At 43.4% G+C, this 144,179-nt stretch overlaps 2 protein-coding genes across 3 annotated transcripts; both read left to right on the top strand.

The window, feature by feature from the left end:
- Nucleotides 1-6,902: 6,902 nt before the first annotated feature.
- Nucleotides 6,903-97,815, top strand: fbxl7 (F-box and leucine-rich repeat protein 7). The gene is made up of 4 exons (XM_046360569.1): nt 6,903-7,408; nt 30,954-31,043; nt 92,473-93,108; nt 96,056-97,815. The coding sequence occupies exons 1-4, from the start codon at nt 7,372-7,374 to the stop codon at nt 96,790-96,792; spliced, it is 1,500 nt and encodes a 499-aa protein (XP_046216525.1). The 5' UTR covers nt 6,903-7,371; the 3' UTR covers nt 96,793-97,815.
- Nucleotides 97,816-100,885: 3,070 nt separating this feature from the next.
- On the top strand, nt 100,886-119,713 carry impa1 (inositol monophosphatase 1). 2 transcript variants are annotated; one of them, XM_046360571.1, is made up of 9 exons: nt 100,886-101,152; nt 113,496-113,602; nt 114,201-114,334; nt 115,295-115,399; nt 115,591-115,636; nt 116,058-116,166; nt 116,824-116,932; nt 117,721-117,872; nt 119,285-119,713. In XM_046360571.1, the coding sequence occupies exons 2-9, from the start codon at nt 113,540-113,542 to the stop codon at nt 119,413-119,415; spliced, it is 849 nt and encodes a 282-aa protein (XP_046216527.1). In that variant the 5' UTR covers nt 100,886-101,152; nt 113,496-113,539; the 3' UTR covers nt 119,416-119,713. The 2 variants fall into 2 exon arrangements, with proteins under 2 accessions (XP_046216527.1, XP_046216526.1); XM_046360570.1 differs by lacking the exon at nt 100,886-101,152 and adding an exon at nt 112,842-112,951.
- The last annotated feature ends 24,466 nt before the right edge of the window (nt 119,714-144,179 follow it).

Consider the following 144,179-nt stretch of genomic DNA (forward strand, 5'->3'; position numbering starts at 1 on the left):
TATGAAATACATGTTTTACATGTTCTATGCCTCAGCTGTTTTTGAATGCAAAACTCAAATTCAAAACATGATTGGCATTTTTGAATTTGTTTTTCATAACAGCAAGCTAGGACTGATGGTTTGGTTTGCTAAACTGTGAGCTAAGCCAGTGGTTCTCAAAGTAGGACGCGGAGGTATGCAATGATCCATTGACAGATCTCAATAAAACATACAAAAATAATAATTACATTTTTTTTTTAATGAATATAACTAACAAATTAAACACATTTTGGCCAAGGGATCTGTAGAAAATGTTTATAGGCTGTAATACAATACAATACAATTACAATGGGTCATTCCACAAAGAGAGTGCCTCTTGCAATCCCTTTGATATTTTAGGTAGAAATGATGAACCGATATTGAATTTTAAAAGCCTGTTATTAAATGAATTGGCCATTTTTATTGTAAATAAAGGCCTGCTAAAGTGCCGATACTCAACGGAGGGACAGTCAACCCTTTGTCACTTCTAGGAAGATTTTAATTCAATTAATCCCAGTTTCATTATCATTATAAAGCCCCAGTTGCTTTGACAAAGTCATTTCTGAAGATCATTTATTTAATGTGGTTCATATCATATCGAATTGTGTTTGTCACATGCCGCCGAATACAACAAGTGTAGTAGACCTTACCGTGAAATGCTGAATACGACAGGTGTAGTAGACCTTACCGTGAAATGCTGAATACAACAGGTGTAGTAGACCTTACCGTGAAATGCTGAATACAACAGGTGTAGTAGACCTTACCGTGAAATGCTCAATACAACAGGTGTAGTAGACCTTACCGTGAAATGCTGAATACAACAGGTGTAGTAGACCTTACCGTGAAATACTGAATACAACAGGTGTAGTAGACCTTACCGTGAAATGCTGAATACAACAGGTGTAGACCCTACTGTAAAATGCTGAATACAACAGGTGTAGTAGACCTTACTGTAAAATGCTGAATACAACAGGTGTAGTAGACCTTACAGTGAAATGCTGAATACAACAGGTGTAGGTAGACCTTACAGTGAAATGCTGAATACAACAGGTGTAGTAGACCTTACTGTAAAATGCTGAATACAACAGGTGTAGTAGACCTTACAGTGAAATGCTGAATACAACAGGTGTAGTAGACCTTACAGTGAAATGCTGAATACAACAGGTGTAGTAGACCTCACAGTGAAATGCTGAATACAACAGGTGTAGTAGACCTTACTGTAAAATGCTGAATACAACAGGTGTAGTAGACCTCACAGTGAAATGCTGAATACAACAGGTGTAGTAGACCTCACAGTGAAATGCTGAATACAACAGGTGTAGAAATGCTGAATACAACAGGTGTAGTAGACCTCACAGTGAAATGCTGAATACAACAGGTGTAGTAGACCTCACAGTGAAATGCTGAATACAACAGGTGTAGTAGACCTTACTGTAAAATGCTTACTTATGAGCAAGGGGTACCGGTTACCGAGTCAATGTGGAGGCTATATACAAGGGGTACCGGTTACAGAGTCAATGTGGAGGCTATATACAAGGGGTACCGGTTACCGAGTCAATGTGGAGGCTACATACAAGGGGTACCGGTTACCGAGTCAATGTGGAGGCTATATACAAGGGGTACCGGTTACCGAGTCAATGTGGAGGCTATATACAAGGGGTACCGGTTACCGAGTCAATGTGGAGGCTATATACAAGGGGTACCGGTTACCGAGTCAATGTGGAGGCTATATACAAGGGGTACCGGTTACCGAGTCAATGTGGAGGCTATATACAAGGGGTACCGGTTACCGAGTCAATGTGGAGGCTACATACAAGGGGTACCGGTTACCGAGTCAATGTGCAGGGGTACGGGTTAGTCGAGGTATTTGAGGTAATATGTACAATACCTTCAGAAAGTATTCATACCCCTTGACTTATTTCACAATTTGTCGTGCCCAGTCCCAGGGTCCTTAGCTTAGTGATGAGATTGAAGGGCACTATGGTGTATTTGCAAGTATGTGCAATTTTTCTATGCTTCCATGTTCTTAAGTTTAGTTTTTGCATCTTTTACTTTGGGTTTTGTACACCAGCTTCAAACAGCTGAAAATGCAATGTTATTGGTTATTCGAAAATATATTTCACATCGGTTTAGATGTTATAATAATTCTCTACAATACACTTGCTTGTTTTGTCAAATAAACTGAAATTAACCAAACTATTATAATTTTAGGAACCAGGAAATGGCAGAGCAATTTCTGCATAGTGCATCTTTTAAATATTATTTTCAAAAATAAATCTAATAGTCAGATCATAGAGTAAAAACAAGTGAGCTGGTTCGTGTGTGTGTGTGTGTGTGTGTGTGTGTGTGTGTGTGTGTGTGTGTGTGTGTGTGTGTGTGTGTGTGTGTGTGTGTGTGTGTGTGTGTGTGTGTGTGTGTGTGTGTGTGTGTGTGTGTGTGTGTGTGTGTGTGTGTGTGTGTGTGTGTGCATAGAGTCATTGCAAGAGGTGTGCATTAATTCATGCAGGGAAAGGGAATAGCCTAATAGCCTAGTACTCTACTATTAATTAATTTATGTTATTTGGCGGGTCTCGGATTGGCTCTACGGGAAACAATTATATGTGGGTGGATTGAGGAGAAATAATCTGTCCTGATGTGGGTATCGGGTGGGACTTGGAATTGATGTGGCTGGGGAGGCTCCAAAAAAAACTGACCCGTACAGGACTCTATTCTGCACCAGATGACCAAGAGTTTTTTGTTGTGACCAGGCACCAGGCCTGGTGCATGTAAATCAATCGGGAATCTCTGAACCATGTCAACCTGGAGGTCAGACAATGGTGTGGTGCCGTGGTGGTGCTATGACTGCATCTGAACTTGGAAATGATGCATCTGTGCGCGTGTTTAGATTAGCTGTCTCCTGGTACATCACTCCATTGAATCAGACCCCTCTTTGGGTGGAGTTTCGTTCGTATCCATTCTACCCCGATTAACATTTTGGTGTTTTTTACCATCGCACACAAAGCATCTAACCGTCCCTCTAATCTTCCTCCCTCCGTAGTCCAGATCTCTGCTAGGTCAGAAATACCGGTCAGTGCCATTGTACATTTTTTTTTAAATAACAACAAAAAAGTAATCGGACTAAGTGTGACCACACATATGGCAGACCTCATCTTCCTGTGTGTCCAAGAGCTGCATTTCCTCTTCAGAGGGTTCTGACCTTCCATCTTCAGAGGTCAGCTCTGACAACCACAGGCTTACGGCATCTTCGGGGCTCCCCTATGACAACCACAGGCTTACACCATCTTCAGAGGTCACCTCTGACAACCCCAGGTTTACAGCATCTTCAGATGTCACCTCTGACAACCACAGGTTTTATAAGGGCACAAGGCGAGAACCAGATGCAGACACAGGAGACAGATGTTTAGAGTCTTTGTAGTTTATATATAATCCAAAAGGAGTAGGCAAGGGAATGGTTGTGGACAGGCAAAAGGTCAAAACCAGTTCAGAGTCCAGGAGGTACAGAGTGGCAGACAGGCTCGATGTCAGGGCAGGCAGAAGGATCAGGCAGGCGGGTACGGAGTCCAGAAAAAACAGGCATGGGTCAAAACCGGGAGGACTAGAAAAATATACTAAAAAACAGGAGCATGGGAAAAACACGCTGGTTGGCTTGAAAACATACAAGACGAACTGGCACAGAGAGACAGGAAACACAGGGATAAATACACTGGCACAGAGAGACAGGAAACACAGGATAAATACACTGGCCCAGAGAGACAGGAAACACAGGGATAAATACACTGGGGAACATAAGTGACACCTGGAGGAGGTGGAGACAATCACAAGGACAGGTGAAACAGATCAGGGTGTGACAGTCCCCCCCCCCCCTCTAGGGACACCGCCTGGTGTCTTACCAGAGGGATAGGTCCCGAGTGGACAACCATGACCTCTGCCTGAACCGATAGCGAGGAGCCAGAGTCCGTGGCGGTCTGCTTGTCAACGACACCTGGAGGTTGTCTTGAGAAGAGCGGCCCGGGCTCTTTTCCAGGTACGCCGACAGCGACGGACAATGTCGAACAGAGTCCATGGATTCGGAAGACGTGCTGCACCATGAACTGGTTGAAGGTCATTTGCTTGGCTGAAGGTCATTTAGGAAGAGGGATGAAATGAGCGTCATTGGAGAACCTGTCAATCACCGTCAGGGTGGTGGTGTTGCCATCTGACGGAGGAAGCCCAGTGGCAAAATCCAGGGAAATATGGGACCAGGGGCGATGAGTAACAGGACGTGGCTGAAGGAGACCAGACTGAGCTGTGAAGTCTTGCTTTGGGCACCATGCATGTGGCGACGAAGGCCGAGACATCAGGAGCCATGGTGGGCCACAAGAAGCGCTGGCGGAGGAAAGCCAAGGTAATGCGAACACCAGGATGACAGGTAATTCTGGAGGAGTGAGCCCATTCCAGGACTTGGGACCGGACCGAATCGGGAACAAACATCCGGTAAGACGGGACTCCCCCGGGGTCTGGCTGGGAAAGTTGTGCTTTGCGAACCAGACCCTCAATACCCCAGACAACCACAGCCGGCAAATATGAGGCAGGGAGAATGGTCTCTGATTCCGAGGGTGTGGGAGCGGAACTGTACAGGTGGGAAAGGGTGTCCTGCTTCACATCTTTGGACCCTGGGCGGTAGGAGATGGTGAAATTAAACCTAGTGATTCACAGAGCCCACCGGGCCTGTCTAGAGTTAAGGCGCTTGGCTGTGTGGAGTTATTCCAAATTCCAAAAATGAATGTTGCACCCCTTCCAGCCAATGCCTCCACTCCTCCAGGGCCACCTTTACTGCTAGGAGTTCCCGGTTGCCAACGCCATAGATCCTCTCCGCCGAGTTGAGACAATGGGACGAAGCTTTTGTTCCTTTACGGATCACTGGGAAAGAACTGCCCCTACTCCCTACTTTTGGAAGCGTCAACCTCCACCACAAACTGATGGGTCAGATCCGTACGGATGAGGATGGGGGTAGTGGTAAATCATTGCTTCAAATCCACAAAATCCTTGTTTGTTTCTGGGGACCATGTGAACGGTACCTTGGGAGAGGAGTGCAGAGAGGGGAGTCGCCAGGTTGCTGTAGCCCCGAGAGAAACGGCGGTAATACTGAGCAAACCCCCCAGAAACCTCTTTAGCTGCACCCTGGATGTGGGTTGGGGCCAATCCACCACCGCTCTCACTTTTTCCAGATCCATCTGAACATTCCCTTCGGAAATGACGTATCCCAGAAAAGTGATTGTGGAGCGGGTGGAACTCTCACTTCTCCGGCTTTAACAAACAACTGGTTTTCCAGAAGGCCCTGAAGAACTTGTCGCACATGGAGAACGTGTTCCTGGGCAGAATGGGAGACAAACAGGATGTCATCGAAGGTACACAAACAAATAAAACGATACAACATGTCCCAGAGCACATCGTTAACCAGAGCTTGGTAGACAGTGAGTGAGTCCAATCGGCATGACCAGGCACTCATAGTGTCCACTTGCTGTATTGAAAGCACTCTTCCACTCGTCTCCTTCGCGTCTCTGAACAAAGTGGTAGGCATTTCGGAGGTCCAGTTTAGAAAATATGGTAGCCCCCTGGAGAGGTTTGAAAGCTGAGGAGAGGAGTGGTAGCGGGGAAAGGTTCTTGACTGTGATGTCATTGACACCCCGGTAATCAGTACATGGACGCAGGGTCTCGTCCTTCTTTCCCACAAAGAAAACTCCTGCGGCGGCAGGAGAGGGCTAAGGGTGATTGCTTCCAGCCGCCAGAGAGTTATCAATGTACTCCTCCATAGCCTTGGTCTCAGGGCCAGACAGGGAATACATCCATCCTCGAGGCGGTGGGGTGCCCAGGAGAAGGTAAAATTGCACAATCATAAGGACGATGTGGAGGAAGGGAGGTAGCACAAGCTTTACTGAGAACTTCCCGGAGGCACTGCATCATAGTGCTAGAGGCGTCACTACAGACACCCTTGTTCGATTCCAGGCTGTATCACAATGGGCCGTAATTGTGAGTGCCATAGGGTAGCGCACAATTGGCCCAGCATTGGCCGGGGTAGGCCGTAATTGTAAATAAGAATTTGTTCTTAACTGACTTTCCTAGTTACATGAATGTTAACATATTAAAAAAAAAATAGATATAATAATAATAGGTAAAAATATATTTCAAAGAAATTATATATATATAATTTAAAAAATATATATTTCTATCTATTATTATTATTATATATATATGATGTACTCTTATATATATATATAAGAGTACATCAGCTGACTGCACATGCAGGCTTTTCCTGATGTCCCACACCTGGCCCTCCCTATCTCGTGGAGGGCCTCTCTCCCTCGGGTTGTTCACACTGGTCCAGACAGTTTGACCACTGGTTTAGCTCTGCTGGTACTGGACCTTGGCCTGGATGTCTGGAACACTGGATGAGAAACTGTCCACCAGGGGGAGGCGATCCCCACGATACCCCAAAATCTGTTCCATACATACTTTTCTCTCATGTATGTAACACAGAGTATCTGCGCATGCACACACGAGTGCACTTCACTTTGCTACAACGTGTAATGAGTTGCAAGGAAGTTGCAGGCATTTTTTTTTTAAAGAGACAACCAATGATTGGGAGCAAACCCAAATGCAACTTTGTTGCAAGCAACTGTCCAAGTTGCTTCATGTGGTGCACCTCTGCAGCTACGCCAAAATCCCCAATGAATATTATAACAATCTTTGAGTTCATTTTCCAAGATCTTATTTAAGTATTTGGATAATATCAACGTAATCATGGGTTGTTACTTGTTGGGTCCACTGTCTCTTTAAAACTGTAGCCTACCTCTCGTCATTCCTATGGTAGGCTATTGACACTCCGGGGAAAAGGGGGGGGGGGGGTTACAGCAAATCGCCGTTGCCTCTCGCGGCCGCCGAAAGTATGTCTACTTGGTAACGGTTTCATACTCGGCAGGAGTGGTGGCATTGCGTCTTGACGCAACAAGTTTCGGGTTTTGTTTATATCAAACTAAAACTGGATGCGAATAAGTTTCCATTTGTAACACTCGGAGATAAAATACATTTTTAGCCTTCAACAGTCGTTGGAATCGTGCACTATTACCTGCACGTCTTGTAAGAATTTAGTTTAAAATCAAAATGTATTCAGTAAAAAAAATATCTGTAATGACATGCTGACTATGTTTGGATTTATGGTTTGAGAAGAACGTTTTTTGGGGGACTATCTTCCGCTGGGGGAAAAAAAGAGGATCCACGCGCATTTCTCCTCATATAACGCGCACGTTTTTGCAGGAATACTTTTTATTTGATGGATACCTCCGAGCTCTGTGAATAGATAATGCATTACACAGGATGGGTGCGAACAATGGGAAACAAAGTGGGAGTGAGGGTAAGTGCAACTGGAGGAAAGGAACGAGTTTTACAGTACGTTCCGAAGCCATACTTGTGGCAACGTCATACCATTTTGCAGGCTACATTGTTTCACTAATATAATCATCCAGGCAACACAATTGACCCGATCTTTCTTTATACAGTGTTGCCAGTTAGCTATGAAATATTACTATATCCCGAAAAAAAAGCTGATTTGATCTGAAACTGTCTGTCCTAGATATGCCTATCTAAATTCGATTTATTACGCAACATAGGATATTCACATTACATTTTAGACAGAGGGTAGTGCGTATGGCCCAGTACATCACCGGGGCCAAGCTTCCTGCCATTTGATTTACATTGGGCCATTGGTAGCCTTGTCGTTGGTATATCTCAGGTATAACCGACTAAAAGTTCTATTCATTTTAAAGAGTTTGAATGATTGATTTAAAGAAAACGGATCACACCACAGCCCATAGAGCAGCAACTGAAAAGCTTATTAACCTTTCTCACCAGAACTCAGATATTATCTGACCTGTTCTGGTGGTGGAAATGATCTGACCTGTTCTAGTGGTGGAAATGATCTGACCTGTTCTAGTGGTGGAAATGATCTGACCTGTTCTAGTGGTGGAAATGATCTGACCTGTTCTGGTGGTGGAAATGATCTGACCTGTTCTAGAAATGATCTGACCCTTTCTGGAAATGATCTGACCCGTTCTGGTGGTGGAAATGATCTGACCCGTTCTGGAAATGATCTGACCTGTTCTGGTGGTGGAAATGATCTGACCCGTTCTGGAAATGATCTGACCTGTTCTGGTGGTGGAAATGATCTGACCTGTTCTGGTGGTGGAAATGATCTGACCTGTTCTAGTGGTGGAAATGATCTGACCTGTTCTGGTGGTGGAAATGATCTGACCTGTTCTGGTGGTGGAAATGATCTGACCTGTTCTAGTGGTGGAAATTAACTGCCCTGTTCTAGTGGTGGACATCTTTTGACAGTTCAGCAAAGAATAGACACACATATTCAGAAATACCCTTTGTATAAATGAAAGCATGAAGAATATACATGTTATATTCTTGTTGGTCTTCTCTTGATGTGATTTGACTCTGTATGTAGCATTAGAAATTTCCCATAGAATGCATTTGGAAAGTATTCAGACCCCTTGACTTTTTCCACATTTTGTTAATGTTAGTCTTATTCTCAAATTGATTAAATAGTCCCCCCCCCATAAATCTACACACAATGCCCCATAATGACAAAGCAAAAACAGGTTTATAGACATTTTTGCAAATGTGTAAATAATAAAAAAAAAAAAATGAAATATCACATTTACACATTAAGCCCCTTTACTCAGTACTTTGTTGAAGCATCTTAGGCAGCAATTACAAGTCTCGAGTCTTCTTGGGTATGACGCTACAAGCTTGACACACCTGTATTTGGGGAGTTTCTCCCATTCTTCTCTGCATGTCCTCTCAAGTGCTGTCAGGTTGAATTGGGAGCAACGCTGCACAGCTTTTTTCAGGTCTTTCCAGAGATGTTCGATTGTGTTCAAGTCTGGGCTCTGGCTGGGCCACTCAAGGACATTCAGAGACTTGTGCCGAAGCCACTCCTGCTGTGTGGGATCAACCCGATTCGATCCCAGGCTGTGTCACAGCCGGCCGTGATCGGGAGTCCCAGGAGGCGGCGCACAATTGGCCCAGCGTTGTCCAGGTTAGGGGAGGGTTTGGCCGGCTGGGATGTCCTTGTTCTATCTGGTGACTCCTTGTGGCGGGCCGGGCACTTGCAAGCTGACTTCGGTTGCCGTTTGTACGGCTTCCAGGTTAAGAGAGGAGTGTGTCAAGAAGCAGTTCGGCCTAGCAGGGTCGTGTTTCGGAGGATGCACGGTTCTCGACCTTCGCCTCTCCCGAGTCCGTACGGGAGTTGCAGCAATGGGACAGGATTGTGACTACCGATTAGAAAAATCCTGAGGAGAAATCAAAACAGGAAGTGAGATATCTTCACGATATTGGGGAGAAAAAGGGTTAAAAGTACCAAAGAAATTTGATTAAAATATCTCTCAACTTTGCTCCGTTTGTCCATCCCTTGATCCTGACTAGTCTCTCAGGCCCTGCCGCTGAAAAACATTCCTACAGCATGATGCTGCCACCACCATGCTTCACCGTAGGGATGGTGCCAAGGTTTCCTCCAGACTTGAAGCTTGGCATTCAAGCCAAATAGTTCAATCTTAGTTTCATCAGACCAGAGAATCTTGTTTTTCTTTGTCTGAGAGTCCTTTAGGTGCCTTTTTTTCCAAGCGGGCTGTTCAAATCAAATGTACTTATATAGCCCTTCGTACATCAGCTGATATCAGCTGATATCTCAAAGTCCATCCTAAAACCCCAAACAGCAAGCAATACAGGTGTTGAAGCACATTGGCTAGGAAAAACTCCCTAGAAAGGCCAAAACCTAGGAAGAAACCTAGAGAGGAACCAGGCTATGAGGGGTGGCCAGTCCTCTTCTGGCTGTGCTGGGTGAAGATTATAAAAGAACATGGCCAAGATGTTCAAATGTTGTCAGCATGGTCAAATAATAGGTCTGGGACAGGTAGCACATCCGGTGAACAGGTCAGGATTCCATAGCCACAGACAGAACAGTTGAAACTGGAGCAGCAGCATGGCCAGGTGGACTGGGGACAGCAAGGAGTCATCATGTCAGGTAGTCCTGAGGCATGGTCCTAGGGCTCAGGTCCTCCGAGAGAGAAAGAGAGAATTAGAGAGAGCATACTTAAATTCACACAGGATACTGGATAAGACAGGAGAAGTACTCCAGATATAACAAACTGACCCTAGCCCCCCGACACATAAACTACTGCAGCATAAATACTGGAGGCTGAGACAGGAGGGGTCAGGAGACACTGTGGCCCCATCCGATGATACCCCCAGACAGGGCCAAACAGGAAGAATATAACCCCACCCACTTTGCCAAAGCACAGCCTCCGCACCACTAGAGGGATATCTTCAACCACCAACATACCATCCTGAGACAAGGCCGAGTATAGCCCACAAAGATCTCCGCCACGGCACAACCCAGGGGGCGCGCAAAAACCCAGACAGGAAGATCACATCAGTGACTCAACCCACTCGAGTGACGCACCCCTCCTAGGGATGGCATGAAAGAGCACCAGTAAGCCAGTGACTCAGCCCTTGTAATAGGGTTAGAGGCAGAGAATCCCAGTGGATTCTGTTATGTGCATTTTACCGAGGAGTAGCTTCGGTCTGGCCACTCTGCCATAAAGACCTGATTGGTAGAGTGCTGCAGAGATGTTTGTCCTTCTGAGAGGTTCTCCCTTCTCCACAGAAGAACTCTGTCAATGTGACCATCGGTTATTGGTCACTTCCCTGACCATGGCCCTTCTCCACCGATTGCTCAGGTTGGCCTGGCGGCCAACTCTCAAACTCAAACTTGTTTAATTTAAGAATGATGGAGGCCACTGTGTTCTTTGGGACCTTCAATGCTGCAGAAATGTTTTGGTACCCTTCCCCAGATTTGTGCCTTGACACAATCCTGTCTCTGAGTTCTATGGACATTTCCTTTGATCTCGTGGCTTGGTTTTTGCTCTGACAGGCACTGTCAGATCTAGACAGGTGTGAGCCTTTCCAAGTCCTATCAATTAAATTTACCACAGGTGGACCACAATCAAGTTGTAGATACATCTCAAGGGTGATCAATGGAAACAGGATGCACGTGAACTCAATTTAGAGTCTTATAACAAAGGGTCTGAATAAGGCATTTCAGTTTAAAAATCAGGTTTTTAGAAAACAACGTTTTCGCTTTGTCATTAAGGGGTATTGTGTGTAGTTTTATAATTTAATCCATTTTAGAATACGGCTATAACTTAACAAAATGTGGAAGAAGGGAAGGGGTCTGAATACTTTTCGAGTGCACTGTATCTCACTTGCAACAAAATTTTACAGATTTTGCAGAGCGCAGACAAGTGTTATACACAGTGGAAATTATCATTAATGATATCAACGAAATCCAAACTACTTTGGAGCTACTTTAAGGGCATGTTCCTGCTTTATATGGTCTTCTTGGCTTCAATTATTTCAGGTCCTGTATACAGTAATGCTAACCAGAGGCTGCTGTAAGTAACTAAATTGCACAAATATGGAGAAATGGTCTGTTGTTTGACAACAGCCAAGTTAAATGTGGAAAATCGTATAGGCCTATTAGTGTTTCAAGCTTTTCTCATTCTACTTTTATGGAAAACCCAAAATAATAAAGAAATATGCTTCGTTGTTGCCATCGTCAAAAAAATACTATTTTTTTTTACACTTTCAATGGCCTCATCTGTCATACCTTTTAGGGGACTGGTTTTGACAGCTGTTTGAAATTAGTGGGATTCATTTGCACAGGCTGCATCTGTGCGCTGACGTCACACCGTAGCTGGGTCCGAATACTAACCGCACTATTTGTGATGTAAGTTGAGTATGTAGTATGCTTATTGGTCATAAGAACAACAGTTAGTGTGCCAAAAGTTCCCCGATTTCGTACTAACAGTGATTAACCCCATTCCGTACAAATTTGCGCAACCGCGACATTCAAACGAGGCTGCAATGAAATCTAATGGGACTGTAGCGACTGTGTTGACATGAGAATCTGGGGTGTGAACTAAGTTTCTATTCATGGTAATGGCTCTGTAGTATTGGAGAAAAGTAATTTTAAAAAACGGACCTCCCCGACGCTGTACGCTACATCTTGACGTGTCACGTCGTAACGTACAGCACGCATTAAGCAACTCATTCTGTCTTAGTCTCCCTACACCAGGCACTTCTCTCATCGTTTAAAAATAAGAAAGGGACATTGTAAAGGGGGGGCCATACCTAGTCATTTTTTGCATCTTCACTGCAAGCCATCATGACTCTCAAAGCCACTGTTTACTTCTAAGATCACTTTAGCACCGCACTAAAAACACGATTCAAATTCAACACAAACATTCAAATAGGTATGTAATGACACATTATATAAACCCTTTGTAGTGTTTTATTTAGATTTTTAGAGGTGATAAGTTGGACAGATCGAGTGAAAAAAGCCGTTTCACCCACACAACATTTCTCCTTCTCACGGTCACGCAATAGGTTTCACTTCCCCACACGACGGAGCTAATTGCCTTCTTGAATCACGCAAAGACGTGCATCATGAAGGTCTTGTCTATGCTTTTGTTGTAAAGGGGAGAAATTGTGCTTTACAATGGTATTGATGTTACAGTTGATCTGGAAGTATTATGTTTTTTGGGCGCTAAAATAAGGTCATTTGTACGAACCAGCGCGATGTACAAAAGTTAGTTCACATTACATTTATGAAAATATGAAGTATACAAGCAGTGGACACTATTACCATCGGTTTAGGGCCCATAATGCAATTCTTTGGAAAATGGGCGTGGCTTCACAACATTTTCAGATTTGAAGCAAATGGTGGAATAAATGCAGCCGAAATCCGACGAGAGCAGATTCAAATTCATTGCCTTAACTAATTATGAGAAATGTGAAGAAAAATGTTGAGCAATGTAATAAAGTAACAAGTTAGCAAGAAGTTGCATAGCAACAGCCTCAACTTCCGGTAGACAGGTGAAGCTCTAGTACACTCAACTGAAGGGATACCGTTCTTTTCCAGTATACAAAAATTAACTGCTAGTATATACTTTTTAAGTATGTAGCATACAGTATGTTAGTATGGGTATTTGAACACTGCTCATGAGAAAAGTGTGCTTAATGCTATATTTATTTACCTTTATTTAACTAGGCAAGTCAGTTACGAACAAAGTCTTATCTTCAATGACGGCCTAGGAACAGTGGGTTAACTGCCTGTTCAGGGGAAGAACGACAGATTTGTACCTTGTCAGCTCGGGGATTCAAACTTGCAACCTTTCGGTTACTAGTCCAACACTCTAACCACTAGGCTACCTACCACCTCTACACTCTAACCACTAGGCTACCTACCACCTCTACACTCTAACCACTAGGCTACCCTGCCGCCTTATATATGCTGCCCTTACGGAAATAAAGATGCAACTGCAGTTATTCTGTAATAACAATAATTCTGTTATTCCAAAATACTACAGTTGAATGCGAAACTGCAATATTTTTATATTTTTATAAGGGTGATCAGCAAGTCAGCTACCTTTTGTTTGTCCTAACACAAGGACAACATTCTTGGTACAAATAGCTTTGACAGCTGCATCACAAGCACAAGGTCATTTCGGGTAGTGAGGAGGGCTTGACCCACGAACACAAGTATAATGTCATGTTATAAAACCTCATGCCGTTTTACTAGACGGTGGCTGTTGGCAACATTAATTGAGGTGTGAAAGAGAAAAATCGACAGCTGGTGACCAAAGTCGTTTTCCGTGTAATGAGGTGGGATAAAACACCAGCTTAAGTTGTCATTCCCTCTTCCTGTACAGAATGCCACTCATACAGGAAGTGTTATTACCAGCCTCTTACGCAAGACTGTAGATACATTCGGAATGCCATAGAAATAGAGTTTCTAGAACATGCATCCCCATTCTAATCAACATTCTGTAATTCTATTTATATGGTACGGTAATATTTAGACCTGGTTGACTACCCGGGATCGCAGCAGTAATGAGTCTGGTATATTTGATGCTATGTTGGTATATGTTCTCCCCTTTGTGGAGTTCAACATTAACATGATCAGTTAGTGAATTAGATGAGAATAAGGATTTACAGTAGACTAGATTCTGACCATAGGCTACTGTGCCTCACCTGGAGATTAAATCTTGGTCGACCTGTGTGTGGCTCAGGTTGTGTTCCCTGTGGATAAGTTTGTTCACACTACATACTATTGAACACTGTTTTATATATATATATGTATGTATGTATGTATGTATGTATGTATGTATGTATGTATGTATGTATGTATGTATGTATGTATGTATGTATGTATGTATGTATATATATATATATATATATATATATATATATATATATGTATGTATTAGATCAATTTCAGTGTTTAGTTTCTCATTTGTTGTCAAATGCAAAACTCAGAGCAGTGACTAATTTAAAAAATAGTTTTTATGCAATATGCCTCTGCCACATTCTTCTCCCGCTGAGTGACTTGTTGGCTGGAGTTTTAAACCTGCGGTAAGCAAACCAATAAACCAGCTCCTTCTTATAAGGTTACGCTTTGGGTCGTCCTCCCAACTGGCTCACGTTGGATGACACCAGCAAATTTCCACTGGAGCAATAGCTTGAGGTATAAGATGCCCATAACCACAGATCTAGGATCAGATTAACTTCTTAACATTAACCGTTTGGGTCATGAGAAAATATTGGACCTTGTATCAGTAGTAAGGGGCATAGAATTACACATAAAACTCCTTCTACCTCAACTAGACATGGATAATAAGGCCCAATGTGGGTAATAGAATTAGCTACTTGAGTTCAAATGTGCTTTTCTTAGAGGCAAGATAAGTCATTCTAATTACTGTAAACTGGAAGGGAAACCGGGAGTAGAAAAACATGGGGGGGAGCAGATGTGGTAACAGAAATAACAAGTCAGATCTGAAACTTATCATCCAGATCACTGATCTACACCGGCTCAACTGGTTCCAGATCACTGATCTACACCGGGTCAACTGGTTCCAGATCACTGATCTACACCGGCTCAACTGGTTCCAGATCACTGATCTACACCGGCTCAACTGGTTCCAGATCACTGATCTACACCGGGTCAACTGGTTCCAGATCACTGATCTACACCGGCTCAACTGGTTCCAGATCACTGATCTACACCGGGTCAACTGGTTCCAGATCACTGATCTACACCGGCTCAACTGGTTCCAGATCACTGATCTACAACGAGTCAAATGGTTCCAGATCACTGATCTACAACGAGTCAACTGGTTCCAGATCACTGATCTACACCGGGTCAACTGGTTCCAGATCACTGATCTACACCGGCTCAAATGGTTCCATATTACCTATTGTACTACTTTGGCTGAACCTGTAAAACAACACATTACACTGCACCTATCATACTACTATGGCTGACCCTGTAAAACAACACCTATCGTACTACTATGACTGACCCTGTAAAACAACACATTACACTGCACCTATCATACTACTATGGCTGACCCTGTAAAACAACACATTTCACTGCACCTATCCGCTGTGTGAGACAATATAAGAGTGCAGAGTTTGTGGGCCACTTCTTTATAGTTTGAGACAGACTGAGCACGTTTTTGCTTCTTTATAGTTTGAGACAGACTGAGCACGTTTTTGATCTCCACAATGCAAAACCATACTGACTATTCTGATTAATCAAAACACTACGGACTATTCTGATTAATCAAAACACTACGGACTATTCTGATAACACAAAGTCATACGGACTATTCTGACACAACAGCATGGACTGAGAAAGAGAGAGAAGGAGACAGGAATGTCACCTGGAAGTAATTCTGTGCAAAGGCCACTTCCTCATGTCCTCCTGTCTGTCTGTCTTCTGTCTGTCTCCCATATGTGGATATGCCTTGAAGGTAGAAGAGGCCTTATAGCCATTATAGAAGCAATGTAATGTAGAAGGGGAATTGTAGCCATTATAGAAGCAATGTAATGTAATGTAGAAGAGAGCCTTATAGCCATTATAGAAGCAATGTAATGTAGAAGGGGCCTTATAGCCATTATAGAAGCACTGTAATGTAATGTAGAAGGGGCCTTATAGCCATTATAGAAGCAATGTAATGTAGAAGGGGCCTTATAGCCATTACAGAAGCAATGTAATGTAGAAGGGGCCTTATAGCCATTATAGAAGCACTGTAATGTACTGAGAAGGGGCCTTATAGCCATTATAGAAGCACTGTAATGTAGAACAGGCCTTATAGCCATTACAGAAGCAATGTAATGTAGAAGGGGCCTTATAGCCATTGTAGAAGCACTGTAATGTAATGTAGAAGAGGCCTTATAGCCATTATAGAAGCAATGTAATGCAGAAGGGGCCTTGTAGCCATTATAGAAGCAATGTAATGTAATGTAGAAGGGGCATTATAGCCATTATAGAAGCAATGTAATGTAGAAGGGGCCTTGTAGCCATTATAGAAGCAATGCAATGTAATGTAGAAGCGGCCTTATAGCCATTATAGAATCAATGTAATGTAATGTAGAAGCGGCCTTATAGCCATTATAGAAGCAATGCAATGTAGAAGGGCGTTATTGCCATTATAGAAGCAATGTAATGTAGAAGGGGCCTTATAGCCATTATAGAAACAATGTAATGTAATGTAGAAGGTGCCTTATAGCCATTATAGAAGCACTGTAATGTAATGTAGAAGGGGCCTTATAGCCTTTATAGAAGCACTGTAATGTAGAAGGGGCCTTATAGCCATTATAGAAGCACTGTAATGTAGAACAGGCCTTATAGCCATTATAGAAGCAATGTAATGTAGAAGGGGCCTTATAGCCATTGTAGAAGCACTGTAATGTAATGTAGAAGAGGCCTTATAGCCATTATAGAAGCAATGTAATGTAGAAGAGGCCTTATAGCCATTATAGAAGCAATGTAATGTAGAAGGGGCCTTATAGCCATTATAGAAGCAATGTAATGTAATGTAGAAGGGGCCTTATAGCCATTATAGAAGCAATGTAATGTAATGTAGAAGGGGCCTTATAGCCATTATAGAAGCACTGTAATGTAATGTAGAAGGGGCCTTATAGCCATTATAGAAGCAATGTAATGTAATGTAGAAGGGGCCTTATAGCCATTATAGAAGCGGCCTTATAGCCATTATAGAAGCAATGCAATGTAGAAGAGGCCTTATAGCCATTATAGAAGCAATGTAATGTAGAAGGGGCCTTATTGCCATTATAGAAGCAATGTAATGTAGAAGGGGCCTTATAGCCATTATAGAAGCAATGTAATGTAATGTAGAAGGGGCCTTATAGCCATTATAGAAGCACTGTAATGTAATGTAGAAGGGGCCTTATAGCCATTATAGAAGCAATGTAATGTAATGTAGAAGGGGCCTTATAGCCATTATAGAAGCAATGTAATGTTATAGCAATTATAGAATCAATGTAATGTAGAAGAGGCCTTGTAGCCATTATAGAAGCAATGTAATGTAGAAGAGGCCGTATAGCCATTATAGAAGCACTGTAATGTAATGTAGAAGAGGCCTTATAGCCATTATAGAAGCAATGTAATGTAGAAGAGGCCTTATAGCCATTATAGAAGCACTGTAATGTAGAAGAGAACTTATAGCCATTATAGAAGCAATGTAATGTAGAACGGGCCTTATAGCCATTATAGAAGCAATGTAATGTAGCTCAGAGGTCTTATAGCCATTATAGAAGCAGTTTAATGTAGAAGGGGCCTTATAGCCATTATGAACACTGTAATGTAGAACAGACCTTATAGCCATTATAGAAGCAATGTAATGTAGAAGGGCATATAGGCATTATTATAATGTAATGTAGAAGGGGCCTTATAGCCATTATAGAAGCAATGTAATGTAATGTAGAAGGGGCCTTATAGCCATTATAGAAGCAATGTAATGTAGAAGGGGCCTTATAGCCATTATAGAAGCATCTAATGTAGAAAAGGCCTTATAGCCATTATAGAAGCACTGTAATGTAGAAGGGGCCTTATAGCCATTATAGAAGCAATGTAATGTAGAACAGCCTTATAGCCATTATAGAAGCAATGTAATGTAGAAGAGGCCTTATAGCCATTATAGAAGCAATGTAATGTAGAAGGGGCCTTATAGCCATTATAGAAGCAATGTAATGTAGAAGAGGCATTATAGCCATTATAGAAGCAATGTAATGTAAAAGGGGTCTTGTAGCCATTATAGAAGCAATGTAATGTAATGTAGAAGGGGCCTTATAGCCATTATAGAAGCAATGTAATGTAGAAGGGGCCTTATAGCCATTATAGAAGCAATGCAATACAGAAGAGGCCTTATAGCCATTATAGAAGCAATGTAATGTAGAAGGGCTGTTAGGCATTAAAGAGGCAATGTAATGTAGAAGGGGCCTTATAGCCATTATAGAAGCAATGTAATGTAATGTAGAAGGGGCCTTAGCCATTATAGAAGCAATGTAATGTAGAAGGGGCCTTATAGCCATTATAGAAGCACTGTAATGTAATGTAGAAGGGGCCTTATAGCCATTATAGAAGCACTGTAATGTAGAAGGGGCCTTATAGCCATTATAGAAGCAATGTAATGTAGAAGGGGCCTTATAGCCATTATAGAAGCACTGTAATGTAATGAACAGGCCTTATAGCCATTATAGAAGCAATGTAATGTAATGTAGAAGGGGCCTTATAGCCATTATAGAAGCAATGTAATGTAATGTAGAAGAGGCCTTATAGCCATTATAGAAGCAATGTAATGTAGAAGGGGCCTTATAGCCATTATAGAAGCACTGTAATGTAGAAGGGCCTTATAGCCATTATAGAAGCAATGTAATGTAGAAGGGGCCTTATAGCCATTATAGAAGCAATGTAATGTAGAAGGGGCCTTATAGCCATTATAGAAGCACTGTAATGTAGAAGAGACCTTATAGCCATTATAGAAGCAATGTAATGTAGAAGGGCTTATAGCCATTATAGAAGCAATGTAATGTAGAAGGGGCCTTATAGCCATTATAGAAGCAATGTAATGTAGAAGGGGCCTTAGCCATTATAGAAGCACTGTAATGTAATGTAGAAGGGGCCTTATAGCCATTATAGAAGCAATGTAATGTAGAAGGGGCCTTATAGCCATTATAGAAGCACTGTAATGTAGAAGAGGCCTTATAGCCATTATAGAAGCAATGTAATGTAGAAGGGCCTTATAGCCATTATAGAAGCACTGTAATGTAGAACAGGCCTTATAGCCATTATAGAAGCAATGTAATGTAGAACAGGACTTATAGCCATTATAGAAGCAATGTAATGTAGAATGGGCCTTATAGCCATTATAGAAGCAATGTAATGTAGAAGAGGCATTATAGCCATTATAGAAGCAATGTAATGTAAAAGGGGCCTTGTAGCCATTATAGAAGCAATGTAATGTAATGTAGAAGGGGCCTTATAGCCATTATAGAAGCACTGTAATGTGGAAGGGCCTTATAGCCATTATAGAAGCACTGTAATGTAGAAGAGGCCTTATAGCCATTATAGAAGCAATGTAATGTAGAAGGGGCCTTATAGCCATTATAGAAGCAATGTAATGTAGAAGGGCCTTATAGCCATTATAGAAGCAATGTAATGTAGAAGGGGCCTTGTAGCCATTATAGAAGCACTGTAATGTAATGTAGAAGGGCCTTATAGCCATTATAGAAGCAATGTAATGTAGAAGGGGCCTTAGCCATTATAGAAGCACTGGGGCCTTATAGCCATTATAGAAGCACTTTAATGTAGAAGGGGCCTTATAGCCATTATAGAAGCACTGTAATGTAGAACAGACCTTATAGCCATTATAGAAGCAATGTAATGTAGAAGGGGACTTATAGCCATTATAGAAGCAATGTAATGTAGAATGGGCCTTATAGCCATTATAGAGTCAATGTAATGTAGAAGAGGCATTATAGCCATTATAGAAGCAATGTAATGTAAAAGGGGCCTTATAGCCATTATAGAAGCAATGTAATGTAATGTAGAAGGGGCCTTATAGCCATTATAGAAGCAATGTAATGTAGAAGGGGCCTTATAGCCATTATAGAAGCAATGTAATGTAATGTAGAAGGGGCCTTATAGTCATTATAGAAGCAATGTAATGTAGAAGGGGCCTTATAGCCATTATAGAAGCACTGTAATGTAGAAGGGGCCTTATAGCCATTATAGAAGCACTGTAATGTAGAAGGGGCCTTATAGCCATTACAGAAGCAATGTAATGTAGAAGGGGCCTTATAGCCATTATAGAAGCACTGTAATGTAATGTAGAAGAGGCCTTATAGCCATTATAGAAGCAATGTAATGCAGAAGGGGCCTTATAGCCATTATAGAAGCAATGTAATGTAATGTAGAAGGGCCTTATAGCCATTATAGAAGCAATGTAATGTAGAAATAGCCATTATAGAAGCAATGCAATGTGTAGAAGGGCCTTATAGCCATTATAGAATCAATGTAATGTAATGTAGAAGGGGCCTTATAGCCATTATAGAAGCAATGTAATGTAGAAGGGCCTTATAGCCATTATAGAAGCAATGTAATGTAGAAGGGGCCTTATAGCCATTATAGAAGCACTGTAATGTAGAAGGGGCCTTATAGCCATTATAGAAGCACTGTAATGTAGAAGGGGCCTTATAGCCATTATAGAAGCATGTAATGTAGAACAGGCCTTATAGCCATTATAGAAGCAATGTAATGTAGAAGGGGCCTTATAGCCATTATAGAAGCACTGTAATGTAATGTAGAAGGGCCTTATAGCCATTATAGAAGCAATGTAATGTATGTAGGGCCATTATAGAAGCAATGTAAAGAAGGGGCCTTATAGCCATTATAGAAGCAATGTAATGTAATGTAGAAGGGCCTTATAGCCATTATAGAAGCAATGTAATGTAATGTAGAAGGGGCCTTATAGCCATTATAGAAGCACTGTGATGTAATGTAGAAGGGGCCTTATAGCCATTATAGAATGCAATGTAATGTAGAAGGGGCCTTATAGCCATTATAGAAGCAATGTAATGTAGAAGAGGCCTTATAGCCATTATAGAAGCAATGCAATGTAGAAGGGGCCTTATAGCCATTATAGAAGCAATGTAATGTAGAAGGGGCCTTATTGCCATTATAGAAGCAATGTAATGTAGAAGGGGCCTTATAGCCATTATAGAAGCAATGTAATGTAATGTAGAAGGGCCTTATAGCCATTATAGAAGCACTGTAATGTAATGTAGAAGGGGCCTTATAGCCATTATAGAAGCAATGTAATGTAATGTAGAAGGGGCCTTATAGCCATTATAGAAGCAATGTAATGTTATAGCAATTATAGAATCAATGTAATGTAGAAGAGGCCTTGTAGCCATTATAGAAGCAATGTAATGTAGAAGAGGCCGTATAGCCATTATAGAAGCACTGTAATGTAATGTAGAAGAGGCCTTATAGCCATTATAGAAGCACTGTAATGTAGAAGAGACCTTATAGCCATTATAGAAGCAATGTAATGTAGAAGGGGGCTTATAGCCATTATAGAAGCAATGTAATGTAGAAGGGGCCTTAGCCATTATAGAAGCACTGTAATGTAGAAGAGGTCTTATAGCCATTATAGAAGCACTTTAATGTAGAAGGGGCCTTATAGCCATTATAGAAGCACTGTAATGTAGAACAGACCTTATAGCCATTATAGAAGCAATGTAATGTAGAAGGGCTGTTAGGCATTAAAGAGGCAATGTAATGTAGAAGGGGTATTATAGCCATTATAGAAGCAATGTAATGTAATGTAGAAGGGGCCTTAGCCATTATAGAAGCAATGTAATGTAGAAGGGGCCTTATAGCCATTATAGAAGCAATCTAATGTAGAAGGGGCCTTATAGCCATTATAGAAGCACTGCAATGTAGAAGGGGCCTTATAGCCATTATAGAAGCAATGTAATGTAGAAGAGGCCTTATAGCCATTATAGAAGCACTGTAATGTAATGTAGAAGAGGCCTTATAGCCATTATAGAAGCAATGTAATGTAGAAGGGGCCTTATAGCCATTATAGAAGCACTGCAATGTAGAAGGGGCCTTATAGCCATTATAGAAGCAATGTAATGTAATGTAGAAGGGGCCTTATAGCCATTATAGAAGCACTGTAATGTGGAAGAGGCCTTATAGCCATTATAGAAGCACTGTAATGTAGAAGAGACCTTATAGCCATTATAGAAGCAATGTAATGTAGAAGGGGGCTTATAGCCATTATAGAAGCAATGTAATGTAGAAGGGGCCTTATAGCCATTATAGAAGCAATGTAATGTAGAAGGGGCCTTATAGCCATTATAGAAGCACTGTAATGTAATGTAGAAGAGGCCTTATAGCCATTATAGAAGCAATGTAATGTAGAAGGGGCCTTATAGCCATTATAGAAGCACTGTAATGTAATGTAGAAGGGGCCTTATAGCCATTATAGAAGCAATGTAATGTAGAAGGGGCCTTGTAGCCATTATAGAAGCACTGTAATGTAGAAGGGGCCTTATAGCCATTATAGAAGCACTGTAATGTAGAACAGGCCTTATAGCCATTATAGAAGCAATGTAATGTAGAAGGGGCCTTATAGCCATTGTAGAAGCACTGTAATGTAATGTAGAAGAGGCCTTATAGCCATTATAGAAGCAATGTAATGTAGAAGGGGCCTTGTAGCCATTATAAAAGCAATGTAATGTAATGTAGAAGAGGCCTTATAGCCATTATAGAAGCAATGTAATGTAGAAGGGGCCTTGTAGCCATTATAGAAGCAATGTAATAGAAGGGGCCTTGTAGCCATTATAGAATGTAATGTAGAAGGGGCCTTATAGCCATTATAGAAGCACTGTAATGTAGAAGGGCTGTTAGGCATTAAAGAGGCAATGTAATGTAAAAGGGGAATTATAGCCATTATAGAAGCAATGTAATGTAATGTAGAAGGGGCCTTAGCCATTATAGAAGCAATGTAATGTAGAAGGGGCCTTATAGCCATTATAGAAGCAATCTAATGTAGAAGGGGCCTTATAGCCATTATAGAAGCACTGCAATGTAGAAGGGGCCTTATAGCCATTATAGAAGCAATGTAATGTAGAAGAGGCCTTATAGCCATTATAGAAGCACTGTAATGTAATGTAGAAGAGGCCTTATAGCCATTATAGAAGCAATGTAATGTAGAAGGGGCCTTATAGCCATTATAGAAGCAATGCAATAAAGAAGAGGCCTTATAGCCATTATAGAAGCAATCTAATGTAGAAGGGGCCTTATAGCCATTATAGAAGCACTGCAATGTAGAAGGGGCCTTATAGCCATTATAGAAGCAATGTAATGTAATGTAGAAGGGGCCTTATAGCCATTATAGAAGCACTGTAATGTGGAAGAGGCCTTATAGCCATTATAGAAGCACTGTAATGTAGAAGAGACCTTATAGCCATTATAGAAGCAATGTAATGTAGAAGGGGGCTTATAGCCATTATAGAAGCAATGTAATGTAGAAGGGGCCTTATAGCCATTATAGAAGCAATGTAATGTAGAAGGGGCCTTGTAGCCATTATAGAAGCACTGTAATGTAATGTAGAAGGGGCCTTGTAGCCATTATAGAAGCAATGTAATGTAGAAGGGGCCTTAGCCATTATAGAAGCACTGTAATGTAGAAGAGGCCTTATAGCCATTATAGAAGCACTTTAATGTAGAAGGGGCCTTATAGCCATTATAGAAGCACTGTAATGTAGAACAGACCTTATAGCCATTATAGAAGCAATGTAATGTAGAACAGGACTTATAGCCATTATAGAAGCAATGTAATGTAGAATGGGCCTTATAGCCATTATAGAGTCAATGTAATGTAGAAGAGGCATTATAGCCATTATAGAAGCAATGTAATGTAAAAGGGGCCTTGTAGCCATTATAGAAGCAATGTAATGTAATGTAGAAGGGGCCTTATAGCCATTATAGAAGCAATGTAATGTAGAAGGGGCCTTATAGCCATTATAGAAGCAATGTAATGTAGAAGGGGCCTTATAGTCATTATAGAAGCAATGTAATGTAGAAGGGGCCTTATAGCCATTATAGAAGCACTGTAATGTAATGTAGAAGAGGCCTTATAGCCATTATAGAAGCAATGTAAAGAAGGGGCCTTGTAGCCATTATAGAAGCAATGTAATGTAATGTAGAAGGGGCATTATAGCCATTATAGAAGCAATGTAATGTAGAAGGGGCCTTGTAGCCATTATAGAAGCAATGTAATGTAATGTAGAAGCGGCCTTATAGCCATTATAGAATCAATGTAATGTAATGTAGAAGCGGCCTTATAGCCATTATAGAAGCAATGCAATGTAGAAGGGGCCTTATTGCCATTATAGAAGCAATGTAATGTAGAAAGGGCCTTATAGCCATTATAGAAGCAATGTAATGTAATGTAGAAGAGGCCTTATAGCCATTATAGAAGCACTGTAATGTAATGTAGAAGAGGCCTTATAGCCATTATAGAAGCAATGTAATGTAATGTAGAAGGTGCCTTATAGCCATTATAGAAGCACTGTAATGTAATGTAGAAGGGGCCTTATAGCCATTATAGAAGCACTGTAATGTAGAAGGGGCCTTATAGCCATTATAGAGGCAATGTAATGTAATGTAGAAGGGGCCTTATAGCCATTATAGAAGCAATGTAATGTAGAAGGGGCCTTATAGCCATTATAGAAGCAATGTAATGTAATGTAGAAGGGGCCTTATAGCCATTATAGAAACAATGTAATTTAGAAGGGGCCTTATAGCCATTATAGAAGCAATGTAATGTAGAAGGGGCCTAATAGCCATTATAGAAGCAATGTAATGTTATAGCAATTATAGAATCAATGTAATGTAATGTAGAAGGGTCCTTATAGCCATTATAGAAGCAATGTAATGTAGAACAGCCCTTATTGCCATTATGGAAGCAATGTAATGTAGAAGGGGCCTTATAGCCATTATAGAAGCAATGTAATGTAGAAGGGGCCTTATAGCCATTATAGAGGCAATGTAATGTAGAAGGGGCATTATAGCCATTATAGAAGCAATGTAATGTAGAAGGGGCCTTGTAGCCATTATAGAAGCAATGTAATGTAATGTAGAAGCGACCTTATAGCCATTATAGAATCAATGTAATGTAATGTAGAAGCGGCCTTATAGCCATTATAGAAGCGGCCTTATAGCCATTATAGAAGCAATGCAATGTAGAAGGGGCCTTATTGCCATTATAGAAGCAATGTAATGTAGAAGGGGCCTTATAGCCATTATAGAAGCAATGTAATGTAATGTAGAAGGGGCCTTATAGCCATTATAGAAGCACTGTAATGTAATGTAGAAACGGCCTTATAGCCATTATATAAGCAATGTAATGTAATGTAGAAGGGCCTTATAGCCATTATAGAAGCAATGTAATGTTATAGCAATTATAGAATCAATGTAATGTAGAAGAGATCTTGTAGCCATTATAGAAGCAATGTAATGTAGAAGAGGCCTTATAGCCATTATAGAAGCACTGTAATGTAGAACAGACCTTATAGCCATTATAGAAGCAATGTAATGTAGAACAGGCCTTATAGCCATTATAGAAGCAATGTAATGTAGAAGGGGCCTTATAGCCATTATAGAAGCAATGTAATGTAATGTAGAAGGGGCCTTATAGCCATTATAGAAGCAATGTAATGTTATAGCAATTATAGAATCAATGTAATGTAGAAGAGGCCTTGTAGCCATTATAGAAGCAATGTAATGTAGAAGAGGCCTTATAGCCATTATAGAAGCACTGTAATGTAGAACAGACCTTATAGCCATTATAGAAGCAATGTAATGTAGAACAGGCCTTATAGCCATTATAGAAGCAATGTAATGTTATAGCAATTATAGAATCAATGTAATGTAGAAGAGGCCTTGTAGCCATTATAGAAGCAATGTAATGTAGAAGAGGCCTTATAGCCATTATAGAAGCACTGTAATGTAGAACAGACCTTATAGCCATTATAGAAGCAATGTAATGTAGAACAGGCCTTATAGCCATTATAGAAGCAATGTAATGTAGAAGGGGCCTTATAGCCATTATAGAAGCAATGTAATGTAGAAGGGGCCTTATAGCCATTATAGAGGCAATGTAATGTAGAAGAGGCATTATAGCCATTATAGAAGCAATGTAATGTAGAAGGGGCCTTGTAGCCATTATAGAAGCAATATAATGTAATGTAGAAGGGGCCTTATAGCCATTATAGAAGCAATGTAATGTAGAACAGGCCTTATAGCCATTATAGAAGCAATGTAATGTAGAAGGGGCCTTATAGCCATTATAGAAGCAATGTAATGTAGAAGGGGCCTTATAGCCATTATAGAGGCAATGTAATGTAGAAGAGGCATTATAGCCATTATAGAAGCAATGTAATGTAGAAGGGGCCTTGTAGCCATTATAGAAGCAATATAATGTAATGTAGAAGGGGCCTTATAGCCATTATAGAAGCAATGTAATGTAGAAGGGGCCTTATAGCCATTATAGAAGCAATGCAATAAAGAAGAGGCCTTATAGCCATTATAGAAGCACTGCAATGTAGAAGGGGCCTTATAGCCATTATAGAAGCACTGCAATGTAGAAGGGGCCTTATAGCCATTATAGAAGCAATGTAATGTAGAAGAGGCCTTATAGCCATTATAGAAGCAATCTAATGTAGAAGGGGCCTTATAGCCATTATAGAAGCAATGTAATGTAGAAGGGGCCTTATAGCCATTATAGAAGCACTGCAATGTAGAAGAGGCCTTATAGCCATTATAGAAGCAATGTAATGTAGAAGAGGCCGTATAGCCATTATAGAAGCAATGTAATGTAGAAGGGCCTTATAGCCATTAAAGAGGCAATGTAATGTAGAAGGGGCATTATAGCCATTATAGAAGCAATGTAATGTAGAAGGGGCCTTATAGCCATTATAGAAGCAATGTAATGTAGAAGGGCCTTATAGACATTAAAGAGGCAATGTAATGTAGAAGGGGCATTATAGCCATTATAGAAGCAATGTAATATAATGTAAAAGGGGCCTTAGCCATTATAGAAGCAATGTAATGTAGAAGGGGACTTATAGCCATTATAGAAGCAATGTAATGTAGAAGGGGCCTTAGCCATTATAGAAGCAATGTAATGTAGAAGGGGCCTTATAGCCATTATAGAAGCAATGTAATGTAGAAGGGGCCTTAGCCATTATAGAAGCAATGTAATGTAGAAGAGGCCTCATAGCCATTATAGAAGCACTGTAATGTAATGTAGAAGAGGCCTTATAGCCATTATAGAAGCAATGTAATGTAGAAGGGGCCTTATAGCCACTATAGAAGCACTGTAATGTAGAAGAGGCCTTATAGCCTTCTGTAGCTCAGTTGGTAGAGCATGGCGCTTGTAACGCCAGGGTAGTGGGTTCGATCCCCGGGACCACCCATACGTAGAATGTATGCACACATGACTGTAAGTCGCTTTGGATAAAAGCGTCTGCTAAATGGCATATATATATTATAGCCATTATAGAAGCAATGTAATGTAGAAGGGGCCTTATAGCCATTATAGAAGCAATGTAATGTAATGGAAGGGGCCTTATTGCCATTATAGAAGCAATCTAATGTAGAAGGGCCTTATAGCCATTATAGAAGCACTGCAATGTAGAAGGGGCCTTATAGCCATTATAGAAGCACTGCAATGTAGAAGGGGCCTTATAGCCATTATAGAAGCACTGTAATGTAATGTGGCCTTATAGCCATTATAGAAGCAATGTAATGTAGAAGGGGCCTTATAGCCATTATAGAAGCACTGTAATTGAAGAGGCCTTATAGCCATTATAGAAGCACTGTAATGTAGAAGAGGCCTTATAGCCATTATAGAAGCACTGTAATGTAGAAGAGGCCTTATAGCCATTATAGAAGCACTGTAATGTAGAACATGCCTTGTAGCCATTATAGAAGCACTGTAATGTAGAAGAGGCCTTATAGCCATTATAGAAGCACTGTAATGTAGAACAGGCCTAGCCATTATAGAAGCACTGTAATGTAGAAGAGGCCTTATAGCCATTATAGAAGCACTGTAATGTAGAAGAGGCCTTATAGCCATTATAGAAGCACTGTAATGTAGAACAGGCCTTGTAGCCATTATAGAAGCAATGTAATGTAGAAGAGGCCTAATAGCCATTATAGAAGCAATGTAATGTAGAAGGGGCCTTAAAGCCATTATAGAGGCAATGTAATGTTATAGCCATTATAGAAGCAATGTAATGTAGAAGGGGCCTTATAGCCATTATAGAAGCAATGTAATGTAGAAGAGGCCTTATAGCCATTATAGAGGCAATGTAATGTAGAAGAGGCCTTATAGCCATTATAGAGGCACTGTAATGGATAGTTTTATCATGTTAGAGGTGCAAGGCTCTCACCTTTTATGGTGAAATGTAGCGAGGACTGTTTTGTTTGTGTTGTGAATGGGATTATAAACATGCTGCATAACTGACCTTAGGTCCTGTAGTGTGTTTCAAATGGCACCGTGCTTTGAACCAGAGCCCACATGGGGACTAGCCCTGTAGTGGATACCAACCTGTCATCATTGAACCAGAGCCCACAGGGGGACTAGCCCTGTAGTGGATCCCATGACCTGTCATCTTTGAACCAGAGCCCACAGGGGGACTAGCCCTGTAGTGGATCCCATGACCTGTCATCTTTGAACCAGAGCCCACAAGGGGGACTAGCCCTGTTGTGGATACCAACCTGTCATCTTTGAACCAGAGCCCACAAGATGACTAGCCCTGTAGTGGATACCAACGTGTCATCTTTGAACCAGAGCCCACAAGGGGACTAGCCCTGTAGTGGATACTAACCTGTCATCTTTGAACCAGAGCCCACAGGGGGCTAGCCCTGTAGTGGATACCAACCTGTCATCTTTGAACCAGAGCCCACAAGGGGGACTAGCCCTGTAGTGGATACCAACGTGTCATCTTTGAACCAGAGCCCACAGGGGGACTAGCCCTGCAGTGGATCCCATGACCTGTCATCTTTGAACCAGAGCCCACAAGGGGACTAGCCCTGCAGTGGATCCCAACCTGTCATCTTTCAACCAGAGCCCACAGGGGGACTAGCCCTGTAGTGGATACTAACCTGTCATCTTTGAACCAGAGCCCACAGGGGGCTAGCCCTGTAGTGGATACCAACCTGTCATCTTTGAACCAGAGCCCACAAGGGGGACTAGCCCTGTAGTGGATCCCATGACCTGTCATCTTTGAACCAGAGCCCACAAGGGGGACTAGCCCTGCAGTGGATCCCACGACCTGTCATCTTTGAACCAGAGCCCACAGGGGGACTAGCCCTGCAGTGGATCCCATGACCTGTCATCTTTGAACCAGAGCCCACAAGGGGACTAGCCCTGCAGTGGATCCCAACCTGTCATCTTTCAACCAGAGCCCACAGGGGGCTAGCCCTGTAGTGGATACCAACCTGTCATCTTTGAACCAGAGCCCACAAGGGGGACTAGCCCTGTAGTGGATACCAACGTGTCATCTTTGAACCAGAGCCCACAGGGGGACTAGCCCTGCAGTGGATCCCATGACCTGTCATCTTTGAACCAGAGCCCACAAGGGGACTAGCCCTGCAGTGGATCCCAACCTGTCATCTTTCAACCAGAGCCCACAGGGGGACTAGCCCTGTAGTGGATACTAACCTGTCATCTTTGAACCAGAGCCCACAGGGGGCTAGCCCTGTAGTGGATACCAACCTGTCATCTTTGAACCAGAGCCCACAAGGGGGACTAGCCCTGTAGTGGATACCAACCTGTCATCTTTGAACCAGAGCCCACAAGGGGGACTAGCCCTGCAGTGGATCCCATGACCTGTCATCTTTGAACCAGAGCCCACAGGGGGACTAGCCCTGCAGTGGATCCCATGACCTGTCATCTTTGAACCAGAGCCCACAAGGGGACTAGCCCTGCAGTGGATCCCAACCTGTCATCTTTCAACCAGAGCCCACAGGGGGACTAGCCCTGCAGTGGATGCCAACCTGTCATCTTTCAACCAGAGCCCACAGGGGGACTAGCCCTGCAGTGGATCCCAACCTGTCATCTTTCAACCAGAGCCCACAGGGGGACTAGCCCTGCAGTGGATCCCAACCTGTCATCTCAGATGGAAACAACAAAGAGTTTATTCTTTAATGTTACAACTGTACCTGAACTGTCCACTACAATGCTTATGTATGGGTGTTAAAGTAATACCACATGATTTGACACATTGTGCCTTGTTATACTGAATGCCCCGTTATACTTGATTTGGAATATGTTAATGTCAAGGTACAACCATCTATTTTCAAGTTGTCACTCGTTCAGACTTAAACGGTATTCAAAATAATATATCAGTTGCCTAAAAACAGATCTGGGTCCAGTCTACACTGTTAGGGTTCTTAGGCTGTTCCCATAGTAGAAAGCCCTTTTTGATTCCAGATATAACCCTCTGGAAAGAGTTCTTAGGCTGTTCCCATAGTAGAAAGCCCTTTTTGATTCCAGATATAACCCTCTGGAAAGAGTTCTTAGGCTGTTCCCATAGTAGAAAGCCCTTTTTGATTCCAGATATAACCCTCTGGAAAGAGTTCTTAGGCTGTTCCCATAGTAGAAAGCCCTTTTTGATTCCAGATATAACCCTCTGGAAAGAGTTCTTAGGCTGTTCCCATAGTAGAAAGCCCTTTTTGATTCCAGATATAACCCTCTGGAAAGGGGTCAACCTGGAATCAAATAGGATGTTAGTGACTTTTTGGTTTAAAACTGCTGAAAAGACTACTTGGTTCTCCCGTCCGCTGTTGATTTTCGTGGGATTGTTTGCCTGTCTCGTTGGCTTTTTCGTGGTGTGTTCCACTGTGATACATCCCGTCCTGATTTGGTCCTGTGTTCCTCTAGGTAAAGGCAGCTCCAGTATTTCCTCCGACCTGAGTTCAAGTACGGATCAGACGTCAACCAAAGCTCCCAAGAATGCAGCGACCAGCGAAGGTAGGGCATCTGGACCTCGTTAGGCCAAATCTGTTTACATGTTGTCTTCTTTCTCCCTCTCTTTTTCCTGCACTGTTGACTATTTTTGGACAAAACCAAGTTTTTTTTTGGAGAGAGATACTTTGTTGGAAAACAAACTGCCATCACTGCTGTTGTGAGCTGTTCTCTTTTTCTGGTTTGTTAACAGTAAATTCTGGCCCTGCGGAGGGAGAATACTGACTCCAACTCAGTTGTTAACAGTAAATTCTGGCCCTGCAGAGGGAGAATACTGACTCCAACTCTGTTGTTAACAGTAGAGTCTGGCCCTGCGGAGGGAGAATACTGACTCCAACTCTGTTGTTAACAGTAGAGTCTGGCCCTGCGGAGGGAGAATACTGACTCCAACTCTGTTGTTAACAGTAGAGTCTGGCCCTGCGGAGGGAGAATACTGACTCCAACTCTGTTGTTAACAGTAGAGTCTGGCCCTGCGGAGAGAGAATACTGACTCCAACTCTGTTGTTAACAGTAGAGTCTGGCCCTGTGGAGGGAGAATACTGACTCCAACTCTGTTGTTAACAGTAGAGTCTGGCCCTGCGGAGGGAGAATACTGACTCCAACTCTGTTGTTAACAGTAGAGTCTGGCCCTGCGGAGGGAGAATACTGACTCCAACTCAGTTGTTAACAGTAGAGTCTGGCCCTGCGGAGGGAGAATACTGACTCCAACTCTGTTGTTAACAGTAGAGTCTGGCCCTGCGGAGGGAGAATACTGACTCCAACTCTGTTGTTAACAGTAGAGTCTGGCCCTGCGGAGGGAGAATACTGACTCCAACTCTGTGGTGCTGCTTTGGAAAGAGAGAGTGTGTAGAGTGTGTGTGTACCAGCGTGTGTCTGTGGAAGGGAGGAGAGATGAGAACTGTTTCCCAAGATTAGAAGAGGCGTCTGCCTGTCTGCCTGTATGCCTGTGTGCCTGTCTGCCTGTCTGCCTGTCTGTCTGCCTGTCTGCCTGTCTATTCTGCTTCAGCCCACACACACACACACACACACACACACACACACACACACACACACACACACACACACACACACACACACACACACACACACACACACACACACACACACACACACACACACACACACACACACACACACACACTGAACTTCCAGCCGCCAAAATAATAGCAGGGAGGGCTGTCCTCTCCTCTCTAAAATAACAATGGTGTAGTAAGGCCAAAACGGCCTGTATTCTAGAGAAGGCACCCTCAGCACTGACCCGTGGTGACTGTGGTCTTGGCCTGTGGCTCCAATTCAGCCACAAAATGGCGACTGTTGCAGGCTTGTAAGCTACTTACAACTGTAGCTATCAGGAATGGATTCCCAACGTGAAAAAAAAACTGGCTTAAATGAGGTCATAAAACATTTTCTAACCAGTTTCCATTCGAACACTTTCGCCCCAGGATCAAATGGAGTGGCTAGCGAGATTTGGTTCCTTCACGAGATTAAAGTGGCTGTAGCTAATAGCGCTCTGCCAGGAGTAAATCAGCAGATAAACTATCATCCATCTCCACGAGCTAAGATGGAACATTTGAGGAATGGCAGCAATTGCAACATTGGCTATGTGTGACCTGGTTAGAGCTCTCTGTGAGATAACATTGATGAGTTCTATTGAAATGGCAGTGTGTGTGTAAAACAAGATCTAAAGTATGCAGAAAATATAATAGACATATATATTTTTCAATAAGATCACATTTGAGAACTAACAATCACCAAAATAAAAGCTGGACAGTCAGGGAGAATCTCAAATTCCCCAAAATTATGCATTTAGGAGTATTTTTGTCATGGCATGGGGCCCCCATTGATTTTGTTATAATGTTGGAGTCACTCAGATAGCATAAGGCATGGCAGAAATGTGTAGAATTGCAGGAAATTAGCTTTAAAACAGCAAAAAAAAATTGGTGCCCATGGCCATGCCCCATCACCTACGCCTCGTTTTGATCCAGAAAAAAACTGTGATGGGCTCTTTTGAAATGGCAGTGTGTGGCCTGGTTAGAGCACTCTGTGAGATAACATTGTTCCTAGTGGGGCCTCTCCTTTCACCGTTGCCCTTGTGATAAACCTCAAAGGAGTGTGTGTGTGTGTGTGTGTGTGTGTGTGTGTGTGTGTGTGTGTGTGTGTGTGTGTGTGTGTGTGTGTGTGTGTGTGTGTGTGTGTGTGTGTGTGTGTGTGTGTGTGTGTGTGTGTGTGTGTGTGTGTGTGTGTGTGTGCGCGTGTGTGCGTGTGTGTTAGTGATGTGCAGTTCGCAAACGATTCGTTCTTTTTGAACGATTCTTTTTAGTCATGATTAGTTTTTTCTGAGTGACTCATTCATTTTAGTCATTGATTTGACCTGCTAGTGCTGGCCCAATGAGTCCTACAGCAGGACTCATACACACTCCTTCCGCTCAGTGGCTCCAGAGACTTGCTTCCAAGGCCCGGCCTGCCCAGTAGGCAGGATGAGGCGGCTGCCTATTGCGGCAGATTGACGAGGGTGGCATACACTCCCCTGTAAGGACGGTAATTCGCACAGCAGTTCGCAAACGATATTGTGCTTATCGCCATCACGGCAGTCAAGCATGGTGTGTGTGTGTGTGTGTGTGTGTGTGTGTGTGTGTGTGTGTGTGTGTGTGTGTGTGTGTGTGTGTGTGTGTGTGTGTGTGTGTGTGTGTGTGTGCGCGTGCGTGAATAAGCCGTAATAAGCACATAAAATAGACCATTGGGATCGTGTGCGTGTGTTGTTCTATAGCAAGGAGGAACTTTCTAATTAGGTACTTTATATCTGTATCTATATCTTGTAATCTGTGTTTACCTTTATCCATCCTGGAAACTGTATTTAAGTCGCATTATGATCCTTAGGGATAGTGACATAGAAATATAAACTATTCAAACGTCGAAATCAACAATGTTATTGTTGTACTGGCTGTTGGTGGAAGAAGGTGAGGACCCACTAGGCAGTGAGGACCCACTAGGCAGTATGTAGCCTAAATCCTGCGTGATGTTACTGCTGTTCCTAAAACCATTGACATACGTTAGCCTACTGTAACCACAGAGAGAGAGTATGTGTAACGGCTGTTGGTGGAAGAAGGTGAGGACCAAGGTGCAGGGTGTTCATCATTATTTAATAGAACAGAACACTGAATGACAAAACAACCAAGAGAAAACAGTTCTGTCTGCTGCGAAACACAAAAAACAGAAAGCAACTACCCACCAACACTCAGGTGGGAAAAAAGGCTGCCTAAGTATGGTTCTCAATCAGAGACAACGATAGACAGCTGCCTCTGATTGAGAACCACACCCGGCCAAACAACCAAAGAAATACAAAACATAGAAAATGAACATAGAATGCCCCCCCTAGTCACACCCTGGCCTAACCAAAATAGAGAATAAAAGCCTCTCTATGGCGTGACAATTGTGATGATGGAACTGTGTCAACTCGAGGAACATGTGTATTGAACATGTGTATTGAACAGTCAACCGGTAGCTTGTTCCAGGAAATGGGTCGTAGTAAAAAAACAAAAGAGAGGTTGACCGCAACTTGACCATGCCTGTATGCTCACACCCAGACCAGCTCAGTGGTCAGTCCAGTTTTCTTATTTTATGTGTGTTTAAATATTGTGACCTCACATCAGATTTGTACACTTGGCACAACTTCTCTCTGCACTTGAGTCTGTGTTCCAGTTCACTGCTATGATTTCATTCACATTCCTCACATACTTGTTCAGTATAAGAAGGAGTCAGAAATAGAGCCAATTTCCCTCAAATATCTTATGTGCCTCTTGAACTCCGCTAATATTGGCCACGTGGCATTTAAAGCCATTCGGAGTAACGCAACAAATTGGACTGGGCTCATTTAAGGTCATTAGCAGTAACGTGACACAATGGACTAGGCTCATTTAAGGTCATTCGGAGTAACGCAACAAATTGGACTAGGCTCATTTAAGGTCATTAGCAGTAACGTGACACAATGGACTAGGCTCATTTAAGGTCATTCGGAGTAACGTAACACAATGGACTAGGCTCATTTAAGGTCATTAGCAGTAGGCTCATTTAAGGTCATTGACACAATGGACTAGGCTCATTTAAGGTCATTCGGAGTAACGTAACACAATGGACTGGGCTCATTTAAGGTCATTAGCAGTAACGTAACACAATGGACTAGGCTCATTTAAGGTCATTCGGAGTAACGTAACACAATGGACTAGGCTCATTTAAGGTCATTAGGAGTAACGTAACACAATGGACTAGGCTCATTTAAGGTCATTCGGAGTAACGTAACACAATGGACTAGGCTCATTTAAGGTCATTCGGAGTAACGTAACACAATGGACTAGGCTCATTTAAGGTCATTCGGAGTAACGTGACACAATGGACTAGGCTCATTTAAGGTCATTCGGAGTAACGTGACACAATGGACTAGGCTCATTTAAGGTCATTAACACAATGGAGGCTCATTTAACGTGACACAATGGACTAGGCTCATTTAAGGTCATTCGGAGTAACGTAACACAATGGACTAGGCTCATTTAAGGTCATTCGGAGTAACGTAACACAATGGACTAGGCTCATTTAAGGTCATTCAATGGAGTAACGTAACACAATGGACTAGGCTCATTTAAGGTCATTCGGAGTAACGTTAACACAATGGACTAGGCTCATTTAAGGTCATTCGGAGTAACGTAACACAATGGACTAGGCTCATTTAAGGTCATTCGGAGTAACGTAACACAATGGACTGGGCTCATTTAGGTCAGGTCATTCAATGGAGCTCATTTAACGTAACACAATGGACTAGGCTCATTTAAGGTCATTCGGAGTAACGTAACACAATGGACTAGGCTCATTTAAGGTCATTCGGAGTAACGTAACACAATGGACTAGGCTCATTTAAGGTCATTCGAGTAACGTAACACAATGGACTAGGCTCATTTAAGGTCATTCGGAGTAACGTAACACAATGGACTAGGCTCATTTAAGGTCATTCGGAGTAACGTAACACAATGGACTAGGCTCATTTAAGGTCATTCGGAGTAACGTAACACAATGGACTAGGCTCATTTAAGGTCATTCGGAGTAACGTAACACAATGGACTAGGCTCATTTAAGGTCATTCGGAGTAACGTAACACAATGGACTGGGCTCATTTAAGGTCATTCGGAGTAACGTAACACAATGGACTAGGCTCATTTAAGGTCATTCGGAGTAACGTAACACAATGGACTAGGCTCATTTAAGGTCATTCGGAGTAACGTAACACAATGGACTAGGCTCATTTAAGGTCATTCGGAGTAACGTAACACAATGGACTAGGCTCATTTAAGGTCATTCAATGGAGTAACGTAACACAATGGACTAGGCTCATTTAAGGTCATTCGGAGTAACGTAACACAATGGACTAGGCTCATTTAAGGTCATTCGGAGTAACGTAACACAATGGACTAGGCTCATTTAAGGTCATTCGGAGTAACGTAACACAATGGACTAGGCTCATTTAAGGTCATTCGGAGTAATGTAACACAATGGACTAGGCTCATTTAAGGTCATTAGCAGTAACGTAACACAATGGACTAGGCTCATTTAAGGTCATTCGGAGTAATGTAACACAATGGACTAGGCTCATTTAAGGTCATTAGCAGTAACGTAACACAATGGACTAGGCTCATTTAAAGTCATTCGGAGTAACGTAACACAATGGACTAGGCTCATTTAAGGTCATTAGCAGTAACGTAACACAATGGACTAGGCTCATTTAAGGTCATTAGCAGTAAGGTAACACAATGGACTAGGCTCATTTAAGGTCATTAGCAGTAACGTAACACAATGGACTAGGCTCATTTAAGGTCATTAGCAGTAACGTAACACAATGGACTGGGCTCATTTAAGGTCATTCGGAGTAACGTAACACAATGGACTGGGCTCATTTAAGGTCATTCGGAGTAACGTAACACAATGGACTAGGCTCATTTAAGGTCATTAGCAGTAACGTAACACAATGGACTAGGCTCATTTAAGGTCATTAGCAGTAACGTAACACAATGGACTAGGCTCATTTAAGGTCATTAGCAGTAACGTAACACAATGGACTAGGCTCATTTAAGGTCATTAGCAGTAACGTAACACAATGGACTAGGCTCATTGGCAGTTGTGCTGTAATAGTGGGATATTTCCTTTACCGTTTTTTACCACCGTTTTTTGGGGGGGAACTATGTGATTTTGGGGGAACTGTGTGATTTTTGGGGGAACTGTGTTTTTTTAGGGGGAACTGTGTGATTTTTGGGGGAACTGTGTGTTTTTTGGGGGGAACTGTGTGGTTTTTTGGGGGGAACTGTGTGTTTTTAGGGGGAACTGTGTGATTTTTGGGGGAACTGTGTGTGTTTTTGGGGGGAACTGTGTGTTTTTAGAGGGAACTGTGTGATTTTTGGGGGAACTGTGTTTTTTAGGGGGAACTGTGTGATTTTTAGGGGAACTGTGTGTTTTTTTGGGGGGAACTGTGTGGTTTTTTGGGGGGAACTGTGTTTTTTTTGGGGGGGAACTGTGTTTTTTTAGGGGGAACTGTGTGATTTTGGGGGAACTGTGTGTTTTTTGGGGGGAACTGTGTTTTTTAGGGGGAACTGTGTGATTTTTGGGGGAACTGTGTGTTTTTTTGGGGGGAACTGTTTTTTTTTAGGGGGAACTATGTGATTTTTGGGGGAACTGTGTGTTTTTTTGGGGGGAACTGTGTGTTTTTGGGGGGAACTGTGTTTTTTAGGGGGAACTGTGTGATTTTTGGGGGAACTGTGTGTTTTTTTTGGGGGGAACTGTGTTTTTTAGGGGGAACTGTGTGATTTTTGGGGGAACTGTGTGTTTTTTGGGGGGGAACTGTGTGTTTTTGGGGGGAACTGTGTTTTTTAGGGGGAACTGTGTGATTTTTGGGGGAACTGTGTTTTTTTGGGGGAACTGTGTTTTTTTAGGGGGAACTGTGTGATTTTTGGGGGAACTGTGTGTTTTTTTGGGGGGGGGGACTGTGTGGTTGATTTTGCGGAACAGTCAACGTACAACAGATAGCAGAAAATGCATTTGCCAAATGTAGAATGTAAAACCTGCAGGTACAGTGCAGTCGGAAATTATTCAGACTCCAGATTTTGTTACGTTACAGCCTTATTCTAAAACGGATGACATTTTCTTCCCCCCTCATCAATCTATACACAGTACCCCATAATGACAAAGCAAAAATAGGTTTTTATACATTTTAGCAAATTTACTACAAATAAAAAACAGAAATATTACATTTACGTAAGTATTCAGACCCTTTACTCAGTACTTTGTTGAATCACCTTTGACAGCGATTACAGCCTCCAGTCTTCTTGGGTATGACGCTACAAGCTTGGCACACCTGTATTAGGGGAGTGTCTCCCATTAATCTCTGCAGATCCTCTCAAGCTCTGTCTGGTTGGATGGGGAGCATCGCTGCACAGCTTTTGTCAGGTTTCTCCAGAGATTAAAATAAATAAATATGTATTTCACCTTTATTTAACCAAGTAAGCAAGTTGAGAACAAGTTCTCATTTACAATTGCGACCTTGCTAAGATAAAGCAAAGCATTTCGACACAGAGTTACACATGGAATAAAACAAACATACAGTCAATAATACAGTAGAAACAAGTCTATATACAATGTGAGCAAATGAGGTGAGATAAGGGAGGTAAAGGCAAAAAAAGGCCATGGTGGCAAAGTAAATACAATATAGCAAGTAAAACACTGGAATGGTAGATTTACAGTGGAAGAATGTGCAAAGTAGAGATGGAAATAATGGAGTGCAAAGGAGCAAAATAAATAAATAAAATAAATACAGTAGGGAAAGAGGTAGTTGTTTGGGCTAAATTATAGATGGGCTATGTACAGGTTCAGTCATCTGTGAGCTGCTCTGACAGCTGGTGCTTAAAGCTTGTGAGGGAGATAAGTGTTCCCAGTTTCAGAGATTTTTGTAGTTCGTTCCAGTCATTGGCAGCAGAGAACTGGAAGGAGAGGCGGCCAAAGGAAGAATTGGTTTTGAGGGTGACCAGAGAGATATACCTGCTGGAGCGCGTGCTACAGGTGGGTGCTGCTATGGTGACCAGCGAGCTGAGATAAGGGGGGACTTTACCTAGCAGGTTCTTGTAGATGACCTGGAGCCAGTGGATTTGGCGATGAGTATGAAGCGAGGGCCAGCCAACGAGAGCTTACAGGTTGCAGTGGTGGGTAGTATATGGGGCTTTGGTGACAAAATGGATTGCACTGTGATAGACTGCTTCCAATTTATTGAGTAGGGTATTGGAGGTTATTTTGTAAATGACATCGCTGAAGTCGAGGATCGGTAGGATGGTCAGTTTTACAAGGGTATGTTTGGCAGCATGAGTGAAGGATGCTTTGTTGCGAAATAGGAAGCCAATTCTAGATTTAATTTTGGATTGGAGATGTTTGATGTGAGTCTGGAAGGAGAGTTTACAGTCTAACCAGACACCTAGGTATTTGTATGTTGTCCACATATTCTAAGTCAGAACCGTACAGAGTAGTGATGTTGGACGGGTGGGCAGGTGCAGGCAGCGATCGGTTGAAGAGCATGCATTTAGTTTTACTTGCATTTAAGAGCAATTGGAGGCCACGGAAGGAGAGTTGTATGGCATTGAAGCTCGTCTGGAGGGTTGTTAACACAGTGTCCAAAGAAGGGCCAGAAGTGTACAGAATGGTGTCGTCTGCGTAGAGGTGGATCAGACACTTACCAGCAGCAAGAGCGACATCATTGATGTATACAGAGAAGAGAGTCGGTCCAAGAATTGAACCCTGAGGCACCCCCATAGAGACAGCCAGAGGCCCGGACAACAGGCCCTCTGATTTGACACACTGAACTCCATCAGAGAAGGCATTTTTTTTAAATAACCAGGCATTCTCTTCTGACGGGATGAGGTCAATATCCTTCCAGAATACCCCGGCCAGGCCAATTAGAAAGGCCTGCTCGCTGAAGTGTTTCAGGGAGCATTTGACAGTGATGAGTGGAGGTCATTTGACCACTGACCCATTACGGATGCAGGCAATGAGCCTGTGATCGCTAAGATCTTGGTTGAAAACAGCAGAGGTGTATTTAGAGGGCAAGTTGGTTAGGATGATATCTGTGAGGGTGCCCGTGTTTATGGCTTTGGGGAGGTACCTGGTAGGTACATTAATAATTTGTGTGAGATCGAGGGTATCAAGCTTAGATTGTAGGATGGCTGGGTTGTTAAGCATGTTCCAATTTAAGTCGCCTAGCAGCACGAGCTCCGAAGATAGATGGGGGGCAATCAGTTCACATATGGTGTCCAGAGCACAGCTGGGGGCAGAGGGTGGTCTATAGCAGGCGGCAACGGTGAGAGACTTGTTTTTAGAGAGGTGGATTTTTAAAAGTAGAAGTTCAAATTGTTTGGGTACAGACCTGGATAGTAGGACAGAACTCTGCAGGCTATCTCTGCAGTAGATTGCAACATCGCCCCCTTTGGCCGTTCTATCTTTTCTGAAAATGTTGTAGTTAGGGATGCAGTTTTCAGTTTGATCGGGTTCAAGTCCGGGCTCTGGCTGGGTCACTCAAGGACAACCAGAGACTTGTCCCGAAGCCACTACTGTGTTGTCTTGACTGTGTGCTTAGAGTCGTTGACTAGTCTCCAAGTCCCTGCCGCTGAAAAACATCCCAACGGCATGATGCTGCCACCACCATGCTTCACAGTAGAGATGGTGCCAGGTTTCGCCCAGACTTGAAGCTTGGCAAAGAGTTCAATCTTGGTTTCATCAGACCAGATAGTCCTTTTGGTGCCTTTTGGCAAACTCCAAGCTGGCTGTCATGTGCCTTTTACTTCCGTCTGGCCACTCTACCATAAAGGCCTGGTGGTGTGCTGCAGAGATGTTTGTCCCCCCTGTCACTTCCCTGCCCCTGTAACATAAGAAAATGTGGAAAAAGTCAAGGGTTCTGTACTGCAGCATACCTAGGTAATGGTCAATGTCATTGGGTGTGTAAAGATGGTTACCGTAAGCTTGATGTCAGTTGTCATTACTGATTATAACATCACTTAAGTCACTATTATGATAGCATTATGAAGGCTTTATAACATAAGTTGTACTGTAAACAAAATGGATGGAAAATAGAGCAACAAGAACATAAGCTCTATGGTATTACTACAATCCTAAACCTCTATCTCAATCTGTGTGAAAATGACCCTCGTAAAAACAACGGACCTAAAGAAGCGTAGCTTCTCCATTTATGGGTTATAAGGCGTAAAATGTACAGATGAAATTTGCCCGCACAATGTAAATGTACTATCGCACAGGAATGCTTTATAAATCGACTTCGTAGGTCGCAAGGCCAAGCGTAAACCTGATTTAACACCAGCCAACCAACCTCTGCAGGCCACATGGAAAAAGACAAACAAACAAACAAACCTTCAACCTGTAATGTCCCCACTCATTGCTTCATGTCTATGGTCTGTCCAAGAAACACATTCTACAGGAGGGAGGGTACTATGGTGTTGAATGCCGAGCTGTAGTCGATGAACAGCATTCTCACATAGGTATTCCTCTTGTCCAGGTGGGTTAGGGCAGTGTGCAGTGTGGTTGAGATTGCATCGTCTGTGGACCTATTTGGGCGGTAAGCAAATTGGAGTGGGTCTAGGGTGTCAGGTAGGGTGGAGGTGATATGGTCCTTGACTAGTCTCTCAAAGCACTTCATGATGACGGTTGATGTCCTTGTGAGTGCTAGGTGTCCTGGAGGGCGGTAGTCGTATACAGCTATAGCTGCATACCTTTGTGACATCAGCTGAAGGGCTTTATAAATACATTTGATTGATTGATTGATTGATACCTCACACGTCATGGTTGTATCCCAAATGACACCCTATTTCCTATATAGTGCACTACTTTCGCCCATAGCCCTATGGCACCCTATTCCCTACATAGTGCACTACTTCTGACCTGAGCCCTATGGCACCCTATTACCTACAAAGTGCACTACTTCTGACCTGAGCCCTATGGCACCCTATTCCCTACAAAGTGCACTACTTCTGACCTGAGCGTTATGGCACCCTATTCCCTATCAAAGTGCACTACTTTCGCCCGTAGCCCTATAGCACCCTATTCCCTATATATAGTGCACTACTTCTGACCTGAGCCCTATGGCACTCTATTCCCTATATATAGTGCACTACTTTCGCCCGTAGCCCTATGGCACCCTATTCCCTAGGTAAGAAAAAGGTAGGGTGCCATTTGGGATACAATTCATATGATGGTTTTCAACAGAACTCCTGAGGCTTGTGGGGATGAGCGCTCAGTTACTATGGCAGCCACAAATGGTAGTATTTAGGATCTGAGAGTTTACTAAGCGTGTCAATTGTGTGCAAACTCTGTTCATAGGCCTTGAGGATTGTCAGCAGGTGTTAGTTCGGTCTCAACACTGAGAGACACCAAGGGACAGATTTCCTAAGCGCTTGCACTTTGGACTAAGAAAATTAAAAAAAATATGAGATAAAGATTATAACAGCAACAACAAAAAGATTTACCCCAAAATACATAATTTCAATGTGATCAAGACAAAGGAGATGATTGTGGACTACAGGAAAAAGGAGGACCGAGCACGCCCCCATTCTCATCTACGGGGCTGTAGTGGAGCAGGGTGAGAGCTTCAAGTTCCTTGGTGTCCACATCACCAGCAAACTAACATGGTCCAAGCACACCTAGACAGTCGTGAAGAGGGCAGGAGACTGAAAAGATTTGGCATGGGTCCTCAGATCCTCAAAAGGTTTTACAGCTGCACCATCGAGAGCATCCTGACGGGTTGCATCACTGCCTGGTATGGCAACTGCTCGGCCTACGACCGCAAGGCACTACAGAGGGTATTGCGAATGGCCCAGTACATCACCGGAGCCAAGCTTCCTGCCAACCAGGACCTCTATACTAGGCGGTGTCAGAGGAAGGCCTTAAAAATTGTCAAGGACTCCAGCCACCATAGTCACAGACTGTTCTCTCTGCTACCTCACGGCAAGCGGTACTGGAGCACCAAGTCTAGGTCCAAGAGGCTTCTAAACAACTTCTACCCACAAGCCATAACACTCCTGAACATCTAATCAAAAGGCTACCCAGACTATATTTGCATAGCCCCACCCCCTTCTACACAGCTGCTACTCCCTGTTATTATCTATGCATATTCCCTTTATAACTCTACCTACATGTACATACTACCTCAATTACCTTGACTAACCAGTGCCCCCGCACATTGACTCTGTACTAGTACCCCCCCCTGTATATAGCCTCCACATTGACTCTGTACCAGTACCCGCTGTATATAGCCTCCACATTGACTCTGTACCGGTACCCCCTGTATATAGCCTCCACATTGACTCTGTACCAGTACCTCCTGTATATAGCCTCCACATTGACTCTGTACCAGTACCTCCTGTATATAACCTCCACATTGACTCTGTACCAGTACCCCCTGTATATATCCTCCACATTGACTCTGTACTGGTACCCCCTGTATATAGCCTCCACATTGACTCTGTACCGGTACCCCCTGTATATAGCCTCCACATTGACTCTGTACTGGTACCCCCTGTATATAGCCTCCACATTGACTCTGTACCAGTACCCCCTGTATATAACATCCACATTGACTCTGTACCGGAACCCCCTGTATATAGCCTCCACATTGACTCTGTACCGGAACCCCCTGTATATAGCCTCCACATTGACTCTGTACCGGAACCCCCTGTATATAGCCTCCAAATTGACTCTGTACCGGTACCCCCTGTATATAGCCTCCACATTGACTCTGTACCGGTACCCCTGTATATAGCCTCCACATTGACTCTGTACCGGTACCCCTGTATATAGCCTCCACATGGACTCTGTACCGTAACACCCTGTATATAACCTCCACATTGACTCTGTACCAGTACTCCCTGTATATAGCCTCCACATTGACTCTGGACCAGTACCCCCTGTATATATCCTCCACATTGACTGTGAACCAGTACCCCCTGTATATAACATCCACATTGACTCTGTACCGGAACCCCCTGTATATAGCCTCCACATTGACTCTGTACCGGTACCCCCTGTATATAGCCTCCACATTGACTCTGTACCAGTACCCCCTGTATATAGCCTCCACATTGACTCTGTACCGGTACCCCCTGTATATAGCCTCCACATTGACTCTGTACCGGAACAACCGATATATATCCTCCACATTGACTCTGTACCGGTACCCCCTGTATATAGCCTCCACATTGACTCTGTACCGGTACCTCCTGTATATAACCTCCACATTGACTCTGTACCGTAATACCCTGTATATATCCTCCACATTGACTCTGTACCGGTACCCCCTGTATATAGCCTCCACATTGACTCTGTACTGGTACCCCCTGTATATAACCTCCACATTGACTCTGTACTGGTACCCCCTGTATATATCCTCCACATTGACTCTGTACCGGTACCCCCTGTATTTAGCCTCCACATTGACTCTGTACTGGTACCCCCTGTATATAGCCTCCACATTGACTCTGTACTGTAATACCCTGTATATATCCTCCACATCGACTCTGTACCGGTACCCCCTGTATATAGCCTCTATTGTTATTTTACTGCTGCTCTTTAATGATTTGCTACTTTTATATCTTGCTTTTTGGGGGGTTATTTTCTTAAAACTGCATTGTTGGTTAAGGGATTGTAAATAAGCATTTCACTGTAAGGTCTACTACACCTGTTGTATTCAGCATTTCACTGTAAGGTCTACCTACACCTGTTGTATTCAGAATTTCACTGTAAGGTCTACTACACCTGTTGTATTCAGCATTTATACAGTATGTATACAGTCTCTTCCTCTGTTGTTACTTCAGGGGCTTCAGGTGAATAACTGTAGAGATATATGGACTTCAAGTGCTTCAGGTGAATAACCACAGAGATATATGGGCTTCAGGTGAATAACCACAGAGATATATGAACTTCAGGTTGTCACGTTCTGTCCATCGTTCGTATGTGTTTTCCTTGTTTTAGTGTTGGTCAGGACGTGAGCTGGGTGGGCATTCTATGTTGTGTGTCTGGTTTGTCTATTTCTATGTTTGGCCTGATATGGTTCTCAATCAGAGGCAGGTGTTAGTCATTGTCTCTGATTGGGAACCATATTTAGGTAGCCTGTTTTGTGTTGGGTTTTGTGGGTGATTGTTCCTGTCTCTGTGTTTTGCACCAGATTGGGCTGTTTTTGGTTTTCCACGTTTATTGTTTTGTAGTGTTCATGTTTATCCGTTTTTATTAAACATGAGTCAATATAACCACGCTGCGTTTTGGTCCTCCTCTACTTCACCACGGGAAAACCCTGACACAGGTGAATAACCATAGAGATGTATGGACTTCAGGTGAATAACCGTAGAGATGTATGGACTTCAGGTGAATAACCGTAGAGATGTAACTTCAGGTGAATAACCATAGAGATGTATGGACTTCAGGTGAATAACGTAGAGGTGAATAACCATAGAGATGTATGGACTTCAGGTGAATAACCGTAGAGATGTATGGACTTCAGGTGAATAACCGTAGAGATGTATGGACTTCAGGTGAATAACCGTAGAGATGTATGGACTTCAGGTGAATAACCATAGAGATGTATGGACTTCAGGTGAATAACCGTAGAGATGTATGGACTTAAGGTGAATAACCATTTTGATATGAACCATTTTTTTTTTTTTTCTTTTTTTGAATAACCCGAAAGAACACAGCTGCTTTGTTGAGGAAAAATGTACTATGACAGAGATATGGTTGTCCCACCTAGTTGTCCCACCTAGTGATCTTAATTAAACGGTAAGTCGCTCCGGATAAATGCGTAAATGTTAAAATGCAGGCATTTCCTGTAAATCACAGAGAATCTTCGAGTGCTGAGAAACACAGTGTGTGTTACAGGCCTTGCTTATTTAAGTTTGAGCCAGGCCTTGGGGTGTAGATGGAGGAGCCTGTGTGGCTGCATTCTCCTCTGAGATGGGTGGGTGGCGGTAGCGTATATGGTGGCGTGTGTGTCTCTCGGTGAACTGTGGTTCACCTCCGACTATGCGCTGGGTCCAGCCCAGAATATGCGCTGGGTCCAGCCCAGATTATGCGCTGGGTCCAGCCCAGGCTATGCACTTGGTCCACCTCCAACGTAGATCAGATTTCTCCTGCAGATTCTAGCAGGGAGTACCACGCAGAACACCAACCAGTGCTTTCTCTCTCCCACCTTGCCTTCTCTCTCCCACCTTGCCTTCTCTCTCCCACCTTGCCTTCGCTCTCCCACCTTGACTTCTCTCTCCCACCCTCCCTTCTCTCTCCCACCCTCCCTTCTCTCTCCCACCCTCCCTTCTCTCTCCCACCCTCCCTTCTCTCTCCCACCCTCGCTTCTCTCTCCCACCTTGCCTTCCCTCTCCCACCCTGCCTTCTCTCTCCCACCCTGCCTTCCCTCTCCCACCCTGCCTTCCCTCTCCCACCCTGCCTTCCCTCTCCCACCCTGCCTTCCCTCTCCCACCCTGCCTTCCCTCTCCCACCCTGCCTTCCCTCTCCCTCTCCCACCCTGCCTTCTCTCTCCCACCCTGCCTTCTCTCTCCCACCCTGCCTTCTCTCTCCCACCCTGCCTTCTTTCTCCCACCTTGCCTTCTTTCTCCCACCTTGCCTTCTCTCTCCCACCTTGCCTTCTCTCTCCCACCTTGCCTTCTCTCTCCCACCTTGCCTTCTCTCTCCCACCTTGCCTTCTCTCTCCCACCTTGCCTTCTCTCTCCCCCCTCCCTCTCTCCTCCCCCCTCCCCCTCCCTCTTCCCTCCCCCTCTCCTCCCCCTTCCCCTCCCCTCTTCCCACCCCTTCCCTCCCACCTTCCCCTCCCCTCTTCCCACCTTGCCTTCTCTCTCCTCTTCTCTCTTCTCTCTTCTCTCCCTCTCTTCTCTCTTCTCTCTCTCTCTTCCTCTTCTCTCTCTCTCTTCTCTCTACCCTCTCCCCTCCCCTCCTTTCTTCCTCTCTCTTCTCTCTACCCCTCTCTCCCCTTTCTTCTTCTCTCTTCTCTCTACCCTCCCCTCCTCTCTCTTCCCTCTTCCCTCTTCTCTCTTCTCTCTTCTCTCTTCTCTCTACCCTCCCCTCTTTCCTCCTCTCTCTTCCCTCTTCCCTCTTCCCTCCTCTATCTCCCCTCTCCTGTCTTCCCCCTCTCTCTTCCCTCTTCCCTCCTCTCTCCCCTCTTCCCTCCTCCTCTATCTCCCCTCTCCTGTCTTCCCTCCTCTATCTCCCCTCTCCTGTCTTCCCTCCTCTATCTCCCCTCTCCTGTCTTCCCTCCTCTCTCTCCCCTCTTCCCTCCTCTCTCTCCCCTCTTCCCTCCTCTCTCTCCCCTCTTCCCTCCTCTCTCTCCCCTCTTCCCTCCTCTATCTCCCCTCTCCTGTCTTCCCTCCTCTATCTCCCCTCTCCTGTCTTCCCTCTCCTGTCTTCCCTCCTCTCTCTTCCCTCTTCCCTCCTCTATCTCCCCTCTCCTGTCTTCCCTCCTCTCTCTCCCCTCTTCCCTCTATCTCCCCTCTCCTGTCTTCCCTCCTCTCTCTCCCCTCTTCTTTGCCTTTGACTTCCTTCATCTTCTTTGGACTCCCAAATACCTGACTTACCATTCTACCATTCTACCATACTACCATACTACCATACTACCATACTACCATACTACCATTCTACCATTCTACCATACTACCATACTACCATAATACCATTCTACCATAATACCATTCTACCATACTACTATACATTACATTTAAGTCATTTAGCAGATGCTCTTATCCAGAGCGACTTACTACCATACTACCATTCTACCATTCTACCATTCTACCATAATACCATACTACCATTCTACCATTCTCAGAAATGTTGTGGGTTGGGGGTTTATGAAATGTGAACGACTGAGTATCAACAGTTGGAAGTGGTTAGCCGTTTGGGGCAATGCTTTTATTAATGAAAAGTGACTTTACCCTGAAATGCTTACTTTCAAGCCCTTAACTAACAATGCAGTTCAAGAAATACAGTTAAGACAATATTTGCAAAATAAAGTAAAACTGATTTTTTTTAAATAATAATAAAGTAACACAATAAAATAATGAGGCTATATACAGGGGGTACTGGTACAGAGTCAATGTGGAGTGAACTTCCGGCGCCGACTGAGATGGCCGCCTCGCTTCGCGTTCCTAGGAAACTATGCAGTTTTTTGTTTTTTTACGTGTTATTTCTTACATTAGTACCCCAGGTCATCTTAGGTTTCATTACATACAGTCGAGAAGAACTACTGAATATAAGATCAGCGTCAACTCACCATCAGTACGACCAAGAATATGTTTTCCGCGACGCGGATCCTGTGTTCTGCCTTACAAACAGGACAACGGAATGGATCGCATGCAGCGACCCAAGGAAACGACCGAAAAAGAGGGAAACGCGGCGGTGTTCTGGTCAGACTCCGAAAAAGGGCACATCGCGCACCACTTCCCAGTATTCTTCTTGCCAATGTCCAGTCTCTCGACAACAAGGTTGATGAAATCCGAGCATGGGTGGCATTCCAGAGGGACATCAGAGACTGCAACGTTCTCTGCTTTACGGAGACATGGCTTACTGGGAAAACGCTATCCAGGGCGGTGCAGCCAACGGGTTTCTCCACGCATCGCGCCGACAGAAACAAACATCTATCTGGTAAGAAGAGTGGCGGGGGCGTATGCCTCATGACTAATGGGACATGGTGTGATGAAGGAAACATACAGGAACTCAAATCCTTCTGTTCACCTGATTTAGAATTCCTCACAATCAAATGTAGACCGCATTATCTTCCAAGAGAATTCTCTTCGATTATAATCACAGCCGTATATATCCCCCCCAAGCAGACACATCGATGGCTCTGAACGAACTTTATTTAACTCTTTGCAAACTGGAAAACGTTTATCCGGAGGCTGCATTCATTGTAGCTGGGGATTTTAACAAAGCCAATCTGAAAACAAGACTCCCTAAATTTTATCAGCATATTGATTGCGCAACCAGGGGTGGTAAAACCTTGGATCATTGTTACTCTAACTTCCGCGACGCATATAAGGCCCTGCCCCGCCCCCCTTTCGGAAAAGCTGACCACGACTCCATTTTGCTGATCCCTGCCTACAGACAGAAATTAAAACAAGAGGCTCCCACGCTGAGGTCTGTCCAACGCTGGTCAGACCAAGCTGACTCCACACTCCAAGACTGCTTCCATCACGTGGACTGGGACATGTTTCGTATGGCGTCAGATGGGAATATTGACGAATACGCTGATTCGGTGTGCGAGTTCATTAGAACGTGCGTCGAAGATGTCGTTCCCATAGCAACGATAAAAACATTCCCTAACCAGAAACCGTGGATTGATGGCAGCATTCGCGTGAAACTGAAAGCGCGAACCACTGCTTTTAATCAGGGCAAGGTGTCTGGCAACATGACTGAATACAAACAGTGCAGCTATTCCCTCCGTAAGGCTATCAAACAAGCTAAGCGTCAGTACAGAGACAAAATGGAATCTCAATTCAATGGCTCAGACACAAGAGGCATGTGGCAGGGTCTACAGTCAATCACGGACTACAAGATGAAATCCAGCCCAGTCACGGACCAGGATGTCTTGCTCCCAGGCAGACTAAATAACTTTTTTGCCCGCTTTGAGGACAATACAGTGCCACTGACACGGCCTGCAACGGAAACATGCAGTCTCTCCTTCACTGCAGCCGAGGTGAGTAAGACATTTAAACGTGTTAACCCTCGCAAGGCTGCAGGCCCAGACGGCATCCCCAGCCGCGCCCTCCGAGCATGCGCAGACCAGCTGGCCGGTGTGTTTACGGACATATTCAATCAATCCCTATACCAGTCTGCTGTTCCCACATGCTTCAAGAGGGCCACCATTGTTCCTGTTCCCAAGAAAGCTAAGGTAACTGAGCTAAACGACTACCGCCCCGTAGCACTCACTTCCGTCATCATGAAGTGCTTTGAGAGACTAGTCAAGGACCATATCACCTCCACCCTACCTGACACCCTAGACCCACTCCAATTTGCTTACCGCCCAAATAGGTCCACAGACGATGCAATCTCAACCACACTGCACACTGCCCTAACCCACCTGGACAAGAGGAATACCTATGTGAGAATGCTGTTCATCGACTACAGCTCGGCATTCAACACCATAGTACCCTCCAAGCTCGTCATCAAGCTCGAGACCCTGGGTCTCGACCCCGCCCTGTGCAACTGGGTACTGGACTTCCTGACGGGCCGCCCCCAGGTGGTGAGGGTAGGCAACAACATCTCCTCCCCGCTGATCCTCAACACGGGGCCCCACAAGGGTGCGTTCTGAGCCCTCTCCTGTACTCCCTGTTCACCCACGACTGCGTGGCCACGCACGCCTCCAACTCAATCATCAAGTTTGCGGACGACACAACAGTGGTAGGCTTGATTACCAACAACGACGAGACGGCCTACAGGGAGGAGGTGAGGGCCCTTGGAGTGTGGTGTCAGGAAAATAACCTCACACTCAACGTCAACAAAACTAAGGAGATGATTGTGGACTTCAGGAAACAGCAGAGGGAACACCCCCTATCCACATCGATGGAACAGTAGTGGAGAGGGTAGCTAGTTTTAAGTTCCTCGGCATACACATCACAGACAAACTGAATTGGTCCACTCACACTGACAGCGTCGTGAAGAAGGCGCAGCAGCGCCTATTCAACCTCAGGAGGCTGAAGAAATTTGGCTTGTCACCAAAAGCACTCACAAACTTCTATAGATGCACAATCGAGAGCATCCTGGCGGGCTGTATCACCGCCTGGTACGGCAACTGCTCCGCCCTCAACCGTAAGGCTCTCCAGAGGGTAGTGAGGACTGCACAACGCATCACCGGGGGCAAACTACCTGCCCTCCAGGACACCTACACCACCCGTTGTTACAGGAAGGCCATAAAGATCATCAAGGACATCAACCACCCGAACCACTGCCTGTTCACCCCGCTATCATCCAGAAGGCGAGGTCAGTACAGGTGCATCAAAGCTGGGACCGAGAGACTGAAAAACAGCTTCTATCTCAAGGCCATCAGACTGTTAAACAGCCACCACTAACATTGAGTGGCTGCTGCCAACACACTGTCATTGACACTGACCCAACTCCAGCCATTTTAATAATGGGAATTGATGGGAAATGATGTAAATATATCACTAGCCACTTTAAACAATGCTACCTTATATAATGTTACTTACCCTACATTATTCATCTCATATGCATATGTATATACTGTACTCTACAACATCGACTGCATCCTTATGTAACACATGTATCACTAGCCACTTTAACTATGCCACTTTGTTTACTTTGTCTACACACTCATCTCATATGTATATACTGTACTCGATACCATCTACTGTATGCTGCTCTGTACCATCACTCATTCATATATCCTTATGTACATGTTCCTTATCCCCTTACACTGTGTATAAGACAGTAGTTTTGGAATTGTTAGTTAGATTACTTGTTGGTTATCACTGCATTGTCGGAACTAGAAGCACAAGCATTTCGCTACACTCGCATTAACATCTGCTAACCATGTGTATGGGACAAATAAAATTTGATTTGATTTATATACAGGGGGTACTGGTACAGAGTCAATGTGGAGGCTATATACAGGGGGTACCGGTACAGAGTCAATGTGCGGGGGCACAGGTTAGTTGAGGTAATTTGTAAACTGACTATGCATAGATATTAAACAGCGAGTAGCAGTAGTGTGAAAACAAAGGGGGGTGGCGTCGTCAATGTAAATAGTCCTAGTGGCCTTTTGATTAATTGTTCAGCGGTCTTACGGCTTGTGGGGCCAATCTTACTGCTTGTGGGGCCAATCTTACTGCTTGTGGGGCCAATCTTACGGCTTGTGGGGCCAATCTTACGGCTTGTGGGGCCAATCTTACGGCTTGTGGGGCCAGTCTTATGGCTTGTGGGGCCAGTCTTACGGCTTGTGGGGCCAGTCTTACTGCTTGTGGGGCCAGTCTTACTGCTTGTGGGGCCAGTCTTACTGCTTGTGGGGCCAGTCTTACCTGCTTGTGGGGCCAGTCTTACTGCTTGTGGGGCCAGTCTTACGGCTTGTGGGGCCAGTCTTACTCACTAACAGTATGTATCTAGGTGAGTACTCTCTAACGGTATGCATCTAGGTGAGTACTCACTAACGGTATGCATCTAGGTGAGTACTCACTAACAGTATGTATCTAGGTGAGTACTCACTAACAGTATGTATCTAGGTGAGTACTCACTAACAGTATGTATCTAGGTGAGTACTCACTAACAGTATGTATCTAGGTGAGTACTCACTAACAGTATGTATCTAGGTGAGTACTCACTAACAGTATGTATCTAGGTGAGTACTCACTAACAGTATGTATCTAGGTGAGTACTCACTAACAGTATGTATCTAGGTGAGTACTCACTAACAGTATGTATCTAGGTGAGTACTCACTAACAGTATGTATCTAGGTGAGTACTCACTAACAGTATGTATCTAGGTGAGTACTCACTAACAGTATGTATCTAGGTGAGTACTCACTAACAGTATGTATCTAGGTGAGTACTCACTAACAGTATGTATCTAGGTGAGTACTCACTAACGGTATGTATCTAGGTGAGTACTCACTAACGGTATGTATCTAGGTGAGTACTCACTAACGGTATGTATCTAGGTGAGTACTCTAACGGTATGTATCTAGGTGAGTACTCACTAACAGTATGTATCTAAGAGAGAGAGCGAGAGAGAGAGAGAGAGTGTAAATGACTTATTCCATGTTGGACTACTGTACTAACAACCTGCACTGATGGGGAAACTGGCAAATTGGAAAAATAATCCTGTACATGCATTCTCAAACAATGCAAGCTGTTTTGACTTGATCAAAACACTTAGTTTGATTTCAATGGCTTTTCTGTAAATCCTGTGTCAATGGGTCTAGAGTTGGCCTGGTAAAAGCTGAGTTTGTATGTATAAGGGGCTTAACACAGACAAGGCCAAGGCCATTTACGCTTTAAGACAATCTGCTAGTTCCTTATAAACCTCTTGACAATGGTTTTAAGAGCTCATTGAGTTTAGCTAAAAAAGAGGGAGGCTCATTGTTTTCTAATGGGATGGGACAGGTCATAGCCTGGCATAGGCCTCACAGGGAAACACTGCTGAAGTGCTTGGTTGTTTTCAGCAGGGGATTACAGGGGAGAGAACATATGCTGCATTAAAGCTGTGAAGAGCATGAGAAAAATGATGACGTTCAGCAACGGGGTAGCATAGCCAACCTAGCCAATAACAACGGATTAGCATAGCCAACCTAGCCAATAACAACAGATTAGCATAGCCAACCTAGCCAATAACAACAGATTAGCATAGCCAACCTAGCCAATAACAACGGATTAGCATAGCCAACCTAGCCAATAACAACGGATTAGCATAACCAACCTAGCCAATAACAACAGATTAGCATAGCCAACCTAGCCAATAACAACAGATTAGCATAGCCAACCTAGCCAATAACAACGGATTAGCATAGCCAACCTAGCCAATAACAACGGATTAGCATAGCCAATCTAGCCAATAACAACGGATTAGCATAGCCAATCTAGCCAATAACAACGGGGTAGCATAGCCAACCTAGCCAATAACAACGGATTAGCATAGCCAACCTAGCCAATAACAACGGATTAGCATAGCCAACCTAGCCAATAACAACGGATTAGCATAGCCAACCTAGCCAATAACAACGGGGTAGCATAGCCAACCTAGCCAATAACAACGGGGTAGCATAGCCAACCTAGCCAATAACAACGGGGTAGCATAGCCAACCTAGCCAATAACAACGGATTAGCATAGCCAACCTAGCCAATAACAACGGATTAGCATAGCCAACCTAGCCAATAACAACGGGGTAGCATAGCCAACCTAGCCAATAACAACGGGGTAGCATAGCCAATCTAGCCAATAACAACGGGGTAGCATAGCCAATCTAGCCAATAACAACGGATTAGCATAGCCAACCTAGCCAATAACAACAGATTAGCATAGCCAACCTAGCCAATAACAACAGATTAGCATAGCCAACCTAGCCAATAACAACAGATTAGCATAGCCAACCTAGCCAATAACAACGGATTAGCATAGCCAACCTAGCCAATAACAACGGATTAGCATAGCCAACCTAGCCAATAACAACCGGGTAGAAAAGCCAACCTAGCCAATAACAACGGATTAGCATAGCCAACCTAGCCAATAACAACGGGGTAGAAAAGCCAACCTAGATAATTACATCTGATAAAATCAGACCGACATTGCTTTGGCTTGTTCTCTCTCTCTCAAATTCAATTTAAGGGTTTTTATTGGCATGGGAAACATATGTTTACATTGCCTCCCTCTCTCCCTCTGTCCATCTGTCTGTCTCTCTCTCCCTCTGCCCGTCTGTCTCTCTCTCCCTCTGCCCGTCTGTCTCTCTCTCCCTCTGTCCATCTGTCTCTCTCCCTCTGTCCATCTGTCTCTCTCCCTCTGTCCATCTGTCTCTCTCCCTCTGTCCATCTGTCTCTCTCCCTCTGTCCATCTGTCTCTCTCCCTCTGTCCATCTGTCTGTCTCTCCCTCTGTCCATCTGTCTGTCTCTCCCTCTGTCCATCTGTCTGTCTCTCCCTCTGTCCATCTGTCTGTCTCTCCCTCTGTCCATCTGTCTGTCTCTCCCTCTGTCCATCTGTCTGTCTCTCCCTCTGTCCATCTGTCTGTCTCTCCCTCTGTCCATCTGTCTGTCTCTCCCTCTGTCCGTCCGTCTGTCTCTCCCTCTGCCTGTCCGTCTGTCTCTCCCTCTGCCTGTCCGTCTGTCTCTCCCTCTGCCTGTCCGTCTGTCTCTCCCTCTGCCTGTCCGTCTGTCTCTCCCTCTGCCTGTCCGTCTGTCTCTCCCTCTGCCTGTCCGTCTGTCTCTCCCTCTGCCTGTCCGTCTGTCTCTCCCTCTGCCTGTCCGTCTGTCTCTCCCTCTGCCTGTCCGTCTGTCTCTCCCTCTGCCTGTCCGTCTGTCTCTCCCTCTGCCTGTCCGTCTGTCTCTCCCTCTGCCTGTCCGTCTGTCTCTCCCTCTGCCTGTCCGTCTGTCTCTCCCTCTGCCTGTCCGTCTGTCTCTCCCTCTGCCTGTCCGTCTGTCTCTCCCTCTGCCTGTCCGTCTGTCTCTCCCTCTGCCTGTCCGTCTGTCTCCCCCTCTGCCTGTCCGTCTGTCTCCCCCTCTGCCTGTCCGTCTGTCTCCCCCTCTGTCCGTCTGTCTCCCCCTCTGTCCGTCTGTCTCTCCCTCTGTCCGTCTGTCTCTCCCTCTGTCCGTCTGTCTGTCTGTCTCTCCCTCTCTGTCTCCTCCTTTTTGGAAGGCAGAAAAACAAACGACTAATGCGTACCACACAAACATACACGCGCACAAATATTAACAAGGCAAATTCCAACCCTAAAAACGAAAACATGCACGTTCTGTTTCTCACTATCTATGTGTATGATTTACAGTGTGTGCTCGTATTTTCACCAAACAAACACACGCCTCAATGTTACCACAATACCCGTGGTAATACTCAGGCACCGCCAACGACGCCCTTACAAAAACAAAGCCACACACGTGGTTTTCATGAAGTGTCACATTTTAAATTCAAACGTGATTTTATTTTTCTCCACACGTTTATTTTTCACATTATTATATGATTTTTTAAATTTTCCAGCTACATCTGGTCTCACATCCAGGGACCGACTAGGACCCTGCTTAGCTTCAGAGGAAAACCAATGGGGTAAAGGGTGCTTTGTTGCTAGAATGATTGTGTCAAAACACAATTAAATTGCCATTGGAGGTATTTTATTTATCATTCAAAAAAAAAAAAAAAAATTTGCATCCATTTACAATTTCACACATGAAACTGCAAATTAGATTTTAACATGTGAAACAGCAAATGTGATTTTCAAATGTGAATGTTTTTTACATGTGAAAAGGCAATTCCATGGAATTTTAACATGTGGAGTTTTCTTACATGTTAATCTGCCAAATCAGATTTTTTGTTGTTGATTTTTCACGTGAACTTGCAATTTCACATGTGAAAGTGAGATTTTCACTTGGAGGTTTTTGTGAAACTGCATATCCGATTCTCACATGTGACATTTTAACATTTGAACTCTTTTAATACAAGTGAAAACATGGTTTCACATGTGAAATTTAAGCTCAACGTGTGAATATTTCTTTATTTTTAAGGACGTCTTTTGAACATCATGTGAATTTAAATCTAATATCTCTGCCATTTTTTTTTACCCATGTTCCACTCTGTCCTTGACTTTTCCTAAATAAGTATATTTAATACACTACATATTTTGAATTTCAATATCACGAACAGAATGTGTTATAAGGTATACTATACTATACTATACTATACTAACAGAATGTCTTATAAGGTATACTATACCAACAGAATGTGTTATAAGGTATACTATACTATACTAACAGAATGTGTTATAAGGTATACTATACTATACTAACCGAATGTGTTATAAGGTATACTATACTATACTAACTAAATGTGTTATAAGGTATACTATACTATACTAACCGAATGTGTTATAAGGTATACTATACTATACTAACAGAATGTGTTATAAGGTATACTATACTATACTATACTATACTAACCGAATGTGTTATAAGGTATACTATACTATACTAACCGAATGTGTTATAAGGTATACTATACTAACAGAATGTGTTATAAGGTATACTATACTATACTATACTAACCGAATGTGTTATAAGGTATACTATACTATACTATACTATACTAACCGAATGTGTTATAAGGTATACTATACTATACTAACAGAATGTGTTATAAGGTATACTATACTATACTATACTAACAGAATGTGTTATAAGGTATACTATACTAACAGAATGTGTTATAAGGTATACTATACTGTATAGATTTTGTCCATCTTCACTAATACAAAATGGTGACAGTCAGTGTTATAAGCAGTTTTAGGAGGACATTTTTTTCCCCCCTTTGCCCCTTATTCACGACAGTTACCAGCTGATAATAGCCCATGGAAACTACACCTAAACTATATCAAAACTAACTTCACACATATAATAGATGTAGCATAAATACACCATTTCATTGATAATAGTCTGATGGGTGACAATATTATAAATTGTGTGGGAAAGAGACGGATGAACAACACAGAGTGCAATTGAACGGGAGGAAGTTTGCAGGTACAGCATAACCTGACTCTATATAAAAATCAGCCAAAAATGATTTGGTGATACTCTACTGTATAGATTTTGTCCATCGTCACTAATACAAAATGGTGACAGTCCTGCTGAATGTTCTGACATTATAAAGGCTCAAACATGTTTTTCACGTTACATTCTAAAATGGATTAAATAAAAAACATTTTGCTCATCAATCTACACATATATTGACAAAGCGAAAACTTTTTTTTTTTTTTTATGTCTGCAATAAAATAAAAACATGAATACCTTTATTTACATAAGTATTCAGACCTTTTGCTATGAGACTTGAAATTGAGCTCAGCTGCATCGTGTTTCCATTTTTAAAACATACATTTTTTTTTTACAAAAAAACATTTTAGAATAAGGCTGTGATGTAGCAAAATTTGGAAAAAGTCAAGGGGTCTGAATATTTTCCTAATGCACTGAGCTAGTTAGCTAGCATTCTGTCAAGTCAATTTCCTGACTTTAACAATGGTTTGTGGTCATGACAGTTTGCATTACTGAACAAAAATTTTAACGAAACATGCAACAATTTCAAAGATTTTTCTGAGATACAAGTTCATATAAGGAAATCAGTTAATTCAAAATATAGGAATTAGGCCCTAATCTATGGATTGCACATGACTGGGAATACAGATATGCATCTGTTGGTCACAGATACCTTTAAAAAAGTAAGGGTCTGGATCAGAAACAAGCCAGTATCTGGTGTGACAAACCATTTGCCTCATGCAGCGCGACACATCTCCAGACACATCTCCATCACATAAAGTTGATCAGGCTGTTGATTGTGGCGTGTGGAATGTTGTCCCGCTCCTCTTCAATAGCTGTGCAAAGTAGCTGGATATTGGCGGGAACTGGAACACGCTGTCGTACACGTCCATCCAGAGCATCCCAAACATGCTCAATGGGTGAAATGTCTGGTGAGTATGCAGGCCATGGAAGAACTGACACTTTCAGTTTTGTTTCATGACATGGAATTCTCTGGAAACAGTTCTTCTGGTGGGCGGCAGGGTAGCCTAGTGGTTAGAGCGTTGGACTAGTAACCGAAAGGTTGCAAGTTCGAATCCCCGAGCTGATAAGGTACAAATCTGTCATTCTGCCTCCAACAGTCAGCATGCCAATTGCAATCTGTGGCATTGTGTCGTGTGACAAAACTGTACATTTTACCGTGGCCATTTATTGTCCCCAGCACAAGGTGCACCTATGTGAAGATCATGGCGTTTAATCAGCTTGTTAATATGCCTCACCTGTCAGGTGGATGGATTGTCTTGGAAGAGGAGAAATGCTCACTAACAGGGATACAAACCAATTTGTGCACAACATTTGAGAGAAATACGCTTTTTGTGCATATGGAACACATCTGGGATCTTTTATTTCATCTTATGAAGCATGGGACAAACACTTTACATGTTGCGTTTATATTTTTGTTCAGTGTATAAGCACATTGACAGCAATACAATGAATACACAAATGGCAGTTTCACTCGTTAATTCGGAACAAGACCGTCTTGGTTTTTCAGGAAACCTCATTGTCTTCCTCTGACGAGGAGGAGTAGTAAGGATCGGAGGACCAATGTGCAGCGTGGTACGTGTTCATGCTCTTTTTAAAACAATCGAACACTGAACACTGAAACAAAACAATAAACCACACGTGAAATAACCAAACCGAAACAGTTCCGTGTGGAACACAGACATAGAAAATAAACACCCACCAAACACAAGTGGGAAAAGGCTACCTAAGTATGATTCTCAATCAGAGACAACTAACGACACCTGCCTCTGATTGAGAACCATACCAGGTCGAACGCAAAAACACACAACATAGAAAACGGAACATAGACAAACCCACCCAACTCAAGCCCTGACCATACTAAAACAAAAGACCATAACAAAGGAACTAAGGTCAGAAGGTGACAGACATAAGTAATGTTGACAGTTTGGTCCTAGAGAACATTAACATTACTGTAAGCAGTTTAACGTTAAAGAAGACACAACTAAGGGAACATATTATGACCTGGAATCCATATGTAAAAAAAGATGGAAAAGAAGCATTCGTCCAATTCCTCCACAGCTGGTTGAGCCGTTGTCAAGTCATAATAGCACGTCCGGTGATACTTTGCTTTTTATTTCCTGTGTTTTCTATGGAGGTTAGGTCACATGTCTTTTCATCAAACACCTCATTGGCTCTGGCTGGAGATGTTCAGACTAGTCTAGGCTATATCCCTCCTTTGTTTCTCTCCCCAAGACAGATGATACACATCACAGCCTCCTGTGTTCTGGCAGACCTAGTCCCAGCCTCCTGTGTTCTGGCAGACCTAGTCCCAGCCTCCTGTGTTCTGGAAGACCTAGTCCCAGCCTCCTGTGTTCTGAAAGACCTAGTCCCAGCCTCCTGTGTTCTGGAAGACCTAGTCCCAGCCTCCTGTGTTCTGGCAGACCTAGTCCCAGCCTCCTGTGTTCTGGAAGACCTAGTCCCAGCCATTACTCCTGTGTTCTAGAAGACCTAGTCCCAGCCGTTACTCCTGTGTTCTAGAAGACCTAGTCCCAGCCGTTACTCCTGTGTTCTAGAAGACCTAGTCCCAGCCGTTACTCCTGTGTTCTAGAAGACCTAGTCCCAGCCGTTACTCCTGTGTTCTAGAAGACCTAGTCCCAGCTGTTACTCCTGTGTTCTGGAAGACCTAGTCCCAGCTGTGTTCGTTACTCCTGTGTTCTAGAAGACCTAGTCCCAGCCGTTACTCCTGTGTTCTAGAAGACCTAGTCCCAGCCGTTACTCCTGTGTTCTAGAAGACCTAGTCCCAGCCGTTACTCCTGTGTTCTAGAAGACCTAGTCCCAGCCGTTACTCCTGTGTTCTAGAAGACCTAGTCCCAGCCGTTACTCCTGTGTTCTAGAAGACCTAGTCCCAGCCGTTACTCCTGTGTTCTGGAAGACCTAGTCCCAGCCGTTACTCCTGTGTTCTAGAAGACCTAGTCCCAGCCTCCTGTGTTCTGGAAGACCTAGTCCCAGCCGTTACTCCTGTGTTCTAGAAGACCTAGTCCCAGCCGTTACTCCTGTGTTCTAGAAGACCTAGTCCCAGCCGTTACTCCTGTGTTCTAGAAGACCTAGTCCCAGCCGTTACTCCTGTGTTCTAGAAGACCTAGTCCCAGCCGTTACTCCTGTGTTCTAGAAGACCTAGTCCCAGCCGTTACTCCTGTGTTCTAGAAGACCTAGTCCCAGCTGTGTTCGTTACTCCTGTGTTCTAGAAGACCTAGTCCCAGCCGTTACTCCTGTGTTCTAGAAGACCTAGTCCCAGCCGTTACTCCTGTGTTCTAGAAGACCTAGTCCCAGCCGTTACTCCTGTGTTCTAGAAGACCTAGTCCCAGCCGTTACTCCTGTGTTCTAGAAGACCTAGTCCCAGCCTAGAAGTTACTCCTGTGTTCTAGAAGACCTAGTCCCAGCCGTTACTCCTGTGTTCTAGAAGACCTAGTCCCAGCCGTTACTCCTGTGTTCTAGAAGACCTAGTCCCAGCCGTTACTCCTGTGTTCTGGAAAACTGACTTCCAGTCCTGTTTTCTTTGGCAGCGAATCGGCAAGGTGTTAGACCGTGATTCCGAGAAGGGGAATAATAATGCTTCCATTGTGTGGATCTATTCTATCTAGTTAAATATCTGTTAAGGGTTAGAAGGGACATGACAGAACCCAGCGTAGGGTAATTGATCTATCTGTTAAGGGTTAGTAGGGACATGAGAGAACCCAGCGTAGGGTAATTGATCTATCTGTTAAGGGTTAGAAGGGACATGAGAGAACCCAGCGCAGAGTAATTGATCTATCTGTTAAGGGTTAGAAGGGTCTATACCCTCAGGACAATCTATACCCTCACGACTATCTACATCTTCAGGACTGTCTATACCCTCATTAGAGCTCCGTTACCCAACCCGGGCCTGTTTTTTCATCAATAACAATGGTACGGGCAGGGCTCGGGTATTACTAAATTGATCACTAACATTTTGAAGCTGAGCCCCTGCAGCGTAGTACTGTCATATCTGACTAAGATCATAACATGGAGTCAGAGGTGCTTCAACCTCATCAAATTATAAGACAGGAGTGATTATTTCACCTAAAATAATAATGTCCCTTGAGTTTTGTGGGAGTTTAGAGTGACGAAAAGTAGCCAACTGCTCTCTCATGTCTCTTCATTGATCAGAGCAGCCCAAGTAAAACTGTTGCTATGGATACTCACAAACACAAAGAGCCACCATGAGCAGAGCGCATGCAGAGTGAGCTGCGCGCAAGGGGCGAGTGACAGACAGAGAGGAACAGCTCATTGATTGACTGAGGAAGTTATTTCTGCTTTCAGAAAGGGGCTTGTCACCAAAAACCCTGACAAACTTTTACAGATGCACAATCGACAGCATCTTGTCGGGCCTTAAATTTGGAAGAAGCAGTCAGGCCTAATAAGGGTAAGGCCTGAACGTTGTGGGCATGGGTAAGGCTCTGGCTTAAAATTCATAGCCGTTCCATGGTCAGTCAGTCAGTCAGTCAGTCAGTCAGTCAGTCAGTCAGTCAGTCAGTCAGTCAGTCAGTCAGTCAGTCCCCAATCGTTCGGATTGCTAGCTTGCATTATTAACTGCCAGCTGGTCAATGTGGCTTGTTCTCGGAGGTGTGCAGGTTTTGATTGTTTGTATAGCTAAATAAACAAATATGAAAGCTAGTTTTTAACCAAAGTATAAACAACTGTTTCATCTCCACTGGTTACTTTGACATCGTTCAAAGCTGTTATTTTGATAACCTAGGCCATCATTGAAAATAAGAATTTGTTCTTAACTGACTAGTTATATAAAAGTACAAATAAATCAGGTTCATACCGAGCACTCTGATTGCAGTGTCAGGAAAACAACCTCTCACTCAACGTCAACAAAACAAAGGAGATGATTGTGGACTTCAGGAAACAGCAGAGGGAGCACCCCCCTATCCACATCGAAGGTCAGCAGTGGAGAAGGTGTAAAGTTTTAAGTTCCTCGGCGTACATATCACTGACAAACTGAAATGGTCCACCCACACAGACAGTGTGGTGAAGAAGGCGCAACCTCAACAGGCTGAACATTTTTTGGCTTGTCACCAAAAACCCTGACAAACTTTTACAGATGCACAATCGACAGCATCTTGTCGGGCTGTATCACAGCCTGGTACGGCAACTGCACCGCCCTCAACCGCAAGGCTCTCCAGAGGGTAGTGCATTCTGCACAACGCATCACCAAGGGGCAAACTACCTGACCTCCATGACACCTACAGCACCGATGTCACAGGAAAGCCAAAAAGATCATCAAGGACATCATCCACCCGAGCCATTGCCCATTCACACCGCTACAATCCAGAAGGCGAGGTTAGTACAGGTACATCAAAGCTGGGACCGCGAGACTGAAAAACAGCTTCTATCTCAAGGCCATCAGACTGCTAAATAGCTATCGCTAACTCCGAGAGGCTGCTGCCTACAATGAGACCCAAACACTGGCCACTTTAACAAATGGATCATTTGTCACTTTATACAATGCTACCCTAAATAATGCCACTTTAATAATGTTTGCATATCTTACATTACTCATATCACATGTACATACTGTATTTATACCATCTATTGCACCTTGCCTATGCCGCTTGGCCAATGCTCATCTATATATTTACAGTTGAAGTCAGAAGTTTACATACACTTTAGCGAAATACATTTAATCTCAGTTTTTTCACAATTCCTGATATTTAATCCTAGTAAAAATTCCCTGTTTTAGGTCAGTTAGGATCACCACTTTATTTTAAGAATGTGAAATGTCAGAATAACAGTAGAGAGAATATTTTTTTCAAGCTTTTATTTCTTTCATCACATTCCCAGTGGGTCAGAAGTTTACATACACTCAATTAGTATTTGGTAGTATTGCCTTTAAATTGTTTAACTTGGGTCAAACGTTTCGGGTAGCCATCTACAAGTTTCCCACAATAAGTTGGGTGAATTTTTACCCATTCCTCATGACAGAGCTGCTGTAACTGAGTCAAGTTTGTAGGCCTCCTTTCTCGCACATGCTTTGTCAGTTCTGCCCACACATTTTCTAGTGGATTGAGGTCAGGTCTTTGTGAAGGCCACTCCAATACCTTGACTTTGTTGTCCTTAAGCCATTTTTCCACAACTTTGGAATTATGCTTGGGGTCATTGTCCATTTGGAAGAACCATTTGCGACCAAGCCTTAACTTCCTGACTGATGTCTTGAGATGTTGCTTCAATATATCCACATAATAATCCTACCTCATGATGCCATCTATTTTGTGAAGTGCACCAGTCCCTCCTGCAGCAAAGCACCCCCACAACATGATGCTGCCACCCCCACAACATGATGCTGCCACCCCACAACATGATGCTGCCACCACCCCAAGTTCAGGGAGTGAGTGTTTTAATGAATACATGCTACATAATCCGAAACACGAACAACGTACAGACACGAAACAGAAACAATAACACCTGGGGAAGGAACCAAAGGGAGGGACATATATAGGGAAGGAACCAAAGGGAGGGACATATATAGGGAAGGAACCAAAGGGAGGGACATATATAGGGAAGGAACCAAAGGGAGGGACATATATAGGGAAGGAACCAAAGGAAGTGACATATATAGGGAAGGAACCAAAGGGTGTGACATATATAGGGAAGGAACCAAAGGGAGGGACATATATAGGGAAGGAACCAAAGGGAGGGACATATATAGGGAAGGAACCAAAGGGAGAGACATATATAGGGAAGGAACCAAAGGGAGGGACATATATAGGGAAGGAACCAAAGGGAGGGACATATATAGGGAAGGAACCAAAGGGAGGGACATATATAGGGAAGGAACCAAAGGGAGGGACATATATAGGGAAGGAACCAAAGGGAGGGACATATATAGGGAAGGAACCAAAGGGAGGGACATATATAGGGAAGGAACCAAAGGGAGGGACATATATAGGGAAGGAACCAAAGGGAGAGACATATATAGGGAAGGAACCAAAGGGAGGGACATATATAGGGAAGGAACCAAAGGGAGGGACATATATAGGGAAGGAACCAAAGGGAGAGACATATATAGGGAAGGTAATCAGGGAGGTGATGGAGTCCAGGTGAGTCTGATGACGCACAGGTGTGCGTAACGTTGGTGGCAGGTGTGCACCATGACGAGCAGCCTAGTGACCGGAGAGGGAGCACACGTGACACAATGTAAATACACACTTCCTCCTTCACTCTTTCCTGATTTAATTGAATACAAAGCAGCTGGGGAACATTTTTTACAAAGAAATTGATAGGAGGGCATAATGTTTTAAAGGGATACTACAAGATTCTGGAATTTAAGGGTTAAGGCTTGTTCTACTTACCCAGAGTCAGATGAATTCCTGGATACCATTTTTATGTCTCTGCGTGCGATATGAAGGACGTTAGTGCTAGTTTTGCAAGGCAATGCTAACTAGTGTTAGCGCAATTATTGCAATTCTACAAGTACAGTAGCAATGCTTTCCCTTTAATTTAAGAATTAGATTCCCACCCTGTTTACCACTATGTTCTCATATACAGAAGAAAGACACTTTTCCTTTCCCTGGTCCAATAGAAAGGTTCATTGAGAGACGGCCATTTTGGTTTTGCTGCCGAAGATGAGTAGCCTTCATGGACAGTGACATCACCCTACCTGAGACACAAGGACAGGCTTCAACTTAGCTGGCCAACAACGGTCTTCTTTGGATTGCAGGCGACTGGTGGAAGTGTAGCAGATGGGGATCTGTGAAACTCACTCCTCAACCTGAAGTATCTCTACTTGCACTGCCAAATAGCTTTTCGGTGGTGGGACTGGGTAAGAAGCTTCAGGAGGGCTTTCACACGGTCCTGGGGTTAGATCCTCGGTATGAACCTGATCCGGAGGAAGCAGTACTCGCTAAGCAAGCTGCGCGATATCCTTTTGATGGAAGCATGGCATAGGATCCTAGGTTCAAGGCGGATTACGTAACACATAGAAAGAATAACATTCAAGTCCGGTATGCCCAGACCGGGTCACTCTACAGATCGGGCTCTACCTGTGCAGAGCATGTGCACCTTTGCTCTTCTAGTCTCCAAAGTGCCCTTTTGTTTGGTAGTATAATTTCTATAAATGTTGTGTAGTTTTTGTTCTGAAACCCACTGCCCGCAAGTCGTCGTTAAAGTATTCGATAATTTTGGCAGATATGGTCATTGATAAGCACCTAAAATGGAACACAGGGGGCAACACAGTATGCTATGCATGACGTGATGTTCACAGCTGTTCTAAGCTTGAGCACCGCGGCAGCGACGTAAAGCTGCCCTCATCCCTTCCTGCTAATTGGCCAACTTTTCAGCATTTGTTGTCTGAAATGATGCTGTAAATCCAGATGTCGAAAGATGAGACATTGAGGATTATAATATATTACTGCTTTGATGTCATACAAGCAAAACCACACACACCCATGAGTCCAAATGTTCACTTCACATTCCCATGTCCTAAAACCCATCTTGTAATTTACAGTATCCATGTTTTATGATCGCTATGTTTGATCCACAAGGACGACATGCTGTTATGTCCTGGCTTTGTCGTGTTGTGAAGAAAAGTTGTCGTGGAACATGCACTTGAATGTATTCATGACTCCATTATACAGTTAATCTGGAAAGCATTGAGACCCCATTGACTTTTTCAGCATTTTGTTACGTTACAGCCTTATTCTAAAATGGATTAAATAATCTACACACAATACCCCATAATGACAAAGCAAAATATTTTTTTATTTTTATGTTAGCATATTTATATATATATATTTTTTAACAGAAATATTACATTTACATAAGTATTCAGACCCTTTACTCAGAACTTTGTTGAAACACCTTTGACAGCAATTACAGGGACAAGCTTGGCACACCTGTATTAGGGGAGTTTCTCCCATTCTTCTCTGCAGATCCTCTCAAGCTCTGTCAGGTTGGATGGGGAGCGTTGCTGCACAGCTTTTTTCAGGTCTCTCCAGAGATGTTCGATCGGGTTCAAGTGCGGGTTCTGGCTGGACCCCTCAAGGACATTCAGAGACTTGTCCCGAAGCCAATCCTACATTGTCTTGGCTGTGTGCTTACTGTCGTTGTCCTGTTGGAATGTGAACCTTTGCCCCAGTATGAGGTCCTGAGCGCTCTGGAGCAGGTTTTCATCAAGGATCTCTCTGTACTTTGCTCCGTTCATCTGTCCCTCGATCCTGACTAGTCTCCAAGTCCCTGCCGCTGAAAAACATCCCCACAGTATGTTGCTGCCACCATCATGCTTCACAGTAGGGATGGTTCCAGGTTTCCTCCAGACTTGAAGCTTGGCAGTCAGGCCAAAGAGTTCAATCTTGGTTTCATCAGACCAGAAATGTATAAAAACATGTTTTTGCTTTGTCATTATGGGGTATTGTGTGAAGATTGATGAGAGAAACAAAAATCATATTTAATCCATTTTAGAACAAGACTGTAACAAAATGTGGAAAACGTTAAGGGTTCCGAATACTTTCCGAATGAACCGTATGTTTGCCTGAAGTGATTTGTGAAAGCCTAACATTGTAATCTAGTATTTTATAATTTAGCTAGCCATGTTGACAATATAATATGCTTCCAGATGATGATCACCTGACCCAGATTGTAATTTATAATGCACAGTAAACAGTAAACAGTGTAATGTTTGTATTCAGTCTTGTGTCCGGTAAACTTTTTGTCCACCTCACATTTTGGTTTGATAATCTCTTGTGTTCTCTTTCAATTGCTACCATAATCATGCATATACTTTTTATAGTTTTATCTATTAGAAACATGTACATTTGTCCCTATACATCTAGGCCCATTTCCACCAGTCTAAAGAGCTGTCCATATAGGCCCATTTCCACCAGTCTAAAGAGCTGTCCATATAGGCCCATTTCCACTAGTCTAAAGAGTTGTCCATATAGGCCCATTTCCATCAGTCTAAAGAGTTGTCCATCTAGGCCCATTTCCACCAGTCTAAAGAGCTGTCCATCTAGGCCCATTTCCACCAGTCTAAAGAGCTGTCCATATAGGCCCATTTCCACCAGTCTAAAGAGTTGTCCATCTAGGCCCATTTCCACCAGTCTAAAGAGTTGTCCATATAGGCCCATTTCCATCAGTCTAAAGAGTTGTCCATCTAGGCCCATTTCCACCAGTCTAAAGAGTTGTCCATCTAGGCCCATTTCCACCAGTCTAAAGAGTTGTCCATATAGGCCCATTTCCATCAGTCTAAAGAGTTGTCCATCTAGGCCCATTTCCACCAGTCTAAAGAGTTGTCCATATAGGCCCATTTCCGCCAGTCTAAAGAGTTGTACATCTAGGCCCATTTCCACCAGTCTAAAGAGTTGTCCATCTAGGCCCATTTCCACCAGTCTAAAGAGTTGTCCATCTAGGCCCATTTCCACCAGTCTAAAGAGTTGTACATCTAGGCCCATTTCCACCAGTCTAAAGAGTTGTCCATCTAGGCCCATTTCCACCAGTCTAAAGAGTTGTACATCTAGGCCCATTTCCACCAGTCTAAAGAGTTGTACATCTAGGCCCATTTCCACCAGTCTAAAGAGTTGTCCATCTAGGCCCATTTCCACCAGTCTAAAGAGTTGTACATCTAGGCCCATTTCCACCAGTCTAAAGAGTTGTCCATCTAGGCCCATTTCCACCAGTCTAAAGAGTTGTCCATCTAGGCCCATTTCCACCAGTCTAAATTAAGCAAAGCAATAAATGTAACAGATATGTGCTACATGACTATAGAGTTATTATAGATTAAATATTAAATTAGTTTGAGACTAAGGGTCATTTTTTTCATCATTTAATTTGCCATTAAGATGCGGGGATTTATTGTTTTAATGTACCTAAGTAATAAAAGTAGCCTAATACTTGCTTAACAAGTCTATGACCGCAGCTGTAGGAATGTCTTTTTTTTTGGGGGGGGGTGTTTGTTTGTTTGTTTGTTTGAGCCCCCCACAAAAGATCTGTGCACGCCCTGACTGTGATTTCCATCGTAAACAGACTATCACGGTGACTGTACTTCATATGCCCTAAATCTGTCATAACATGGCTGCTGATCAGAAAAAGGGAAACTTGTTGTTTTTTCGGGAAGAGAAAATGTCATGCATGTGTTTGTATTGGGACCACTCCTTAGACACGTTGTTCATCCAACAAAACATTCCAAGAAGATTTACTTCGGTTCACAGGTTTATCATGCAACAAAAAACAAACATATTAAAAGGTTTAACGTGAACACATTCATGGCCATCGTGTTGTACCTATTATACACTATGGAAAACTGTACTATGCTAGTTTGTTTCTTGTCTTTTCCCTATTGTCCTTTCTAGCACGGTTGTAGTAACTGTGGTGGGTGCAGCCCACAGCACGACTCAGCTTTGGCTTGGCTTAGCACTATGAACAGGGTTGTCTGAGTTGGAACAATGTTGTGGAGTGAGGCTAACTGGAGGAAAAGAGGCCTGTTGTTCAAGAAAATAGGTTCATATACTGAAATAATGAACACGGCATTCCTGAAACTGAAATAATCATTTTGCCCATGGAATAACAAGGCAAATGATCTTTTGTATTTGATTTATTTAATTAGGCAAGTCAGTTAAGAACACATTCTTATTTACAATGACGGCCGAGGAACAGTGGGTTAACTGCCTTGTTCAGGGGCAGAATGACAGATTTTTACCTTGTCAGCTCGGGGATTCGAGTAACCACTAGGCTACCTGCCTCTAACCACGAGGCTACCTGCCTCTAACCACGAGGCTACCTGTCTCTAATCACTAGGCTACCTGCCTCTAACCACTAGGCTACGTACCTCCTCTAATCACTAGGCTACCTGCCTCCTCTAACCACGAGGCTACCTGCCTCTAACCACTAGGCTACCTAATATAATAATAATAATATATGCCATTTAGCAGACGCTTTTATCCAAAGCGACTTACAGTCATGTGTGCATACATTCTACGTATGGGTGGTCCCGGGGATTGAACCCACTACCCTGGCGTTACAAGCGCCATGCTCTACCAACTGAGCTACAGAAGGACCACCTGCCTCCTCTAACCACTAGGCTACCTGCCTCTAACCACTAGGCTACCTGCCTCCTCTAACCACTAGGCTACCTGCCTCCTCTAACCACTAGACTACCTGCCTCTAACCACTAGGCTACCTGCCTCCTCTAACCACTAGGCTACCTGCCTCCTCTAACCACTAGGCTACCTGCCTCTAACCACTAGGCTACCTGCCTCCTCTAACCACTAGGCTACCTGCCTCCTCTAACCACTAGGCTACCTGCCTCCTCTAACCACTAGGCTACCTGCCTCCTCTAACCACTAGGCTACCTGCCTCCTCTAACCACTAGGCTACCTGCCTCCTCTAATCACTAGGCTACCTGCCTCTAATCACTAGGCTACCTGCCTCTAATCACTAGGCTACCTGCCTCTAACCACTAGGCTACCTGCCTCTAATCACTAGGCTACCTGCCTCTAACCACTAGGCTACCTGCCTCCTCTAACCACTAGGCTACCTGCCTCCTCTAACCACTAGGCTACCTGCCTCCTCTAACCACTAGGCTACCTGCCTCCTCTAACCACTAGGCTACCTGCCTCCTCTAACCACTAGGCTACCTGCCTCCTCTAACCACTAGGCTACCTGCCTCCTCTAACCACTAGGCTACCTGCCTCCTCTAATCACTAGGCTACCTGCCTCTAATCACTAGGCTACCTGCCTCTAATCACTAGGCTACCTGCCTCTAACCACTAGGCTACCTGCCTCCTCTAACCACTAGGCTACCTGCCTCTAATCACTAGGCTACCTGCCTCTAACCACTAGGCTACCTGCCTCTAACCACTAGGCTACCTGCCTCTAACCACTAGGCTACCTGCCTCTAATCACTAGGCTACCTGCCTCTAACCAATAGGCTACCTGCCTCCTCTAACCACTAGGCTACCTGCCTCTAACCACAAGGCTACCTGCCGTATTTGAGCAATTAGCATTACAATATATATTTCATTGTAAGCTGTAAACTGAGTTATGGAGATGTGACATTTTTTGGGGACAATCTTGAGCTACTTTCTAAGTAGACCTTTCTAAGGAGACCAAAACTCTGTGGTTTGCGATCTTTTCTACCTTTTGGCTTTGAATGGAGTCGGGGAAAAACTTAAACCACACTGACTAAAAAACAACACACCCTTTTGGAATCAACATTGTACCTTTATATTGTAGTCATTTAGCAGACGCTCTTATTTAGATTGACAATTGCATTCATTTTAAAGATTGGTATGTGGTTGCCTTCACCCAGCTCAGTCGTAGCAAGTATTCACTTTCCCTTATTAAAGTAGTTATTGGCAAAGTCAGTGCTAGTAAGAAAATACTATTTTTTTTAAATCAGTGACTATAGCATCTTTAGCCTAGTGGTTAAGAGCACTGGGACCTCTAGTAAGAAAAGACAAGATACAAAAAAAATGTTCTTTGTTTTTAAATCAGTGACTATAGCATCTTTAGCCTAGCTGACAATAGCTAGGATAAGCTTAACACTTGATTTGTGGATTTGTACTGTAGTCGAGGGGCTGTTAATCTCATTTTGCCAAATAATGTGACAGTGATGGGGGAAGTACACAGCATCAGCTAGTGCTGTTAATCACATCATTATGGTGTCCTGTATAGTGTTTCACGTATAATTGATGGAGTAATAGTTTTGCTTCATGTCAGATTAAGAATGGAAATATTGTGTTGTGTATTTATCAGTGTTATTTTTTTGGGGGGTGGGGAATGAATCCTCTCTCTCTCTTTCTCACACACACACACACACACACACACACACACACACACACACACACACACACACACACACACACACATACACACACACACACACACACACACACACACACACACACACACACACACACACACACACACACACACACACACACACACACACACACACACACACACACACACGCACACGCACACGCGTGCACGCGCACGCGCACACGCACACCCCATAGTGTCAGGCATTCATTGCAATTATACACGATTATTTTAAAGCACTTTCCTGTGTGCACAATGTGTTGTTGATCAGCAAGATGGTGACTAGTAAAGTGAGGTAAAACAAACTGAGGATGTGTTTCCCTGGTGACGAGGGCTAAATTAACAGCGTCTTTTGGATTGTTGCTACTGTACATTGGGAGCTGGCATTAAAATCTGACTCTTAATATTATCAGGTGTTGTTGAAGCCGTACATGGCTCTCGTCATAGTACTTTGGACAGTTGTTTTGTGTGACATACTGTACCTAAGACTGTTAAGCACATGGAATGGAAGGCCTACAGTATACTCTTATCTACCTCAACATAACGTTGAACTAACACAATTATCTTATTGAACATAATTTAACTAACATATTTACCTTAATAAACATAATTTAACTAGCTTATTTTCCTTAATAAACCTAATTGAACCAAGATATTTTCCTTAATAAACCTAATTTAACCAAGATATTTTCCTTAATAAACATCATTGATCCAAGATATTTTCCTTAATAAACCTAATTGAACCAAGATATTTTCCTTAATAAACCTCATTTAACCAAGATATTTTCCTTAATAAACCTCATTGAACCAAGATATTTTTCTTAATAAACCTAATTGAACCAAGATATTTTTCTTAATAAACCTCATTTAACCAAGATATTTTCCTTAATAAACGTCATTGAACCAATATATTTTTCATCAAACATTATCATCAAGGTGAGGGGGGTCCAGCGGACAACATCAAAGCGTTATTAGGACGTAATCCAGTTGTCTCTACAACCAGAAAGCCCGTATCAGACAACCAATCAAAGACTACTGTTTCTAGGTGCTAAAATTACATCTAAAAATATCCTTCCAAAACCAGTCCACAACATCACAAAAGTTGTCATAATGACATCATTGCAACCAATTTCGCCCACAAAGTGAAAGAAGGCATTTTGTAAGAAATCCAGGAGCTATTAATACAACAACAACAAAACAAAAAAATATATATATATATTTGTATGTACCCCATACTCTATGGTGTTTGGGTATAATTGATTTATTCTGTTTTTATTGACAGGCAGCAGCTTTTGTATTGGTCAACTGCCCTCCTATTCTGGAGTTTGGAGTTAGCGACACTGTTGACCACTTCTACCTGAGTCACTTAATTTTCATTGAGCTGTCATGCATGTCCTTGAACTGCGTATCCAGTGTTACCTTGACATTACATGGACAACACCAGTAGACTTTTACACCCCTAGAATTACAGGCTTTTGATTGGGGACTTTTACACCAATGGAAAACCTCAGAATTACAGGCTTTTGATTGGGGACTTTTACAACAATGGAAAATCTCAGAATACAGGCTTTTGATTGGGGACTTTTACACCAATGGAAAATCTCAGAATACAGGCTTTTGATTGGGGACTTTTACACCAATGGAAAACCTCAGAATTACAGGCTTTTGATTGGGGACTTTTACACCAATGGAAAATCTCAGAATTACAGGCTTTTGATTGGGGACTTTTACACCAATGGAAAACCTCAGAATTACAGGCTTTTGATTGGGGACTTTTACACCAATGGAAAACCTCAGAATTACAGGCTTTTGATTGGGGACTTTTACAACAATGGAAAATCTCAGAATACAGGCTTTTGATTGGGGACTTTTACACCAATGGAAAATCTCAGAATACAGGCTTTTGATTGGGGACTTTTACACCAATGGAAAACCTCAGAATTACAGGCTTTTGATTGGGGACTTTTACACCAATGGAAAATCTCAGAATTACAGGCTTTTGATTGGGGACTTTTACATCAGTTTGATGTCCGCTTTTAAAGTGTGTGTGTGTGTGTGTGTGTGTGTGTGTGTGTGTGTGTGTGTGTGTGTGTGTGTGTGTGTGTGTGTGTGTGTGTGTGTGTGTGTGTGTGTGTGTGTGTGTGTGTGTGTGTGTGTGTGTGTGTGTGTGTGTGTGTGTGTGAGAGAGAGAGGATAGAGTTGAAATGGCCCCTTTTTTTGGGACAAGATTTGCAACTCTGGCATTTTCAGAAATACTGTATGAACTCAGGAGGACCTGAGCCCTAGGACCGTGCCCCAGGACTACCTGACATGATGGCTCCTTGCTGTCCCCAGTCCACCTGACTGTGCTGCTGCTCCAGTTTCAACTGTTCTGCCTTATTATTATTTGACCATGCTGGTCATTTATGAACATTTGAACATCTTGGTCATGTTCTGTTATAATCTCTACCCGGCACAGCCAGAAGAGGACTGGCCACCCCACATAGCCCGGTTCCTCTCTAGGTTTCTTCCTAGGTTTTGGCCTTTCTAGGGAGTTTTTCCTAGCCACCGTGCTTTTACACCTGCATTGTTTGCTGTTTGGGGTTTTAGGCTGGGTTTCTGTACAGCACTTTGAGATATCAGCTGATGTACGAAGGGCTATATAAATAAATTTGATTTGATTTGATTTGAATTCACGTGACCATAGTGGTTTACTGCTGGGGCCTAAAGTAGCATGTCTTCAGCCAGAATTCCTACTGCAGTAGTTGCTGAGAGACATGGGCGGTCGCTGGTGTTCTTTGCTGTGTGTGTGTGTGTTGTTGTTAGGGCAAAGCACAAACATGGGGGGGGGGGGGTTCTGTGGGTGTAGATACATCATGTCACAGTGGTCCGTGGGACTATTGTGGCTCTGCGGGAAGGAGACCTTTAAACTGTAGTGTCAACCTCGAAAGGGGATTCCTACATCCTCCGATTTATGACAGTGTAAAAACTGACCCTAGTCACTGCTGGTGCCTTGGTCTGTGGCGCAAAACATGTTTCCATTGAGATGTGTGTTGTGTTCACTGGGCTGCAGATTAGACCTTTTCCTTCCGTTGTAGAGATTAGTATATTTTAAGTTGATGCTGTAGTATAATAGGCTTTTGGCTCCAAGCTGCTCTGCCACCCGCAGTGAGCATCCACTCCACCCTCCATCTCTGGACCGGAGAGTGTAAATAACATGGTAGTAGCTCCAACTCTCCCTCTGATAGGGTTAGGGGTTCCCTCTACATGGTAGTAGCTCCAACTCTCCCTCTGATAGGGTTAGGGGTTCCCTCTACTGTAGATGGAATACTAGCCATATAGCTTATGGCTATCCACATATCTGCTCCTCTCAGATCTACAGGTGTGCCCAGGTGGTACATTTGACATTTGAGTCATTTAGCAGAGAGGCATACAGTTCGTAAATGTTTTAGGATGAATGCACTAAGGTTGATGTCAGCGCTCCCGCGGAAATCTACTTAACACAATAACAAAATCACCATATAAATCTGTCAGTTTAAATTGGTCTCAATCCACTGTAACACTTCCGCATCAGGAGAGAGAGAGAGAGAGAGAGAGAGAGAGAGAGAGAGAGAGAGAGAGAGAGAGAGAGAGAGAGAGAGAGAGAGAGAGAGAGAGAGAGAGAGAGAGAGAGAGAGCGAGCAGTGTTTGGCAGATCATGAGACATCCTGAAAGGAGAGAGAGAGAGAGAGAGAGAGAGAGAGAGAGAGAGAGAGAGAGAGAGAGAGAGAGAGAGAGAGAGAGAGCGAGCAGTGTTTGGCAGATCATGAGACATCCTGAAAATCGGTCTTCTCATTGGAAAAAGAGACTCTCACAAACACAAGGTGTTCCCCGTTTTGCTCTACTTCTCCCACAAGAGTCTTGGGACTCGTCTGAAGTCGGTATAGCCGATCCGCCAACTTCTGTCTGTAGATTCCGAAGAATTTGGGCTACACACTAATATGACCCCTCTGTGTAAAGGTGATACTCTTACAAACACGTACATGTTTTGCTCTAGGACAACCACAGGCCTCACAAGACTCGTCTGAATGTCCCCCAGTACCAGTCAAAAGTTTTGACACACCTACTCATTCAAGGGATTTTCTTTATTTGTACTATTTTCTACATAGTAGAATAATAGTGAAGACATCAAAACTATGAAATAACACATATGGAATCATGTAGTAACCAAAAAAAGTGTTCAACAAATTCTTCAAAGTAGCCACCCATTGCCTTGATTATAGCTGTACACACTCTTGGCATTTTCTCAACCAGCTTCACCTGGAATGCTTTTCCAGCAGTCTTGAGGGAATTCCCACATATGCTGAACACTTGTTGGCTGCTGTTTCACGGTGGGAACTATACATGAGGAGATCATCTACTCTGCGTCTCACAAAGACATGGCATCAGACCAAAGGACAGATTTCTACCGGTCTAATGTCCATTGCTCATGTTTCTTGGCCCAAGCAAGTCTTCTTCTTGTCGGTGTCCTTTAGTTGTGGTTTCTTTGCAGCAATTCCACCATGAAGGCCTGATTCACACAGTCTCCTCTGAACAGTTGATGTTGAGATGTGTCTGTTACTTGAACTCTGTGAAGCATTTATTTGGGCTGCAATTTCTGAGGCTGGTGACTCTAATGAACGTATCCTCTGAATGTTTGCAGCAGAGTAGATGATCTCCTCATGTATAGTTCCCACCGTGAAACAGCTCTGGGTCTTCCTGTCCTGTGGCGGTCCTCATGAGAGCTAGTTTCATCATAGCACTTGATGGTTTCTGCGACTGCACTTGAAGACACATTAGAAGTTCTTTTCCAAATTTTCCATATTGACTGACCTTCATGTCTTAAAGTAATGATGGACTGTCGTTTCTCTTTGTTTATTTGAGCTGTTCTTTCCATAATATGGTACTTTTACCAAATAGGGCAATCTTCTGTACACCACCACTACCTTGTCACAACACAAATTATTGGCTCAAACGCATTAAGAAGGAAAGAAATTCCATAAATTAACTTTTAACAAGGCTCACCTGTTAATTGAAATGCATTCCAGGTGACGACCTCATGCAGCTGGTTGAGAGAATGCCAAGAGTGTGCAAAGCGCTCATCAAAGCAAAGGGTGGCTACTTTGAAGAATACATTCTGATTTGTTTAACACATTTGGTTACTACATGAGTTCATATGTGTTATTTCATAGTTTTGATGTCTTCACTATTATTCTACAATGTAGAAAATAGTAAAAATAAAGAAGAACCTTGAATGAGTAGGTGTGTCCAAACTTTTGACTGGTACTGTACATGGAGATTGTTTACTGACAAAAATGTATTTTATTTAACCAGTTAAGATCAAGTTCTTATTTACAATGACGGCCTACCCCAGCCAAACCCAGATGATGCTGGGCCAATTGTGCACCGCCCTATGGGGCTCCCAATCACGGCTGGTTATGATACAGCCTGGAATCGAACCAGGGTCTGTAATGACGCCTCTAGCACTGAGATGCAGTGCCTTAGACCTCAAATTAGAAGGTGTCTTAAACTTCAAAGTCAAATAGCAAAGTTTTCCTTTGACTTTCTTAAAACAATTATACATAGCTGAGTAGTACCAATATTTGTTTTGAATTAGGAGACAGCTGGCAATACTTCTGTGAAAGAGGACACACATTAGTCACTCAGCAGTATGCTTTTTTTCATCATGGAACCATTTTGAAATGGACTACAGTTATTTTTATACCGTTCTGGAAGATTTCTTCTGTGTTTTTCCATTCCAGTTAATTAAAATGGGGTTTATTAGAGCTGCACGCTTTCAGAGAGGAAAAATAACAAACATATGTATCTTCTCTTCTTTCAGACATCTCAGTTCCACTAATGGCGAGGCCAGTGGGTCTAGCTTTGTTCGGCGTGTCTGGGTCTGTTTGTGTTGGAGTGGAGGATCTCCCCTAACACACAGCGTCTCAGAACACTTCTCCAGATCCTCTCTGCTTTACAGACCACTAGCAAGGCTCCATCATTCAAAGGGGGGTGAGGGTGGAAAGAGAAAGTCATCTGAAGTGGTTTCTCTTCCCCTCTGCTGTGGCAAAGTCAGTGTTTTCAGACCAGATGTTTAAATATTTTTTTATGATGTTTTTTTGGATTTCATAAAGAACCCCAATGCCTCTATAGGAAGAAAGGCTTAGGGGTTATAGCCAGAACAGGATGACTCAATAAGGACAGACGCAAATAAATCAGACCCCTTCAAAGGGATAGTTCACATACAAATGTACCTCATAATGTGGCTACCTAGTCTCTCACTTTCCCCATGGTCTAAAGGCCCTTTGCTCTTCCTCTCTTCTCTGTCTCATCATGAAGTTTACCTTTGTAGGCCTAACTCACTGGTTTATTCCACAGTCTGCCATCTCCTATCTACTTTGCACTGAAACAAATCCTAAGCAAAGATACCTTTGGCACAGTTTCACTCGGAATCGTCGATCTCAAGCAGAGTTCACTCTGTCTACTTCTTTCTATGTGAGGTAAACTTTTTTTAGGGAGTCACCCATTTGCTTTCAATAGACAACTGAGTTTTGCACAAGAGATCGTCCCAGTAAGATTGATGAAAGCAGTAGGTTGTTCCTGGGTTTTTCCAGAAATCCAGGATACAGGATTTCCTCCTTATCTATTCCCTTATGATTCTGGGGATCCTCCGACTGTGACTTCTAAAAAAAATCAGGGAAGTATTCTGTATCTTGCAGCTGTAGGTGGAACCATCAGACACAGGTCAGCACACAGAGACCCCTTTCCTCAAGGACAGCAGGAAAATAGGATGTATCCTCTTAACAGGGCCCGAGAGTGTAAGAAATAGGAGATGGAGAGAGAGGATTTTGGGAGCAGCTGCCTTGTTGATCGAGGTAGATTCATATGGGTTTTCATTCAGTAGCCATTCAGTAGCCCATTCAGTAGCCCATTCAGTAGCCCATTCAGTAGCCCATTCAATAGCCCATTCAGTAGCCCATTCAGTAGCCCATTCAGTAGCCCATTCAGTAGCCCATTCAGTAGCCCATTCAGTAGCCCATTCAGTAGCCCATTCAGTAGCCCATTCAGTAGCCCATTCAGTAGCCCATTCAGTAGCCCATTCAGTAGCCCATTCAGTAGCCCATTCAGTATCCCATTCAGTAGCCCATTCAGTAGCCCATTCAGTAGCCCATTCAATAGCCCATTCAGTAGCCCATTCAGTAGCCCATTCAGTAGCCCATTCAGTAGCCCATTCAGTAGCCCATTCAGTAGCCCATTCAGTAGCCCATTCAATAGCCCATTCAGTAGCCCATTCAGTAGCCCATTCAGTAGCCCATTCAGTAGCCCATTCAGTAGCCCATTCAGTAGCCCATTCAGTAGCCCATTCAGTAGCCCATTCCAACCTGCAAGGCTTATGAGAGGAGCAACAATGTAAAAGAAAGATAACAATATGGTATGAAAACAATTTAAAAAGTGTGAAACAGTGTGAAAAGCTAAAAACAGTCCTTTCACCGCGTGACCCACCCAAAGTGTAGGCTGCTCCAGCCCATCATACTCACTCAGAAAAGGGCAAGTTTAAAAAAAACAAAAAAAAACCTTTGCTTTCAAACATTGCATTTTTAATTATCATCAATTGACAAAAATGAATATTCCGGGGGTCTCTTCCCAACAAATCAAGAGGCAGACATGCCAGAACGTTAGGATTCAAAACTAGTGTTTGCAAAGTGAAGGTAGTTTATGTAAACTAGCCACTTGTGAAATACACTCATCTTGCTAGCTCCTATTTAGTATTTTTTGGGGGCGGCAGTGTCATAGGCACTGACGTAGTTCCTCCTGCTACTCAGAGACCCAGTCTCCTCGGATGGCTTTTCGCTCTGTCCTGTTGCGCTCATTCATTCATCCATCCATCCCTCTTCCCTCTTCTCATTCATCCATCCCCCCTCCCTCTTCTCATTCATCCATCCCCCCTCCCTCTTCTTATTCATTCTTATTCATCCATCCCCACTTCCCTCTTCTCATTCATCCATCTCCACTTCCCCCTTCTCATTCATCCATCCCCCCTCCCTCTTCTCATTTATCCATCCCCTCTTCTTATTCATTCTTATTCATCCATCCCCTCTTCTTATTCATCCATCTCCACTTCCCCCTTCTCATTCATCCCTTCTTCTTATTCATCCATCCCCACTTCCCCCTTCTCATTCATCCATCTCCACTTCCCCCTTCTCATTCATCCATCCCCCTCCCTCTTCTTATTCATCCATCTCCACTTCCCCCTTCTCATTTATCCATCCCCCTCCCTCTTCTTATTCATTCATCCATCCTCCCTCCCTCTTTTCATTCATCCACACCTTTCCTCTTCTTATTCATCCATCCCCTCTTCTTATACATCCATCCCCCCTCCCTCTTCCCTTTCTCCCATCCCCCTCTCCCAGACAAACTAGCAGCTAGCTGGCAGGCCCTTCGTCTTTCTTCAGCGAGCCTGCCGGGGCTGCTGCCATTTGCTGTGTGGCCGCCAGCGGGGCACCTTGCTCTAATTAAAATGCCTTCTGTGCTTCTCATGCGAGGCAGGCCGGTCCTCGCCGGCTGCCGGAGCTCTTGGGGTTCTTCTTGCAATTCTCTCTTCTCTCTCTCTCTCTCTCTCTCTCTCTCTCTCTCTCTCTCTCTCTCTCTCTCTCTCTCTCTCTCTCTCTCTCTCTCTCTCTCTCATTCTCTCTCATTCTCTCTCTCTCTCTCTCTCTCTCCTCTCTCTCTCTCTCTCATCTCTCTCTCTCTCTCTCTCTCATTCTCTCTCTCTCTCTCTGTGTGTGTGCAAGTAAGATCGGAAACACTGTAGACATCGACATGAGTTCCAGTTCATCAACTTGCTACCTGGAGTGCATTCACCGTGCCCTGGTTCACTCCCCCTAATGGATCAAACTCTGCCCTGGTTCACTCTCCGTACTGGACCAAACTCTGCACTGGTTCACTCCCCCTACTGGACCAAACTCTGCCCTGGTTCACTCTCCCTACTGGACCAAACTCTGCCCTGGTTCACTCTCCCTACTGGACCAAACTCTGCCCTGGTTCACTCCCCCTACTGGATCAAACTCTGCCCTGGTTCACTCTCCCTACTGGATCAAACTCTGCCCTGGTTCACTCCCCCTACTGGATCAAACTCTGCCCTGGTTCACTCCCCCTACTGTACTAATGTACAGAATGTATTATACAAAATTCACAAATTCAACAGCACAAAGGCAGAGTCATGTCGTAAGTGTAAAACTAACAATGACTCAATAATTCATGCCTTCTGGGAGTGCTATGAAGTCCTAAAGTTATGGGCAGAGTTAGAAAGATGGCTGTCAGATGTTTTACACTGTAAGTTTAATTTTAATCTGCATATTTCAAGGGTACGGTGATATACCCAAAGGGTTGGACCATACTTTTCTCATCAATCAATTAAAGAAAAAAAATACTTAATTGGAAATCAAATTATCCTCCATCATTAACTTCTTATGGGCAGGTGGGACATCCGGTGAAATTGCAGAGTGCGAAATTTAAACTACAGAATTATATTTAACTTTCATGAAATCACAAGTGTAATACATCAAAATAAGGCTTAACTTCTTGTTAATCCAGCCGCTGTGTCAGATTTCAAAAAGGCTTTACGGCGAAAGCAGACCATGCGATTATCTGAGGACAGCGCCCTGCATACAAAAGTATGAAAACATATTTCAACCAGGCAGGTGTGCCATGAAAGTCAGAAATAGCGATATAATGAATGCCTTGCCTTTGATCTTCTTCTGTTGGCACTCCAAAAGGTCCCAAATACATCACAAATGGTCCTTTTGTTTGATAAAGTCCTTCTTATTTATAAAGTCCTTCTTTATATCCACAAAAACACTGGCATCAAAATGCATACAAAATGATTCCCAAACGTTACTAATAAACTTTTCCAAACAAGTCAAACAACATTTATAATCAAACCTTAGGTACCCTAATATGGAAATAAACTATAAAATTTAAGACTGAGAAACGTTATTGTCTTTACCGGAGAAAAATACCAAAGAACGCGCTCTCTTCCACGCGCTTGGAAACACTCCAGCCAAAATGGGAGCCACCTAGAAAAACTACCATTTCTGGCTCATTTTTCCAAAAACCAGCATGAAACTCTTTCTAAAGACTGTTGCCATCTAGTGGAAGCCCTAGGAACTGCAATCTGGGAGGATTTTGCCTTATAAAAGTGACAGCCATTGAAAACAGTGGTAGGCTGAACATTTGTTTTGGGGGAGGGATGGTTTGTCCTCAGGGTTTCGCCTGCATTATCAGTTCTGTTATACTCACAGACACACTTTTAACAGTTTTAGAAACTTTAGAGTGTTTTCTATCCACATCTTCCAATGATATGCATATCCATTCTAGCTTCTGGGCAGTTTACTTTTTTATGTTGAAGGTTGGGCATGAAGTACCCGCCAACGTCATGTTTAGTTTAGTGCATGTGTCAAACTTATTCCACAGAGGGATGAGTGTCTGCGGGTTTAAACACAACTTTGTTATTGAGGAATTAAGGTCGCTAGTTGGTTGCCTAGGTCTTAATTGAAAGGAAAAACCAAAAACCCGGCAGACACTAGGCCCTCCACGGAATGAGTTGGACACCCCTGATCTAGTGGGTCTATGACTGAGGAATGTTAAGTTGTTTGTTTTCTTTGTATACAGATGTGTTTTGTTCTGTCTGAAAACCAAAATAAAAGTACATAACGCTTAGTGTACTTTAAAAAAAGAGGAAAAGCTGAAGGCAGGGCAATTGCATGTTGAGAACAGGATAAAAGAAATCAGACGTCACTTCTGAGTCGGGTCATTTCCCTCCAAGCACTTGCTTTTCCATTGTGACACCACCAAACAGTCAATTAGTTTCTTATGAGAACAGTATGTTTCTAGGATACAGGTCTCTCCTACTAGCCTGTTAGCCAGGGTGCTGTGGTGAGTCTTCTACTAGCCTGTTAGCCAGGGTGCTGTGGTGAGTCTCCTACTAGCCTGTTAGCCTTGGTGCTGTGGTGAGTCTCCTACTAGCCTGTTAGCCAGGGTGCTGTGGTGAGTCTCCTACTAGCCTGTTAGCCTTGGTGCTGTGGTGAGTCTCCTACTAGCCTGTTAGCCAGGGTGCTGTGGTGAGTCTCATACTGGCCTGTTAGCCAGGGTGCTGTGGTGAGTCTCCTACTAGCCTGTTAGCCTTGGTGCTGTGGTGAGTCTCCTACTAGCCTGTTAGCCAGGGTGCTGTGGTGAGTCTCCTACTAGCCTGTTAGCCTTGGTGCTGTGGTGAGTCTCCTACTAGCCTGTTAGCCTTGGTGCTGTGGTGAGTCTCCTACTAGCCTGTTAGCCTAGCTGCTGTGGTGTGTCTCCTACTAGCCTGTTAGCCCGGGTGTGGTGGTGAGTCAGGTTACCATAGAAACCAATGGGTCAAGCCTGTGTGAATAACGACCTGTGAAATCACTGTCTGTTTCTCTTTAAGCAAAACATATGAAGCATTTCTAGTGAAACTCAATAGGCTATTAGACCTCTGAATTTCTTTTTAGAGTTGCCGAGGAAAGTGATCATGATTGTCAGGGCTGGAGGTATGTCAGAAGGGTAGCTTTGAATTTTGTTCAAAGACACCAGAGAGAGAGGAGAGAGAGAGAGATATAGAAACAGAGATGAAGTGAGTGAGAGAGAGCAAGAGCGGGGAGACGCCAAACATACGAGGACTATCCCGTTATGGATAGGCCTACCCTTTTGGACATTATAAAGCACCAAACAGAGGGAACAGTATGGGGTGGCAGGGTAGCCTAGTGGTTAAAGCATTGGACAAGTAACCAAAAGGTTGCAAGTTCAAATCCCTGAGCTGACAAGGTACAAATCTGTCGTTCTGCCCCTGAACAGGCAGTTAACCCACTGTTCCTAGGCTGTCATTGAAAAAAAGAATTTGTTCTTAACTGACTTGCCTAGTTAAATAAAGGTAAAATAAATAAAATAGTGTTTTAGTTCCTATATACACTGTAGTAGGACTAAAGTTAGTGTGACGTCCTAGGTCTATAAGAATGACATGTCCCGTCCGTTCTCCCTAAATGTACACTTCTTCATCTCCTTTTGTGGATTACAGGATTAACCCTTTAAAGGAAACGGCTGTCGGGAAGAAAGGAGAGGAACAACTCCCTCTATAGCCCATGCTTACACCCATCCAATGCTTTGAGTATAACTTCTGCTGACCACACACCTCCATGGAAACTTGTTGAAAGTCAACAACAGGCTTGACCTCTTCTTAACTCACCTTCACGACTCGAGGAGCCCACCGAATAGTTGTGTAGCTTTGGCCCCGCGCTCAAGACATCTCATTTTCGACTTTCAAAGAGGGGGAAAGATTCTTTCCAGACTTCAACAATGGGTTCAGTATGTGAGATAAACTTGCAATCTCAGTTGCTTCTCGTATTTTGGAGTAATTACTGTTAATGCTCTCGTGAGATGAAAGAGTCCATATTTCTTTGCTCCATTTTCATTGAGTGCTCTAATTGCCATATTGTAGATATATCACATGACAGGCATGATATTGTCCTTTATTTCTCAATCTTCAAGAGACGGTTGGTCAACAGATGTATCGTTCTTACTTTTTAATGAGTTCAGAAGTACCTTTTTTTTTTACAAGTGTCATATGTTTTTCTCTGTAAGCAACAACTTGTCTGACACTCGTTGAAGGCTTTTCACAAGCACAGATCTAGGCTATATTCTACCTTACCCTTTAACCAGATCCTGAACTTGACTATTGAGGGTTATAATGATGAATGGTGAAAGGGCCACAGTGGAGCTAAAGGGCCACAGTCATCACACAGTGTTGCTACAAACTATCTATACGGGGACAATGGTCGACTAGCCTTAGATTAAGTTGAGTGTTTGCAGGACTCCCACACCTTCCGTGCTGGTTGAGAGAAAGACATTCTTTGCATTCTCAACTGACGGTCTTTTGAGATCAATAAAACTGATTATTGTTTTTTGTTTTTTAAATACGGTTATATCTCAAAGGAGACGCCTTTTTCTCAAAATCACCTTTGGAGTATTCAAACCAATTGGGTTTGAGAAGGTCCAGTCCCGTTCTTATCTTTAGCTGCCCCTATAAGCTGTGTTTGAGAAGGTCCAGTCCCGTTCTTATCTTTAGCTGCCCCTATAAGCTGTGTTTGAGAAGGTCCAGTCCCGTTCTTGTCTTTAGCTGCCCCTATAAGCTGTGTTTGAGAAGGTCCAGTCCCGTTCTTATCTTTAGCTGCACCTATAAGCTGTGTTTGAGAAGGTCCAGTCCCGTTCTTGTCTTTAGCTGCCCCTATAAGCTGTGTTTGAGAAGGTCCAGTCCCGTTCTTGTCTTTAGCTGCCCCTATAAGCTGTGTTTGAGGAGGTCCAGTCCCGTTCTTGTCTTTAGCTGCCCCTATAAGCTGTGTTTGAGGAGGTCCAGTCCCGTTCTTGTCTTTAGCTGCCCCTATAAGCTGTGTTTGAGAAGGTCCAGTCCCGTTCTTGTCTTTAGCTGCCCCTTATAAACTGTGTTTGAGAAGGTCCAGTCCCGTTCTTGTCTTTAGCTGCCCATATAAGCTGTGTTTGAGAAGGTCCAGTCCCGTTCTTGTCTTTAGCTGTCCCTATAAGCTGTGTTTGAGGAGGTCCAGTCCCGTTCTTGTCTTTAGCTGCCCCTATAAGCTGTGTTTGAGGAGGTCCAGTCCCGTTCTTGTCTTTAGCTGCCCCTATAAGCTGTGTTTGAGAAGGTCCAGTCCCGTTCTTGTCTTTAGCTGCCCCTTATAAACTGTGTTTGAGAAGGTCCAGTCCCGTTCTTGTCTTTAGCTGCCCATATAAGCTGTGTTTGAGGAGGTCCAGTCCCGTTCTTGTCTTTAGCTGCCCCTATAAGCTGTGTTTGAGAAGGTCCAGTCCCGTTCTTGTCTTTAGCTGCCCCTATAAGCTGTGTTTGAGGAGGTCCAGTCCCGTTCTTGTCTTTAGCTGCCCCTATAAGCTGTGTTTGAGAAGTTCCAGTCCCGTTCTTGTCTTTAGCTGCCCCTATAAGCTGTGTTTGAGGAGGTCCAGTCCCGTTCTTGTCTTTAGCTGCCCCTATAAGCTGTGCTTGCGTCAAATGAGACCAAATAAAAACTCACTAATACTTAATAGGACCAAAACAATAGACGTGCGCCACAATATTTCTTCTGTAGAACATGTAAAGTATCTTATGTGTTTGATCAAGTTTTGTTTTCTTTCTCCACAATGTTTGATTAAGACTTTCCTCCTGGTCTGTTGCACCTAAATGACCTGTCCAGTCCACCCCTACTACGTCCTCTATTCATTATCAAAATGAAAGGACTGAAACAATGCAATTGTTGGTTACATTGTTGTTTCGGGTCATTTACTGAACTAACACAAAAGACTGTATCGCAGCGCTACACGGCACTTCTTGTTCGGCGTGGAATGCTTGGCCTGGTTCATGGAGAAGGTCACGCCAGGTCATTGGAGTATTCTTGTTCAATCTATGCAGCGATTCTGGTGTTGGATTTGGTGGAATGAATCTTTATTCAAGATTGCAAAAAAAGATAGTTGTTGGTCTAATTGGAGAAAATAAAAAACATGTTGCTACTGAGGCCATTTTGTTAGTTTCAGTCTAAAGGAACTTGACATGTCGAGGCCATTTTGTTAGTTTCAGTCTGGATGAACTTGACATTTCGAGGCCATTTTGTCAGACGTTGTGCCTGTGTTCTTCATCAGAGTGTGGGGATAAACCTCAGAAGGGTCTGGAATACTAATCTCCATGACAAAATGAAAAAAAGGGAAGATTTTGGTTCTTATTGCTGTGGCTATAATAGTATATTCACATAAATGGACCTTGAACTTGTTTTGAGGCTGGTAAACACCATGGTGTGTTTATGGTTGGTGAACATCATGGTGTGTTTATGGCTTTTGAACACCATGGTGTGTTTATGGTTGGTGAACACCATGGTGTGTTTATGGTTGGTGAACCCCATGGTGTGTTTATGGTTGGTGAACACCATGGTGTGTTTATGGCTGGTGAACACCATGGTGTGTTTATGGTTGGTGGACACCATGGTGTGTTTATGGTTGGTGAACAGCATGGTGTGTTTATGGCTTTTGAACACCATGGTGTGTTTACGGTTGGTGAACACCATGGTGTGTTTATGGTTGGTGAACCCCATGGTGTGTTTATGGTTGGTGAACACCATGGTGTGTTTATGGCTGGTGAACACCATGGTGTGTTTATGGTTGGTGGACACCATGGTGTGTTTATGGTTGGTGAACAGCATGGTGTGTTTATGGCTGGTGAACACCATGGTGTGTTTACGGTTGGTGAACACCATGGTGTGTTTATGGTTGGTGGACACCATGGTGTGTTTATGGTTGGTGGACACCATGGTGTGTTTATGGTTGGTGGACACCATGGTGTGTTTATGGTTGGTGGACACCATGGTGTGTTTATGGTTGGTGAACACCATGGTGTGTTTATGGTTGGTGGACACCACGGTGTGTTTATGGTTGGTGAACACCATGGTGTGTTTATGGTTGGTGAACACCATGGTGTGTTTATGGTTGGTGAACACCATGGTGTGTTTATGGCTGGTGAACACCATGGTGTGTTTATGGTTGGTGGACACCATGGTGTGTTTATGGTTGGTGAACACCATGGTGTGTTTATGGTTGGTGAACACCATGGTGTGTTTATGGTTGGTGAACACCATGGTGTGTTTATGGTTGGTGAACACCATGGTGTGTTTATGGTTGGTGGACACCATGGTGTGTTTATGGTTGGTGGACACCATGGTGTGTTTATGGTTGGTGGACACCATGGTGTGTTTATGGTTGGTGGACACCATGGTGTGTTTATGGTTGGTGAACCCCATGGTGTGTTTATGGTTGGTGGACACCACGGTGTGTTTATGGTTGGTGAACACCCTGGTGTGTTTATGGTTGGTGGACACCATGGTGTGTTTATGGTTGGTGGACACCATGGTGTGTTTACGGTTGGTGAACACCATGGTGTGTTTATGGTTGGTGGACACCATGGTGTGTTTACGGTTGGTGAACACCATGGTGTGTTTATGGTTGGTGAATACCATGGTGTGTTTATGGTTGGTGGACACCATGGTGTGTTTATGGTTGGTGGACACCATGGTGTGTTTATGGCTGGTGAACACCATGGTGTGTTTATGGTTGGTGAACACCATGGTGTGTTTATGGTTGGTGAACACCATGGTGTGTTTATGGCTGGTGAACACCATGGTGTGTTTAGGGTTGGTGAACACCATGGTGTGTTTATGGCTGGTGAACACCATGGTGTGTTTATGGTTGGTGAACACCATGGTGTGTTTATGGTTGGTGAACACCATGGTGTGTTTATGGTTGGTCACCATGGTGGTCAAATTTCATGTACCTGGCAGTTTAAAACCATGGACACCAAACATCTGACACGTAGAAAAAGTCCATGGTTGGTGAAAACACTTTGTGGTTGGTGAAACCCCTGTGTTTAAACACAAGTTGGTTGAGTAAATGTATTAGAAAGACATACTGACTGACAGATAGAGAAGACAGACCGTGTGTTTACGATTGGTGAACACCATGGTGTGTTTATGGTTGGTGGACACCATGGTGTGTTTACGGTTGGTGAACACCATGGTGTGTTTATGGTTGGTGAATACCATGGTGTGTTTATGGTTGGTGGACACCATGGTGTGTTTATGGTTGGTGGACACCATGGTGTGTTTATGGCTGGTGAACACCATGGTGTGTTTATGGTTGGTGAACACCATGGTGTGTTTATGGTTGGTGAACACCATGGTGTGTTTATGGCTGGTGAACACCATGGTGTGTTTAGGGTTGGTGAACACCATGGTGTGTTTATGGCTGGTGAACACCATGGTGTGTTTATGGTTGGTGAACACCATGGTGTGTTTATGGTTGGTGAACACCATGGTGTGTTTATGGTTGGTCAAGTGGTCAAATTTCATGTACCTGCAGAAAAACCATCCACCAAACATCTGACACGTAGAAAAAGTCCATGCGAGTGAAAACACTTTGTGCTTTCGTTAAACCCCTCGAAACACAAGTTGGTTGAGTAAATGTATTAGAAAGACATACTGACTGACAGATAGAGAAGACAGACCGACGGACTGTAATTGTAGTACCTCAATCAGACAGACAGACTGTAATTATAGTACCTCAATCAGACAGACAGACTGTAATTATAGTACCTCAATCAGACAGACAGACTGTAATTATAGTACCTTAATCAGACAGACAGACAGACAGTAATTATAGTACCTCAATCAGACAGACAGACTGTAATTATAGTACCTCAATCAGACAGACAGACTGTAATTATAGTACCTCAATCAGACAGTCAGTCAGTCAGTCAGTCAGTCAGTCAGACAGACAGACAGACAGACAGACAGACAGACAGACAGACAGACAGACAGACAGACAGACAGACAGACAGACAGACAGACAGACAGACAGACAGACAGACAGACAGACAGACAGACAGACAGACAGACAGACAGACAGACAGCATATCGATTGCGCAACCAGGGGTGGAAAAATCTTGGATCATTGTTACTCTAACTTCCACGACGCATATAAGGCCCTGCCCCACCCTCCTTTCGGAAAAGTTGACCATGACTCCATTTTGTTGGTCCCTGCCTACAGACAGTAACTAAAACAAGAGGCTCCCACGCTGAGGTCTATCCAACGCTGGTCCGCCCAAGCTGACTCCACACTCCAAGACTGCTTCCATCACGTGGACTGGGACATGTTTCGTATTGCGTCAGATGAAAATATTGACGAATACGCTGATTCGGTGTGCGAGTTCATTAGAACGTGCGTCGAAGATGTCGTTCCCATAGCAACGATAAAAACATTCCCAAACCAGAAACCGTGGATTGATGGCAGCATTCGCGTGAAACTGAAAGCGCGAACCACTGCTTTTAATCAGGGCAAGGTGTCTGGTAACATGTCCGAATATAAACAATGTAGCTATTCCCTCCGCAAGGCTATTAAACAAGCTAAGCGTCAGTACAGAGACAAAGTGGAATCTCAATTCAATGGCTCAGACACAAGAGGCATGTGGCAGGGTCTACAGTCAATCACGGACTACAAGAAGAAACCCAGCCCAGTCACGGACCAGGATGTCTTGCTCCCAGGCAGACTAAATAACTTTTTTGCCCGCTTTGAGGACAATACAGTGCCACTGACACGGCCTGCAACGAAAACATGCGGTCTCTCCTTCACTGCAGCCGAGGTGAGTAAGACATTTAAACGTGTTAACCCTCGCAAGGCTGCAGGCCCAGACGGCATCCCCAGCCGCACCCTCAGAGCATGCGCAGACCAGCTGGCCGGTGTGTTTACGGACATATTCAATCAATCCCTATACCATTCTGCTGTTCCCACATGCTTCAAGAGGGCCACCATTGTTCCTGTTCCCAAGAAAGCTAAGGTAACTGAGCTAAACAACTACCGCCCCATAGCACTCACTTCCGTCATCGTGAAGTGCTTTGAGAGACTAGTCAAGGACCATATCACCTCCACCCTACCTGACACCCTAGACCCACTCCAATTTGCTTACCGCCCAAATAGGTCCACAGACGATGCAATCTCAACCACACTGCACACTGCCCTAACCCACCTGGACAAGAGGAATAACTATGTGAGAATGCTGTTCATCGACTACAGCTCGGCATTCAACACCATAGTACCCTCCAAGCTCGTCATCAAGCTCGAGACCCTGGGTCTCGACCCCACCCTGTGCAACTGGGTACTGGACTTCCTGACGGGCTGCCCCCAGGTGGTGAGGGTAGGCAACAACATCCTCAACACGGGGGCCCCACAAGGGTGCGTTCTGAGCCCTCTCCTGTACTCCCTGTTCACCCACGACTGCGTGGCCACGCACGCCTCCAACTCAATCATCAAGTTTGCGGACATCACAACAGTGGTAGGCTTGATTACCAACAACGACGAGACGGCCTACAGGGAGGAGGTGAGGGCCCTCGGAGTGTGGTGTCAGGAAAATAACCTCACACTCAACGTCAACAAAACTAAGGAGATGATTGTGGACTTCAGGAAACAGCAGAGGGAACACCCCCCTATCCACATCGATGGAACAGTAGTGGAGAGGGTAGCAAGTTTTAAGTTCCTCAGCATACACATCACAGACAAACTGAATTGGTCCACTCACACTGACAGCGTTGTGAAGAAGGCGCAGCAGCGCCTCTTCAACCTCAGGAGGCTGAAGAAATTCGGCTTGTCACCTAAAGCACTCACAAACTTCTACAGATGCACAATCGAGAGCATCCTGGCGGGCTGTATCACCGCCTGGTACGGCAACTGCTCCGCCCTCAACCGTAAGGCTCTCCAGAGGGTAGTGAGGACTGCACAACGCATCACCGGGGGCAAACTACCTGCCCTCCAGGACACCTACACCACCCGATGTTACAGGAAGGCCATAAAGATCATCAAGGACATCAACCACCCGAACCACTGTCTGTTCACCCCGCTATCATCCAGAAGGCGAGGTCAGTACAGGTGCATCAAAGCTGGGACCGAGAGACTGAAAAACAGCTTCTATCTCAAGGCCATCAGACTGTTAAACAGCCACCACTAACATTGAGTGGCTGCTGCCAACACGCTGTCATTGACACTGACCCAACTCCAGCCACTTTAATAATGGGAATTGATGGGAAATGATGTAAATATATCACTAGCCACTTTAAACAATGCTACCTTATATAATGTTACTTACCCTACATTATTCATCTCATATGCATATGTATATACTGTACTCTACATCATCGACTGCATCCTTATGTAATACATGTATCACTAGCCACTTTAACTATGCCACTTTGTTTACTTTGTCTACACACGCATCTCATATGTATATACTGTACTCGATACCATCTACTGTATGCTGCTCTGTACCATCACTCATTCATATATCCTTATGTACATATTCCTTATCCCCTTACACTGTGTATAAGACAGTAGTTTTGGAATTGTTAGTTAGATTACTTGTTGGTTATCACTGCATTGTCGGAACTAGAAGCACAAGCATTTCGCTACACTCACATTAACATCTGCTAACCATGTGTATGTGACAAATAAAAATTGATTTGATTTGATTTGACAGACAGACAGACTGTAATTATAGTACCTCAATCAGACAGACAGAAAATTCTGATTTATAGACATCTTTGGCATGACCATTTGGTCATGGTCCTTCTGTAGCTCAGTTGGTAGAGCATGGCGCTTGTAACGCCAGGGTAGTGGGTTCGATCCCCGGGACCACCCATACGTAGAATGTATGCACACATGACTGTAAGTCGCTTTGGATAAAAGCGTCTGCTAAATGGCATATATTATTATTATTATTATATTACCATTTAAACAATGTATAACTAACCAAATTAGACATAACTTATCATTGAAGTCATTAGAGTTATGTAAGTGATCATTGGGGGAAAAGTACTTTCAAGGATGTCTTGTAACAGAGATAGACATGACGCTGCAGAGTTCAGGCCCACGGCCATAATAGACGGGACCTGTCTGTTTTCATACCTAATTTGCTGTCGTGCAAATTACCCAAACATGGTTTTAAGATGTAGAAAATAATTCATTTTGATTCATGGTTTGTAGGAAATAATTAATTTTGATTCATGGTTTGTAGGAAATAATTAATTTTGATTCATAGTTCGTAGGATATAATTAATTTTGATTCATGGTTTGTAGGAAATAATTAATTTTGATTCATGGTTTGTAGGAAATAATTAATTTTGATTCATAGTTCGTAGGATATAATTAATTTTGATTCATAGTTCGTAGGATATAATTCATTTTGATTCATGGTTTGTAGGAAATAATTCATTTTGATTCATGGTTTGTAGGATATAATTCATTTTGATTCATGGTTCACATGGTCTACAGTGGTTATCTGGGTACAATGGATACAGCAGCCATCCCTGATGTAATCAGTGATTACGCATTATGGGTGATTATTTCGTTTATTTGATGGTTGCTGTATGTTTTTTCTTACTAAAGTCAGCCCTGCTGTCGAGGTCAACTCAGGGTGAGCACTGAAGAATTTGATGCCACTGAGAACAAAGAGAGTCATTCCTATTGGTCACCTGACAGTATGTTGTTTCACACACACAGAGGCAACAATTAACCCACTCTCTCTCTCTCTGTCTCTCTGTCTCTCTGTCTCTCTGTCTCTCTCTCTCTCTCTCTCTCTCTCTCTCTCTCTCTCTCTCTCTCTCTCTCTCTCTCTCTCTCTCTCTCCTTCGCTCCCACCCAGATTCGGACCTGAGCATGCGGACATTGAGCACCCCCAGCCCTGCTCTCATCCTTCCTCCTCACTTCCACCCTCTCTCTCCTCTCCTCCCCCTGTCGGCCCCCTTCAACAGCTCCTCCTCCACTTCCTCCTCTGAGACGGTTGCCATGGTGCACGCCACCTCCCCTCCCCCTTTCTTCTCCACCACCCACTCACGCCGCCGCGCCACCCGGGACCACCACCAGGGGGCATCGGTGCCCATCGACCTCTTGCCGGACCAGATCTTCCTGGACGTCTTTGCCCGCCTGCCCACCAACCAGCTGTGCCGTTGCGCCCGCGTCTGCCGCCGCTGGTACAACCTGGCGTGGGATCCCCGGCTGTGGCGGAGCATCCGGCTGACGGGAGACGTGCTCCACGTCGACCGGGCGTTGCGGGTACTGACGCGGCGCCTCTGCCAGGACACGCCCAACGTGTGCCTGATGCTGGAGACCCTTGTGGCTAGCGGGTGCCGGAGGTTGACGGACCGCGGTCTGCTCACGGTGGCCCAGTGCTGCCCCGAGCTGCGCCGCCTGGAGGTGGCGGGCTGCTATAACGTGTCCAATGACGCTGTGTTCGAGGTGGTGTCGCGCTGCCCCAACCTGGAGCATCTAGACGTTTCAGGTAAACATCTACTTTTACATTGAACATTTTAATCATTTAGCAGACTTAATGTCAAGTGTATTCACTAGGTTCAGTAGGGAAAAAACCCTCACCACATATCACAGTTATCACAAGTAGACCAATACCCGCAGTCAGCTGAATCAGTGCCACAAAGAAAAAAACTGTGTGTGAAAGAAAAGTACACATAGCCTCCTCCTGCTGCTCAGAGATATTATGGTGTCTAATGTATCTAAGGTGCCAACTCTCCTCTTGGAGAGGTAGTCTCCCATACAGCAAGGCCACCTCTATGCACTAATTTCCCGGGTACAGAAGGGAGACATTGAAACAACTTGTGAGTTGTTATTTTAAAGAAGACAAACCAGAGCAACCTTGTGTAAGTAAGGTGGTACATTCCTAAAGTATGACCTATGACCTAGCTCTCCTTGTTCTTCAGGAACCAGGGGCCGGCAGTAATGAATACTACTTCTGACTGTCCCTCCCAATCCCAGGAACCCCCCCCCCACGGCGTTATCTCTGTTTACATTACAACATGTCGGACTTACAGGATCACAATGTTCTGGAATGTTCTTCTGTCATCTCTTCAAAGACCTACTCTTTGAATAATGCGTTCAGATGTTAGTATTATTTCCCATGTTGAAAACCTTACATGAGTCAAATGACTAATCTATGAAAGATTAGTCAAAATGCATGTAGGCTTATAACACAACCCTAATTTGACTAGCACTGTGAAAAAGGGCCTCTTTGAGTTAACACCATGTCCAAGTCAACCCAGCTTTGCAGACCTAGGGGGAAATACGTACTCTGTGTCGAATGTCATTATGTAATACTTTCAATCACTAGTTTTCCTGGCACAATGGAACGAACCAATGGAATACTCCTAAAAGTGCAAATGTCAAGATAAGTGCACCACAAATGTTACATGTATACCAGTATGTATTTGACCCAGCTGAGAAAACCCAACAAACGTCCTATGTTCTCTGTGGTACAAGCTGTCCAGAACCCAGTGTTGTTCTCCACAGTATTTCTCTCTCTACACTCTGACTGCATACTGAATGGAATGCGACTTCAGTCTCTTTCCTGGTGTTTTATTTCCCACTTCCCGTGTCCTTCTTCCTGCCGGGGTAGATTGTTGCCGTCCCGGTGCGTGTCATAGGTCTGCTGGAGTTCCCTCTGTTGAAGGAATCTGGGTTCTGTTCATTAGGCCTCAAATAGAAGAAAAATGTTCAGAAACAAAGTGGAGTAACACATCTCAGATGTTTCCCCGAAAGGCAAGACCATTCCATCCACTCCCCAAAATGCAAGACCATTCCATCCACTCCCCAAAAGGCAAGACCATTCCATCCACTCCCCAAAAGGCAAGACCATTCCATCCACTCCCCAAAAGGCAAGACCATTCCATCCACTCCCCAAAAGGCAAGACCATTCCATCCACTCCCCAAAAGGCAAGACCATTCCATCCACTCCCCAAAAGGCAAGACCATTCCATCCACTCCCCAAAAGGCAAGACCATTCCATCCACTCCCCAAAAGGCAAGACCATTCCATCCACTCCCCAAAAGGCAAGACCATTCCATCCACTCCCCAAAAGGCAAGACCATTCCATCCACTCCCCAAAAGGCAAGACCATTCCATCCACTCCCCAAAAGGCAAGACCATTCCATCCACTCCCCAAAAGGCAAGACCATTCCATCCACTCCCCAAAAGGCAAGACCATTCCATCCACTCCCCAAAAGGCAAGACCATTCCATCCACTCCCCGAAAGGCAAGACCATTCCATCCACTCCCCAAAAGGCAAGACCATTCCATCCACTCCCCGAAAGGCAAGACCATTCCATCCACTCCCCAAAATGCAAGACCATTCCATCCACTCCCCAAAAGGCAAGACCATTCCATCCACTCCCCAAAATGCAAGACCATTCCATCCACTCCCCGAAATGCAAGACCATTCCATCCACTCCCCAAAAGGCAAGAACATCAACTAACCTATCTGGCAGCTCAGCACTTTCCCGAAGGTTCAAACATCGTTCTTCTTGCTATCTCAGAGCTGTCGTACCTCGCTTCCTTTTCCTCTCAACTGGGCATCTGCACAATTTTATTTTTTTTACCTTTATTTAACTAGGCAAGTCAGTTAAGAACAAATTCTTATTTTCAATGACGGCCTAGGAACAGTGGGTTAACTGCCTGTTCAGGTACAGAACAACAGATTTGTACATTGTCAGCTTGGGGGTTTGAACTTGCAACCTTCCGGTTACTAGTCCAACGCTCTAACCACTAGGCTACCCTGCCGCCCCAGAGAGGAGAGAGGTTATAGGAGAAGGAAAGAGAAGCCTTATAAAGGTGCTCAACTCAACATAATGTTTTTCAGGAAGGGATGGCCTGGAGAAAGAAGAAAGGCTGTGGCCAGTCACAATTAAAAACATCCGGCATGTTTTCGTGGAAAAATTATGCAAAAGCGTGGAACCAGAATACCCAGACGTGTCCCCTACTATCCGTTGTGTTTTTACATTTAATTCCCCCCCCCTCTAAGATGGAGCGCCGTGCTGCTTTCCATTTGTAAATCAGTAGCAGATATCAATGCTCATGACTTCTGGTTTTAATATCGCTCTGGGAATTAAAACAAACAGGAGTAGAATGGTCATGACATGGAATTCCATAAAATGTAATTAGTGGGCCTGAAGAAAGTATCTATGCTCTGAATGTTGGGACTGTTTAAAAAAAAGGGTTCTGTGGTCGACTGTATTTCACTGTTGTTTTGTTTGTTGTTGGTAGTTTTGATACGCTCTCTAAATCCTGAATACACCTAAATACTTCTCTCTCTCTGTCTCTGTCTCTGTCTCTGTCTCTCTCTCTCTCTCTCTCTCTCTCTCTCTCTCTCTCTCTCTCTCTCTCTCTCTCTCTCTCTCTCTCTCTCTCTCTCTCTCTCTCTCTCTCTCTCTCTCTCTCTCTAGGCTGCTCCAAGGTGACCTGCATCAGTCTGACGCGGGAGGTTTCCCTTAAACTTTCGCCAATGCACGGCCAGCAGATCTCCATCCGCTACCTGGACATGACTGACTGCTTGGCCCTGGAGGACGAAGGCCTGCACACCATCGCCGCCCACTGCACCCAGCTTACCCACCTCTACCTGCGGCGCTGCATGCGCCTCACCGACGAGGGCCTTCGCTACCTGGTCATCTACTGCCCCGCCGTGCGCGAGCTCAGCGTCAGCGACTGCCGCTACGTCAGCGACTTCGGCCTGCGCGAGATCGCCAAGCTCGAAGGCCGGTTGCGCTACTTGAGCGTGGCGCATTGTGGAAAGATCACTGACGTCGGGGTTCGGTATGTCGCTAAGTATTGCTCACGGCTGCGATACCTGAACGCGCGGGGCTGCGAGGGCCTCACGGACCACGGCCTGGAGTACCTGGCCAAGAGTTGCCCCAAGCTGAAGTCGCTGGACATCGGAAAGTGTCCGCTGGTGTCGGATGCAGGCCTGGAACTGCTGGCGCTCAACTGCTTCAATCTGAAGCGTCTGAGCCTCAAGTCGTGCGAGAGCATCACGGGCCGCGGGCTGCAAGTGGTGGCGGCCAACTGCTTCGACCTGCAGCTGCTCAACGTGCAGGACTGCGACGCGCCACTGGACGCACTGCGATTCGTGAAGCGCCACTGCAAGCGTTGCGTCATCGAGCACACAAACCCAGCCTTTTTCTGAGGGATGGGGGGGAAATGGGCTACAAACCTGGCCTTTTTCTGAGGAGATGGGGGGGGGGGGTTACAAACTGAAGCCTGTATCCCACACGTAATGTAATGTGCACATGACAATCTATCATAGTTGTTATTATAGCACTCATAAGACTGTTTTTAAGTTATTTTTTCCCCCCTCCCTATTCCCTCACTACAAGCTGTTTCTCAACTTTCAAAACAATGTATGTTTTTCAGAACATATTTTAATTCTAAAAGGTTTTTAAGCAGATGCCTGCTGTATGTAATAAAACACTAGTGTATATTCATTTGAAAGGAACAACTATAATAGCATGAAAAACTCAACTTTAGTGCTTTCTCGGTATCTTTGTCAGGCCAAGAATTTGAAATGGAATGCAATTTAATTACGAGTAATGATTATCTTATTTGTGTCAAAGGTTCACGTGTGACATTCCACTGAAGAGGTCTCCTTTTCAGTTGGCATTGCTGGATCCAGTAACTCCCAGTCATTCCACATTGCTTAAAGAGGCTGTACAGAACTTTAGTCCATTTCTTAACTCATGAAACCACATAAAACCCTTAGTTTCAATTAACAATATGCTTCTACCCGTGCCGTGGAGAGGCGTGCACCTTTCCTGTCCAATCAGGTGATCGATGAGCAATATTTCTGTACATTTAAGGGGACCCCATTTGGCTCAAGAGCACCCCCGGAGGCAAACGTTCTGTATTTCCTTTTTAAACCTTGAGATTGTTTTAAATTTTTATGTTGGCTTTTCAACTAGAGCCTAAAATCTGCTCTTATTCATTGTTTACATGTCATTCTTCTGCGGTTTTTAAATGCTAGACAATCCTACCATCATGTCCGTGGTTTTAGTAAAGTGTGGGTTGTTGTTTTTTTGAAATTCAATGTCCAGTTCCATTTTCTTAAAGAATTGTGTACACTAACTATGCTCAGACAATCACTAGAACAAGTGTGTTCACTTCTCTATTTTTTATTGACATAATAGTGGAATAAAATAATGTCCTAAATGAGGATGGCCTCTGAGTCATGTATGTCTCAAAATTCTTATTATAGAACTAGTACGCAATCAAACAGAGACGCTACTTAATGTTAAAATGAACATGTGCAATTATCAGGAATTAATGATTTTTCTGCCCTCAGACATGGAGGAGTAAGATTTCTTCTATGTAAACAAGGGTCGAACTCGCACCTCAGTCAAGGTTGGTCATCTGTCATAATACGTTTTATTTTGTATTTTCATTACAGAATGAATTACTGTTATGTGTCTTAATAATTGATTTCCTGATTTGTCTGTGCTGATCACATCCATATTGGGTTTTTACACAAATAACATATATTTTTTTCTTTAAACATTTCAGGAAATGGTCCATGCAAAACATTGCTTGTGATTACAAACTAATGAGACACTAAGGAGCTCGCCATGCAACTCTGTCTGGAACGGTGACTTCCATTCATAGGTGTGTTTATGCCCCTTGGCTGCTCTACAGATCATATAGTTATTATTATTCCCCCTGGCTGCTCTACAGATCATATAGTTATTATTATTCCCCTTGGCTGCTCTACAGATCATATAGTTATAATGCCCCCTGTCTGCTCTACAGATCATATAGTTATTATTATTCCCCCTGGCTGCTCTACAGATCATATCGTTATTATTATTCCCCCTGGCTGCTCTACAGATCATATAGTTATTATTATGCCCCCTGGCTGCTCTACAGATCATATAGTTATTATTATTCCCCTTGGCTGTACAGATATTAGTTTATGCCCCCTGGCTGCTCTACAGATCATATAGTTATTATTATTCCCCCTGGCTGCTCTACAGATCATATAGTTATATAGTTATTATTATTCCCCCTGGCTGCTCTACAGATCATATAGTTATTATTATTCCCCCTGGCTGCTCTACAGATCATATAGTTATTATTATTCCCCCTGGCTGCTCTACAGATCATATAGTTATTATTATGCCCCCTGGCTGCTCTACAGATCATATAGTTATTATTATTCCCCTGGCTGCTCTACAGATCATATAGTTATTATTTCCCCCTGGCTGCTCTACAGATCATATAGTTATTATTATTCCCCCTGGCTGCTCTACAGATCATATAGTTATTATTATTCCCCCTGGCTGCTCTACAGATCATATAGTTATTATTATTCCCCCTGGCTGCTCTACAGATCATATAGTTATTATTATTCCCCCTGGCTGCTCTACAGATCATATAGTTATTATTATTCCCCCTGGCTGCTCTACAGATCATATAGTTATTATTATTCCCCCTGGCTGCTCTACAGATCATATAGTTATTATTATTCCCCCTGGCTGCTCTACAGATCATATAGTTATTATTATTCCCCCTGGCTGCTCTACAGATCATATAGTTATTATTATTCCCCCTGGCTGCTCTACAGATAGTTATTATTATTCCAGATCATATAGTTATTATTATTCCCCTGGCTGCTCTACAGATCATATAGTTATTATTATTCAGATCCCCTGGCTGCTCTACAGATCATATAGTTATTATTATTCCCCTGGCTGCTCTACAGATCATATAGTTATTATTATTCCCCCTGGCTGCTCTACAGATCATATAGTTATTATTATTCCCCCTGGCTGCTCTACAGATCATATAGTTATTATTATTCCCCCTGGCTGCTCTACAGATCATATAGTTATTATTATTCCCCCTGGCTGCTCTACAGATCATATAGTTATTATTATTCCCCTGGCTGCTCTACAGATCATATAGTTATTATTTCCCGGGACCACCCATACGTAGAATGTATGCACACATGACTGTAAGTCCCCCTAAATGGCATATATTATTATTATTATTATATTATTATGCCCCTGGCTAATCTACAGATCATATAGTTATTATTATTCCCCCTGGCTAATCTACAGATCATATAGTTATTATTATTCCCCCTGGCTAATCTACAGATCATATCGTTATAATGCCCCCTGGCTAATCTACAGATCATATTTTTGAAAACATTCAAGTCACTTTGCATGCTGGAATTAGTTACAGTAAGAGATTAAACATTCAGTCGCGTTCTCACACCATTTAACACTACTATCGTGTGGGTAGTTGTATTAAATGGTGGCATACATCAGACGGTATTGCTGTGACTGGAACACATTGGTAGATTGAACTGAATCAAACAACCCAGATCAAAGAATATGGTCTCCTGCTTCCATTCTCGACATTACATCGACCACCACATGCCCACAAATAATCTAATCTTTGTGTTTTATTTTATATTTTGTATTTTATTTAATTTTCCCTGTTTAATGTCAACATTATGAAGAAGTACAATCACATTCCTGAACTTCACATAACCCATCGCCTTTGTTCTACCTGAAACCTCTCAAATTCTGCCACGTAGTGGTGAATGTGATAACTACATCCAATATTGCATGGCAGTGAGATTTCAGGGGTGTAATTATTTAGTCAAAACAGTTTAAACGTTTTGCAACTAAAACAAGAGTTTCTATAGGACAAATAAAGGTAGCTCCCTGCCCAATTTTTATTCTGTTTAAGAAACGTTTAGCAACAGCATTGGTGTGATGGATATGATATGGAACACTGCGTTTGCCTTGCGGCATTGCGTTGGAGAGGCAGTTGCACTGCGTTCTGTATACGTTGGATTGATCGGAGTTAAGCGTCAAAATGTATGACTAGACGGCTTGACAGAAATGGTAGCGGAAGATGAATGTTGAACATTTGTTGCACACATATCCAAATGATGCTGCGTATTATTTTGCGTAATCATACTATCGGTGTGATTAAGGCGTTTGTGTACAACATCCTGTCCTTGTTTTATTGTTGGCACACAAAAAAAATACTAATTGACCATTCTGAGGGACAATACAGTTCTATTCTAAATATATTTGATTCTGGCTAATTTATTTATCTTCTAGCCAATACGTTTCACGATATAGCCAATGTTGACTTTGCAGCTTGGCCATAGCGGCAAATGATATCGCTCAGTTGGGAACCGTTTTCAAGGAGCTATGTACGGAAGTGTTCCACAACCGTTGTTCCCAGAAAATGTCCTATGCGAGTGTAAACCAACAGCCAAACGTCTAAAAACGAGTATCTAGTTACCTCCTAGAATTAGGCTAGTAATATGAGGACATTAAGGGCCATGTAGAGAGTAAAAAGCTTTGGACAATCATGTTCGCTGGTGGGGTGTTCCCGATTGACAGAAATGAAAAGTGTATAGATTTTCCAAAAGGATCAGCACAACGAGATGCATGGATACTTGCTGTAAAACGAGGTGGTTGGACGCCAGCGTCAAAGATACAAACGGGTATTTAGCGCACACTTCATTACTGGTAAGTTTAACCTACAGCATAAAGTCGGGTAAACTACACTTTCCTGCAGATACGCAATCTCCTCCAACCTACCATCAAATAGACCAACAGCACGTGCAACAGGTCAAGTAAGTGCAAATATAATTTTAGTCAACATTCTGCCTCGTAGAGACTCGAGTCGTTTATTATTGACCGACTTCTTTCAGACTGAATAGCCACGGGGTAAACATGGAGACAGTCTGACGTTTAGGCAAGCATCCGTCCGGAAGTGTCATGTTAAAATACTCAAAGAGACACCCCTTTTCTATCGTACTACAATCTCGTTAGCTAAATTGTCACTTGTATTTTCAATCTCCTGTCCTATGCAGGTGATGCACAATATGTAAATAGAGAAATGTAACCGAAGGCAGCTGACCGAAGCATTTCCTCGCAATCAGCTGGAAGTGTTTGTGAAATTTGCCAGCTGATTGAGTGGGACAACATTCAGCCTGTTGTTCGGTTAGACTCGGCCATATTATGCAAGTGTTTTGTCATGTGCGATTTGTGTCATTATTGAAAATAAATCCGGAGATATACAGACCAGGTGTGACATGACTTGGACTTGAGTCAGACATGAGTCAAATATGATGACTTGCAACTCGACTTCGACTTTAACATAAGGTGACCAGATTTCTAGAATGAGAACCGGGGACATTTCCAGTTCGGCGGTCAATATATAATTAAAATATCCAATGTTATTATATATGATTTTTTTTTTTTAAAGGGACAATTCCGGTTTCATGTGTTTCGTCTAACAGGCACATTGTGATAGAGAAAACAACTATACTACAGAAACACTATAGACAAGACAGAACTGTCCAATCTGAACAGCTATTCAGTGGTCCTGGTAGTCTGGGTAGACTAAGAGCAGAAGAGAACATGATCAAAACTGGAAAACAACAGACACTAGTACATGTGAAATACTTAACATAATAAAGAAATAAGATACTGATGATATTGGTAACTACATAATATACTTATACCAACCTAATCTGTATATTTCTCAGAAGAATGTATTTTCTTCAGGATTGCTCTGTCTTTGGCCAGCTTCTCAATGAACTCCTGGCAGGGGAGGTTGAAGTTTGTCTTCACAATACGAATGGACTTGATGGTAGGATCAGTGAACCTATTTCTTGCTGCTGTCCATATATTATTAGTTTGGGAGAATACTCTCTCGACTGGTGCATTACTTCCAGGTAAGCACATGACAACAGACGCTAATTTAGCCAGGTTAGTGTGTGGGATGTCGTTCTCTTTGAAGTCGGTAACCACCGTGCTCCATCTCTGACTAAGAGGTGTCTCAGATGTTTTCCATTCTTCAAGCGATCCCCTCTTTAGGAACTCTTGCAGGCCTGTAACCTCGTCACACAATGCATCCTCATTGATGGTCACATTGGGGCATTTTTCCTGCAGGGTGGCTGACTGGTACCTTCTGGATCTCTTCACACTGAGGTTGCCTTTTTAAAAGGAGACCATGTGAATCTTTTAGATTATCTGTGTGCTTTCCCCAATGCTTGCAAGTAGTTCACAGCCATAGTGAAGAATGATTGGGATGTTTTGAGAAAGCTCTCTTTAGACATTTCTCCATTGTCCTCTAGGTCTCTCAGAAGTCCTCTGACCAAAACTGGAATGAAGTTGTTATCACGTCTTGCAGTCAATTTTGCCTCAACATTTCTCAGAATAGCAGCGGACTCCATGGCCTCCAAGCATCTTGATCGTGTCACGGAATTCGTGTCAAGTTTCCAGAGACAAAGGCCAAAGTTCAGTCAGTGGATGTTCAAACATTGTTCGCAGGACAACAGGGCATTTTGTCTTCAGAAATAAAAAAGGATTTCAAGAAACATTTTCAGCACTCTTTCTAGAGCAGGGAGCATGGACAGCCAGAGAACATAGCTGTGTCCTAAAATGTTATGGTACTCCTGGCCAACAAACTCACAAAAGCCCTTCAGTCTTTCACCTCTGACGGTGAAAATATGAACATATCCAAATATCTTTGTGAGCAGGTTCTCAACATCATATACAAAGCTGTTCTGGCCGTGTTATGAATGATGTGGACAGGACAACCTCAGCCAATCACCTCCCACTGCAGAGCATTTTTAACTTTGGTATGGACATTGACCCTCCTCAGCCTATTCAGTCCTCCAAAGAAGGTATTTGTTGTTGGCAGAGAATGTTTTCCAGGTTACATTTTGGGATGACCACCAGGACCTCAGCTGTGATTTCCTCTGCTGTTTCTCCTTTCAAATCTTGTTGTTAATCCCACCACAGTGTCCACATGGTCCTTCTGTAGCTCAGTTTTGTAGAGCATGGCGCTTGTAACGCCAGGGTAGTGGGTTCGATCCCCGGGACCACCCATACGTAGAATGTATGCACACATGACTGTAAGTTGCTTTGGATAAAAGCGTCTGCTAAATGGCATATATTATATAATTCAACAAAATCAAGCAGTTTTGTTTCCACAGATGTGTTGCCACCATATATCACCATTACAATATCTGACCACTATTGGCAGCAGCTTTACATGTTCATGATTGGACACATCAATGGCCAGGGACACAAATTCAACCTGGTCTAGGTCCTGTGTTACCAAAGTAGTTGCCCATGTTGCTAACATGTGTCCTAGCACATGATGCTAACACGTTACTCACTATGGCGTCACATTTTGTCCTAGCACATGATGCTAACACGTTACTCACATGATCACATTTTGTCCTAGCACATGATGCTAACACGTTACTCACTATGGCGTCACATTTTGTCCTAGCACATGATGCTAACACGTTACTCACTATGGCTTCACATTTTGTCCTAGCACATGATGCTAACACGTTACTCACTATGGCGTCACATTTTGTCCTAGCACATGATGCTAACACGTTACTCACTATGGCGTCACATTTTGTCCTAGCACATGATGCTAACACGTTACTCACTATGGCGTCACATTTTGTCCTAGCACATGATGCTAACACGTTACTCACTATGGCGTCACATTTTTCCTAGCACATGATGCGTTACTCACTATGTCACATTTTGTCCTAGCACATGATGCTAACACGTTACTCACTATGGCTTCACATTTTGTCCTAGCACATGATGCTAACACGTTACTCACTATGGCTTCACATTTTGTCCTAGCACATGATGGTTACTCACTTCACATTTTGTCCTAGCACATGATGCTAACACGTTACTCACATTTTGTCCTAGCACATGATGCTAACACGTTACTCACTATTTTGTCCTAGCACATGATGCTAACACGTTACTCACTATGGCGTCACATTTTGTCCTGGCGTCACATTTTGTCCTAGCACATGATGCTAACACGTTACTCACTATGGCGTCACATTTTGTCCTAGCACATGATGCTAACACGTTACTCACGTCACATTTTGGCATGATGTCACATTTTGTCCTAGCACATGATGCTAACACGTTACTCACTGGCGTCACATTTTGTCCTAGCACATGATGCTAACACGTTACATTTTGTCCTAGCACATGATGCTAACACGTTACTCACTATGGCGTCACATTTTGTCCTAGCACATGTAAACTTCGGCTCATAAAGCTTCCGTGTCAGTTGTGCTGTCTAGTCCATAGATCTGTAACTATGATTGTGTCGCATAGTGTGGTGTGCAAAGACACCCTCCTGCACAGCTAAACCATATTCTTCTTGGGAAGGCTCTACCTTCTTGAAGAATGTGGTGACAGAGGGCACACCAACACGGCCAATCAGAGAGGCTTTATGCTTTTTCGTCTGCTGATGTTCTATCACTGCCGTTCTTCTCCGGCAGCCAATTGAAAGAGAGGAATAACAAAGGGTGCAGTGAACCATTCTATCGTCTTGACCTGAGCGTATAAATGGACATTCTCTCATCATGTCTGTCATGAAAAGTGCATTTCTGTTTCTTGCATCTCCTCTGTCTGTTCTTCACTATCCTTGTGTCACTCTACTTACACTCTTCACTTTTTCTTCTCCTCCTCCAATCTTTCTCCTCCTCTTTTCTTCACTTTTTCTTCTCCTCTTTTCTTCACTTTTTCTTCTCCTCCTCCAATCTTTCTCCTCCTCTTTTCTTCACTCGTCTGCCTTTCCTTCTCTTCACCTTTCCACCTCACTCTTCTACACTCTCCTTGCTTCACTATTTTTACTCCTTTAATGTTTCCTTCTCCTTCCTCTCCAATCTGTGTTAATAAATAGCTATTAGATAAAATACTTTGGTTAATAGATTCTGATTTTTTGCCTCATTTTTTTGTATTTTTTTTTTCATAAACATTGTTTGTAAACATTGTTTGTAAACTCTTCTATCTCCTTCACTCTTGTTCCTATCCAGTCTTCCTCCTCTCCACTGCTAATGTTATCCATGAACATTTCTCAATATATTTCCACACTACTTATAATGCCAAACCATTAAATTATCTACAAAAAATATTATCAGAATTAATTGCATTCATTTGATATAATCATATTTTTTAAAATAGCCAGTCCACTGCATGTTTACATGTGAACGTTTTTTTTAACCTAGCTACCATAACAGTAGCGAGCTAACGTTAGCTAGCATAGCCTATTTAAAACCTTATAGAACAGATCCATCTATCTATATGATAAATTGTGACATTATAACACCACTAGCTAGTATCTCAAACGATTGTAACTTACATGGCTTGAAAAGACATTTATGGTAATGTTGTGGATTTGCTTGCTTCTGGCCCGAGTTTTCCACAGCAGTTTTCTCTAAAACTATCGCGAGCAAGTAGTTAGTAGAAGAAGAAGAGTGAATGAAGCTGCTATAGCGAGCAGCCCCCTCTGCTGGACGAAACAAGCACAAGGTGATTGAGAAGTCAACCCGTAGGCTCTGCTGCCAGGTCTTTCTTGCCAAGTAACATATTTCATTTTGCGGTCTGTTTTTAACGCACAGTTAAAAACGGGGACATTGCCGGGGACAGGCCACCAAAAACAGGGACTGTCCCGGTGAACGGGGACATCTGGTCACCCTACTTTAACAACTTCTCAGGGCTGCAATCCCGTTAATGGGATGATATGACAACAGCCAGTGAAAGTGCAGGGCGCCAAATTCAAAACAGAAATCTCATAATTAAAATTCCTCAAACATACAAGTATCTTATACCATTTTAATCTTGTTGTTAATCCCACCACAGTGTCCGATTTGAATAGGCTTTACAGCGAAAGCACCACAAACGATTATGTTAAAAAAATCTCAGTATACATTGGCGCGTTATGTTCAGTCGTTCCAAAAACATCCAGTGATATTGCAGAGAGCCACATCAATGACAGATTTGTACCTTGTCAGCTCAGGGGTTTTAACTTGCAACCTTCCGGTTACTAGTCCAACGCTCTAACCACTAGGCTACCCTGCCACCCCAGAAATACTCATTATAAATGTTGATGAAAATGCAAGTGTTATGCATGGAACTTTAGATACACTTCTCCTTAATGCAACCGCTGGGTCAGATTTCAAAAAAGCTTTATGGAAAAAGCAAACCATGCAATAATCCGAGTACGGCGCTCAGAGAACAAATACATATATCCGCCATGTTGGAGACAACAGAAGTCAGAAATAACACTATAAATATTCACTTACCTTTGATCTTCATCAGAATGCACTCCCAGGAATCCCAGTTCCACAAATGTTTGATTTGTTCAATAATTTCCATCATTTATGTCCAAAAAGCTACTTTTGTTAGTGTGTTTGGTAAACAAATCAAAACTCATGAAGCGTGTTCACTAGTTGCAGGCGAAATGCCAAAGTTCTGTTACAGTCCGTAGAAACTTGTAAAACGATGTATGGAATCAATCTTTTGGATGTTTTTAACATAAATCTTCAATAATATTCCAACTGGAGAATTCTTTTTGTCTTCAGAAATGCAAAATAACGGGAGATACCTTTCATATGAAATGCGCGTGACCAGCGCTTGACTGCTGACCTCTGACTCGTTCCCCCTTCATTCAACCCCCCTTCATAGTAGAAGCATCAAACAAGTTTCTAAAGATGGTTGACATCTAGTGGAAGCCTTGGGAAGTGCAACATGACCAATAACCCACTGTATCTTCAATAGGAGCTGTGTTGAACATCGACCAACCTCAGATTTCCCACTTCCTGGTTGTTTTTTGCCTGCCATATGAGTTCTGTTATACTCACAGACATCATTCAAACAGTTTTAGAAACGTCAGCGTTTTCTATCCAAATATACTAATCATATGCATATATTAGCAACTGGGACTGAGGAGCAGGCAGTTTACTCTGGGCACCTTATTCATCCAAGCTACTCAATACTGCCCCCCAGCCATAAGAAGTTTTAACACCGATGACTCGTGACTTGACTTGGACTTAAGCCTTATGACTTGACCTGACTTGATACCCTCCCCAAGCCCAAATATAAAAAATTATGCTCTTAAAAGTGTGCAGCGCTTTTTTTTCTTCTTCATTTAACGGATTACAGTTTGAATCGAACAGCAGCCAATAAAATTGTGCCAGCTAAGGAAAAAGTTGTGCGTGTCAGTGCAGAGGAACATGGGCGGGTGAGTTCAGATGGAGCCCTTGGAAAGATGATACCCCAAATTATCATTTTTTTATTTATATATTTTTGGATATAAAGACGACGCTGTGTATCAACAAAAAATGGATTGCAACCTGCAAAACATGAGAGAAGAAAATAAGAGGAAGGCGCAACAATTTCCAACTTTGTTCGACATTTGAAGCTGCTGTTCTGATTGGTGTTAGTAATGACTAATGATACCTGTATTACCAGACCTGGCCATAGGGGGGCAGGGTGTCTCTACTGCTGTTCTCGGCAGTGAGAACCCACTAGCCAGTGAGGACCCACTAGGCAGTGAGGACCCACTAGGCAGTGAGGACCCCCCAGCGGCAGTGAGGACCCACCATCGGCAGTGAGGACCCACCATCGGCAGTGAGGACCCACTAGGCAGTGAGGACCCACTAGGCAGTGAGGACCCCCCAGCGGCAGTGAGGACCCCCCAGCGGCAGTGAGGACCCACTAGGCAATGAGGACCCACTAGGCAGTGAGGACCCACTAGGCAGTGAGGACCCACCATCGGCAGTGAAGGACCCACCATCGGCAGTGAGGACCCACCATCGGCAGTGAGGACCCACCATCGGCAGTGAGGACCCACTAGGCAGTGAGGACCCACCATCGGCAGTGAGGACCCACCATCGGCAGTGAGGACCCACTAGGCAGTGAGGACCCACCATCGGCAGTGAGGACCCACTAGGCAGTGAGGATCCACTAGGCAGTGAGGACCCACCATCGGCAGTGAGGACCCACTAGGCAGTGAGGACCCACTAGGCAGTGAGGACCCACTAGCCAGTGAGGACCCACTAGGCAGTATGTAGCCTAAATCCTGCCTGATGCTAGTGCTGTTCCTAAAACCATTGACATACGTTAGCCTACTGTAACCACAGAGAGAGAGTATGTGTAACGGCTGTTGGTGGAAGAAGGTGAGGACCAAGGTGCAGCGTGTTCATCCTTTAATAGAACTGAACACTGATCAACAACAACAACAACAACAACAACAACAACAACAACAACAACAACAACAACAGAAACAGTTCTGTCTGGTGCAGACACAAAAACAGAAAGCAACTGCCCACAAAAACCCAGTGGGAGAAAGCTACCTATGTATTGTTCTCAATCAGAGACAACGATAGACAGCTGCCTCTGATTGAGAACCACACCCGGGCCAAACGACCAAAGAAATACAAAACATAGAAAATGAACATAGAATGCCTACCCTAGTCACACCCTGGCCTAACCAAAATAGAGAATAAAAGCCTCTCTATGGCCAGGGCGTAACAGTGTGTGTGTTAAGGTTGGGCGATTGTGTACAAGCCTGCATCGCCCGATGGCGCCCCATAGATCCTCGATAGTCGATCACTATTGGGGTGTCTTTCTCATGGCTACCCATGTATATGGAAAGTATTAAATATATAGAGATTTTCTAAAAGCATTCATGATTTGTGTAAATGTAATATACTAACTATTACTCTTGTTAAAAATAATTATTTTGTTTTATCTTTATTTAACTAGGCAAGTCAGACACTACATTGCAATTTAGACAGTTATAAGTTCCCAAATGTGCCATTTTTCAACCCAATAATACAGGTATGAGTTTAAAAGGGCTCAGCATACATTACAGACAAAAAAATGTAAATGAAACATGCATGTAAGGAACTCTGGTGTGTGCAGAAACGCATAAAGCTATATATATATATTTTTTTTGATTTAACCTTTATTTTACTAGGCAAGTCAGTTAAGAACAAATTCTTATTTTCAATAACAGCCTAGGAACAGTGGGTTAACTGCCTGTTCAGGGGCAGAACGACAGATTTGTACCTTGTCAGCTCGGGGATTTGAACTTGCAACTTTCGGTTACTAGTCCAACGCTCTAACCACTAGGCAACCTACCGCCTCTACACTCTAACCACTAGGCTACCTACCGCCTCTACACTCTAACCACTAGGCTACCTACCGCCTCTACACTCTAACCACTAGGCTACCTACCGCCTCTACACTCTAACCACTAGGCTACCTCTTATTACATAAGACAGAGGGTTAATTAAGGCATAAAAAAACCTGTAAGTAGGGTGGGTTGGTCAGGCGTATAATGCAAACGTCTAGTAACCTTTAGCCTGTTCAAATCTCCACATGGACAACTTGAACATTTTAGCTAATTAGCAACTACTTGCTACTTTAAAATGACTTAGCATGTTAGCTAACCCTTTAACCTAACTCTTAACCCTAACCTTAAACTCTAACCCCAACCCCTAGCCTAGCTAATGTTAACCACCTATCTAACATTAGCGTTAGCCACCTAGCTAAAATTAGCAACCACCTTGTGCAATCTGAAACGTACAGTATCATACGAATTGTAATTTGTAACATATCACACTAATTGGAATGTCCTCTGATTTACATTTACTATATTACGCCTGCCCCTGAGTCCAAGTTGCAATGCCCTACATTCAACCATCAAGCCTGGCTAATATTTCAAAACAAGTATTTTGTATTATACCAGGCAAGCCCATCATGACATTCAAATCAGGAGGACCCCTTTCCTCAGCGATATGACTCATCTGGAGATGAGCCATAAGAGATGCTCTATTTGAGCCAATAGGGTCAGTTACTGCAGCCACAACAACATTGAAACAGAATCCTACTTTAACCAATGACCAGCCAGCATTGGAAAGCATGGACGGTTTCGCAAGTTGGAACTGCATCGAGTGAAATGCCTTGTAAAGCCTCATTGTCACCTGTCCAGAGCACTAAGCTATGAATTGTATCCCACCAAACAGTGATTGACAATAATCTTGAAATGTAGAAAGCATTGTCCCCTGTTATCACATGTTGAAATATTGACTTTGCCATGTTTTTACATCTTGATCAATATTTCTCATGATCATGTGATTTGGTAAAGGGGTTATTTGGTCATTTTAAAAAAGCCTTTAAAGCAATGTTCAATGGAACAAAGATCGAAAAACTCTTGACGTGTTTTTGCATAGGCCATCGTGGGAACTAGTGGGAATTTGTTATAAACATTTTATTTTCCCAAATACATTTACATTACATTTAAGTCATTTAGCAGACGCTCTTATCCAGAGCGACTTACAAATTGGTGCATTCACCTTATGACATAAGGTGATATGACATAAGACATAAGAGATATGATAAAAAATATAACTGCTTGAAATGTGCTCCTCCTCTCCATTGTGATAGTGAGATAGGTGTCAATGTGTTCAAACAGCTGAACTGTGAATAGCATTGTGGTTTCCTCCTCTAAACCTGAGACCTATCGCTTTACCTTAACCTTTTGTGATGTAGAGCTAGTAGGTTGATTATGGATAATGTAGGGTGATTATGGATAATGGAGAGGGGATTATGGATAATGGATGTAGATTTTGGATAATGGGGGTTATGGGTAATGGAGGATGATTATGGATAATGGAGGTGGGGATTATGGATAATAGAGGGAGTTATGGGTAATGGAGGGGGTTATGGGTAATGGAGGGGGTTATGGATAATGGAGGGGGATTATGGATAATGGATCACCTGTGGAACTCCGTTTAAGGATACTAAACCGAAGCATTGCATGCTGTCATACCTTGTAACTTACATAAAATGCTTACATAGACTGCTTACATAGACTGCCTACATAGAATGCTTACATAGACTGCTTACATAGAATGCTTACATAGACTGCTGACATAGACTGCTGACATAGACTGCTGACATAGACTGCTGACATAGACTGCTTACATAGACTGCTGACATAGAATGCTTACATAGAATGCTTACATAGAATGCTTACATAGAATGCTTACATAGAATGCTTACATAGACTGCTTACATAGACTGCTTACATAGAATGCTTACATAGAATGCTTACATAGAATGCTTACATATGATGCTTACATATGATGCTTACATATGAATGCTTACATAGAATGCTTACATAGACTGCTTTGCTTACATAGAATGCTTACATAGAATGCTTACATAGACGGCTTACATAGACGGCTTACATAGAATGCTTACATAGAATGCTTACATAGACGGCTTACATAGAATGCTTACATAGAATGCTTACATAGAATGCTTACAGGGTTCTTTTGCAATTTGGGTGAACTATCCCTTGAACTATTAAAATGGTGGAGGCCCTCAATGGCAATGTCCATGCTTACAAGGGGTTATATACATCTAGAGTACCTATTTCTATGGCATCAAATAACTGCTACAGTTCCTACTTTTCAGTAAAGTGTTAGAAATGACTCCAATTGAGACTGTTTGTATTAATGGGTTGTTCATATCAACCTGACTGAGGATTGCCTGTAAAACGTTTTTAAAATACACTGAACACGCGGTTTGTTGATGTCAACGTTGTGAACAGAGTCCATCATGTTGGTGGTGTGGTTATGGTATAAACAGGCATAGGCTACGGACAATGAATACAATTGTATTTTAACGATGGCAATTTGAACGCACAGAAATACAGTGACGAGATCCTGAGGCCCATTGTCGCGCCATTCATCCACCACCATCACCTCATGTTTCAGCATAATGCACGGCCCCATCGCAAGGATCTGTACACAATTCTTGGAAGCTGAAAATGTCCCCGTTCTTCCATGACCTGCATACTCACCAGACATGTCACTCTTTTGAGTACGGTATATTTGAGATGCTCTGGGTCGATGTGTACGTCAGCGTGTTCCGGCCAATATCCAGCAACTTTGCATAGCTTGAAGGGGAGCGGGACAAGATTCCCCAGGCCACAATCAACAGCCTGGTCAACTCTATGTGAAGGAGACGTGTCGCGCTGCGTAAGGCAAATGATTTGTCACACCAGATAGACTGGTTTTCTGATCCACGCACCTACCTTTTCTTTTCTTTTTCTTCCAAATGTATCTGTGACCAACTGATGCATATCTGCATTCCCAGTCATGTGAAATCCATAGATTAGGTCCTAATGAATTTATTTAAATTGACTGGTTTCCCTTTATGAACTACTGTAACTCAGTCAAATCTTTGAAATTGTTACATGTTGCGTTTAATAGTTTTGTGCAGTATTGCTAATGGCGTGCAATGGCGCAACACTGGCCAGTAAGCGGCAGCACATACCCGTCATTCGTCTTGTTGGACAAACTAGCCAAGAAGAAGACGATTCGATGCGGAAGTAAAAAAAAAAAAATAGGTTCTATGCGGAAGTGGTGGCTTATTGACTTTTCCCAACTCGATCTACTATCGGTGAGATTTTAGTCAATTTTTTTTCTCGATCATTCGTATGCTAGTTATAGTCTCTTATTTCCTGTTCTGTGCACAGACTAGCTCGATAACGTTTTGTGTGTTACATTTTAAGATGAAATGGTTATAAATCCTCGCATATAGCTCGAGAACTGTTAGGCTAAACCAATCTCGGATCAGTGCTGTAAATCGTTTTTGAAATGGATAAACAAGACTTTATCTGAAAACATTTGCAATGCAAATCGTTTTATTCTCGAATATCGCTATTTGTTTTAATTAAATGATTATACCATAATTTGTCAATGTACTTTCACATTCTTCCCATCGGTATAGGAGCAATCAGTCGTTCTTCCCTTTAGGGTTGCTATTTTTACAAAGGTCATGCTCTTGGAAAATGGAAATTGCAGGAGGATTTGCCTCAGGTTTCATAAAGCTCTTATTCTGATGGAATTGAGAGCATGTTCAGCTCCATTGCTACAAGCACATACTGGACCCAGTATTGGGGTAGCTAGTTTATGTGCAAACCTTTTCACTGTCTGTTCCACAGCATCCTTTTAAGGACATAGGTCTTGCATCAAGGCACCATACACCATGACTGACCTTTGGCAGAATGCCATGGACCATGCTGTGGCTCTGGCCAGGAAAGCAGGCTCGGTGAGTGTCTCTGTCTGTCCTGTCCTGTCTGTCTGTCTGTCTATGTCAATGACCAGCCAGCATTGGAAAGCATGGACGGTTTCGCATGTTGGAACTGCATCGAGTGAAATGCCTTGTATGTCTGTCGTTCTGTCGTTCTGTCGTTCTGTCTGTCTGTCTGTTTTTGTGTTTGTCTGTCTGTCTGTTTTTGTGTTTGTCTGTCTGTGACTGTCTGTCTGTCTGTCTGTTTTTGTGTTTGTCTGTCTGTGACTGTCTCTCCTTTCTGTCTGTTTTTGTGTTTGTCTGTCTGTGACTGTCTCTGTCTGACTGTCTCTGTCTGACTGTCTCTGTGTCTGAATTTGTCTATCTGACTGACTGACTGACTGACTGACTTTGTGTCTGTCTGACTGACTCACTGTCTGTCTTACTGTGACTGACTGACTGACTTACTTTGTGTCTGTCTGACTGACTCACTGTCTGTCTTACTGTGACTGACTGACTGACTTACTTTGTGTCTGTCAGAGTGTGTGGTGGTGCTGCTTGTCTTGTGGTTTTCTTCACTGACCTTTTGGCATCAGACAGCAGTTCCAGAATTCAACCGTGTATCTATCTGCTGCAGCTTGTAAGGGATGCAGTACAGAATGACATGAAGGTTATGTTGAAGAGTTCTTCTGTGGACCTGGTGACTAAAACTGACCAAAAGGTGGAGCAACTCATTATAGACTCTGTGAAGGAGAAATTCCCCACGCACAGGTACAATAACTTACTGTGGCTTTGCTTATATAAAGACATATCCTGACACACACACACACTGGCACACTTCTTATAGCCCATGAAAAGGAGAAAGATTTTTACAGGTATATTACAGAACCTCCCGATCAGTATCTGTTGGTGTTCAATTAGACATTATAAAGGAGTTATTATACATGGTGTTTCTAGAGGATGCAGATGGGGCAGCAGGGCAGCCTAGTGGTTAGAGTGTAGAGGTGGTAGGTAGCCTAGTGGTTAGAGTGTAGAGGCGGAAGGGTAGCCTAGTGATTAGAGTGTAGAGGCGGAAGGGTAGCCTAGTGGTTAGAGCGTTGGACTAGTAACCTAAAGGTTGCAAGTTCGAATCCCCGAGCTGACATGGTACAAATCTGTCGTTCTGCCCCTGAACAGGCAGTTTAACCCACTGTTCCTAGGCCGTCATTGAAAATAAGAATTTGTTCTTAACTGACTTAACCTAGTTAAATAAAGGTCAATAACATTTGAAAAACGATGCAGACATTATAAAGGTGTTTCTAGATGCAGACATTATAAAGGTGTTTCTAGATGATGCAGACATTATAAAGGTGTTTCTAGATGATGCAGACATTATAAAGGTGTTTCTAGATGATGCAGACATAAAGGTGTTTGGTGTTTCTAAATGATGCAGACTATATGGACTTTAATGGCGGTAGTTTAGTAGGTAGTTTTACGGAGAGGGGGCGATCTAGACTTGTCCAGTAAGAAAACATTTTGCTATGGAAAATGAGCATTTCAGATTGTCCCTCTCTGTTGCAGTCGGTTTCCTTTAGTGCCTTAATGATCTTGCACGCAGAGAGAGAGAGCTGAAAACACAGGCGAAGCCGCCTCTGGCTTTACATAGAAACAAATGGAGGTCGACTGGGTTGTTCTTTTCCTGGTGTGTTTAAGCAGCTTCACGAACACAACCTTGTTCTCGTTGTGTTGCAGTTTCATAGGCGAGGAGTCGGTGGCTGCCGGAGAGCCCTGTGTTCTAACTGACAACCCAACCTGGATTGTCGACCCGGTAGACGGAACCACTAACTTTGTCCACGGGTAATTTATTCAATTATTGTTATTTTCTCCCAAAAAAATGTGTTAATCGTTTTGTGTCGATTTTAAAACATCTTATCAAACACCTGATTTCCATTTAATCCTGTCATTATGTTGCACACATTTGCTCATCTTACTGTAGCATTGGTTATCTTAATTAACACCATCTTTCTGAAATCAATGGCTTTCAACAGATATCCATTTGTTGCCGTGTCTATTGGCTTTGCAGTCAACAGAAAGGCAAGTTTTCCTATTAATCATTCAGAGTTTTTTCAGAGACGTTTCATTGTTCATTCTTCATTTAAAATGGCAAAGTTTTCTGTAATTGTTGCAGTTGACAATAGTACTCTTGAACAATTACGGTAATTTAAAACCAAACTTTTTTTTGTCCTAGCATTCTGTGTTTCATAAATTATATTTTTTTAAATGGTCAACTGACCGGGAAGATCATCTATGTTTAAACCAGTATAATCTATATTCATCACCAGTCATTAAAGGGGCTGTAAAAGTCTAAAATGTTATTGAATTTAGATTTCTCCTTTTTGTTTTTTTGAATTGTGGTCGATTGTGTACCCTAACCTCGTTCACGGTGTATACGGGGGGTAGTGAATCCCTGTTCAGATTGCCACCGCAACAGACATTCCTCTCTTGTTTCCCTCAGCTGGAGTTTGGAGTGGTGTACAGCTGCATAGAAGACAAGATGTACACAGCCAGGAAAGGGAAGGGGGCCTTCTGCAATGGACAGATCCTTAATGTGTCAGACCAGAAAGGTTCAGTAGTTAGTTCAACCTGTGCATCTATAGTGCTGTATAATACTAGTATTACTATGTCTCTCTGAATTCACTACTAGTCATATTTTACTTTACTATAGACCAGTGTTTCCCAATCTTTTATTAGGTGAGAAGCCACATATTTACATTTCCCTACTCCGTTTGAGTCCAGATTTACATTGTAGCGCTGCATTTAAACTAGTATTTCATTTTTGTTAAAATAATTATTACAATTCATACAATTCATGAGTATTACAATTCATGAGTATTACAATTCACGAGCATTACAATTCATGAGTATTACAATTCATGAGCATTACAATTCATGAGTATTACAATTCATCAACATTACAATTCACGAGCATTACAATTCACGAGCATTACAATTCACGAGCATTACAATTCACGAGCATTACAATTCACGAGCATTACAATTCACGAGCATTACAATTCACGAGCATTACAATTCACGAGCATTTGCAACATCTTTAGTACTTAACACAAATTTGTAATCCTTTATACACATCATCATTCAATTCTGTCCTACTTCCCTCCATACACTCCCCTGCTAACCTTCCCTCCCTGTCTCTCTTACCCTGTCTATCCAACAAACCTGAAATAGGAATGTCACTGAAGTGCTGAACATTCTCATTACAGAAATCAGCCAGTCTATCATTGCTACTGAGTTTGGTTCCAACAGAGACACAGAGGTGGTTGACAAAATCTTCTCCAGCATGAGGAAGATCCTGTGTTTACCCATCCACGGGTAAGAATGCCCTGGCCACGTTTAGAATGTCATCCACGGGTAAGAATGCCCTGGCCACGTTTAGAATGTCATCCACGGGTAAGACTGCCCTGGCCACGTTTAGAATGTCATCCACGGGTAAGAATGCCCTGGCCACGTTTAGAATGTCATCCACGGGTAAGAATGCCCTGGCCACGTTTAGAATGTCATCCACGGGTAAGACTGCCCTGGCCACGTTTAGAATGTCATCCACGGGTAAGACTGCCCTGGCCACGTTTAGAATGTCATCCACGGGTAAGAATGCCCTGGCCACGTTTAGAATGTCATCCACGGGTAAGAATGCCCTGGCCACGTTTAGAATGTCATCCACGGGTAAGAATGCCCTGGCCACGTTTAGAATGTCATCCACGGGTAAGAATGCCCTGGCCACGTTCCCAAATGGCATACTTCCATGCTACTTATTAGACATTGCGTGGAGGCCAAGTATTTAAATGTTTTCTTGAAAGACTAGGATGGCATACTACAGTAGCTGAGACATGAGTATGGGACCACACTGCATACTATTCATGGAATTTTTTTTCACATTTGGTATCCCAGAATGTATCCTATTGCCAGCGGGAAAACCTTGGTACCATCAGATAAGACTCTGATCTGTGTGGGTATCTTGATGACGCTAACCCTAACTCTGACGTTGGAAAAGCTTTGTGCAAGCAATAGTCTTGTCCAATAAGAAATGCCAGTTTTAGTTGTCTGTTGTAAAACATTTTTTTACGGTAATGAACACAACCTCTCTCTGTCCATCTTCCTAGGATTCGAGGTGTGGGCACAGCGGCCACAAACATGTGTCTGGTGGCGTCGGGCTGCGTGGAGGCCTACTACGAGATAGGGATTCACTGCTGGGACATCGCTGCCGGGGCCATCATAGTCACCGAGGCAGGGGGCGTCCTCATGGATGTAGAGGGTACGTCACTGTATATCCCAGATAGCACATAGACCTCCGCCCCACAGTTGGGCTCCTGAGTGGCGCAGGCAATCTAAGACACTGCATCTCAGTGCTAGAGGCGTCACTACAGACCCTGGTTCAGCGGTCTAAGACACTGCATCTCAGTGCTAGAGGTGTCACTACAGACCCTGGTTCAGCGGTCTAAGGGCACTGCATCTCAGTGCTAGAGGTGTCACTACAGACCCTGGTTCAGCGGTCTAAGGGCACTGCATCTCAGTGCTAGAGGTGTCACTACAGACCCTGGTTCAGCGGTCTAAGGGCACTGCATCTCAGTGCTAGAGGCGTCACTACAGACCGTGGTTCGATTCCAGGCTGTATCACATCCGGCCGTGATTGGAAGTCCCATAGGTCGGTGCGCAATTGGCCCAGCATCGTCCGGGTTAGGGTTTGGCCGGTGTAGGCCGTCATTGTAAATAAGAATGTGTTTTAACTGACTTGCCTAATTAAATAAAGGTTACATTATTTTAAACATAGATAACATGAACACATTATTTGCTACTTTTATATTTTTTATATGTTCTTTTTACTTCTCTATTTTTTACTTAACAATAATTGTTCTTAAAACTACATGGTTGGTTAAGGGCTTTGTAAAGTAAAGCATTTCACTGTCAGGTGCCTGAGGCAAATACAATTCTGATTTGATACCTTGGGAAGATGCAGTGGTGACATCAGAACGAACGGCTACTTTCTATGTTGTACAGATCTACGTTGCCAGGCAACAACATTCTATTATGATGTCGCTGCAGCGTCCTCTTCACAATGTGTAAACGCCTCCCTACTGCATATTCCCAGCCCCTTCCGATGCGTCGGCCAAATGGTTTGCGCGTTCACTCGTAAAAAAAATGGGTTGTACCGTGTGTGGCGCTAACAACGTCCAAGGTTGTGGGTTCAATTCCTGCAGGGATGAAACGCGTATTACACTTACTGTACTGTGTGTCGCTTTGTATGGAAGTGTCTGCTAAGTGGGACTAATCACAGTATATAGTACTATTATGTATTGAAGTGTCTGCTAAGTGGTACTAATCACAGTATATAGTACTATTATGTATCGAAGTGTCTGCTAAGTGGTACTAATCACAGTATATAGTACTGTTATGCACAATAGCACTCAAGATCCAATCACAGATCAGCATAGACTTCAATTAATCCTCAACAACAATCGATTACCCAGAGATGCTGAGATTTGATCCGTTTGTAAAAATGACAGTAACTTAGTTGTTGTTGTTGTAATTTAGCAGTTGTATTTTCATTAACAATTCCTGCAGGGAATACTTTAACTAGTTTTACTTTCGTTATCAATAGTTAATAAGATATAAGTTTCTTTACAGCTCTAAAAAAAAAATTACAACATGAATCGTTCATTTTTCTAGGTGGACCATTGGACCTCATGTCCAGAAGAGTTGTTGCTGCAAATAACAAGATCATCGCTGAAAGGATTGTCAAAGAGATTGACGCGTTTACCCCTCTGCGAGATGATGCCTCTACAGAGACAGAAGACTGAACAAGAAAAATTGCTATGTTTTAAGTCATATTCTTAGGAAAAAAAATGTGTTTTGTAAGCTTTTTTTTTTATTTTTTTTTTCAAAAGATATCACTGTTCTTGAACAATTCTGGTCATTTAAAACCTAACTTTTTCTCCTAGCATTTTGTGTTTTATACGTTTTTAATTAGTTCATTTTGAAATATTATAATTGTTTTATGTCAGGAAGATCATTTATGTTTTAAGACAGTGCTGTATATGTATCACCAGTCATGTATGTAAAAAAAAAAAAAAATAAATATATATTTATTTTATTTGATTGAGTTTAGATTTTTCCTTGTTTTTTTAAGTGTACAACATAAGTATAGCATAGTGAACTTATGAGTAAAGAAATGGTCCCTCGTTGCTCAGTTGGTAGAGCACGGCGCCTACAACGCCAGGGTTGTGGATTCGATTAGTATGAAAATGTCTGCACTCACTACTTCCTTGTAAGTCGCTCTGGATACGAGCATCTGCTAAATGACTGAAATGTTACAACTCAGTCAATTCAAGGTTTAATGCAGCTGAAAAAAGGGCTCTTATCCAGGAGTGTGAAAGGTCCTGATAAAACTATGTCCACTTAATGTTGCATTTGAAATGCAATCCAGTTATATTATATATTATATATCAATTAAATTAATTTAGTTCTGCACTTACTTAAAGCCTACAGTTTTATAATAAAAATTTTAAAAATACTTTTTAAAATCATGAGCGAGTTTTATACCTGGTACTGACATGTGTCCTGACTGTGTCCGCATTCTGTTTGTGCCCACATCCTGTTTGTGTCCACATCCTGTTTGTGTCCACATCCTGTTTGTGCCCACATCCTGTTTGTGCCCACATCCTGTTTGTGCCCACATCCTGTTTGTGTCCACATCCTGTTTGTGCCCACATCCTGTTTGTGTCCACATCCTGTTTGTGCCCACATTTGTAGACGGATGTAGATGATTAAAAGACACGTTGTGATCAGATTCTCCGGTCGGACACGCGTTGTGTCTGGATATCTTACAAGTGTAGACAGATCTGGACAGAGAAACTATTTAAATCGTCGTGGCACCATTGACATATTGACATTAATATGTGTCTTAAAATAAAATGAACTTAATTTTTACTTTTTAAAGGAATATCTGTCAAATCATTTGAATTACAAGGAGGGACCATGGAAATCTGGTCACTGCAGACACAGTGGACGGATGAGACACGCTTTAATACCATGTGTTAGCACAATCATAATATGGACAAGTTCAGGAACAAGGACGCATGTTAGCGCCAGGTGTAAACAGCTTGCTCAGTTACCTGGGGGTGGCAAGTAGCCCTAGTGGTTAGATCGTTGGCCCAGTAACCGAAAGATTGCTGGATCAAATCACAGAGTTGACAAGGTAAAAATCTGTTGTTCTGCCCCCTGAACAAGGCAGTTAACCCACTGTTCCCTGGTAGACTGTCATTGTAAATAATAATTTGTTCTTAACTGACTTGCCAAGTTAAATTAAGGTTACGTTATATATATATAAAAAAAGAGCAGCAGCTAGCAACTCAGCCCCTCAAAGGCCAACATGTTCTTATGTTCCCAGTCGGCTGTAGACTGTTTATGGCCTTATGTCTTTATTAGTACAGTTGTTATTTTGGAAAACTACAAATTGTGTTTCTCATTGGACAAGACCAGGTAGTCCCGCCCCCAGTTTCACTTAATTCCAAAACGTTTTCTCCCTACTGAACCCCACCCTGGGTGATATTCACTATTTACCAGACAACCCTGGGTGGTGTCACTAGACACCAAGCAAACCTGGGTGGTAATTCACTAGACACCAGACAACCCTGGGTGGTATTCACTAGACACCAGACAACCCTGGGTGGTATTCACTAGATAACCCTGGGTGGTATTCACTAGACAACCCTGGGTGGTATTCACAAGACACCAGACAACCCTGGGTGGTATTCACTAGACACCAGACAACCCTGAGTGGTATTCACTAGACACCATACAACCCTGGGTAGTATTCACTAGACACCAGACAACCCTGGGTGGTATTCACTAGAAACCATACAACCCTGAGTGGTATTCACTAGATAACAGACAACCCTGGGTGGTATTCACTAGATAACACAACCCTGGGTGGTATTCACTAGATAACAGACAACCCTGGGTGGTATTCACAAAGCACTAGACAACCCTGGGTGGTATTCACTAGACACCAGCCAACCCTGGGTGGTATTCACTAGACAACCCTAGGTGGTATTCACTAGGCACCATACAACCCTGGGTGGTATTCACTAGACAACCCTGGTGTTATTCACTAGACACCATACAACCCTGGTGGTATTCACTAGACACCAGACAACCCTGGGTGGTATTCACTAGACACCATACAACCCTGGGTGGTATTCACTAGATAACAGACAACCCTGGTGGTATTCACTAGATTCACCTGAGTGGTATTCACTAGACACCAGACCACAATGGGTGGTATCCACTAGACACCAGCCAACCCTGCGTGGTATTCACTAGACAACCCTAGGTGGTATTCACTAGGCACCATACAACCCTGGGTGGTATTCACTAGACAACCCTGGGTGGCATTCACTAGACAGCCCTGGGTGGTATTCACTAGACAACCCTGGGTGGCATTCACTAGACAACCCTGGGTGGTATTCACTAGACAGCCCTGGGTGGTATTCACTAGACAACCCTGGGTGGTATTCACTAGACAACCCTGGGTGGTATTCACTAGACAACCCTGGGTGGTATTCACTAGACAACCCTGGGTGGCATTCACTAGACAACCCTGGGTGGCATTCACTAGACAACCCTGGGTGGCATTCACTAGACACCAGACAACCCTGGGTGGTATTCACTAGACACCAGACAACCGTGGGTGGTATTCACTAGACAACAGACAACCCTGGGTGGTATTAACTGGACACCATAAAACCCTGAGTGGTATTCACTTGATAACAGACAACCCTGGGTGGTATTCACAAAGCACTAGACAACCCTGGGTGGTATTCACTAGACACCATACAACCCTGGGTGGTATTCACTAGACACCAGCCAACCCTGGGTTGTATTCACTAGACAACCCTGTGTGGTATTCACTAGACAACCATAGGTGGTATTCACTAGCCAACCCTGTGTGGTATTCACTCGACAACCTTGGGTGGTATTCACTAGGCACCATACAACCCTGGGTGGTATTCACTAGACAATTAGACAACCCTGGTGGTATTCACTAGACACTATACAACCCTGGGTGGTATTCACTAGACAACTAGACAACCCTGGTGTTATTCACTAGACACCATACAACCCTGGGTGGTATTAACTAGACAACATACAACCTTGGTGGTATTCACTGGACAGCCCTGGGTGGCATTCACTAGAAAACCCTGGGTGGCATTCACTAGACAACCCTAGGTGGTATTCACTAGACACCAGACAACCGTGGGTGGTATTCACTAGACACCATACAACCATGGGTGGTATACAAAAAGCACTAGACCACCCTTGGTGGTATTCACATGACACCAGACAACCCTGGGTGGTATTCACTAGACACCAGATAACCCTGGGTGGTATTCACTAGACACCAGACAACCCTGGGTGGTATTCACTAGACACCAGACAACCCTGGGTGGTATTAACTGGACACCATAAAACCCTGAGTGGTATTCACTAGATAACAGACAATCCTGGGTGGTATTCACAAAGCACTAGACAACCCTGGGTGGTATTCACTAGATAACAGACAACCCTGGGGGGTATTCACTAGACAACCCTGTGTGGTATTCACTAGACAACCATAGGTGGTATTCACTTGCCAACCCTGTGTGGTATTCACTCGACAACCTTGGGTGGTATTCACTAGGCAACTAGACAACCCTGGTGGTATTCACTAGACACCATACAACCCTGGGTGGTATTCACTAGACAATGAGACAACCCTGGTGTTATTCACTAGACACCATACAACCCTGGGTGGTAATAACTAGACACCATACAACCTTTCTGGTATTCACTGGACACCAGACAACCCTGGGTGGTATTCAATAGACAACCCTAGGTGGTATTCACTGGACACCATACAACCCTGGGTGTTATTCACTAGATAACAGACAACCCTGGTGGTATTCACTAGATTTACCTGAGTGGTATTCACTAGACAACCCTAGGTGGTATTCACTAGACAGCCGTGGGTAGTATTCACTAGACAACCCTGGGTGGCATTCACTAGACAACCCTGGGTGGTATTCACTAGACAGCCCTGGGTGGTATCCACTCGACAACCTTGGGTGGTATTCACTAGGCACCATACAACTCTGGGTGGTATTCACTAGACAACTAGACAACCCTGGTGGTATTCACTAGACACCATACAACTCTGGGTGGTATTCACTAGACAACTAGACAACCCTGGTGGTATTCACTAGACACCATACAACCCTGGGTGGTATTAACTAGACACCATATAACCTTGGTGGTATTCAGTGGACAGCCCTGGGTGGTATTCACTAGACAGCCCTGGGTGGTATTCACTAGACAACCCTGGGTGGTATTCACTAGACCACCCTGGGTGGTATTCACATGACACCAGACAACCCTGGGTGGTATTCACTAGACACCAGACAACCCTGGGTGGTATTCACTAGACACTAGACAACCCTGGGTGGTATTAACTGGACACCATAAAACCCTGAGTGGTATTCACTAGATAACAGACAACCCTGGGTGGTATTCACTAGATAAAAGACAACCATGGGTGGTATTCACAAAGCACTAGACAACCCTGGGTGGTATTCACTAGACACCATACAACCCTGGGTGGTATTCACTAGACACCAGCCAACCCTGGGTGGTACTCACTAGACAACCCTATGTGGTATTCACTAGACAACCATAGGTGGTATTCACTAGCCAAACCTGTGTGGTATTCATTCGACAACCTTGGGTGGTATTCACTAGGCACCATACAACCCTGGGTGGTATTCACTAGACAACCCTGGTGTTATTCACCAATCACCATACAACCCTGGGTGGTATTAACTAGACACCATACAACCTTGGTGGTATTCACTGGACACCAGACAACCCTGGGTGTTATTCACTAGATAACAGACAATGCTGGTGATATTCACTAGATTTACCTGAGTGGTATTCACTAGACACCAGACCACAATGGGTGGTATTCAATATATAACCCTGGGTGGTATTCACTAGACAGCCGTGGGTGGTATTCACTAGACAACCCTGGGTGGCATTCACTAGACAACCCTGGGTAACATTCGCTAGACAACCCTGGGTGGTATTCACTAGACAGCCCTGGGTGGTATTCACTAGACAACCCTGGGTGGCATTCACTAGACAACCCTGGGTGGTATTCACTAGACACCAGACAACCCTGGGTGGTATTCACTAGACACCATAAAACCCTGAGTGGTATTCACTAGATAACAGACAACCCTGGGTGGTATTCACTAGACACCAGACAACCCTGGGTGTTATTAACTGGACACCATAAAACCCTGAGTGGTATTCACTAGATAACAGACAACCCTGGGTGGTATTCACTAGATAAAAGAGAACCCTGGGTGGTAATCACAAAGCACTAGACAACCCTGGGTGGTATTCACTAGACACCATACAACCTTGGTGGTATTCACTGGACACCAGACAACCCTGGGTGGTATTCACTAGACAACCCTAGGTGGTATTCACTGGACACCATACAACCCTGGGTGTTATTCACTAGATAACAGACAACCCTGGTGGTATTCACTAGATTTACCTGAGTGGTATTCACTAGACACCAGACCACAATGGGTGGTATTCACTAGATAACCCTGGGTGGTATTCACTAGACAACCCTAGGTGGTATTCACTAGACAGCCGTGGGTAGTATTCACTAGACAACCCTGGGTGGCATTCACTAGACAACCCTGGGTGGTATTCACTAGACAGCCCTGGGTGGTATCCACTCGACAACCTTGGGTGGTATTCACTAGGCACCATACAACTCTGGGTGGTATTCACTAGACAACTAGACAACCCTGGTGGTATTCACTAGACACCATACAACTCTGGGTGGTATTCACTAGACAACTAGACAACCCTGGTGGTATTCACTAGACACCATACAACCCTGGGTGGTATTAACTAGACACCATATAACCTTGGTGGTATTCAGTGGACAGCCCTGGGTGGTATTCACTAGACAGCCCTGGGTGGTATTCACTAGACAACCCTGGGTGGTATTCACTAGACCACCCTGGGTGGTATTCACATGACACCAGACAACCCTGGGTGGTATTCACTAGACACCAGACAACCCTGGGTGGTATTCACTAGACACTAGACAACCCTGGGTGGTATTCACTAGACAACCCTGGGTGGTATTCACTAGACAACCCTGGGTGATATTCACTAGACAACCCTGGGTGGTATTCACTAGACAACCCTGGGTGGTATTAACTTGCTTCCTCGTGGCTCTGGGGATATTGTATGTGTTACCCACTTGGACAACACATGATTTTCATGGATAATGAAAGGGCTGAATTAGGGGGAGTGATGAAGATGTTGTCAAAGTGGCAAGTTACTAAACAAACTAGTTAGCCCATTATGATGCCAGGGTGGTTACTGTCATGTGGAACTGAAACGGTACCAGCCAAATAAACCAGCTTCTTATTTTCCTTGTTGGGGAAACCTGTGGTTGAGACAGAAATATAAGATTCTGAATCATTTGAATGCCTAAGGCAGACACTGGACACTCAAGCTGTGAAGAAACAATGATCTGATTCAGAAACAAACCCTAGTACAACAGCAATCTGCCCCACGGGTATTTTCTGAGCAGGAGAACCTCTTTCAGCAAACCATTTTAATCCACTTTACTGGTGACCTTACTGTAGGAGTTATGACCCCTAAAAAAGAATGACCTTACAACGGTAGTGTCACGACAACAAAACATATGTTTTATGTATACAGTACCAGTCAAAAGTGTGGATACACCTACTCATTCCAGGGTTTTTCTTAATTGCTACTATTTTCCACATTGTAAAATAATAGTGAAGACATCAAAACTATGGAATAACACACATGGAATTAGTCCTGGGAATACAAAATATTTTTCAGGACCCTGTCTTTCAAAGATAATTTGAAAAAATCCCCAAAACTTCACAGACCTTCATTGTAAAGGGTTTAAACCCTGCTTCCCATGCTTGTTCAATGAACCATAAACAATTAATAAACATGCACCTGTGGAACGGTCATTAAGACACTAACAGTTTACAGACAGTACGCAATTAAGGTCACAGTTATAAAAACTTAGGACACTAAAGAGGCCTTTCTACTGACTCTGAAAAGCACCAAATGAAAGATGCCCAGGGTCCCTGCTCATCTGTGTGAACATGCCTTAGGCATGCTGCAAGGATGCATGAGGACTGCAGATGTGGCCATGATATTAAATTGCAATGTCCTTACTGTGAGACGCCTAAAACAGCGCTACAGGGAGACAGGGTGGACAGCTGATCGTCCTCGCAGTGGTAGACAACACCTGCACAGGATCGGTACATCCAAACATCACACATGTGGGACAGGTACAGGATGGCAACAACAACTGCCCAAGTTACACCAGGAACGCACAATCCCTCCATCAGTGCTCAGACTGTCCACAATAGGCTGAGATAGCCTGGACTGAGGGACCAGACATCACCAGCAACAACATCGCCTATGGGCACAAACCCACAGTCGCTGGACCAGACAGGATTGGTAAAAAGTGCTCTTCACTGACGAGTCGTGGCTTTGTCTCACCAGGGGTGATGGTCGGATTTGCATTTGTCGTCGAAGGAATTAGCATTACACTGAGGCCTGTACTCTGGAGCGGGATCGATTTGGAGGTGGAGGGTCCGTCATGGTCTGGTGCGGTGTGTCACAGCATCATCAGACTGAGCTTGTTGTCATTGCAGGCAATCTCAACACTGTGCATTACAGGGAAGACATAACTCCTCCCTCATGTGGTACCCTTCCTGCAGGCTCATCCTGACATGACCCTCCAGCATGACAATGCCACCAGCCGTACTGCTCGTTCTGTGCGTGATTTCCTGCAAGACAGGTATGTCAGTGTTCTGCCATGGCCAGCGAAGATCCCGGATCTCAATCACATTGAGCATGTCTTGGACCTGTTGGATCGGAGGGTGAGGGCTAGGGGCCATTCCCCCCAGAAACGTTCGGGAACTTGCAGGTGCCTTGGTGGAAGAGTGGGGTAGCATCTCACAGCAAGAACTGGCACATCTGGTGCAGTCAATGAGTCAAATCTGGTGCACTGCAATGCACTGCAGTACTTAATGCAGCTGGTGGCCACACCAGATATTGTCTGTTACTTTTGATTTTGACCCCCCCTTCGTTCAGGGACACATTATTCCATTTCTGGAACTTGTTCAGTTTATGTCCCAGTTGTTGAATCTTGTTATATTCTTAAAAAGTTTGCTGAAAATAAAGGCTGTTGACAGTTTATATCCATGGTGTTAATCGTTTCTGCAAGCCATCTATGGAAGCCAGAGGGGGTGGGTGACTTCCATTCTGTGAGGATACTTTTTTTTGGGGGGGGGGGGGGGGGGGTGCAGCCACTATTCCAAACATCAGTCTGTTGTTTCTCGTAGGAGAACAGTCCGAATAGCCAAAGAGAGAAAGTTCTGGGTCAGGTTCAATGGCCTTGGTTCATATACCTTTGAATACCAATCAAAGACGTTCACCCCTAAAATTGTGAAGTAGGGGGCAGAGCCAAAAAATGATGAGTTAATGAACCCTCCGAGGCTTTACATGTGTCACACAGTGTGGAGACCTGGTCGGTGAACTCTATGTCATTTGGTTTTGGAGTAATGAAGTCTATGCATGATTTTGTATCGTATCCATTGATGTCTGGCATTGATGTAATAGGAGTGAATTGTAGACAGGGTTTCTCCCCATAGAGCAGCCTTGTTCAGGGGCATAATGACAGATTTTTACCTTGTCAGCTCAGGGATTTGATTTAGCAGAGGCGGCAAGGGTAGCCTAGTGGTTAGAGCGTTGGACTAGTAACCGGAAGGTGACTTGCCTCGTTAAATAAAGGTAAAATAATTTTGCGTTTGGAGGGCTGCCGTAACAGATCATAACACTGTGAGACTAGGTGTTTTGAGTTAGGAGGGCTGCCGTAGCAGATCATAACACTGTGAGACTAGGTGTTTTGAGTTAGGAGGGCTGCCGTAGCAGATCATAACACTGTGAGACTAGGTGTTTTGAGTTAGGAGGGCTGCCGTAGCAGATCATAACACTGTGAGACTAGGTGTTTTGAGTTAGGACGGCTGACGTAGCAGATCACTAAATTAATGTTGTACTGGGAGGGTTTCAACATTTTGAATTCTCCCTTTGAAATTTGTTCTTTAAATTGGAGAGATCTTCAATTGTGGCCAGTCCCTTCTCCCTCCACTCAACAAAAAACTTATCAGACCGAGATGGAACAAACAAAATAATGATTAAAGCATATCGGGGATATATATATATATATATACAGAGATATCAGGCACCTTATAAACATGCTTAGTCTGGTTTAGAAATCTTAAAGCATTTCTCAAAACAATATTGTTGCCTGTCAGACTGTTTGGACACTCTGCTTTAGAGGAAAGCATCGCTGGAGGAGAGCAATGTGTTCCAGTATGGACTTCCATATGTTTCCACAGGGGGGCGCCCTTGTCCAATTTATCTGTGAAACCCAGATGCTAGTTTGTTAATGCTCTGGCATTTGCAGCACAGCAATAATGTTTAAAGATGGGGTAAGTCTGCTCCACCATTTCCCTTGGGGTTTTGCAAGTGGCCTTCACAAATACAATGGGCTTTGTAACCTCAGACAAATGGAATGATTGTCGAGTACAATGTGTTTTTTTTTAAATGAAGAGGTAAGACAAATTGAGAGATTCTGGCAAAGATTGAGTAACCCGGGAAGAGAAACCATTTTTATGGCATTAATGTTCCCCATCATAGAAAGAGGCAATATAATATTCCCCAGTTCTCTATGTTTTGTTTTAGCTTTGCAACCAGCACCCTGTAGTTATCCGTGAGGATGAGTACCAGCACCCTGTAGTTAACCTTGAGGATGAGCACCAGCACCCTGTAGTTATCCGTGAGGATGAGTACCAGCACCCTGTAGTTAACCTTGAGTATGAGCACCAGCACCCTGTAGTTAACCTTGAGGATGAGCACCAGCACACTGTAGTTAACCTTGAGGATGAGTACCAGCACCCTGTAGTTAACCTTGAGGATGAGCACCAGCACCCTGTAGTTAACCTTGAGTATGAGCACCAGCACACTAGTTAACCATGAGGATGAGCACCAGCACACACTGTAGTTAACCTTGAGGATGAGCACCAGCACACTGTAGTTAACCTTGAGGATGAGTACCAGCACACTGTAGTTAACCATGAGGATGAGCACCAGCACACTGTAGTTAACCTTGAGGATGAGCACCAGCACACTGTAGTTAACCTTGAGGATGAGCACCAGCACACTGTAGTTAACCTTGAGGATGAGTACCAGCACCCTGTAGTTATCCGTGAGGATGAGCACCAGCACCCTGTAGTTAACCTTGAGGATGAGCACCAGCACCCTGTAGTTATCCGTGAGGATGAGTACCAGCACCCTGTAGTTAACCTTGAGTATGAGCACCAGCACCCTGTAGTTAACCTTGAGGATGAGCACCAGCACACTGTAGTTAACCTTGCGGATGAGCACCAGCACACTGTAGTTATCCGTGAGGATGAGCACCAGCACACTAGTTAACCTTGAGGATGAGCACCAGCACATTGTAGTTAACCTTGAGGATGAGCACCAGCACACACTGTAGTTAACCTTGAGGATGAGCACCAGCACACACTGTAGTTAACCTTGAGGATGAGCACCAGCACACACTGTAGTTAACATTGAGGATGAGCACCAGCACACTGTAGTTAACCTTGAGGATGAGCACCAGCACACTAGTTAACCTTGAGGATGAGCACCAGCACACTAGTTAACCTTGAGGATGAGCACCAGCACACTAGTTAACCATGAGGATGAGTACCAGCACCCTGTAGTTATCCGTGAGGATGTGTTAAGCAGCCTGCGTACATTAGAAGAAGAGAACCTGTCTGGGATAAAACCCTGTCTGATCCGGATGAATAATGGCTGTTACATGTTTGTTCAACCTGTTAGCAAGCAATTTGGTGATTCACTTTTTTTTTTTTTTTTACGAAATTGAGCAGGTGCTATTGGTCTATAATTTGCAGGATCTTTTCCCTCTCTGTCTTTTTAAACAGAAGGCTGTTATTTTTGAGCTGTTATTTCCTGTTGTGCCAGTGATCCTCCTGAGTAAAGAGGGGGACCATTAGAGGCCTGCAGCCTTTCCAGGTAGGAGAGTTTTTATTGCCTCCATTTTGTTCCCCCTCTGTTGTGAAATTTGAGTCCGATTCTTTTTTTCTTTTGGCGCTATCATCAAGTTTTGGCAGGCTGATGGAATCAAAAGAAGGCTGATAAATCACAACTAGAAGCATTGGATCAGTATAGCTGGGAGTAAAACTCTTTGAGGCAGTTGTTTATCTCTTTAGGATCTGTCAGCAACATGTCCAACCCAGACCGGATTTTATGGATTGGTCTATTAGCTTGTGCACCCTTTAGTTGTCTAGCCAACAAACCTTTCCGGTTTTGTCCCTTAGTTCAATTTTTTTTTTTTGTCTCAGCTTTAACAGGAGGCTACTGACCCGAGAACCAAGAAAATAGTTGTATTCATATTTGTGTTGTAGTCGACCCGAGAGAGTGAAGTTCTGAATGCCTCTAAAAAAAGCTGTTTTTTCATCCAGCCACATGCGATTCCCTTTTTTTTAATGGCAGACTCATATAAAATATGAGTCAGCATGCCAATTGAACGCTCCCTCAAAACGAGACATCTGTGGCAAAACAGTGCATTTTAGAGTGGCCTTTTACTGTCCCTAGCACAAGGTGCATCTGTGTAATGATCATGCTGTTTAATCAGCTTCTTGATATGCTACACCTGGATGGATTATCTTGGCTTGGTCTGCCATCAACTGTAATTCTGTTGTTGTTTAGTCGGTGACGTCAGTCACTCTGAGACCTTGAAGTAGTTGTTTCCCTTGGACCTTGAAGTAGTTGTTTCCCTTGGACCTTGAAGTAGTTGTTTCCCTTGGACCTTGAAGTAGTTGTTTCCCTTGGACCTTGAAGTAGTTGTTTCCCTTGGACCTTGAAGTAGTTGTTTCCCTTGGACCTTGAAGTAGTTGTTTCCCTTGGACCTTGAAGTAGTTTCCCTTGGACCTTGAAGTAGTTGTTTCCCTTGGACCTTGAAGTAGTTGTTTCCCTTGGACCTTGAAGTAGTTGTTTCCCTTGGACCTTGAAGTAGTTGTTTCCCTTGGACCTTGCAGGGGAACAACTACTCCAAGGTCTCAGAGCGAGTGACGTCACAAATTTAAACACTATTAGCGCGCACCACCGCTAACTAGCATTTCTGGCGCAATGGGTAATGATGCTTCGAAGGTGGCTGTTATTGATGTGTGCAGAGGGTCCCTGGTTCAAGCCCAGGTAGGGGTGAGGAGAGGGATGGAAGCTATACTGTTAAACCAAAAGGTTGCTAGATGAAATCCCTGAGCTGACAAGGCATTTAACCCACTGTTCCCCAAGTAGGCTGTCATTGAAAATAATAATTTGTTCTTAATTAACTGCCTTGCATAGTTAAATAAAACATATTTAAGATCTCTGTGTGTTTGATGTAGTGATGTTTGTTTTGTGATATAGATGTGTTTGATGTAGTGATGTTTGTTTTGCAGTAAGACGTACTTGATGTGGTGATGTTTATTTTGCGGTAAGACGTACTTGATGTGGTGATGTTTGTTTTGCGGTAAGACGTACTTGATGTGGTGATGTTTGTTTTGCGGTAAGACGTACTTGATGTGGTGATGTTTGTTTTGCGATAAGACGTACTTGATGTGGTGATGTTTGTTTTGCGGTAAGACGTACTTGATGTGGTGAGGTTTGTTTTGCGGTAAAACGTACTTGATGTGGTGATGTTTGTTTTGCGGTAAGACGTACTTGATGTGGTGATGTTTGTTTTGCGGTAGACGTGTTTTATGTAGTGATGCAAGTTGTTGATTGATGATCATTTATAACGAATATTTGAATATTTGTGCCCGATATTTGTAATTAGAATAATAATAATAATACAATTTAAATATACAGGAACAGTAGCTAGTTTCCTCTTCGGTGGGGTTTTATGGCGAACTACACTCAAAAAGGTGTATTGCTGCCACCAATTGAACAGGGGTGGAAAACTCACAAACAGTCATTTCCATTATGGGGAAGGGAAAATGATCTTAGGCCCCACAAACTACAAAAATAATCATCAAAATTAAATAAATAATATAAATTCCCACTCCTTCAGTCATTTGAAAACTCCAATACCCTGCTCAGGACTCATCACTTTTAAAACACATAATCCTTTCAACATCTTGGACATCTTGGCTTCTCCCTTCTGCAGACACTTGACACATGGCTGGAATGCTCTGTCTCTGTAGTTTATATACCTCAACTGCACTTGAGTAGGGAAAGACTCCATATCAAATAAACTAAAGAACTGAAGTCTTCTCTTTCCTTCATTCACCACACCATTCTTCCAACGTGCATCAATCACTCCAGGAATATTTTTCATCTCTGCAACATCGACTTCCCGTGAGACGCCAGATATCACCCCCTTGAGGGGCGCCCTGTTCCAAAGAGACACACAGGAAGCAACACGTTCCTTCTGATCCTTAGAAAAAAATAAGAAAGAGAAAACCTCTCTCACAGCCTTAACTTTACCCAGCTTTCTCCACCAGTTTGGATATCTCAAATGGATTATTCAGCGTTGGTAGTCCGATCAGTGGCTCATCATCAACAAACTGTACCGCTACAAGATACGAAGGGCCATTCTCAGCACTGCACGCTACTTGCCTCTGTTTTCCATTCTTTTGGACAGTAGTCAAATTTTCCTTAATTACATTGATACCATTAAATTCAAGATCCTCAACAGTTTCTGAACTGCCATCTTTTTCCGGTTTGGTCCATACTGCCTGAGTAGCTAGTTTGCTGACTGCCAAGGATTACTTATTTTTCTATTTCTTTGAGGTTTATTGGCAGGCCACCCCCCCCCCAAAAAAAAAAACCTCATACAAAATAGACACATTAAAAAACCCAAGATGGGTCACTCATCTGAGACTGCTCTTCTCTGTGTAATGGAGGCTTACTGCACTGCCAAATCTGACTCGCTCTCCTCTGTTCTCATCCTCATAGATCTATCCACTGCCTTCTGACAACGTGAACCATCAGATCCTCCTCTCCACCCTCTCAGGGCTGGACGTCTCAGACTCTATCAGATCCTCCTCTTCACCCTCTCAGGGCTGGACGTCTCAGACTCTATCAGATCCTCCTCTTCACCCTCTCAGGGCTGGGCGTCTCAGACTCTATCAGATCCTCCTCTTCACCCTCTCAGGGCTGGGCGTCTCAGGCTCTATCAGATCCTCTCCACCCTCTCAGGGCTGGACGTCTCAGACTCTATCAGATCCTCTCCACCCTCTCAGGGCTGGACGTCTCAGACTCTATCAGATCCTCTCCACCCACTCAGGGCTGGGCGTCTCAGGCTCTATCAGATCCTCTCCACCCTCTCAGGGCTGGGCGTCTCAGGCTCTATCAGATCCTCTCCACCCTCTCAGGGCTGGGCGTCTCAGACTCTACACACTGTTGGATTGCATCCTACCTGGCAGGCCGCTCCTACCAGGTGACGTGGAGAGGATCTGTGTCCGCACCATGTACTCTCACTACTGGTGTCCCCCAAATCAAATCAAATCAAATTTTATTTGTCACATACACATGGTTAGCAGATGTTAATGCGAGTGTAGCGAAATGCTTGTGTTTCTAGTTCCGACAATGCAGTGATAACCAACAAGTAATCTAACTAACAATTCCAAAACTACTGTCTTATACACAGTGTAAGGGGATAAGGAACATGTAAATAAGGATATATGAATGAGTGATGGTACAGAGCAGCATACAGTAGATGGTATCGAGTACAGTATATACATATGAGATGAGTGTGTAGACAAAGTAAACAGGGCTCGGTTCTAGGCCCTCTCCTCTTCTCTCTATACACCAAGCCACTCGGCTCTGTCATATCTTCACATGGTCTCTCCTTTCAATGCTATGCGGATGACGCTCAGCTACTTTTCTCCTTCCTGCCTTCTGACACCCAGGTGGCGACATGCATCTCTGCGTGCCTGACAGACATCTCAGCTATCTCAACCTCAACAATACAGAGCTGCTCTTCCTCCCTGGGAAGGACTTCCTGCTCAAAGATATCTCCATCAAGGTTGATAACTCCACAGTGTCGCCCTCCCAGAGTGCAAAGAACCTTGGCGTGACCCTGGACAACACCCTGTCGTTCTCTTTAAACATCAAAGCAGTGACTCGCTCCTGTAGGTTCATGCTCTACAACATTCGTAGAGTACGACCCTACCTCACACATGAAGCGGAGCAGGTCCTAATCCAGGCACTTATCCTCTCATGTCTGGATTACTGTAACTCGCTGTTGGCCCGGGGTCCTCCCGCGTCATCAGAACCCTGCAACTCATTCAGAACGCTGCAGTCCACCTGGTGTTCAACCATCCCAAGTTCTCCCAGGTCACTCCGCTCCTCCGCACCCGCTCAGCCCAGTTCAAGCTCTTCTCTGTCCTGGCACCCCAATGGTGGAACCAGCTTCCCCCTGAAGGTAGGACAGCAGAGTCACTGCACATCTTCCGAAAACATCTGTAACCCTACCTCTACAAACAGTATGTTAAATGATCCTCTCCTCTCCTCGACCCCCCCCCTCCCTCCCTCTAGCTCTGACTACTGACTACTGAGGAAAAATGTACTTTCTATCCCTTTGATATGTGGTTGTCCCACTTAGCTATCTTAAGATGAATGCACTAACTTTAAGTCGCTATGGATAAGAGCATCTGCTAAATGACTAACATGTCATAAAATAACATTCAATTCCTTCAGTTCAGTTCAAATCACCTACAGGCTCAGGGGCCTGTGAGAGCAGAATATTCTTTGACAGGATTTCTTGCAAGGCCTCGCCTCCCCCAAAAAGCTGCACTCACAATGATGCCGATTTTCTCAGATTTCTTCTCTGTTTGCGCTGTGCAGTTAATTTACATTTGCAATAAACGATACAAAGTCCATATTTTTTAACGTGCATTATAATCGGCTATCGGGATTCCCTCGGTAGCCGCGAAAATATTCACTGGTCTACTCTCTACTACTCTACTACTCTCTCTACTGCTCTACTACTCTCTACTACTCTACTACTCTACTACTCTCTACTACTCTACTACTCTCTACTACTCTCTACTACTCTCTACTACTCTACTACTCTACTACTCTCTACTACTCTACTACTCTCTACTGCTCTACTACTCTCTACTACTCTACTACTCTCTACTACTCTCTACTACTCTACTACTCTACTACTCTCTACTACTCTCTACTACTCTACTACTCTACTACTCTCTACTACTCTACTACTCTCTACTACTCTCTACTACTCTACTACTCTCTACTACTCTACTACTCTCTACTACTCTCTACTACTCTACTACTCTCTACGGCTCTACTACTCTCTACTACTCTACTACTCTCTACTACTCTACTACTCTCTACTACTCTACTACTCTACTACTCTACTACTCTCTACTACTCTACTACTCTACTACTCTACTACTCTACTACTCTACTACTCTCTACTACTCTACTACTCTCTACTACTCTACTACTCTACTACTCTACTACTCTCTACTACTCTACTACTCTACTACTCTCTACTACTCTACTACTCTCTACTACTCTCTACTACTCTACTACTCTACTACTCTCTACTACTCTACTACTCTACTACTCTCTACTACTCTCTACTACTACTCTCTACTACTCTACTACTCTCTACTACTCTCTACTCTCTCTACTACTCTACTACTCTACTACTCTACTACTCTCTACTACTCTCTACTACTACTCTACTACTCTACTACTCTCTACTACTCTACTACTCTCTACTACTCTACTACTCTCTACTACTCTCTACTACTCTACTACTCTCTACTCTCTACTACTCTACTACTCTACTACTCTACTACTCTACTACTCTCTACTACTCTACTACTCTACTACTCTCTACTACTCTACTACTCTCTACTACTCTACTACTCTACTACTACTCTACTACTCTACTACTCTACTACTCTACTACTCTCTACTACTCTACTACTCTACTACTACTCTCTACTACTCTCTACTCTCTACTACTCTACTACTCTCTACTACTCTACTACTCTCTACTACTCTACTACTCTCTACTACTCTACTACTCTCTACTACTCTACTACTCTCTACTCTCTACTACTCTACTACTCTACTCTCTACTACTCTACTACTCTACTACTCTCTACTACTCTACTACTCTACTACTCTCTACTACTCTACTACTCTCTACTACTCTACTACTCTCTACTACTCTACTACTCTACTACTCTACTACTCTCTACTACTCTACTACTCTACTACTCTACTACTCTCTACTACTCTACTACTCTCTACTACTCTACTACTACTCTACTACTCTACTACTCTCTACTACTCTACTACTCTCTACTACTCTACTACTCTCTACTACTCTCTACTACTCTACTACTCTCTACTACTCTACTACTCTCTACTACTCTACTACTCTCTACTACTCTACTACTCTCTACTACTCTACTACTCTCTACTACTCTACTACTCTACTACTCTCTACTGTTCTCTACTGCTCTACTACTCTACTACTCTCTACTACTCTACTACTCTACTACTCTCTACTACTCTCTACTACTCTACTGCTCTCTACTACTCTACTACTCTACTACTCTCTACTGCTCTCTACTGCTATACTACTCTACTACTCTCTACTACTCTACTACTCTACTACTCTCTACTGCTCTACTACTCTCTACTACTCTACTACTCTACTACTCTCTACTACTGTCTACTACTCTACTACTCTACTACTCTCTACTACTCTCTACTACTCTACTACTCTCTACTACTCTACTACTCTACTACTCTACTACTCTACTACTCTACTACTCTACTACTCTCTACTGCTCTACTACTCTACTACTCTCTACTAAATCAAATCAAATCAAATCAAATTTTATTTGTCACATACACATGGTTAGCAGATGTTAATGCGAGTGTAGCGAAATGCTTGTGCTTCTAGTTCCGACAATGCAGTGATAACCAACAAGTAATCTAACTAACAATTCCAAAACTACTGTCTTATACACAGTGTAAGGGGATAAGGAACATGTACATAAGGATATATGAATGAGTGATGGTACAGAGCAGCATACAGTAGATGGTATCGAGTACAGTATATACATATGAGATGAGTGTGTAGACAAAGTAAACAAAGTGGCATAGTTAAAGTGGCTAGTGATACATGTGTTACATAAGGATGCAGTCGATGATGTAGAGTACAGTATATACATATGCATATGAGATTAATAATGTAGGGTAAGTAACATTATATAAGGTAGCATTGTTTAAAGTGGCTAGTGATATATTTACATCATTTCCCATCAATTCCCATTATTAAAATGGCTGGAGTTGGGTCAGTGTCAATGGCAGTGTGTTGGCAGCAGCCACTCAGTGTTAGTGGTGGCTGTTTAACAGTCTGATGGCCTTGAGATAGAAGCTGTTTTTCAGTCTCTCGGTCCCAGCTTTGATGCACCTGTACTGACCTCGCCTTCTGGATGATAGCGGGGTGAACAGGCAGTGGTTCGGGTGGTTGATGTCCTTGATGATCTTTATGGCCTTCCTGTAACAACGGGTGGTGTAGGTGTCCTGGAGGGCAGGTAGTTTGCCCCTGGTGATGCGTTGTGCAGTCCTCACTACCCTCTGGAGAGCCTTACGGTTGAGGGCGGAGCAGTTGCCGTACCAGGCGGTGATACAGCCCGCCAGGATGCTCTCGATTGTGCATCTGTAGAAGTTTGTGAGTGCTTTTGGTGACAAGCCAAATGTCTTCAGCCTCCTGAGGTTGAATAGGCGCTGCTGCGCCTTCTTCACGACGCTGTCAGTGTGAGTGGACCAATTCAGGTTGTCTGTGATGTGTATGCCGAGGAACTTAAAACTTAAAACTAGCTACCCTCTCCACTACTGTTCCATACTCTCTACTACTCTCTACTACTCTACTACTCTACTACTCTACTACTCTACTACTCTACTACTCTCTACTACTCTCTACTACTCTCTACTACTCTACTACTCTACTACTCTACTACTCTCTACTACTCTCTACTACTCTACTACTCTACTACTCTACTACTACTCTACTACTACTACTCTACTACTCTCTACTACTCTACTAGTCTACTACTCTACTACTCTACTACTCTCTACTACTCTCTACTACTCTACTACTCTACTACTCTCTACTACTGTTCCATACTCTCTACTACTCTCTACTACTCTACTACTCTACTACTCTCTACTACTCTACTACTCTACTACTCTCTACTACTCTACTACTCTCTACTACTCTCTACTACTCTACTACTCTACTACTCTACTACTCTCTACTACTCTCTACTACTCTACTACTCTACTACTCTCTACTACTCTACTACTCTCTACTACTCTACTACTCTCTACTACTCTCTACTACTCTCTACTACTCTACTACTCTCTACTGCTCTCTACTGCTCTACTACTCTACTACTCTCTACTCTCTACTACTCTACTACTCTACTACTCTCTACGACTCTACTACTCTCTACTGCTCTCTACTGCTCTACTACTCTACTACTCTACTACTCTCTACTGCTCTACTACTCTACTACTCTACTACTCTCTACTACTCTACTACTCTACTACTCTCTACTACTCTACTACTCTCTACTACTCTCTACTACTCTACTACTCTCTACTACTCTACTAGTCTACTACTCTCTACTACTCTACTACTCTCTACTGCTCTACTACTCTACTACTCTACTACTCTACTACTCTCTACTGCTCTCTACTGCTCTACTACTCTACTACTCTCTACTACTCTACTACTCTACTACTCTCTACTACTCTCTACTACTCTACTACTCTCTACTACTCTCTACTACTCTCTACTACTCTACTACTCTCTACTACTCTACTACTCTCTACTACTCCCTACTACTCTACTACTCTCTACTACTCTCTACTACTCTCTACTACTCTCTACTACTACTCTACTACTCTACTACTCTCTACTACTCTACTACTCTACTACTCTTTACTACTCTACTACTCTCTACTACTCTACTACTCTCTACTACTCTCTGCTACTCTACTACTCTATTACTCTACTAATCTACTACTCTCTACTACTCTACTACTCTACTACTCTACTACTCTCTACTGCTTTACTACCATTGCATCTTCCACACTACTCACTCCTTCCAATCTTCTCACCGCCTCCAGATAGGAGACACGCTGGCCAGCCCTCACGCTGGCCAGCCCTCATGCTGGCCAGCCCTCACGCTGGCCAGTATTGCCACCTCTGTCTCCTTCACCCTAACAGCTTAACTTTACATGATATGTGAGAGACTCTTCGTAAAATAATAAAGAAAATAAAAAATGTTCACTCTATCCACCATTCGGATCAATAGAAGTGAACCAACTACTCCTTCCACCATACGGGTCAATAGAAGTGAACCAACCACTCCTTCCACCATACGGGTCAATAGAAGTGAACCAACCACTCCTTCCACCATACGGGTCAATAGAAGTGAACCAACCACTCCTTCCACCATACGGGTCAATAGAAGTGAACCAACCACTCCATCCACCATTCGGGTCAATAGAAGTGAACCAACCACTCCTTCTACCATACGGGTCAATAGAATTGAACCAACCACTCCTTCCACCATACGGGTCAATAGAAGTGAACCGACCACTCCATCCACCATACGGGTCAATAGAAGTGAACCAACCACTCCTTCCACCATACGGGTCAATAGAAGTGAACCGACCACTCCATCCACCATTAGGGTCAATAGAAGTGAACCGAACACTCCACACCTACTTCCTTAGGTATTGCATCTGCACACACTTCAGGCGCTTACCTCAGAGATAACCCCCTTGATAGGTGCTCTGCTTCCAAGATCCACACACACACAACAATTCTACTCTGATATCTTCTTGAGGCCAAAAGTTTCTTCTGCTCCACAGATACACAAAAACACCTGAATAAGACCTCCTCTTGTGACTCTGAGCGACGCCACCTTATCCTCCAACGCATCCCAGATTTTCCTCATCTAACAGATAACGTTGGTCATGGGGTCCCCAACCATTTCCAATCATCCTCTATACGCCTAGCAACCTCAATTGTCCCGTCATAATTCATCCGACACATTCCCATTCTTATTTTTCGACACTAGATGTCAGTATGGCATCTCAAAAATCTATGTCCATCAATCTATCAATCTATCAATCTATCAATCTTAAATCTATCAATCTATCAATCTATCAATCTATCAATCTTAAATCTATCAATCTATCAATCTATCAATCTATCAATCTATCAATCTTAAATCTATCAATCTATCAATCTATCAATCTATCAATCTATCAATCTTAAATCTATCAATCTATCAATCTATCAATCTATCAATCTATCTTAAATCTATCTTCCTGTTACGCTGAGTGTACCGAATAGTTTATTTAGCCGGCTAGAATGCACAAGCATTACATATTTTCTGAAGGCCAACATAGATCGTATGAAAATAGTTTCATATTTTATTGTCACTTGTTCACATCAGGAGTAAAACAGTACAGTGAAATGCTTAACTTGCCAACTGTTTCACAATAATGCACAATAGAAGTGGTAGTATAGATAAGAGAAAAAAAATGTTATATGCAAGAGAAACACGAGAATGCAGTTATATACAGGTCAGTATATAGAGGTCTGATATACAAATAAAATTAAATGTTATTGGCCACGTACACATGGTTAGCAGATGTTATTGGTCACATACACATGGTTAGCAGATGTTATTGGTCACATACACATGGTTAGCAGATGTTATTGGTCACATACACATGGTTAGCAGATGTTATTGGTCACATACACATGGTTAGCAGATGTTATTGGTTACATACACATGGTTAGCAGATGTTATTGGTCATGTACACATGGTTAGCAGATGTTATTGGTCACATACACATGGTTAGCAGATGTTATTGGTCACATACACATGGTTAGCAGATGTTATTGGTTACATACACAGGGTTAACATATGTTATTGGTTACATACACATGGTTAGCAGATGTTATTGGTCACATGGTTAGCAGATGTTATTGGTCACATACACATGGTTAGCAGATGTTATTGGTCACATGGTTAGCAGATGTTATTGGTTACATACACATGGTTAGCAGATGTTATTGGTCACATGGTTAGCAGATGTTATTGGCCACATACACATGGTTAGCAGATGTTAATGGCCACATGGTTAGCAGATGTTTTTGCGTAGCGAAATGCTTGCGCTTCTAGTTTCCCGACAGTGCCGCGATATCTAACAAATAATATCTAACAATTCCACAACAAATACCTAATACACACAAATCTAAGTAAAGGAATGGAATAAGAATATATAAAAAATATGGATGAGCAATGTCAGAGTGGCATAGTCTAAGATGCAATAGATAGTATAGAATATAGTATTTACATATGAGATGAGTAATGCAAGACTCGTAAATATTTTTTAAGTGACATTATTAAAGTGACCAGTGATCCATTTATTTAAGTGGCCAATGATTTCAAGTCTGTATGTAGGCAGCAGCCTCTCTGTGTTAGTGATGGCAATTTAACAGTCCTTGAGATAGAAGCTGTTTTTCAGTCTCTCGGTCCCAGCTTTGATGCACCTGTACTGACCTCGCCTTCTGGATGATAGCGGGGTGAACAGGCAGTGGCTCGGGTGGTTGTTGTCCTTGATGATCTTTATGGCCTTCCTGTGACATCGGGTGCTGTAGGTGTCCTGGAGGTCAGGTAGTTTGTCCCCAGTGATGCGTTGTGCAGACCGCACTACCCTCTGGAGAGCCCTGCGGTTGTGGGTGGTGCAGTTGCCGTACCAGGTGGTTATACAGCCCGACAGGATCCTCTCAATTGTGCATCTGTAGATGTTAGTGAGGGTTTTGGGTGACAAGCCACATTTCTTCAGCCTCCTGAGGTTGAAGAGGCGCTGTTGCGCCTTTTTCACCATACTGTCTGTGTGGGTGGACCATTTCAGTTTGTCAGTGATATGTACGCAGAGGACCTTAAAACTTTCCACCTTCTCCACAGCTGTCCCTTCGATGTGGATAGGGGGTTGCTCCCTCTGCTGTTTCCTGAAGTCCAAGATCATCTCCTTTGTTGACTTTGATTGAGAGGTTATTTTCCTGAGCCCTCACCTCCTCCCTGTAGGCCGTCTCGTCATTGTTGGTAATCAAGCCCACTAATGTTGTGTCATCTGCAAACTTGATGATTGAGTTGGAGGAGTGCATGGCCACGCAGTCGTGGGTGAACAGGGAGTACAGGAGGGGGCTGAGCATGCACCCTTGTGGGGCCCCAGTGTTGAAATACAGGTCTAATATACAGGTCAGTGCAGTGCCAGAACCCTTTTTCCAATGTGCAGGGTACTGGAGTGATTGAGGAAGGAATGTACATATAAACAGAGGTAAAAGTGTCTGGTTGCCGGATAAACACTAATAATATAGCAGCAACGAATGTTAATCACTATAATCAATCAATCAATTATGGCAACAGCATATGTGGAGCGCGCACGGTAATGAGTGAGTGTGAGTGTCTGTGAGGTGTCAGCATTGAGTGTGGTGAGCGTGTGTATGCATGAATGTGAATGCATGAATGAGTGTGTGTGTGTGTGTGTGTGTGTGTGTGTGTGTGTGTGTGTGTGTGTGTGTGTGTGTGTGTGTGTGTGTGTGTGTGTGTGTGTGTGTGTGTGTGTGTGTGTGTGTGTGTGTGTGTGTGTGTGTGTGCATGAATGTGAAGAGTGTGTGTGTGTGTGTGTGTGTGTGTGTGTGTGTGTGTGTGTGTGTGTGTGTGTGTGTGTGTGTGTGTGTGTGTGTGTGTGTGTGTGTGTGTGTGTGTGTGTGTGTGTGTGTGTGTGTGTGCGTGTGTGCGTGTGTGTGTGTGTGTGGTAGAGACCTGAGGATGGGCATAGACAGTATACATGACAGCATACTTGTAAGAGTTGTGTTGTAATATTTAAAAACTGTTCAAAAACAGCAATTCTCAGTCAAATGGAGAAGGTCAATCTTTGCTACAAGATCTTGACTGTGAGGCAACTGTGAGGAATTCAAAATGAATGGGCATTAATATGGAGTTGGTCCCCCCCATGCTGCTATAACAGTCTCCACTCTTCTGGGAAGGCTTTCCACTAGATATTGGAATATTGCTGCGGGGACTTCCATTGAGCCACAAGCATTTGTCAGGCACTGATCTTGGGCGATTAGGCCTGGCTCGCAATCGGTGTTCCAATTCATCCCAAAGGTGTTCAATGGGGTTGAGGTCAGGGCTCTGTGCAGGCAAGTCAGGTTCATCCACACCGATCTCAACAAATCATTTTTGTATGGACCTCGCTTTATGCATGGGGGCATTGT

This window comes from Oncorhynchus gorbuscha, linkage group LG08 (assembly GCF_021184085.1).
Source record: "Oncorhynchus gorbuscha isolate QuinsamMale2020 ecotype Even-year linkage group LG08, OgorEven_v1.0, whole genome shotgun sequence".
NCBI classification, from domain to species: domain Eukaryota; kingdom Metazoa; phylum Chordata; class Actinopteri; order Salmoniformes; family Salmonidae; genus Oncorhynchus; species Oncorhynchus gorbuscha.

Bases quoted from the DNA above. Each gene is read 5' to 3' on its own strand.
- impa1 (XM_046360571.1), top strand. From the start codon at position 113,540: ATGACTGACCTTTGGCAGAATGCCATGGACCATGCTGTGGCTCTGGCC. The intron at 113,603-114,200 runs GTGAGTGTCTCT...TATCTGCTGCAG, and splicing joins TGGCCAGGAAAGCAGGCTCG to CTTGTAAGGGATGCAGTACA. The intron at 115,637-116,057 runs GCAAGTTTTCCT...TGTTTCCCTCAG, and splicing joins GCTTTGCAGTCAACAGAAAG to CTGGAGTTTGGAGTGGTGTA.
- fbxl7 (XM_046360569.1), top strand. From the start codon at position 7,372: ATGGGTGCGAACAATGGGAAACAAAGTGGGAGTGAGG. The intron at 7,409-30,953 runs GTAAGTGCAACT...GTGTTCCTCTAG, and splicing joins GAAACAAAGTGGGAGTGAGG to GTAAAGGCAGCTCCAGTATT. The intron at 93,109-96,055 runs GTAAACATCTAC...CTCTCTCTCTAG, and splicing joins GGAGCATCTAGACGTTTCAG to GCTGCTCCAAGGTGACCTGC.